The 144,179-nt window shown below is 40.9% G+C and overlaps 3 protein-coding genes, 1 non-coding gene and 2 pseudogenes across 16 annotated transcripts in view; 3 read left to right on the top strand and 3 right to left on the bottom strand.

Moving 5' to 3' along the window:
- Nucleotides 1-6,528: 6,528 nt before the first annotated feature.
- Nucleotides 6,529-7,053, bottom strand: LOC143440657 (ATP synthase peripheral stalk subunit d, mitochondrial pseudogene; annotated as a pseudogene).
- A 44,896-nt stretch (nt 7,054-51,949) lies between these two features.
- Nucleotides 51,950-52,056, bottom strand: LOC143441075 (U6 spliceosomal RNA). Its single transcript, XR_013108317.1, has one exon. It is a non-coding gene; the product is annotated as a U6 spliceosomal RNA (small nuclear RNA).
- A 7,336-nt stretch (nt 52,057-59,392) lies between these two features.
- Nucleotides 59,393-70,718, top strand: LOC143440866 (leukocyte immunoglobulin-like receptor subfamily A member 5). 3 transcript variants are annotated; one of them, XM_076927754.1, is made up of 7 exons: nt 59,393-59,527; nt 59,679-59,714; nt 59,882-60,166; nt 60,301-60,606; nt 63,606-63,656; nt 63,783-63,973; nt 70,118-70,718. In XM_076927754.1, the coding sequence occupies exons 1-6, from the start codon at nt 59,494-59,496 to the stop codon at nt 63,956-63,958; spliced, it is 888 nt and encodes a 295-aa protein (XP_076783869.1). In that variant the 5' UTR covers nt 59,393-59,493; the 3' UTR covers nt 63,959-63,973; nt 70,118-70,718. The 3 variants fall into 3 exon arrangements, with proteins under 3 accessions (XP_076783869.1, XP_076783870.1, XP_076783871.1); XM_076927755.1 differs by lacking the exon at nt 70,118-70,718 and adding an exon at nt 64,271-65,390; XM_076927756.1 differs by lacking the exon at nt 59,679-59,714 and having other exon boundaries at nt 59,420-59,527.
- Nucleotides 70,719-75,372: 4,654 nt separating this feature from the next.
- On the top strand, nt 75,373-98,504 carry LOC143440864 (leukocyte immunoglobulin-like receptor subfamily A member 5). 5 transcript variants are annotated; one of them, XR_013108211.1, is made up of 7 exons: nt 85,474-85,621; nt 85,782-85,817; nt 85,998-86,282; nt 86,424-86,726; nt 91,607-91,797; nt 97,242-97,279; nt 97,922-98,504. XR_013108211.1 is itself a non-coding variant. In XM_076927745.1 (6 exons), exons 2-6 carry the CDS (start codon nt 78,301-78,303, stop codon nt 89,327-89,329), a joined length of 888 nt encoding a protein of 295 aa, XP_076783860.1. In that variant the 5' UTR covers nt 75,373-75,479; nt 78,125-78,300; the 3' UTR covers nt 89,330-91,737. The 5 variants fall into 5 exon arrangements, 4 of the variants coding, with proteins under 4 accessions (XP_076783860.1, XP_076783861.1, XP_076783862.1 ...); XM_076927745.1 differs by lacking the exons at nt 85,474-85,621; nt 97,242-97,279; nt 97,922-98,504 and adding exons at nt 75,373-75,479; nt 78,125-78,304 and having other exon boundaries at nt 89,070-91,737; XM_076927746.1 differs by lacking the exon at nt 97,242-97,279 and having other exon boundaries at nt 97,922-98,499.
- A 5,395-nt stretch (nt 98,505-103,899) lies between these two features.
- LOC143440865 (leukocyte immunoglobulin-like receptor subfamily A member 5) lies at nt 103,900-126,418 on the top strand. Of its 6 annotated transcripts, none has more exons than XM_076927750.1 (7): nt 103,900-104,489; nt 105,169-105,348; nt 112,169-112,204; nt 112,377-112,661; nt 112,805-113,110; nt 115,114-115,164; nt 115,304-116,437. In XM_076927750.1, the coding sequence occupies exons 3-7, from the start codon at nt 112,186-112,188 to the stop codon at nt 115,438-115,440; spliced, it is 798 nt and encodes a 265-aa protein (XP_076783865.1). In that variant the 5' UTR covers nt 103,900-104,489; nt 105,169-105,348; nt 112,169-112,185; the 3' UTR covers nt 115,441-116,437. The 6 variants fall into 6 exon arrangements, with proteins under 6 accessions (XP_076783865.1, XP_076783866.1, XP_076783868.1 ...); XM_076927751.1 differs by lacking the exon at nt 103,900-104,489 and adding an exon at nt 104,548-104,715; XM_076927753.1 differs by lacking the exons at nt 103,900-104,489; nt 105,169-105,348; nt 115,304-116,437 and adding exons at nt 111,904-112,014; nt 125,467-126,418.
- Nucleotides 126,419-143,058: 16,640 nt separating this feature from the next.
- Nucleotides 143,059-144,179, bottom strand: part of LOC143440861 (paired immunoglobulin-like receptor B) — a 9,639-nt pseudogene continuing 8,518 nt past the window's right edge. Inside the window, exons 13-14 of the transcript XR_013108209.1 lie at nt 143,753-143,908; nt 143,059-143,677 (exon numbers count right to left, since the gene is read on the bottom strand). The product of XR_013108209.1 is annotated as a paired immunoglobulin-like receptor B (transcript). The remainder of the gene's footprint in view (nt 143,678-143,752; nt 143,909-144,179) is intronic.

The raw sequence follows: 144,179 nt of genomic DNA, 5'->3' as shown, positions 1-144,179 counted from the left end.
CTCCGAGGAGGCCAGGTCAGGCCAGGGCAGTGAGATAGGATATCTACAGGGAGGGTTAGGGTCAAAGAAGGATTCTCCTTTCTTTGTTGGTTTGATACATTCATTATTTTGGCCTTGTCTGCCCTCAGTAGGAGAGGAAGCACCTAACCTCAAAGAGACTGAAGTGCCAGATTTGGGGGATACTGATGGGGGCAGGGGTCACCTGCTCAGAGGAGAAGGGGATGGGGGAGGGAGGAAAGATTGTACGAGGGGGTGACTAGGAGGGAGACAGTGAGCAGGGACTCTCCCAGATGTCCCTGCCTCTGGCTATGCTCTCCCTTGCATCTGTAATAAGCTTTCTCCACCGCACGCACCAGCACCAGACCCAGTTATGTCCCTTTCCTTTTTCTGCTTTCCTCATTCACCTCCCTTCCTTCTTTTTTTTTTTCCTACATGTTCAAGATACATTTCATATTATATGAAAATTTCAAAGAAGAAAGGAAAAATACCATTACAGCTATAACCTTCAGAAACGAGCTTCTTTTAACATTTTATTTTTAACATCTTTATTTATTTATCGTATGGGGATGGGGCATGATATGCTCTGTATGTAAGTCAGAAGAGGACTTGTAGAGGTTGGTTCTGCCCTTCCCAGGGCTTGAACTCAAGTCTTCAGGCTTAGCAGTATACACTTGTACCCACTGAACCATCCTGCCAGCCCTGCCCCCCTTTCAAAGAGTAACTTTTAATGACATACAAGACACATGGACATATTTTTTCAATTTTACAATAGTTTTACATCTTAGTACAATTAATTTGTATGAGCAAGGTTTCTACTTAGGCAGGCTGATGGTCTGTACAGAGAGGTCACCTAGGAGCAATTAAGAAGTAGATCAGTCTGATAGAATTTCCTGGAATGATGAGATTGACTTTTAATACTGTCACAGTGGCTAGGGGGACTGAGAAAATGGAATTTTAGATTGATCTGATTATTTTAGTTTACTCCAATTGAAATGGTCACTGCTGCTTGGGGCCCATCCCACAGTAACTGGCTCAGGCCCAGGGAATTTACATAGGGTTTGTCCAGGGACAAGGAGCACTCTCTGGGTAAAAAGGGAGGAAGGAGAAACGTAAAGACATAGTTCTAAGGCATGTACTGTCTAGGTTGGTCTCAGTGAAGAGAAAGGAGTTCTGCCTTGGTGGGAGGTGGCCCACCCTAGCCCAGGAGGACAGTGGGGCAGCATCTAGTGAACTTTTGCAGAATGAAAAGCCCTGTCCTAGCTAGATGTGGTGACACAAGCCTATAATTCCAGTACTCTGAGCAGGAGGCGGGAGGACAGCGAGTCTGAGGCCAGCCTGGGTTTTACAGTGTAAGGCCCCCACGAATGGAGGACCTCACCCAAGCCTTGGGAATTCTCGGCCACCCCAATAACTGCAAGACACCAAACTTGATGTAATCAGCAAGAGGCATATTTTAATCAGTATACTGAGGTCAAGACCTATAGCCCACGCAGGGGCAATGGGGTCTGACCCCAGGGCTTTGGAGACAGAGAGAATTTAAAGCCCAAAACCACAACTGGGGTGGGGGGGGAACCACAACACAGGGGGAGTAAGGGAGGGCTATTGGAGAGCACCTGTGGAAAGTCCCAGCCCATTATTCAGTTTGTGACAGGGCACAAGGAACAGGCTATTCTCTAAGAGCCTATATGTAATCAGCCAAGTTCCTGGTATCCAGGATGTATGGGCACGCTGAGAACTCCCAACTCAAACTCTCCTGGTATCCAGGGTGCACAGGAACACTAACTTGAACTCTCAGCTCAAACCCTATTCAATCTATCTTATGGTCAGTTTTTAGTTCCTGGTACCCATAGCACTTGGTCACGCTATCTTGAACTCCCAGCTCTGAACTCTATTCATTCTATCATCTATTTTGTCTTGTGGATAGCTAGTTTCCTAGGACCCAGAACACAGAAGAAGCTGATCTGCACTCTTGACTCCATCTATGAAAAGTTTAAAAGATTTTGAACTCTTTCAACAGCAAGACTCTGACTCAAAAAACAAGCAAAAGAACAGGAAACAAACAAGGAAATATGTTCCCTAGGTGTGTTCCACACATGGTATGTTATCTCTTTGGATCCTATCAGCCAAACTGAGTCATCTAGGCAGAGCCCGTACCATAAAATTCCATGAAGTCCATAAAGCCAGAGGTCATAAGTCTTCAGTGACAGGCACCTGGGGCTCCAGGAGTGAGTACATGTGGGGTGGTGGGGCAGTGAGCTGTGAGAAGCAGCTGGGTGCTTGGTCGAGCATGAGCTTGGAACCCCGGACCATTAGGACCATTACTGGACGGCAGCAGTTTGGCTCTGCTCCCGGGCCCTGGTTCTTTTCATTTAGCTTCAGCCCTCCACAGCCCCTCCCATATAGAGGTCCATGGCCACCAGTCACAAGGAATAGGCCTCAGGCCCTACAGAGATTTACATACTAATGAGATACCTGAAGGCCAGAGGGTAGAGCCAATTAAGCATTCTTCCCCAGCCCCTCTCCCCTCTCTCCCTCCCTATTTAACTCAGGTCTGCCCTGGGTTTCAGGGAGGGATGCATCCAGATCCATCCACCATCCGCCATGACATTAAAGCCAGTAAAAACCCACGGGCTTTCTTGTGTCATTGGGTGTTCTGCGCCCCTTCTGAGTCCCCTTGCCTGCAAGAGAGACACGGGAGGCAGTGTTCGGGTAGTTACTACAGCGAGGCTTTATTCTTGTATCAGCTGAAGCGGAAGACACCAAGCCCAGAAAAGGCACTGCTTATATGCACCCTAGAGTGGCGTGTTCACTTCTGATTGGCTGTTCACTCATCACCCCATATTACGCCCCGGGGTGGGCAGTGACTTTGGCGCGCTTTTGCCTTTTGCACCTGCGCAGTTAGTTGTTTACTTGTGGGAGCAACGGATGCCCGTGCCATCTTGTAATGGCGAATGCTGTCACGCTCACCACGGCTCCTAACAATTGGGGCTGCACCATGAGGAACCGTAGAGCCACAGCAGCCATGCCTAACTTCCCCCTGGAGGAACCCTCAGTGATTCCCTGCTGCTGTACCTACAGCTGGTGCCTCAGCATTTTCCAGCCACACTACCAACAAGTACAGCTCAGTTAGGTGCAGACTGCCCACAGAGTAGCTCAGGATTGGGGTGCCCAGCAACAAACAGACTTTATGAGCACAGTGTCTAGGTTCAGAGAGAATGGAGGGAGGTAAAAGGTAATGGGGGGGAGAGGGGAGAGTAATCTATGTGTGGAGTACTCTACTCTAGGAGAGGTGCTTTCCCACTCCTGCTGAGGTTTCTGTCACTACCCCTGTGCCAAAGCATGGACAGCCTAGGTTCCTAAAGTTCCTCCCTCTCCACCTTTCACACCAGGAAGGTTTCCTGGAAGCCCACTCTTGGCCTGGGAAGAACTCTGGATGCTGTGGTAGTAAATGGGGAATCTGAGGAAGCAGGAAAGGAGCCAGAGATGATGGCTACCGTCCCTGACGGAGTATTTTGTGAGGTTTGCCATTCTCCCAGGGCTTTCTTGCCTGTCTCTAAATCCAGGTGGATAGGATTATGGCAAGAGCCCTGCATGCCTATGTGTAGAGTGCCTGGGTTGTGACTCCTGACTCCACCCCACACAAGTATCTGTGTTTCTCAGTTAAGCAGAAAAATGTTTAAAAATTTTCTGATTGCTGGGCAGTGGTGGCGCATGCCTTTAATCCCAGCACTTGGGAGGCAGAGGCAGATGGATTTCTGAGTTCGAGGCCAGCCTGGTTTACAGAGTGAGTTCCAGGACAGCCAGAGCTACACAGAGAAACACTGTCTCGAAAAACCAACCAACCAAACAAAAATTTTGTGATTAAAGGAACTATTGACAATTTAAGCCACTTTTACTAACCCTGACCCTCCCATTTCCCTTGAAAGACCCCCGCAAGGGGACCCTCACCCAAGTCCGGACCTGCATGCCCCAAGGACACATGAGAGACCTTCTTGATGCAATTGCAGAGGAGGTTTAATGACAAGGGCCCTTGGGCCGGAACATATCTCATGCAGGAGATAGAGGTTCTGACCCAGAACCCAGGAAACTTGGGATATTTATGGGTAGGGGTTGGGGAGAGCGGGAAAATTTGGCGTGGTTACATATGATTGGATATTTCAAACATCAGCAACTTGCAGAAGCAGCTACATGTGAGCTGGCAGGATGACTAGTTATTTTGACCATGAAACCTTGGACTTCTTGAAAACGGGGAGAGAAAAGTAAACACCAGATAGCCCACTACTCACTTGGGCTTGTTTGGACTTGTCTGGGCACATCCTTGCATGCCTTTTCATTTTTGGTCACCCTGCCCCTGGAGGAACTTAATATTTTATTATGACTATATTTAACAAATTGTTGGTGGTCTTTGCTGACCATGAATTTTTGTTATTGTTACAATGCTGCTTTCAAATTTTGTTCTCACATCCTGATCCTTGACAATAACTTCTACTCTCTGCCTCAGTGATTTTTTTTCTTCTTGAGACAACATCTCCCTACATAGCCCAGGCAGCCTCCAAACTCAATATTTACTCCAAGCTGGCCTTGAACTCTTGCTTCAGCAGTCTGAACACCTGGGGATTACAACCTGTCTGTCTCTATAGTTTTAACTCATTCAAATGGTGTTTGCTTTGTAGAAGGAAGGGGATAGAGCCGGCTTGTTTTCTCTTAGCATGAGCTTTGTGCATTACAATGCAAAACAGGATCTTTTTCTTTTTCATTTTGTTTTGTTTTTCAAGACAGGGTCTCTCCGTGTAGCCCTGGCTGTCCTGGAACTCACTCTGTAGACCAGGCTGGCCTCAAACTAACACAGATCCACCTGCCTCTGCTTTTCCAGTGCTGGGAATAAAGGTGTGCACCAGCACTGCCCAGCTCAGCATCTTCTTCTTAGGGACTGAGTAATATTCATATATATATATATATGTGTGTGTGTGTGTGTGTGTGTGTGTATTTACATTTCAAATGTTATCCCCTTTCCTGGTTTCTCCTCCTAAAACCCCTATCCCATTCCCCCTCCCCCTGCTTCTATGAAGGTGCTCCCCCACCCATGCACCCACTCCCACCTCACCACCCTACCATTCCCTTACACTGGGGCATTGTGCCTTCACAGGACCAAGGTCCTCTCCTCCCATTGATGTCAGATAAGGCCATCCTCTGCTGCAAATGCAGCTGGAGCCAGGGGTGCCTCCGTGTGTATCCTTTGGTTTGGTTTAGTCCCTGGGAGCTCAGGAGGGTCTGGTTGGTTGATAATGTTGTTCTTCCAATGAAAGGGTTGCAAAACCCTTCAACTCCTTCAGTCCTTTCTCTTAACTCCTCTATTGAGGACCCCGTGCTCACTCCAATGGTTGACTTCGAGCATCTGCCTCTGCATTTTTCATGTTCTGGCAGAGCCTCTCAGGAGACAGCTATATCAGACTCCTGTCAGCAAGCACTTCTTGGCATCAGCATCTGGGTTTGGTGTCTGTATATGGGATGGATCCCCAGGTAGGGCAGTCTCTGGATGGCCTTTCCTTCAGTCTCTGATCCACACTTCACCCCATATTTTCTTTAGACAAGAGCAATTCTTGGTTAAAAATTTAAAGATGAATGGATGGCCCCATCCCCCAACCAGGGGCCTTGCCTAACCTCTGGATGTGATCTCTCCAGATTCTCCCTCCCCTTTGCTGGGCATTTCAGCTAATATCATCCATATTGGGTTCTGGGAGCCTCTTGGTTTCCTGGCATCTGGGACTTTTTAGTGGCTGCCCCCAGTTCCTCATCCCCCACTGCTACACACCTCTGTTCAATTTCCTGACCCTCCGAATATCATCTCTGTCTTCTCTCATACCTGATCTTGTCCCCAATTTTTCCTCTTCCCTTCCTCCTTTGACCAAGCCAACTCAGTCAGTCAACAGGTTCTCCAGGGCAGGAGCGAGGATTAAAAAGAAAAAAAGACAATTAAACAACATTGTAGCATGACCCCAGCCAGTTCTGAGGCTCAGGCAGGTTTATTTTTTCCCAGTCTGCTTTTATACCATTTTAATTACATGCAAGTAATAAGGTCAGTTCTAGGTTGAGGAACAAGCAAGGCAATAAACAAAGTCCCATGATCACTGTTTCTAAGGGTTATCAGGATGACCAAGATATCTGAGCCTACTTCCCTGCCCTAGCTCAAAGTCATATTCCTGCCTGAAGCCGAATTCCTTGTTCTAGTCTAAAATTTAGATTCCTGCTTGAGCTTACTTCCTTGTCCTGGCCCAATATCAAATTCCTGACAAGCGATCTCCAAAAAGCTCTCCACACTCTCTTCCTCCCAAGACCCCCTCCCCCTCTACCTCCTATGAGTATTTTGTTGCACCTTCTAAGAAGGACTGAAGCATCTACATTTTGGTCTTCCTTCTTCTTGAGCTTCATATGATCTGTGAGTTGTATCTTGGATATTCTGAACTTTTTGCCTAATATCCACTAATAACCACTGGGTTACCTTACTCAGGGGGATATTTTTTCTTTTTTTTTTTCATTATGTAAATGTTTTATTTCATGTCAGCCAGGGCTCTGTCCTGGGCTGCTTCATAGGTTCTCGATGGGCTGGTGGGGCCAGTACAGGTACTTCTTCTTGTCTAGCTTGGTTTCTGGGAAGATGTCATTCAAGTCATCAATGGTCATCTGGGAATTATGTTTTTTGGTTTCTCCAGCTGCTTCTCATACTCCTGGATCCTGAGCTGAGATCCAGACACGAACTCAGCACAGTTCTTCATGTCCTCCTTCTGGTGTATTTATCCTCAGGCACAGGGATCTTCAGGGCATTGTACTTCCTTTCAAAATCATCCACCGAACCAGCCTTGGCCACACTGGCCCTGTAGTAAGCCCAGTCAATCCCTGGTGGTTTCTCAGACAGACTAGCCAACCTGGTGTGGAGGGTCTCATTCCAGTTCTTCAGGGCGTTTCCAATTGCCCTCTGGTTTTGGGGCATGATCTCCACAAAAGATACCCAATCAATGGTTTTTAGAGCAAGTTTATGCCCAGCCATCTTGGGATACTTCAGCTGGCCAGGGCTATATTTTCTAGTTTGATCCATTTGCTTGTGAATTTTATGAATTCATTATTTTTAATAGTTCAGTAGTACTCTGTTGTGTAAATGTACCATCTTTTCTTTATCCATTCCTCTGTTGAGGGAAATCTGGGTTCTTTCCAGCTTCTGGCTATTATAAATATTGCTGCTATGAACATAGTGGAGCATATGTCCTTGTTATATGTTGGAATATCTTTTGGGTTTATGCCCAGGAGTGGTATAGCTGGGTCCTCAGGTAATGCTATGTCTAATTTTCTGAGGAACTACCAGACTGATTTCCACTTTGCAATCCCACCAGCAATGGAGGAGTGTTCCTCTTTCTCCACATCCTCACCAAGGGCTGCTGTCACCTGAGTTTTTGATCTTGGCCATTCTGACTTCTGTGAGGTAGAATCTCAGGGTTGTTTTGATTTGCATTTCCCAGATGACTAAGAATGTTGAGCATTTCTTTAGGTGCTCTTTGACCATTCGAGTTTCCTCAGTTGAGAATTCACTGTTTAGCTCTAGTCTCCATTTTTTAATAAGGTTATTTGGCTCTCTGGAGTCTAACTTCATGAGTTCTTTGTATATATTGGATATTAGCCCTTTATTGGATGTAGGATTGGTAAAGATCTTTTCCCAATCTGTTGGTTGCCATTTTGTCCTATTGACAGTGTCCTTTGCCTTACAGAAGCTTTGCAATTTTATGAGGTCTCATTTGTCAATTTCTTGATCTTAGAGCATAAGCCATTGGTGTTCTATTCAGGAACTTCCCCCCTGTGCCTAGGTATTCGAGGGTCTTCCCCACCTCCTCTTCTATTAGTTTCAGTGTATCTGGTTTTATGTGAGGGTCCTTTATCCACTTGGACTTGAGCTTTGTACAAGGAGATAAGAATGGATCGATTTTCAGTCTTTTACATATTGACCTCCAGTTGAACCAGCACCATTTGTTGAAAATGCTGTCTTTTACCATTGGATGGTTTTAGATCCTTTGTCTTGTCAAAGATCAAGTGATCATAGGTGTGTGGGTTCATTTCTGGGTTTTCAATTCTATTCCATTCATCTACCTGCCTGTTACTACACCAATTCCATGAAGTTTTTTTTTTTTGTTTTTTTTTTTTTTTTTTTTTTTTTTATCACTATTGCTTTGTAGTACAGCTTGAGATCAGGGATGATGATTCCCCAAGAAATTCTTTTATTGTTGAGAATAGTTTTCGCTCTCCTGGTTTTTTGTTATTGCAAATGAATTTGCAAATTTCTCTTTCTAACTCTATGAAGAATTGAGTTAGAATTTTGATGGGGATTATTGCATTGAGTCTGTAGATTACTTTTGGTCATATTTACTATATTAATCTTGCCAATCAATGAGCATGAGAGATCTTTGCATCTTCTGAAGTCTTCTTTGATTTCTTTCTTCAGAGACTTGAAGTTCTTATCATAAAGATCTTTTACTTGCTTGATTAGATTAATACCAAAATATTTGATATTGTTTGTGCCTATTGTGAAGGGTGTCATTTCTTTAATTCTTTCTCAGCTAGTTTATCCTTTGAGTAGAGGAAGGCTACTGATTTGTTTGAGTTAATTTTATATCCAGCCACTTTGCTGAAGTTATTTATCAGGTTTAGTAGTTCTCTGGTGGAATTTTTAGAGTCACTTAAGTACACTATCATATCATCTGCAAATAGTGAAATTTTGACTTCTTTCTTTCCTATTTGTATCCCTTTGACTTCTTTCTGTTGTTTAGTTACTCTGGCTAGAATTTTCAGTACTATATTGAATAGATAGGGAGAGAGTGGGCGGCCTTGTCTAGTCCCCGATTTTAGTGGGATTGCTTCAAGTTTTTCTCCATTTAGTTTGATATTGGATACTGGTTTACTGTATATTGCTTTTACTATGTTTAGGAATGGGTCTTGAATTCCTGATCTTTCCAAGACTTTTACCATGAAGGGATGTTGAATTTTGTCAGTGCTTTATCAGGATCTAATGAAATGATCATGTGTGTTTTTTTCTTTGAGTTTGTTTATATAGTGGATTATGTTGATGGATTTCCTTGTATTGAACTATCACTGCATCCCTGGGATGAAGTCTACTTGATCGTGGTGAATGATTGGTTTGTGAGAATTTTATGGAATATTTTTGCAATGATATTCATAAGGGAGATTGAGTTCTATTTCTTTATTGGGTCTTTGTGTGGTTTAGGAAGAAGCATAATTGTGGCTTCATAGACTGACTTGGGTAGTGATCTCTTTCTATTTTGTGGAATAGTTTGAAGAGAATTGGTATTAGGTCTTCCTTGAAGGTCTGATAGAATTCTGCACTAAAACCTGGCCTTTTTTTGGTTGGGAGACTTTTAATGACTGCTTCTATTTCTTTAGGGGTTATGGGACAGTTAAATGCTGTGATGATTTGTGTATGCTCAGCCCAGGGAGTGGCACTATTAGAACATGTGGCCCTGTTGGATTAGATCTTTTACTGTAGCCATGGGCTATAAGACCCTCACTGGAAAGTCTTATAAGCCTGAAGTCAGTCTTCAACTAGCAGCCTTCAGATGAAGATGTAGAACTCTCATCTCTGACTGTACCATGCCTGCCTAGATGCCACCATGCTCCTAACTTGATGATAATGGACTGAACCTCTGAACCTGTAAGCCAGCCCCAAATATATGCTGTCCTTTATAAGACTTGCCTTGATCATGGTGTCTTTTCACAGCAATAAAACCCTAACTAAGACAGATGGTTTATCTGATCCTGGTTTAACTTTGGTACCTGGTATTTGTCTAGAAAAAATTTTCATTTCATCCAGATTTTCAAGTTTTGTTGAGTATAGGCTTTTGTAGTAGGTTCTGATGATTTTTTGAATTTTTTTGGTTTCTGTTGTTATGTCTCCTTTTTCATTTCTGATTTTGTTAATTTGGATACTGTCTCTGTGCCCTCTGGATAGTCTGGCTAAGGATTTATCTATCTTGTTGATTTTCTCAAAGAACTAGCTCATAGTTTTGTTAATTCTTTACATAGTTCTCTTTGTTTTTATTTGGCTGATTTCAGTCCTGAGTTTGGTTATTTCCTGCTGTTGAGTTTGATTATTTCCTGCCGTCTATACTGCTTGGGTGTCATTGCTTCTTTTTGTTCTAGAGCTTTCACGTGTGCTTTTAAGCTGCTAGTGTATGCTCGTTCCAGTTTCTTTTTTGAGGTACTCAAAGCTGTGAGTTTTTCTTTTAGCACTGCTTTCATTGTGTTCCGTAAGTTTGGGTATGTTGTGTCTTCATTTTCATTAAATTCTAAAAAGTCTTTCATTTCTTTCTTTATGTCTTCCCTGACCAAGTTATCATTGAGTAAAGAGTGTTTCAGCTTAATTGTATATGTGGGTTTTCTGTTGTTTTTGTTGTTACTGAAGACCAGTGTTAGTCCATGATAATCTGATCTGATAGGATGCAAGGGGTTATTTCAATCTTCTTGTATCTGTTGAGGCCTGTTTTGTGACCAATTATATGGTCAGTTTTGGAGAAGGTACCATGGGGTGCTAAGAAGAAGGTATATTCTTTTGTTTTAGGATGAAATGTTCAATAGATGTCTGTTACATCCATTTGGTTTATAACTTCTGTTAGTTTCACTGTGTCTCTGTTTAGTTTGTTTTCATGATCTGTCCATCGATGAGAGTGGGGTGTTGAAATCTCCCACTAGTATTGTGTGAGATGCAATGTGTGCTTTGTGCTTTAGTAAAGTTTTTGTTATAGATGTGGTTGCCCATGTATTTGGAGCATCCATGTTCAAAATTGAGAGTTCTCATCTTGGTCGATGTTTCCTTTGATGAGTATGAAGTGTCCTTCCTTATCTTTTTTTGATTACTTTTGGTTGAGAATTGATTTTATTTGGTATTAGAATGGCTACTCCAGCTTGTTTCTTGGGACCATTTGCTTGGGATTTTTTTTCCCCCTCTGTTTACTCTGAGGTAGTGTCTGTGTTGTGGTAAATCTCCGACCCAAATAAGTTCAGTCAAGAAAAACACAGCTCAATATTTATGGATATAAACTGGAGGCCTAGATTGGGCAGATTTACCATTGCACTACTCTATTCCCCAGCTATGAGATCCCTTACAACTTGCGATTTTTCCAGGCCACGTTCTTCTCTTCCGTTGTCCTTGTCACTGAGGTGCCTTTCCTCTAAGCAGCAAAATACTGGTTCCTGTTTCTGTATCCAGTTTGTAGTCTATGACTTTTATAGGGGAAGTGAGTCCAGTGATGTTAAGAGATGTTATAAATCAGTGAGTGTTGCTTCCTGCTATTTTTTGTCATTAGAGGTGGAATGATGTTTGTGTGGGTCTCTTCTTTTGGGTTTGTTGAAAGAAGATTACTTTGTTGCTTTTTCTAGGGTGTAGTTTCCCTCCCGGTGTGGAGTTTTCCATCTATTATCCTTTGTAGGACTAGATTTGTGGAAAGCTATTGTGTAAATTTGGTTTTGTCATGGAATATCTTAGTTTCTCCATCTATGTTAATTGAGAGTTTTGCTGAGTTTAGAAGTCTGGGCTGGCATTAGTGTTCTCTTTGGGTCTGTATGACATCAGTCCAGAATCTTCTGACTTTTAGAGTTTCTGTTGGGAAGTCTGGTATAGGTCTGCCTTTATATGTTACTTGACTTTTTTCCCTTAGTGCTTTTAATATTTTTTCTTCTCTTTCTTTCTTTCTTTCTTTCTTTCTTTCTTTCTTTCTTTCTTTCTTTCTTTCTTTCTTTCTCTATTTTTTTCCTTCTTTCTGGGGGGTGCATTTGGCTTTTTGATTATTATGTGATGGGAGGAACTTCTTTTCTAGTCTAACTTATTTGGATCTGTAGGCTTCTTGTATGTTTATGGGCATCTCTTTCTTTAGGTTAGGGAAGTTTTCTTCTATAATTTTGTTGAAGATATTTCCTGGCCCTTTAAGTTGGGAGTCTTCACTCTCTTCTATACCTATTATCCTTAGGTTTGGTCTTCTCATTGTGTCCTGCATTTCCTGGATGTTTTCGGTTAGGAGCTTTTTGCATTTTGCATTTTCTTTGTCTGTTGTGTCAATGCTCTCTATGGTATCTTTTACACCTGAGATTCCTCTTGTATTCTGTTGGTGATGCTTGTATCTATGATTCCCGATCTCTTTCCTAGGTTTTCTATCTCCAGGGTAGTCTCCCTTTGTAATTTCTTTATTTTTTTCTATTTCAAATTTTTAGATCCTGGATGGTTTTGTTTAATTTCTTCACTTGTTTGGTGATGTTTTCCTATGTTTTATTAGGAGATTTTTTTTTTTTTTTTTGTTTCCTCTTTAGTGGCTTCTATCTGTTTACCTCTATTCTATGTGTTCTCCTGTATTTCTCTAAGGGTGTTATTTATGTCCTTCCTATAGTTTTCTATCATCATCATGAGGCGTGATTTTAAATCAAAATCTTGCTTTTCAGACATGGTGATGTATTCAGGGATTGCTATGGTGTGAGAATTGGGTTCTGATGATGCCTTGGTTTCTGTTGCTTAGGTTCTTGTGCTTGCCTCTTGCCACCCAGTTATCTCTGGTGTTACCTGGTCTTGCTGTCTCTGACTGGATTTTTTTCCCTCCTTTGAGCCTGTGAGCCTGTGAGCCTGTGAGCCTGTGAGCCTGTGAGCCTGTGAGCCTGTGCGCCTGTGATCTTAGGTGTATTAGTACTCCTGGGAGGCCAGTTCTTTCCAGGTAGCAGTGGGGTGCAGAGTGCTGTGATCTAAGGTGTGTCGACATTCCACAGAGACCAGATGGAAACTGGAAGGATCCTGCCCCCAGCTCTTCCTGTGTCCTGTGGGCTCCTGGAGGGCCCCTCTTGGGCCAGCTATTGGAGTAATAGTGTTGGTCTCACCTGTGATCTTGGGTGTGACAGCACTTCTGGGAGAGCAGCTATCTCTGGGCAGGATTTGGGTATGGAGAGCTGTGGCACAAGGTTGTCTCTGTGGTACAGATAGAAACCAGCCATTATACATATATAATCACCCATTCATTATTAGTGGATCACTATTGTCTCTTTAGCATTTGTAAGCAATACTGTATTCTCTTATGAAATGACTGAATCATATGGGATTCAATTTCTTTTTTGAGACAGAGACATAGCTCTGGTTGTTCTGGAACTCACTATGTAGACCAGGCTGTTCTCAAACTTGCACATATATCTGTCACTGCCTCCCTTGTGCTATTACAGGCATGTGCCACCACACCCAATTTAGTGTTCTGACTTCTCTACCTCTTCACCAGCCTGTGTTAATGTTTTTCCTCTGGTAGCAAGTGTAGTACAGCTTCCAATTGTGGTTTTGAGCTGGACAATAGGTTGAAATAATTTTAGAGGTCTCCAGCATCCCTAAGGACCATAGATTCAAAACTGGAGAAGGCTTCGTGAAGATCACACCCAGTTGGCAACATAGGACTAACTGGTATTCTGGATAACAATGCTGCCCTCAACTGGGCTAAAAAAGTAATATTCTCTCTGTTTCTCTACTGGGTGGCATCTCAGACAACACTATCTTTTAGAGCTGGTATGCACTGCTACAGTGGCTTTAGAAAGCCTTATGTATGATCTCCTTATATTATTATAGGGGATTTTCTCATCCAGTCTAACATGCTACATCACCAGCTCCAAAACTGACATCTTACATGGATACATCTAATCTGTGGTGTCAAGGTTGCCCATCTGCACCTTTCCTGAAGTGGTCTTGACCTTCTACTTTTACTTTAAGAGTTGTAGACTCCGTTGGTAATTTCCCAGACACAGACATGTTCAGAAGTATTGAGGGTCAAGAGTATTGAGGAGAGGCAGGTGTGTTGGTTAGTTTTGTGTCAACTTGACACGGCTAATGTCACCTGGGAGGAAGACTCTTAATTTAGGCATTGTCTCTATCATATTTGACTGTAGGCAGGTCTATGAGACATTTTCTTGATTGGTGACTGATGTGGGAGGGGTCAACCCATTGTGGTTTGTGCCACCACTGGCTGGCAGGTCATATCAGACAGTGGGCTGAGCAAGGCATAAGGAGGAAGCTAGTAATCAACACTGCCATGGGCCTCTGCATTAATTCCTGCATCTAGGATCTGCTTGAGTCACTGTCTTGACTTCTCTGGAAGATGAACTACAATCCCTAAGATGAAATAAACTCTGTCCTTCCAAAATTGCTCTTGGCTATTATCTTACTGTTCTGTTGCTGTAAAGGGACAGAATGGCTAATGCAAATCTTATAAAAGAAAGTGTTTAGTTAGGGGCTTGTTTACAGTTTCAGTGGGGTTAGTTCATGGTCATTATGGCAGAGAGTGTGGCAGCAGGCAGGCAACGTGCTGGAGAAGTACCCGAGAGTTCACGTTGGATCTACAAGTTTAAGGCAGAGAGAGGGAGAGAGAGAGAGAGAGAGAGAGAGAGAGAGAGAGAGAGAGAGAGAATGAACTTTTGAAACCTCAAAGTCCACCCTCATGAAAACACCTCTTCCAACAAAGCCACACCTTCTCCAACAAGGTCATGTTCCTAATTCTTTCCATGCAGCTCCACTAACTAGGGACCAAGCATTCAAACATAGGAGCCTATGAGGGCCATTCTCATGCAAACCACCGCAGTCATGGTGTTTATCACATCAATAAAAAGAAAAATTATGTTTACCTGACTTGTCTGAGACCTAGGAAGTCCTCTGAACTGTTCGTGGAGACTATTGCAAAAGATGCCTACTGCTGTGCTCAACAAGGGAAGAGGAGAACTCTCCAGAGGACAGATTTCGATAATGCAATAGAAGCTGCAGATGAATTCACTTTTCTAGAAGGCACTTTGATTGGTTGTAGAGCTGAATGATTTTACAAGCCTTTGTTGCATCTGTCATCTTTCCCCTCTGTAAGCCTCAGGTTTGGAGAGAGTCTGCTCATGTACACAATCTTCTTATTCTCTTACCCAAGATGGAAGAAGCAGAGGCCTCTTGAATAACCTTCTCCACAAAGTCTTCCATTACTCGAGTCTGTCTTCCAATTCAAGCCTGGATGTAGCTGGTGCTGTTTTGGGAAGAGATGAAAGGACTGTTCTGCACAGGTGGTTTAATGAGGCGGCGGGGGGGGGGGGCAGAGAGAGAATGGGCTTTTGAAACCTCAAAGCCCACTCTCATGAAAACACCTCTTTCAACAAGGCCACACCTTCTCCAACAAGGTCATTTTCTAATTCTTTCCAAACAGCTCCACTAACTAGGGACCAAATATTCAAACATATGAGCCTCTGGGGACCATTCTTATTCAAGCCACCACAGTCATGGTGTTTACCACATCAATAAAAAGAAAGAAGTATGACAGCAGTGATTCCAGATATGTTGGGATTCACTCTTTTGTACCTGTTATTTCTCTATTGAAGTCTATCCTGTCCATTCCAAATGCGTTTTGTACCTTGAAGAATTTTATGCAGGACCCTCTTGCGTAATTACCACATCCACAATGGAAGGTAATATCCATTTGCCTAAGTCTCTTCTGTTTCTTGGATCTTATACCCTATAAACAGGTTTAGCATAAGTACCTTTAGAATTGACTTATTTTCCTTTCTCCTCTTCCTTTTTCCATTTAAACTTTTTCCATTTTTTTTTTTGTTTTTTTTTTTTTTCAAGACAGGGTCTCTCTGTGTAGTCCTGGCTGTCCTGGAACTCACTCTGTAGACCAGGCTTGCCTCAAACTTAGAAATCCGCCTGCCTCTGCCTCCCAAGTGCTGGGATTAAAGGCGTGTGCCGCCACCGCCCAGCCTCATTTAAACTTTTTAAATTACATTTATTTGTTTTGTATATATACATACATATAAATAAATATATATGACACATAAACACAGACACACACATATACTCATGCTCTGACTCTGTCTTTCTCTCTTTCTCTTTCTCTCTCTCTGTCTCTGTCTCTTTCTCTCTCTCTCTTTCTCTCTCCCTCCTTCCAAGATCTTATTTAACCCAGACTGACATGCAAGTAACTATGTAGTTGGTTAAGGTGATCATGAACTTTTTTTTTTTTTTTTTTTTTTTTGGTTTTTCGAGATAGGGTTTCTCTGTGTAGTTCTGGCTGTCCTGGACCTCACACTGTAGACCAGGCTGACCTCAAACTCAGAAATCTGCCTGCCTCTGCCTCTGCCTCCCAAGTGCTGGGGATCACGAACTTCTAATTCTTTCACTTCTACTTTTTGAGTGCTGAGATAACTAACATGCCCAATTTCTGTGATGCTGAGGCTAGAACTCCCCAGAATTCATGCACAGTAGGCAGGCACTTTGACAACTGAGCTTTATTTTCAACCCAACCACATAGTTCTTAAGAAAGTCCTTTAGGACGACTACATGTATGAGAAGTACCTGGTCTAGCCTGTGTGCACTTTCCAACTGAGATGGCAGAACTTGGAAGAAGTAGCATGAGCCTGTAGATTCTGACCATGGTGCTGAACCCAGAGCAGACGGGCAACATAGCAATCAGCACTGTGGACAGCAACCAGGAAAGCCACTTTCTTGAAGCCGCATTTCTAGAAAATTACAAAGGGAGGCATCTAGACTCAGGGAAAGACTCTATCCAGGGAAAGACTCAGAATTTAGCAGGAGGTGACAAAGCTAAAGAAAACGGTGAGGTCCAAATAGACTATGAAATACTGCTCTGTGCACAGACAGTATCTCCTCCCCACGCTTGCTCCAGGCCAAGTAAGAAGAGGTAACAGGGAAGCTGTGGACTTGGATCAGTCTAGACAGTACATCTTCTCTCAGTGTTTATGAGTGTACACTGCAGGTACAATAAGAATGTTTATAACACACCATGCTTTTGTTAGCTTGTAATGTAGCTGTTTCCTACAGGTTGGGCATACCTGTTGGGAGCAGCTTTGATTTCATGAGGATCATGGGGTCCCATCTCTTCCAGGGAAGAGAAGTGAAAAATTGCTAGGAGAGAAATATATAAGGTTTTAAGAGGACTTTTTGGTGAAGTTGTCTTGGAATCACCATGTTTTTGTAAATATCTTGAATGCTTCTGTAAGTGACCCCAAGCAACTCATTTTTTTTTTTTTTTTTACCAAGTTGGGCTGGCATGGAATCTTTTCTTTGGTCTATCAGCTGCTTAACAGCGGTGAATAGACATTTAAAAAATATCTCTAATATCTTGGATAAGTCAAAATCAACATCTTACTCATCAGAACTCTGTAACTCAGTAGCATTTACTGCATTTGGTATTTTGCGTAGTCAGTGTCACTACCTGTCAAGTTTTAAGACATTTTTATTCCACCAAGAAGAAACAATTATTGTAGTAGTCAAAACACACACACACACACACACACACAGAGTTGATAACATAGTTATTGAGACTACTAAGTTTAAGATTGGCATGTGTGTGGAAGGTGTGAAGAGATGGCTTGACAGTGGTCAAGATGGCTGCTCTTCCAGAGGTCCTGAGTTCAATCACCAGCAATCAGATGGTGGCTCACAGTCATCTGTAATGGAATCCAATGCCTTCTTCTGGTGTGTCTGAAACAGCCACAGTATACTCATTTACATAAATAAATAAATACATTTAAAAAATTGGCATGTGTACTCAACAAGTTTGAAAACTGAAGGAAAAATGAACTTGATATTCAGATCAGACGCTGTCTGCTAGTACAGTTTCTTCTTGCTTAGAGAACAGCATTCTCTTGTTCTATTGGATGAAGCATATTCACATTCTTAGTTAGGGCTAATATTGATATGATCAAATACTGTGACAAAAAAAGAACTTTGGGCAGGGGAAAGATTTGGCTTGAATTTCTACATTGTAATGCATAATTGAAAGGACTTGGGACAGGAACTCAAACAGGGCGGGGACCTGGAGGCAGGAACTGATGCAGAGGCCATAAAAGGTACTTCTTACTGAATTATTCCACATAGCTTGCTCAGACTGGTTATTATTATTATTATTATTATTATTATTATTATTATTATTATAAAAGCCAGGACCACCAGTTAAGGGTGGCACCACCCAGAATAGACTGAGTCTTCCCATACTAGTCACTAATTAAGAAAATCACTATGGACTTGTCAACAGGCAATCAGAAACGTTTTCTCAATTGAGGCTTCCTCCTCTCTGTTGAGCCTAGCTTGTGTTGTGTTGACATAAAGAGAGCTAGTATATTGACATTCTGGGGTATGGCTGATTTGCTTTATTGGAAGACTAAACAGTTTAAATGTAATTATATCAAAAAATATCACAGAAACCTTCAGAATAATATTTGACCATGTGTCTGGGAACAGTGACCCACCTGTTGGCACATGAAATTAATCATTCCAAATCTAACCACTGTCAGTGAAGTACATATTTCTTCATGCCACATTTGCCCTTCATAGAAATAATAATGATTCCATAATTATATGGTAAGATAATAAGATATGGCTACTCTTGGTATAAGTGGTATCTTAGCCTTCCTATCCCTGTGACTATAACCAAAGCAACTTGGGATGAGAAGGTTTGTTTGAGCTTTCAGATTACAGTTCATCATTCAAGAAAGTCAATGCATGAGTTCTCAGTAGAAGCTTGGAGACAGAAATGGATGCAGAGGCCTGAAAAGGCCACTGGTAAAGGCACTGCCCCAGTTGTAGAAGCAGCTCTGGGATTGAAAGATTCATGGGAGAGAAGTTAAGGTTTAGCATCATGTGGCAGGCTCAGAGTTCCTGAGGAGATTTCAAGAGAGGACATTGGTGAAAGTGCAGCCATGTTGCTTTAGAGACACCAGCATTTTGGAGATGGTATCCAAGGACAGATATTGAAGAATGAGCTGGTCTGGGCCTACAAGACAAGCTACATGTGCTACAAAAGGTAGAGTCAGAGAAGTGGAGCCCATTGGAGACTAGAAGATTGTGTGTCCTCAGCATCTGGCACTGGGCTTTTTACACTGTTGCATTTGCAATTTACCAATTGGAATGCAACTTCACTGTTTTTTCCTCCTCCTCCTCCTCCTCCTCCTCCTCCTCCTCCTCCTCCTCCTCCTCCTCCTCCTCCTCCTCCTCCTCCTCCTCCTCCTCCTCCTTCTTCTTCATTTTTCAATACAGGGTTTCTCTGTATCGCCCTGGCTGTCCTGGAACTCACTCTGTAGACCAGGCTGGCCTCAAACTTAGAAATCTGCCTGCCTCTGCCTCCTAAGTGCTGGGATTAAAGGTGTGCGCCACCACCGCCCGGCCTGGTCTTTCCTTCTTGGAGTGAGAAAGTATGTAACTTATTTTGATTTTATGGTAACCCACAGTTAAATACATTGAATATTTTAGAAAGACTTTGAACTTTGAAAGAATATTTTAGAGACTGAACTTTTAAAATCTTAGAAGTTTTAAAGGCTGTAGAACTTTTAAAAGTTGGAATGTTTTATATTGTGATACTAATATTAATATCTTATCTTGGGGATAAACAAGAAAGGGAAAGTTATGGTTTAATAGTAATGTGTTTGTCTGTCAGGCTGAGAAAGGATCAACTTTCCTTGTTAGTTTTGTGTCAACTTGGCACAAGTTAAGAGTCATTTGAGAAAAAGGTACCTTAATTGAGAAAATGCTTTCATAAAGTTGGCCTTCAGGCAAGTCTGTTGAGCTTTTTCTTAATTAGTGGTTGATGTGGGAGAGTTCAGCCCATGGTGGATGGTATCATTCCTGAGCAGGTGGTTCTGAGGAATACAACAAAGCCGACTGAGCAAGCCATAGAGAACAAGCCAGTAAGTCACACTTGTCCATGGTCTTTGCTTCAGTTCCTGCCTCTAAGTGCCTTCAGTTCCTGCCTTGACTTCCCTGAGGGATGAACTACAACCTAGAAGTGTAAGTTAAATGCATCTTTTATCTCCTAATTTGCATCTAGTCAAGGTCTTTAACACAGCAATGGAAAAGGAGCTAAGAAAACTGTATATTAACTCACTAGAAGAGAATTAAAAGCTTTTGAGTAATGTTTACATTTCTCTTTGGTATTTTGTTCATTTAAATTAATTTTTGAGAAATAAATACATGAGTAGGATTTATTTTCATCATATCTCCTCCTTGAACTTCATGTTTTCCCCCCAACATGTCCAACTCAAGATTCACAATCATGTTTCAAATTTATTTCTTCTATAATTACACACACACACACACACACACACACACAACTGAATTCAATTAATGGTTCCCATATGCCACACATGTTCTTAATATTTTGTAATTTAAGTTCCACGAAATAAACTTGACAGTTTTTAAAAACTGTGCTCTAAATTTACATTTTGTTCCGTATAGCTGATGATTATTACTGATGGTCAACTTGACAATATCTAGAGTTACCACACACAAACTTCTGGCCATATCTATGAGGATTATTCATTTTAGGTTCATGAAGATGGGAAGACCCTTCTTAAATATAAGTGGCGACATTCCATGGGTTAACGTCTCTAAGTTTATAACAAGGTAAAAGTGAGCCAAGCAGTAGCATTCATCTCTTTCTGCTTTCTGACTGGATGCCATGTGACCAGCTACTTTATGGTCCTGCCACTATGATTTTTTCCACCAAGATAGACTGTAGCCTGGGATGGTGATGCAGTGTAGTGATTTGAATATGATTGGCCCATGGGAAGTGGCACTATTAGAGGTCTGGCCCTGTTGGAGTAAGTGTGCCCTTGCTGAAAGAAGTTCATCACTGTGGGGGTGGGCTCTGAGGACATGCTCAAGCTCTGCACAGTGTGAAAGAGAACTTCCTCCTGGCTGCCTTTGGATCAAGATGTAGAACTCTTGGCTCTTCCAGCACCATGTCTGCTGGCATAAGTCCATACTTCTCACTATGATGATAACGGACTGAACCTCTGAAACTCTAAGCCAGCCCCATTTAAATATTTGCCATTATAAGAGTTGTCTTGGTCATGGTATCTCTTCACAGCCATAAAACCCTAACTAAGACAGCCAGAACAATATTTTCCTTCCTTAAATGTCTCAAAAAAGAGATTTATTTTATTTTATGACTGCTTTGCCCGAATTTATGTATTATATCATATGTGTGGCTGGTATCCTTGGATGTCAGAAGAGAACATTGTTTCCTCTAGAACTGGAGTTATAAATAATTGTAAGCCATCATACGGGTGCTAGAAACTGAACCTGGGTGCTTTGCAAAAGCAGCAACTGCTCTTAACCACTGAGCATCTCTTTAGCTCACTTAAGTTGCTTTTTGATAGGTTATTTTATTGTGACCATGAAACAGGTAACTAATAAAATGTAAGATAATGATAGAAGAAAATAAAGAAGATAAAATATATAAATGATTTCATTTATATACATGCATTACATGCACATTATTATTATGTATATTATAACCATACACATGGTTGCAAATATAATTTATGTTAATTAGAAAATAGAAATACATGGGGACACTTAGAATAAACATGCTAGTGTTTGGCACAGGAGAACTTTCTACACTATGAGAGCTCACTTTTTGCCAAGCTTAAATAACACATGACAATTTGCCAATGTAGTGTGTATTTCATTCACTCTAGGAGGAATTAGATTGTGATGTGTCCTATAACAATACAGTATGAGATGACTGAAACAGGTCAAATGATAAAGTATGATGAATAGTGTCATTTACTCTGTCTTCACTCCATCCATAAGACACATCCACAGAAGTGGGAGGTTTGTGGAGGAAGAAATGGAACAGCATGAGAATAAGGGGATTGGGAAAGAGCATTGGGAGGAGGACAAATATGGGCAAAGTATGGGGTATGGCTCAGAGGTTAATAACATGTATTGCTCTTGCAGATAACTGGAGTTCGGTGTCCAGCATCCACACTGAGTGGCTCATAACCACTTGTAACTTCAACTCCAGGAGATCCTTGTCCTCTTTTGGCCTCCAAGGGCACACCACTCATGTGCAACCCTTCCCCCATATACATGTAATTTAAATAATAAGAGTGGCTCAGAGTCAGTGGTGGATGCTGTTGACAGCTCTGTAATCTGCTCAGGGTAGCTTTTCCTTGCAGACCAAAGCCCAGTCTTTTATTTGCATAAGCTACTTCCTTAAGAATTGCATATCAGTTTAATCATTTACCCCAGGATTCTTTTTGATCATTCCACGAATCAACATTTTATGACCTTAACCCCTTGTGTTTCCCAAGTCAAAACATAGAGGTTATTTTTATGTGAGAAAGTTAGCTTTAAATATAATACTTGTAGATTTTTTTTCAATTTAGCAAGCTCTTGCTTATGCTGATGCAAGCAGCATTAAAGCTGATTTTTTAAAATAATTCTTAACTACCTCAATATAGTCTTTTAATCTGTGAAATTTTTTTCTTGTTTCAACATCTTTAAGTCTTATTATTGGAAAGTATTAAGTGATCCCAGATAGTAGGACAACCATTAAGACTTCATCTTTTTTTTTTTTTTTAATTTTTTATTTTTTTTGATATCAGGCTTTTGCTGTCCCTACCTTATTTTTGGATCATACATATAACTACCCCCTTAGGGAGTAGAATATCTGGATTAAATTTAGTTGTTGATGGCTTTCGAGGAGGAGACCACCATTTTACCATTAATACTATATAACCATCTATTTGAGCCCTATTTTAACTATTCCATTCTGTTTTGTGATTTAGGTTTTTTTCCTCTAGTGACCAAATCATGTTTCCTTTAATATCTTTCTGATTAAGCTGACTCATTAGTGCAGCGATCTCTGCTTTTTCAGATCTATGAAGCCCCCTCATACAATTCATATTGTATCCTTATATTTTGCATAGTTGAGGAATCCTGTGAGGAACAGTTCTTACACTTACGTACTCTTGAACTCATGTTTTCAGAGTTCTTTTCCACAGCCTTAAGAACCTGAAAGTCGCTTTAGGCTGGGGCAGACACATAGCTAGTCTGATCCCGTGAAGACACCATATCCTGAGACATCCTAGAGGAGCCATGGCACTCAGAACAGTGGGTAAGAACCCTCTCCCACTACCCTATGCCCTACAGCTACAACTGGGAGCCTGGGGTGCTCAGGACCCATCAGTCACTCAAATACCACCCCTCCAAAATACTACTTCCTTTCTGCCCCTTGCTTGGTCCTTTTGGCTGGGGCAGACACCTAGCTGGTCTGCTCCTGTGAAGACACCATATCCTGAGACATCCTAGAGGAGCCACTACACTCAGAGCAGCAGAATTTCAGGATCCCTGAGGTAGCCTGAGTCCCAGGAGTTCTTCCACTCAGGAGCTCAGGATCACAGAGACATCTGAACTCTGAGGAGTTCTGACACAAGCAAGATAACTGGACAGACAGGCTCCAGTCAGAGACAGTGAGTGCAGGTAGCACTAGAGTTAATCAGATGGTGAAAGGCAAGCACAAGAACATAGGCAACAGAAACCAAAGTTACTTGACATCATCAGAACCCAGTTCTCTCATCATAGCAAGTCCTGGACACCCCATCACATTGGAAAAGTAGGATTCAGAATTAAAAGCATTTCTTATGATGATGATAAAGGACTTTAAAAAGGACATAAATAACTCCCTTAAAGAAATACAGCAGAACACAGGTAAAGCCCTTAAAGAGGAAGCACTAAAATCCTTTAATGAATTGCAAGAAAACACAAACAAACAGGTGAAAGAATTAAACAAAACCATCCAGGATCTAAAAATGGAAGTAGAAGCAATAAGAAAATCCCAAAAGCAGACTACCCTGGAGATAGAAAACATAGGAAGGAGGTCAGGAGTCATAGACACAAGTATCACCAACAGAATACAAGACATAGAAGAAAGAATCTCATGTTCAGAAGATACCATGGAAAACATTGACACAACTGTCAAAGAAACTGCAAAATTCAATAAGCTCCTAACCCAAAACATCCAGGAAATCCAGGACACAATGAGAAGACCAAACCTAAGGAGAATAGGTATAGACGAGGGTGAAGACTCCCAACTTAAAGGGTCAGTAAATATCTTCAACAAAATTATAGAGGAAAACTTTTCTAACCTAAAGAAAGAGATGTCCATGAACATACAAGAAGCCTACAGAACTCCAAATAGACTACACCAGAAAAGAAATTTCTCCTGTCACATAATAATCAAAACATCAAGTGCACAAAACAAAGAAAAAATACTAAAAGCAAGAGCTGAAATCAACCAAGTAGAAACAAAAGAACTATATAAAATATCAACAAAACCAGGAGCTGGTTCTTCGAGAAAATCAACAAGATAGATAAACCCTTAGCCACACTAACCAGAGGGCACAGAGACAGTATCTAAATTAATAAAATCAGAACTGAAAAGGGAGACATAACAACAGAAACTGAGGAAATTAAAAAAATCATCAGATCCTACTACAAAGGCCTATATGCAAGAAAACTGGAAAATCTGGAAGAAATGGACAATTTTTCTAGGCAGATACCAGGTACCAAAGTTAAATTAGGAGCAAATAAACCATCTAACCAATCTCATAACCCCTAAAGAAACAGCATCTGTCATTAAAAGTCTCCCCACCAAAAAAAGTCCAGGAGCAGATGGTTTTAGTGCAGAATTCTTTCAGACCTTCAAGAAAGACCTAATACCATATCTCTTCAAACTATTCCACAAAATAGAAACAGAAGAAACACTACCCAATTCGTTCTATGAAGCTACCACCATGCTCATACCTAAACCCCGCAAAGACCCAACAAAGAAAGAGAACTTCAGACCATCCTCCCTTATGAATATCAATGCAAAAATACTCAATAAAAATTCTCACAAACTGAATCCAAGAACGCATCAAAACAATCATCCATCATGATCAAGTAGGCTTTATCCCAGGAATGCAAAGATGGTTCAATATTTGGAAATCCATCAATGTAATCCACTATATAAACAAACTCAAAGAAAAAAAAAAACACATGACTATCTCACTAGATGCTGAGAAGCATTTGACAAAATTCGACATCCCTTCATGGTAAAAGTCTTGGAAAGATCAGGAATTCAAGGCCCATACCTAAACATAGTAAAAGCAATATGCAGCAAGCCAGTAGCCAACATCAAACTAAATGAAGAGAGACTTGAAGCAATCCCAATAAACACAGAGAGTAGATAAGGCTGCCCACTCTCACCCTACCTATTCAATGTAGTACTGGATGCCCTAGCAAGAGCAATTAGACAACAAAAAGAAGTCAAAGGGACACAAATAGGAAAACAAGAAGCAAAAATGTTACTATTTGCAGATGATATGATAGCATACTTAAGTGACCCTAAAACTTCCATCAGAGAACTCCTAAACCTGATAAACAACGTCAGCAAAATGGCTGGATGTAAAATCAACTCAAACAAATCATTAGCCTTCCTGTTCTCAAAGGATTAACAGGCTAAGAAAGACATTAGGGAAATGACACCCATCTCAATAGTCACAAAGAATATAAAATATCTTGGAGTGAACCCAACCAAGCAAGTGAAAGATCTGTATGACAAGAACTTCAAGTCTCTGAAGAAAGAAATAGAAGAAGACCTCAGAAGATGGAAAGATCTCTCCTGCTTGTGGATTGAAAAGATCATTATAGTAAAAATGGCCATCTTGTCAAAAGCAATCTACAGATTCAATGGAATTCCCATCATAATTACAAATAAATTCTTCATAAAGATAAAAAGAGCAATTTACAAATTCATTTGGAATAACAAGAAACCCAGGATAGCAAGAAGTATTCTCAACAATAAAAGAAATTCTGGGGGAATCACCATCCCTGACCTCAAACTGTACTACAGAGAAATAGTGATAAAAACTGCATGGTATTGGTAGAGAGAAAGGCAACAAGATCAATGGAATAGAATTGAAGATCCAGAAATGAACCTACACACCTATGGTCACTTGATCTTTGACAAAGGAGCTAAAACTGTCTAGTGGAAAAAGGACAGCATTTTCAACAAATTGTGCTGGTTCAACTGGATGTCAGCATGTAGAAGAATGCAAATCAATCTATTCATATCTCTTTGTACAAAGCTCAAGTCCAAGTGGATAAAGGACCTTCACATAAAACCAGATACACTGAAACTAATAGAAGAGAAGGTGGAGAAGACCTTTGAATACCTAAGCACAGGGGGAAAGTTCCTGAACAGAAATGGCTTATGCTCTAAAATCAAGAATTGACAAATGGGACCTCATCAAATTGCAAAGCTTCTGTAAGGCAAAGGACACTGTCAATAGGACAAAACGGCAACCAACAGATTGGGAAAAGATCTTTATCAATCCCATATCTAATACAGGGCTAATATCCAATATATACAAAGAACTCAAGAAATTATACTCCAGACAACCAAATAACTATTAAAAATGGGGTACAGAGCTAAACAAAGAATTCTCAACTGAGGAAACTTGAATGGCCACGAAGCGTCTAGAGAAATGTTCATCATTTTTAGTCATCATGGAAATGCAAATCAAAACAATCCTGAGATTCCACCTCACACCATTCAGAATGGCTAAGATCAAAAACTCAGGTGATAGTAGATGCTGGTGAGGATGTGGAGAAAGAGGAACAGTCCGCCATTGTTGGTGGGATTGCAAGATGGTGCAACTACTCTGGAAATCAGTCTGGCAGTTCCTTAGTAAATTGGACATAGCATTACCTGAGGACCTAGCTATACCACTCCTGGGCATATACCTAGAAGATGCTCCAACATATAACAAGGACATATGCTGCACTATGTTCATAGCAGCCTTATTTATAATAGCCAGAAGCTGGAAAGAACCCAGATGTCCTTCAACAGAGGAATGGATACAGAAAATGTGGTACAGTTATACAATGGAGTATTACTCAGCTATTGAAAACAATGAATTTGAGAAATTCTTAGGTAAATGGATGAAACTAGAAAATATCATCCTGAGTGAGGTAACCCAATCACAAAAGAACACACATGGTATTCACTCACTAATAAATGCATATTAGCCCAGAAGCTTGAAATACCCAAGATTCAACTAATAGTCCACATGAAGCTCATGAAAAAAGAAGACCACGTGTGCATGCTTCGGTCCTTCTTAGAAGAAGTAACAAAATACTCAAGGGAGCAAATATGGAGACAAAGTGTGGGACAGAAACTGTAGAAGGGTCCGTCTGGAAACCATTCCACCTGGGTATCCATCCCTTGTGCAGTCACCAAAGATAGACGCTGATGTGCTTGTCAGGAAGTGCATGCTGACAGGATCCTGATATAGCTGTCTCCTTAGAGGTTTGCAAGAGTCTGACATATTCATAGGGGGATGCTCACAGCTAACCATTGAACTGATCAAGGGGCTCCCACTGGAGGAGTTAGAGAGAAGACTGAAGGAGCTGAAAGATTTTATGGCCCCATGAGGAGAGCAACAATACCAACCAACCAGAGCTCCCCAGTGTCTAAACCACCAGCCTGGGAGCACATAAGGAGAGACCCATGGCCCCAGCTGTATATGTAGTGGAGGATAGCCTTATCATGTATAGGTGGGAGAGGAGATCCTTGTCCCATGAAGGCTGGATGCCAAGTGTGGGAAAATTCAAGGGTGGGGAGGTGGGAGTGGTGGGGTGGTTGGGGCATATCCTTATAGAAGCATGAGGAGGGGGATGCGATAAGGTCTTCCTGGGAAGTGGGGGGAAGAAATGGGGTAAGTGGAGAACATCTGAAATGTAAATAAAATATCCAATAAAAAAATAAATAAAGAACCTGGATGTCACAGGATCGCCACTTTGCTGAGCATCATCAGACACACCCTTTCCTCTCAGAAGTGAGCTGTTTCTGATTATCATGGAGTCATTAATCTTGCCAAGGAGAACATTCTCCAATAGCCTTGGCAGGAAGAACATTCCCTGAAGGAGGAATATGAATTAAATATGTATTTGTGCAAACAAGCCTTATATGTACAATAACCATGAGCATTTGAGAAGACTCACATCCTGTTAGCTCTGCTCTGGGTCAGGAACCATGTCACACTTTACCTTCCATGTCCATTCTGCAGCAGACAAAGGCAGTGACTGCTTTGTGGACATGAGGTTCTATTTTAGGATGGTGACAATGTCTAGAAACTAGATATTGTTGGTGGTTGTGTATCATTGATAATTTACTCAGTGTTACTGAATTACACACTTTGAAATATTTATGGTTAAATTCATGTTTTATGAACATAGTTCAGTAAGAAAAAACCCTATTACAACATAGAATCTTATGGCAGAAGGGGGTTTGCATTAGTTACTTTTCTGTTGCTGTGATAGGATAGCATGACTAGAATCAACTTATAGAAGGCTTGTTTTCACTTATGGTCCCAAAGGGTTAGACAATGTATAGCTGAGAGGACAGCATGGTAGCAGGCTTCAGGAATAGGATGCTGGCTGATCATATTTCATCAATCCACCAAGAAGAAGAGAGAGTGAACTAGATATAGGTTAAGATTATAAATTATCAGTGTCTATGTTCAATAACCTACTTCCTCCAGCAAGTTTCCATGTCCTGAAACTTCCATCATCTGACCAGCCAATGCACACACTGGGGACCAAGTGTTCAGATATACAAGTCTATGGTGTTTCTCATTGAAACCATCAGAGAGGTGCATCATGCTTCAGTGGTCATAAAAATCAAACATTGCCTCCTTAAAGAGACTTCAATAAATAACTTTTTGTTTGTGTATCTGTGGTAATGCATGGTGTGTGTGTGTGTGTGTGTGTGTGTGTGTGTGTGTGCGTGCATGCTCATGCGTGCGTGTCTGTCTGTCTGTCTGTCTGTCTGTCTGTACACAGAAGCTGGAATACAGTGCCAGCTCTCTCCTGGTGTTAGAGTAACAGCCAGTTGTGGTTCACTCAACTGTGGATGCTGAGAATCAAATGTGGGTCCTCTGGAAGAGGAGGCAGTGCTCTTAACTCTCAAGCCTTCTCTCCAGAAGCCTTGGTAAAATTCCTAAGATAAGATTTGATTAATAATTTGCCTGGGTGCATAGTTTATGTAGTACCACAACGTTTTTACATCTTTATAGCCATCTGCCTCTTTCTTTATGATGCAGTAAAGCATCTTATGTTCCTGTTCAATAGGAGGGCAGGTGTAGGTTGATGACTCACTCCTGCTACACCATTCCTCTATCCCATGTCATATTCTGAAAAGGAGAATGCCACTCTGCTCCATTATCCTCATAACCTGAGGAGAGATGTTGATGTCACAATCATCTAACATTAAACAGTACGGTATTGAGACAATTGGTAAATATTTCTCCCATGTCTCAAGGAGAAATGAGCAAATTTCTTTCAGTGAATGTTACTATCCAGGCATGGAGACATTATCAAGTGAGAATCTGTGGTCAGGAGAGAAGAGAACTGAGGAAGGAAAAGAGGAGTGCGGATGTGAAAGAAGAAACTACACGACCAGTCCATGGAGAAGGGTGAGGAGGAACTGTAACATTTTACAGAAATGAAGAAGTCGGGAGGAGGAAGTTTGGGGCAATAAAACCACAGCCTCATTTCAGGGAGGAAACTGGTATCCTTTTGCAAACCAGTTAGATAGTATCAATACGGTCACATTGAATAAATTCTCCCTCTTTGATTTTTCACTACTCTGTACATCTGTTTCTTCTGAGGACACATGCTTGAGTCTGAATTGGGAAGACTTTTGGGATCCATACTGTAAGCCCAAGAATTCTGGTAACTTGGTAAGAAAAGGTTTGATAAGAAAGTAAATAAGGATTAGTTGACTAATCCCTCACACAGAGCCCTGATAATAGATTTATTTTTTTCCCTATCTATCTGTATCCCTTTGTGTTCATCCCCAGAGTAAAGAGAGTGTCTGGCGTGGTTTGAATATGCTTGTCCCAGGTTGTGGCATTATTTGGAGGTGTAACCTTGTTGGAATTGGTGTGTCACTGTGAGTGTGGGCTTTAATTTATTTAATTTTTTTTGTGACAATCATCCTACTATTTATTGATTTCTCAAAATAGTACAAGCATTTTCACAAAAGACAAGTTCATTATGAAATGTCCCTAAGCAATAGATTTTTCTAAGAGGGTTCCAAATTTCTCCTTTGCAAAAGAAACCAATTTCAAAAACTAAGTGAAAAATGTAGCAAGAACAGTTCAGCTGATCTGAGTTTGCATACTGCCTTTGCATTGTACATACATGGATATTTGAAGAGTGTATAAAGTATAATTTACCTGACTAGATATTTGCACTGAATATGTATCTGCAAAGAATGTTTGCAATTTCATTCATTGTTAACTGTAGCCATTGTTAACTGTAGTCTTCATTTGGAAGGCTGGATCTGGACATTTTTAGATACATATTTGGAAGTTAGCTGCAGTTCTCTATGATGTTAGGATAGCAAAAGATAAAGTTGGGACAGGATCTGGATTTCAAACAAGTGTTAGTACATGTGTTGAGGTTCTTTTAATTGTTAAATTAAAGTTACTTTTGTTTCTTCTACAGTATTTAATGTAGGTTGAATTGATTGTACACTTTGTAATTGTGTTAGTGGGTTGAAATCCAGCATGTCAGTTATGGAGGTCTATCAGTCAGCTTTTGTTTTATTGCCTAGAGTATCACAGAAGTATCACAGAAGCTTGGTCTTCTGAAAAAAGCTTATAAGTACAGGAAGAAGTGAGTCAGGCTCTAAGCAGAAGCAAGAGGGTAGTGGGCTTCATTATTGCTGGTATAACAGCTTTAATTACATTAATTGCTAGCACCACTGCTTCTGCAATTGCTTTGACACAGAAGTTAAGACAGCTCTTTTGTTAATCATTTAGCAAAAAAATGTTACTAATGTGTTGGGCATACAAGAGTATTTAGGCAGGCATTTGGAAAAACAGATTGATGATCTTTATTTTATTCAAATTACTAGAAGGAGGTTCAGAGTTTAAGAGTAAGAAACCATCTCGAGTGCCATGCCAAATAACACTGGATTCATGTTAGATCTAAGATTTACAGTGGTAGTCATTATAACTAGGAAAAAGTTTAAAGATACTTGCAGTGTATTTGGCATAATTCTAACACCTCTCTGGATGTTTTAACTTTGCTTAGTGAACTAATGAATTTAAAGAATGCTGCTCTGCTGAGCGTTGATGCTGCAGATACTGCTGATAAAATTACCCATGGCCTGAGGTCAGTATTTCTATTTCGGTCAAGCTTCAAGAATGGCATATATAGCTTGATCATGCTAGTCCTTTTTGACTTGGGAATACTTTTATTCCAGCTAATCGTGTTAAAGCTTGTCTTTAACAACATCAACATGTTGGCAGCCAAAATACATGGCTTGAAACTAAAAATGGATCCCCAGACAGTTATTAAATTAACAAATTGGCAAGCCAAGAATAGGTAAGATTCTGCACAGAGCCTTACAAACCTAAGACAGAAGTGCATTACTTTTGATAATGCATATTCCACGATGAGCACGGGCTTTAAGACCTGCATCATAGCTGCCTGGAAGTGAGTATTCCACTAGAAGCCTTCAGGTGAAGATTTAGAACTCTCAGCTTCTCCTGCATTATGCCTGCCTGCATGCTGCCATGTTCTTGCCTTGATAATTATAGACTGAACCTCTGAACTTGTAAGCCATCCCCAATTAAATATTGTCCTTGTAAGAGTTGCCTTGGTCATGGTGTCTGTTCACAGTAGTAAAACCCTAACTAAGACAGCATCTTCCCTGAAACACCAATCTGCATCTTCTTCAATATGTTTCCAGGGTTTGGAGGATGCTGGCCATGGTAAAGACCCCAAAGTGCTTTGTGGATGCATGACATGATGAAGGAGAGGAGACATCTCATGATGACCCTCCAAGATAGAAAGACCAGACCTCAGCCACTTTCACCTAAGGGTAATTGTTTTTAAAATGAGGACCATGAAGTCAGATGTCCATGAATCTGAAGGAGAATGACATTTTTATCTAAAGTGTCAATAGTCTCATTCTCATTACTGGCTGTGCCTCAACCCTAGGAAGACAAAGACCAAGCTCCTGAGTTGGTCAGTTCCTCTTCCTGTGAGGCTGTTGATGGGCTAACCTTGTCTCTGGGAACTCAGGCCAACAAAGACCACACCCTGAATGTCTGTTCATCAAACTGCATGCAGAACAGTAGCTGGTGAGAGAAGACACAATGACTCTCACTCTCACATTCCTGTTCAGCCTTAGTGAGATGTGGCAAAGGGAAGGAGTCACTCAAGTCTTGGAAAGACCCCATCCTATAGACAAGATCTGACCCTTGAGGATATTTCAAAAACACAGAGCACAAAAACAAGGTCAATTTCCCCATCTCCTATCAGATCATCATGCAGGGTGGTATCGGTGTTACTATAAGTACCCTGATGGCTGGTCAGAGCATAGTAACCCAGTGGAACTGGTAGTGACAGATAAGGGGACTCTCAGGGATCTCAGTCCTTGACTCTCTCCCTCCCTCCTTCCCTCCCTCCCTCCCTCCCTCCCTCCCTCCCTCCCCGTGTGTGATACATACATGCATGCACTCACACGCACATGCACATTTGTGTCCCCAAGGGTTGTGTGAGCCAGTTTATAAATTACAGCCTCTTTCTCTTTTTGAGACAAGTTCTCTAATACAATTCTGGATGTCCAGGAATTCACTCTGTATACTAGGTTGGCCATGAACTCACAGATCCACTTGCCTCTGCCTCTGCTGGGAATAAAGGCATGCCCCACCACACCTAGCTGCATTCTTTTCTTGTAGAATTCTACAGAAAGCTCACCCTCTCAGTCTTTCCTAGTCATGCAGAAACCTCAGGAGGGAAGATGACTGTTCAATGTGCTTCACTGAGATATGATAGGTTCATTTTGACTGAGGAAGGAGAACACAAGTTATCCAGGACATAACATGCACAGCAGGTGCCCAATGAACAGTTCCAGGCCATATTTCATGTGGGTCCTGTGTCACTCAGCCAGAAAAGGACGTGCAGATGCTATGGCAATTACAAGATCAATCTATCTGTGTGGTCGGAATCCAGTGACCCCTTGAAGCTCCTGGTGTCAGGTGAGGAAGCTCCATCCATTGTTGACATAATTTTGAGGTTTACCCATACATTTCTGAGTCATGTTCAGGGGAACTAAAGTGGGATGTGACTAAGAGAAATTTGAGGTCCTCAAGCTGTGTGGAGACCAAATTTGAGAGGCAGTGTCACCTTCAGGACAAGATAGGAAGGAACCAAGTGTTCCCGGTACCCCCTTCCTGCCTATTTTCTCTTTGGTGTTGTCCAGGGAGCCCTCCCTGCTAGCCCATCAGGGGCTGTACCCTGGAGAGAACTGAACCCCACAGAGACACCCTGTCATCAGCTCTATTCTGTTGAAGGAGGAGGGTGTGACTCTCCTCAGTGTCCTGGCTCACTGCCAGGTCCTGTGAATAATTTCCTTACAGGTCACTATAGATGCTATGGTACACATCCCTTTTCTCTGGAGTGGTCAGACCTCATGGAACCTGTGCTCATCCTAAGCACAAATAAGAAATCTAGAAAATTCAGTCAAGAATTCAGATTCAAAACAGGCCCTGGTTGGGGAGCCAAAGAGGCGATCACTAAGATTGAGGAGTCGGGGTGTTAGGGATGATGGAAGACAGAGACAGGTAATTGCTGGGAGGGACTGAGTTTGAGAAAATAAATAGGCAGAAAGACTTAGGTCCTCAGAGACTGGCCCTGGTGAGGCCATAGCTCAGGAGAAGGTGGACGGCCGCGTTCCTATCCTCTGGTTTATTACACCTCTCTATTACGTTCTCCCTTTCTGTGCAGCCAGGATCTTCAGTGTCATTGGAAAAGATAGTGACCTTGCTCTATTAATCTTAGAGTCCTGTGGCACTTTCTGTCTTTCCAAATTTGGGACAGTCAGTCTCTTCTTGTATCTAAGATCCGAAACCTCAGCTCAGCATTATCAGGCAGAATTCTCCATGATCACCATGGCTTCAACTTTCTGCAGTTCATCATACAGGGACTGGGTCTGTGTTTACCTGGCCTGACCTTGGGAGGTGACAGTGAAAAAGCCTTATCCTTCCTGCCATCGTTGACCCCATCTATTCAAGAGGAGATGCTTGGACCGGGTCTCCAAGGATCCTTCATTTCGGACCTTCTGAAGCATTTGAGATGGGGCTTCATTTTAGACCTGCTCCAACCCCAGAACTTTCTGTTGTAAATAGTTGTACATATAAAAGGAACAGGAGCCAGAGAGATGCCTTAGTAATTAGGAGCCCATATTGCTCTTGTAGAGGGTGATAGTTTGGTTCCCAGCATCCAGTTATAATTCCTCACAACTGTCTGTGACTCCAATTCCAGGGAATCTAACTCCCTCTTCAGGCACTGTGGGCAACTGCACATGCATGCACACACACACAGACACACAGGCACATACATACAGACAGATACAGACAGATACAGACACATAGACACACATACAGATACATACACAGACACAGGCACACAGAAACGGACACAGACACCTAGACACACAGACACACACAGGCGCAGACACACACAGGCATGCACACACACAAACACAGACATAGAGACACACACAGGCACACACACAGACAGACACAAGACACATAAACACACACAGAGACACAGACACATATAGGCACACACACGTAGACAGACACAGACACACGTACACACAGATACACTCTCTTTCACATACAGACACAGACAAGCACACATATTGTTTGTTTGTTTTTTCTTGTTGTTGTTTATATTTGAATGATAGGGTCACTCTATGTAGCACTGGATTGTCTGGAACTTGCTATATAGGCCACGCTAGCCTTAACAGAAATCTGTCTGCCCTGGCTCCCAAGTAGTGGGATCAAAGGAATGTGTTATAACACCCAGCTTCAACATACACATAACTTAAAAATTAATCTTTTATAAAAAACATAAAAATACATTCATTAGATGTGGAGCTGGAAAATGGGATTTTATCCATCAGTCTTGAGTCTCAAATAAGAGGAAAACAAAGTAGCATTGGAACAGGAAGTGTTTATGAAAACCTACTAATTCAGAAGTTTTCCTTTTTCATCGACATAAAAACTTTCAGTTTTTTTTCCCTTGAGAGTCACCAGTGCACACAAGTGCACTAGTGTATGGCACACTGTATGGCGCACTGACATCAACAAGTCATGAAGCATGCTTTGAAAGAAGATGAGGAACACACTGTGTTAGCAGAATGCTATGTGAGAGAGCAAGCTGGGCTGGCTGACAGAGAACACAGGTTACTGTGTGAGTATGGGGCAGGACACAAGAAATCCACAGCAGATTTTTTAAAATTCACTTTACATACTGCTCACTACCCCTTCTCCTGGTACCCCTCCCACAATCCTTCCTCTGGTTCCTCCTTCTCCTCTGAGAAGGTGGAGGCTCCCCTACTTGGTATCTTCCCATGGTATCTCCCCACCCTGGCACTTCAAGTCTTTGTGGGGCTAGGCACATCCTCTCCCACTGGGACCAGACAAGACAACCCAGCTAGAAGAACATATCCCACATACAGTCAACATCTTTTGAGATGGCCCTTGGCTTGGGTTGTTTGGAACCCGTATGTGCAGGGAGGGGGTGAGAGGGTGGCCTAGGTCCAGCCTATGTATACCCTTGGTTGGTGGTTCAGTCTCTAAGAGCCCAAAGGGTTCAGGTTAGTTGACACTATTGATCTTCCTGTAGGGTTCTTATCCTCTTTGGGGTCTTCAATTCTTTCCCCCAGCTTTTCCATATGAGTCCCCGAGCTCCATCCACTGTTTGGCTGTGGGTCCCTGCATCCCTTCGCATCAACTGCTGAATGGAGTATCTCAGAGGACAGCCATGCTAGACTCCTGTCTGCATGCATAACAGTGTATCTATCATTAATAGTGTCAGGGATGCCCTTAGCATATCTTTTATCTAGTTGCTGAGAGACTCTGAACACGCAACCCATCACTTATGCTTGTTCCTTCAAATCAGGAGATTCATCTGCTCAGGTCACAGTGGTCGCAGTAGGTCTCGTTATAGGTGAGGCTGAGGCACCCAAAAGACATGCTCCTTTGGAGAGAGGTATCCCTTGCAATCTACATGGCTCCTTTCAGGCTCATCTGGGCTTCTAATGCTCAATGCACAACTGAGACATAAGAGAGGCCGTACAGCTGCTCACTGCAGTGACTATGGGGATCACTGCCTGGAACTTTTTTTTAATGCAAAAACCAATTTGTTCTACGCTACATTTTCTGTCTACTCTTGTATATGTTCCTTCAGATTTGACTCAATTATATATATATATATATATATATATATATATATATATATATATATACACATATATGTATCTATGTACTATTATATATATATATGTATTTTGCCTGCATGTAGTCCATGTACTATCTATGTGCTTTACCCTCAGGGGCCAGATGAGGGCATAAGGGCATAATATCCCTTTGAAGCTGAAGTTACAGATGGTTGTGAACTGTAAGTCTGCACCACATGCAGTGCAAAAAGGACAGAAAAAATTGGAACCCCTGACACTGCAGTTACAGCCAGTTATGAGTCATTCTATCGGTTCTGGGAATCAAACTGGGTCCTCTAGGAGAGGAAACAGTGCACTTAACCACTAAGCCATCTCTCTAGCCATAAGAATTTCTCTTTTCTATAATTGTGACTCAGCACAGGGACCTGAGTTAGGATCTCCAGTATCAAAGGCTTAGCAGAGCTGTAACCCCAGATTTGGGGAGGCAGGAAAGGAGGCTCCCTTAGGCTTGCTTGACACCTATTCTACATGAATTAGCAGCTCAAGTTCAGTTGGAGACCCTGCCCCTACACCAAATATGGTAGAGCGCAACCAAAGAAGACATCAGATCACTTAGCATTCATATACACGCATACACATGTACATACGCATGCACATACACAAAGACACACAAGTTTTTGCTATCTAAGCTTAAAAAACAAGACTAGTCTTGTTTATTCTCAGACTAAAAAATATATGTCATAAATGGACGTACACGGGAAGTCATTGTTTTTTTAAAGATTCATTTATTTTTTTAATGTTATGAGCTCTCTACTTGCATATACAGCTGTATGCCAGAAGAGGGCAGCAGATCATATTATAGATAGTTGTGAGCTGCCATGTGGTTGCTGGGAATTGAACGCAGGACTTCTGGAAGAGCAGCCAGTGCTTTGAGCCGTCTCTCCAGCCCTCAAAGTTATTAATTTGAAAGTTTCAAAACCAGTGGCTGGAGAAATGGCTCAGTGGCTAAGAGCATGGGTTGTTCTTTCAGAGGACTCAGGTTCAATTTCTCATGTATGTGTAGTGTGCATAGACATGGACACCAGAAGAGAACATCAGACACTCGAACTGGAGTTAAAGACAATTGTAAGCCATCATGTGGGGGCTGGGAATAGAATCCATGCCCCTTGCAAAGACAGTAAATACTCTTAACCACTAAGCCATTGCTCCAGGACCTGGGTTTGCATTTCGGTACGTCCAGCAGTTAGAATTTACATATCTCTCTGTGTGTATCTATGTCTCTTTCTGTGTGGCACACTGTGATTCTGACTTTATTTTGCTCAGTTAATGAGTGGTTCAAAGAACGATGAAGTTTCAGTGAATAGCTGAGAGGAGTGAACAGACAACAGTCCAGGTTACCTTACATGGATAGTTGGTTTTCAAAACGTCAGAAGTCCACAGAATTGATGTTACAAACATTTCTATATTAATGTTCATTTTGATTAGAGACCTGTCTGCTCCTGACAGCTTCCTGTCTTGGATTCTAAGAAGAAATTGAGCATCTTTGGAGTTACTCCATTTGTGGGGAGACAGCCACTAGACAAGAATTGCCTCTTTCCATCTACAGACAAATTACTGTCCAGAAAAGGACACACATGCAGAATAGTCGACTGATTATATCTGCCTAGACAGAGTAATCAGCCCTTAATAATTCTGCATCACTAAGGTCTGTCAGATGATCCTGGGCCAGAAAGCTGAAGATTTGATGCTCCAACGTTTTGTAGTATAGGGAATGTCCAGGTGTTCAGCGGTCTCTATAAATTGGCTAAGTTTTAGGAGCTATGCTTAGTGCTTCTCATAATTTCAGTTAACTCAGTCATTCTGGATTTCTGATGGGGTTGAAGACCTATAGTCTCATAGCCAATCCTGGCTATTTACTTTGAGAGAAAAGATCTGAGTGGATGGTTTTCAGCTGACATTCATTCTAAAGCCAAGAAAAAAGTCAGGTTCAGAACTAAGTGTTTTAGTTAGGAGAGATGACAGAGGTTCTGGTTAGTCAACAAAATGATGGACTGGGTATTAGGACTATCTTGTACCTCACTGGTACAAATTGGCATAATTATGCTCTAATTGTATTTTGAGAGAAAAGTTTTATTTTAACAGGAAGGGTGATATGTAGGAGGAGCTAAGGGGGAAGGAGTAGAGAGAGGAGGAGTAAGGAGAGGGGGAGATGAAGGAGAGGAGAAGCTAGGTGATGAGAGAGAAAGAGAGAGGGAACATGGGAGCAGATGTTCACATGTCTCCACCAGTCAAAGATAGTTGATATATCTAGGTTGGGTATTGGGTTACACTTCTGATTGAGCATTACCAAACTTATAAAGCCTTTGATTAACATTAAAAAAATTGTATAAAAGCAAAAAGGAAAAGGGGGCATGGGATAGGGGTTTTCTAGAGAGGGGAAATGGAGAAAGGGGATGGCATCTGAAATGTAAATAAAATATCCAATTAAAAAAAGAATGTGTATCCCAGGGAAACATTTTGCACCCCATCAGCATGAACATCCTCTCTCTCTCTCTCTTTTTTTATTTCTTGGCAACAGCTTAGCCCATCACAGAATAAGTTAGACAACAAAACATCTGACCAAAGAGAATCCTTAGATAGGAGGTAGATACAAAGGGTACAGTTTAGTTCATGGGAGGCATGTGCCCTGTGTGGACATTCGGATTGGCTCTGACCTCTGTGATTTCTTTTTCCTATTCCCAGACTCACGTTCCCAGAACATAGTGATTATATGTGAGTGGAGAAAGGGGACTCATGCAATGGAGGGTAATTGGGTGGAGTGGGGAGTATGAGCAATGTGCAGTGATATAGATATACAAGACTATTATATTGAAACCTGTTCTCTTGTATAGTCACTACATTAATGAAATAAATACATTTAAAATAGAACTATCTAAAGATTCTGTACTTCCCTCTATAGAATCATATGTGAACATGTCAGTGCCAATGTCTAGAGCATGCTCATGTTTGCAAAAATTAATATCCACAGTCACCAAGGAATAGTAACAGCCTAAATAGATATCAACACATGAACTTATTAATGGATAAAGATGGAGTGTATGTCAATCTAAGACCCATTTGCAGCAGTGCAGGAAGACAATGAAAGGCAGGTCCCTTTCTTCATGTCTTATCCTGTTGGGAGTTAGTAGCAAAAACCCACGAGCCTTTAAACAGAACTGACTGATCTGACTCACTGATTTTTAACTGGACCACATTCAGCATGTCAAAATTCAAAACTAAACACAACCAGGACATGAATGACTCCACACGAGGTTGTTATACACAGCAGATAAGGAGAACAGAGGAGATGAAGAAAGGAGGTATGAGGATCCCAGGGAGCCTACATATACTCATGTCAGAAAGAGGCTTAGGGATGTACAGCTTCTTGATCTAAGTCAGAGTACAAGAAAAGAAGATTGTAGATATGTTTTGGGTATTCAAGCAAGATTGTGGAATGGAACATATAACTCAAAATGTACGAACTCTTTTGGGCATATTCAGCTTAAAGCATAACAATAATGAAAGGGAGCTTACATGTGGGCATGCTCAGTGTCCCAAATCAGAGGCCATTAAGATAGTTTCTGCCACGAAAAGAAATGCTTTCAAGCATGTTCAGTTCGCATCACAGGTATAGCAGACAGGAACACTGAGCCATTCTCAGATTGTGTTATGAAAGACTGACAGGAAGCCTTTGGACACATTCAACATTCTGCATGATTTCAGCTGAATAAAGTATAGGACATTTTTAATACAGAAGGTATTTTAATACAGAGGCTTTCTTGCAGTGGTGCCAGACTCATTCAGTGGCTAACAACAATGTGAAAAGTCCTCCTTATATTAATTGAATATATTCTGGAGCTATATAAAAGATATTGTATGGCTAGCAAAAGTGTTAGACAACTGCACTCAGGCTTGGTGGTGCATGCCTAGTACCAGATTGCTTAAGACACAGAAGCCGAAGAGAATCTTGAGTCCACGAATTCAAATTCAGCCTGAACAACTAAATGAGACAACATTTGAAAGACTGGTTTGCTAAGGGAGTAAACAGTAACATTATGTTTTTACAAAATTAGTAGCAAAAGAAATAAAGACAGTAGGAGGACACTTAAAGGTGACAAACATATTTATGGTATAGGTTATATTGGTAATTCCATAAGAAATGTATATAGCTAGTCTTATCAAGTTATTGATATTAAATATATAGAGATTTTTTCATTTTACTTACTTTAAATTTCTTTTTGATATGTGCCTGTGTGTGCATATATGTGCACATCAGTGAAGGTGCCCTTGAAGGCTAGAGTTGTTGGTTACCCCTGGCACTGGAGTTACAGGCAGTTGTGAACCTGTGCTGGGAATGGAACTCAGGTTCTCTGGAAGAGCAGCCAGTTCTCTCAAACAAAGGCTTATGTCTCTAGCCTGTCAGAAGCCAGGACCCTCGCCTCTTACCCTCACCCCCTACTTCTCCCCACCTGCACAATGTCCCCTGCAGCTTCATCCCCCTAGCAACCACAAGGTCCGGCTTGATAGTTACAGATAGACTTATAGACTCAAAGCAGTGTACCATATCTTTTGAGAATAGCAGTTATACCGCCATTGTTTTAGGGCACAGGCCAAGAAGATTCTGTACTTTCCCATCACCTGGATCCTTCTTATCCCTCCCTTTGCAAACTGTATTATAAATAAGCGCTTTGCGCCCAAATATACGACTCTTGACAAGCATTTGCTTCTTTGAGTCCTTTCCCCTGTCTCGCCCGTTCTTCTTTCAGGTTGTGGTCCTTCTCGTGTCCACGAATTACTAGGCCCACGGGTCGGGTCAGGTGGTGCCCAACCGTGAGGCTCAAGGCATGGACCCCTCCGGATGAATCCACAGCAGAGGAAGTGCCCATGATATATATAGGGAGTGAGACAGTGATCATCACCCGTGACCTGTTGTCCTCGGGGTAAGCTTCATTTTCATTCTGTCCCATAAGAATGGGCCATACTCTCTCTAAGGAGGTGTCCTTCATAAAGGACCTTAGACAAAGTCTCAGAGATAGGGGAATAAGGGTTAAAAAGAAAGATCTAATAAAGTTTTTTGTCTTTATTGATGGGGCATGTCCCTGGTTCATGATTGATGGTCCCACTATACACCCTAAGACGTGGCAAAAAGTGGGCCGAGAGTTAAATGAAAAAATTAAATGTGAGGGTGATGACGCGATTGATGCAACAATTTTCTCATTCTGGGGCATTATCAGAGATATCATTGAAGAGGCCGATAAAGATTCAGGAAAACGCCAGCTTTTGTCTGTAGCCGAATTCTGCTTGTCACAGTCTTGTCCTAGCTCCGCCTGTCCTTCCCGTCCGCCATCTCGAACTCCTTCTCAGGAGTCCATTTCTTTTACATCTATTGATATGCCTTCGGAATCTCGGCTTCCCTCTTCTGGTCCTCCTCGAATTTATCCTGAATTGCCAGCTTTGAATTCCCCACCCTTGGCCTCGTCTGCGCGCCCCCGCCAAAATTCCGCGCCTGCTGTTTTTTTTTTTTTTTTTTTTTTTTTACACCGCCTGCTGTTTTTTTTGCCACCGCTGTGTCTTCAACCATTGGCGATCCTTGTGCCTCTCATTCTCAAATTTCCTATTGTAATCCTGTTCTCCAGAAGCCTCTGCTTCTGTGCCCTCCCTATGCCGCTTCTCGGCATTTGTCTCCATCCCCCTCCCAGCCACCCCACAGCCGCTCCAGCCTCTGCTCTCCTGGGCACATGTACCCTTCCCCCCACCATGAGCAGGCCTGAGAGACCTTGTTTACCACAAGGTCAAGTGATAGGATCTAGGTGGAGTTACCCACCTCGGCTGCCCAGAACACAGAAGCAGAACTGCCCCTGGGCTTGCCTTGAGACATCTCTGGCCGTGACCTGGAATGGACTATGGATTATCCCACCCATCTGAAACCAGGAGGGGTTGTGGGTTGGGTCTTCCCCTTTAAATTGAGAGCTGAACATTAAAGCTTTGGGGCCTTGATCAGAGAACTTTGTCTTGGCCTCATCTCTTCTCGCCCTCCTTCCCCCTTCAATTCCCAGCCCCCCTTTCAGGTGAACCCAGTTGACTTGTGGCCACAAGTGGCCACTTGTGGCTACAGCCACAGCTCCAGGCGCCTCTGCTCTCCCAGCCTCAGTTTCGGCGCCTTCCGCCTCCACCCTCCCAGCCGCTGCTTGGGCAAGCATCGCCTCCGCCCTTTCAGCGGCTGCCGCCTCAGCGCATTTTGCTCCCGCCCTTTCAGCTTTGGCAGGCTCTGCCTCAGCACTTTCCGCCACTGCCGCTTCTGAATCGCAGCCTTTGGACCCTGGCGCTTCTGCCGCGTTTGTGGAAGAAGCGTCTCCCTCAGCCGTGCCATCTCTGGTTCCTTTGGCCCCCGCACCGCTCCCTACCCCTTCGATTCTGACCTTCCCTGCTACTTTGCCTGCTTCCCTTTCTGATATGAAGGCCCGCCTTTCTTCCCAGGTCCATGAATTGACAGAGATCGGTCACCTGCAGGAACAGATTTCACGGCTTTCCGCCCTTTGTTGTTCCTCCTCATCACCGGATCCTCAGCACCTCATCTTTCCTGTCACTCGCTCACAGCAGCAGGGTCTCCCTCCCCAGACACCCACAGCTCCTGACTCTAGCTCTTTGCAGACTCCACCGCCCCCTACCTCTTGGTCTACCGCTCAGCGCCCACAGGACTCTATGCCTGTCGACCCCTCTTCCTCTCGCTCTGTGCCTTCCTCTTCTTTGCGTTCGGCTCGTAAAATTCCCCAAAATTCTCACCCCCAATCAGAGGCGGAAGCCGAATCATCCCGGGGACGAGGGCGGAACTGGGATGGAGCATGAAATCGGGGATGAGGGTGAAACTGGGACAGAAATTGAAAACGGGAACATGCGCCTTGCAGAGAACCCTACGATATTTAAAAACCTCTGCTTTAAACAGTTAGAAAAATTAAATTCGACCGTCCGAAATTACGGCCCCAAATGCCCCGTTTACTCTTTCCGTGCTTGAAAGCCTTGGTGGAGGTGGATATTTAACACCCAATGTATGGCTGACTGTCGCCCAGTCTGTATTGACTCGAGGACAGTTTCTCTCCTGGCAAGCTGATTGGTCTGACCATTGCCGGTCCCAAGCTCAGGCTAATATCTCTAGCGCACGTCTGCCCTCAAACAAATGGACGCTTGATAAGCTTTTGGGTCGAGGAAAATATGCTTCTGATCAGAAACAGAAAGATTTTTCTCTGAGTCTCCTGGCCCAGTCCTCTTCAGCAGCCATGGCTGCCTGGAGAAACATTCCTATAAAAGGCTCTGTCCTTTCTCCATTAACCAAGATCACCCAGGGGAATCAGGAGGACTATTCAGAATTTGTTGCTCGCCTCCTAGAGGCGGCAGAGAGATCCTTGGGACCTGGATAGAGTGAAAATAAACTCCTTCAACAACTAGCCTATGAAAATGCCAATTCCACCTGTAGAGCCGCTCTTAGGGGAAAATAGAAAGACAAGGATCTAGATGAGATGATCCGCGTTTGCAGAGATGTAGATCCCTTTGCCCACAAGGTTTCTCAGGCCATTAATCTAGCAGTGGGAACTGCCACCCAGGCTGGAGCAGGCGGACCCACCTGCTTTAGGTGCGGCCAAATGGGACACTATGCCAGACAGTGCCCCCAGGGGAGATCTGCGGCGCAACCCCCACCCCTCATCCGAGGAGAGCGCTCGCCTCCATACACACTTTGTCCACGCTGTAAGCTGTAAGCGAGGCAAACGTTGGGCCAATACTAGCCGTTCTAAGACTGATATCTTGGGCAATCCCCTTCCCCCACTGTCAGGAAACGGGGTAAGGGGCCAGCTCTGGGCCCCTCAATTAATTCCCTTCCTGCCAGCCTCGGGAAACAGCCAGACAGGAGACCACCCAGTTCCACACCTGCAGCCTCCCACCCAGCCTTCCAGTCAACTTCAGCCCTCTGCCAGGCCACCCCAAGGGAGCGCAGGATTGGACCTCTGTGCCTCCGCCAATACAATATTAAGGCCAGAAGAGGGACCCCAAGTCATTTCTACTGGGGTTTTTGGGCCTCCTCCTTCCCAAACTTACTATCTTATCCTGGGTAGAGCCTCAGCCACCCTCCAAGATATTATCATTTTTCCTTCAGTTATTGATAATGACTATTCTGGAGAGATAAAAGTTTTGGCTACGGCCACCAGAAGGCCTCTTACCATCTATCAAGGTCAGCGCATAGCACAAGCCCTTCCTCTCCCATTGGATACAACAACCCCCTCGCTGGGGCCATACCGAGGTGCCTCTAGTCCTGGATCCTCTGATGTTTTTTGGGTACAAAAGCTCTCTTAAGAGCGCTCCCAATTGAGACTTAAGCTTGATGGCAAAGCCTTTGAAGGCATCCTTGATACTGGGGCGGATTCCACCGTTATTTCACAGGCATCCTGGCCTCCTTCATGGCCTTCCTTGTCAACCCTCCCTCCCTCACCTTCAGGGAATAGGTCAGTCTACCAACACCCTTCAGAGTTCCAGGCTACTGAAATGGGAAGACCCTGAGGGCAACATTGGACAGGTTAGACCGTTCATTGTTCCTGGCCTTCCAATAAACCTTTGGGGATGAGATATCCTGTCCCAAATGGGCATCTTAATGTTTAGCCCCTCAATGGCTGTGACTTATCAGATGTTAGATCAAGGCTTCATCCCGAGTAAGGGTCTTGGAAAAGATAATCAGGGAAGGCCCAGTCCAATTGATGTCATGCCAAAGACTTTACATACTGGCTTGGGATATGATTCAAATTTTTCTTAAGGGCCATTGCTCCCCCTGCATGCTAGGCAGATAAAATTACTTAGAAATCTGATTCCCCTGTCTGGCTCGACCAATGGCCCCTCCCTCAACATAAGCTTTCAGCGGCTATGCAGTTGGTGCAGGAACAGTTAGATGCTGGCCACATTGAACCTTCCACTTCTCCTTGGAATACTCCCATTTTCGTTATACAGAAAAAGGGGGGTAGATGGAGGTTACTCCAAGATCTTAGAGAAATAAACAAAACTATGGTCCCAATGGGAGCCCTTCAACCAGGACTTCCCTCCCCGGTGGCAATTCCTAGGGGATACTATAAGATGGTAATTGATTTGAAAGACTATTTTTTCTGCATTCCGGTACATCCAGAGGATTGCAAACGTTTTGCTTTTAGCCTTCCTGTTGTAAATTGTATTGGTCCATCCCTGCGTTTTCAATGGAAGGTTTTGCCCCAAGGTATGGCCAATAGCCCTACCCTCTGCCAAAAATTTGTGGCCCAAGCCATTGATCCCTTTTGTTTAAAATATCCTGAGCTTTACGTTGTCCATTACATGGATGACATTCTTCTTGCTGGGCAGGATGAGGCTCCCCTATTAAAAATAGGCCAAGACCTAGTGATTGCTCTCCAGGGTCTGGGCCTACAAATTGCCCCAGAGAAGGTACAGTTATAGCCTCCTCATTTATTTCTGGGCTTTGAACTCCATTCTGCAGGGATCCTCTCCCAGAAGATTGAATTAAGGAAAGATTCCTTACAGACTCTTAATGATTTTCAACACCTCCTGGGAGATATTAATTGGCTTCGTCCTTACTTGAAACTGACCACTGGAGAACTTAAGCCTTTGTTTGATATCCTTGAAGGGGATTCTGATCCCTCTTCCACCCCCCCACCCCTCCCACACTTTTGTGGCAAACTAAACCTCTATATTGGCTTCATTTGGCTGCCACTCCCTCTAAAGTGCTCCCTGTATATCCCTTCCTGATAGCACAGATTATAAGGTTGGGAAGAGAGACCTCATTAAGACTTTTTGGTAAAGACCCTGACCTTATTAGTGTACCTTATGATGCTGCCCAAGTACGCTGGCTACTCCAGACTTCAGAAGAGTGGACTGTTAATTGTGTTTCCTTCCAGGGAAAGACAGATAATCATTACCCTGCTGATAAGCTTATTTAGTTTCTTGAACACCAGTCAATGGTTTTCCCAAGTAGGACTAAGACCTCCCCCATTCCCCAAGCCATTTCTATTTTTACAGATGGATCCTCCTCAGGTATTGCTGCCTTTAATGCTAATGGACAAATTTCTAACTTACAGGCTGACCATCTCAAATCAGTTAAAAAAGTTAAAGAAGGACTGGGTCTAAGTCTTGTATTCCTAAATGTGTTATACAGGCACATTGCCTATGAGAGTATCAATATTCATCTCACTTTTATATCAATAAGAAGCTCATACCAATGAAAACCACAACTTTGAAATCAAAGTAAATTTGTACTGTTTAAGAAATTATAGCTTCATCTTGATAATAATTATACAGATTTCTACTAATAGGTTATGGCTATGCAATAAGTCCTAGCTAGTCCTGCCTGTTCCAACAAAACCACCACTTTTCCCTAGAAAGACAGACCAATATTAATCACATTAGTCCCCAAGCCCAGGGAATAGGGGCGCTGACTCTTCTTTAACTTCTTAAAGCTGAATAAGATGAATCATATGAATCATATGAATGAGATATTAGATGAATGAAGATATTATATGAATAAAGATATTATATGAATGAGATATTAGAAGGGGGGGAGAGTAAATTGATAAGCCTCTGATGCTGTGTCTTCACTGCATCTAGATGCAATTCCAAGACATCAGAGGTTTGGGCAGGTCTGCTCAGTATGCTTGATGAGTAGATACACCAAGGCTATGTATTCTGCAATATACAATTCTCAGAACAAGTTTTGGTATCAAGAAAAAAAATTCTTTTTCCTAAAGGGTTGACATTTTTAAGATGTTGGTTCTGACAACTTTTTTTCCCTTTTAAAAAATTGGTTGTAATATTTACATTTCAAATTTTATCCCCTTATCCCAATCCCCCCACCATCCAGGAACCCCTTATCCCATCCTCTGTCCTTGTGTTTCTATGAGGGTGTGATTTTCCAGTTTCTATGATACTGTTTCCATTAACATAAACTGCCTCCTAAATTTCTAAATCCTTCCCTTTGTGTTATTAATTCTCCTATTTTTTCTTTCTTTTTTTCTCCTTCCCCCCTTTTTCATCTCTCTTTTTTTAATTGGGTATTATATTTACCTTTCAGATTTTATCCCCTTACCCCACTTCCTCCCACCACCCAGAAACCTCCTATCCCCTCCCCCCTCCTCATGCTTCTATGAGGTAGTGCCCGCACCTACCCCCCCACTATCCCCTCCCCACCCTCACATTCCCCCCCCCCCACTCTGTGTTCGTTGTTTATGGGACCAGGAAACTCCTCTCCCACCTGTGCCCAACAAGGCCATCATATACTCCCCTACATAAACTGCTGGAGTCATGGATCCCTCCCTATGTGCTCCCAGGCTGGTGGTTTAGACCCTTGGGGTGCTCTGGTTGTTTGGTATTGTTGCTTTCCTCCTGGGGTCACAAACCCTTTCTGCTCTTTCAGTCTTCTCTCTAAGTTTTCCATTGGGAAACCCTTGATCATATCAGTGGTTAGCTGTGAGCATCATCCTCTGAATGTGTTAGTCTTTGGCAGACCTCTAAGGAGACAGCTATATCATGTTCTTGACAGCATGCACTTCCAGCCATCCACATCAGTGTCTAGCTTAGGTGACTGTACATGGGATGGATACCCAGGTGGAATGGTCTCCTGATGGCCCCTCCTTCAGTTTCTGTTCCATGTTTTGTTTCTATACTTTTGTTTACTTCCTTGAGTATTTTTGTTACTCGTTCTAAGTAGAATTGAGGCATCCCCTCTTGGTCTTCCTTCTTCTTCATGAGTTTCATGTGGTCTGTGGGTTGAGTTTTCGATATTCCAAGCTTTTGGGCTAACGTCCACTTATCAGTGAGTAAATAATACCATGTCTGTTCTTTTGTGATTGGGTTAATTCGCTCAGGATGATAATTTCTAGATCCATTCATTTACCTAAAAATTTCTCGAGTTCATTATTTTTAATAGCTGAGTAATACTCCATTGTGTAGATGTACCACATTTTTTGTATCCATTCCTCTGTTGAGGGACATCTTAGTTCTTTCCAGCTTCTGGCTATTATAAATAAGGCTGCTATGAACATAGTGGAGCATATGTCTTTATTATATGTTGGAACATCTTCTGGGTATATGCCCAGGAGTGGTATAGCTGGATCCTCAGGTAATGCTATGTCCACTTTTCTGAGGAACCGCCAGACTGATTTCCAGAGTGGTTGTACCATCTTGCAATCCTACCAACAATGGAGGAATGTTCCTCTTTCTCCGCATCCTCGCCAGCATCTACTATCACCTGAGTTTTTGATCTTAGCCATTCTGATTGGTGTGAGGTGGTATCTCAGGGTTGTTTTGATTTGCATTTCCCTGATGACTAAGGATGTTGAGCATTTCTTAAGGAGCTTCTCAGCCATTCGAGTTTCCTCTGTTAAGAATTCTTTGTTTAGCTCTGTACCCCATTTTTAAATAGGGTTATATGGTTGTCTGGAGTATAGTTTCTTGAGTTCTTTGTATATCTTGGATATTAGCCCTCTATCGGATGTAAGATTGGTTAAGATCTTTTCCCAATCTGTTGGTTGCCGATTTGTCTTATTGACAATGTCCTTTGCCTTACAGAAGCTTTGCAATTTTATGAGATCCCATTTGTCAATTCTTGATCTTAGATCATAAGCCATTGGTGTTCTGTTCAGGAACTTTTCCCCTGTGCCTAGGTATTCGAGGGTCTTTCCCACCTTCTCTTCTATTAGTTTCAGTGTATCTGGTTTTAAGTGAAGGTCTTTTATCCACTTGGATTTGAGCTTTGTACAAGGAGATATGAATGGATTGATTTGCATCCTTCTACATGTTGACCTCCAGTTGAACCAGCACCATTTGCTGAAAATGCTGTCCTTTTCCCACTGGATGGTTTTAGCTCCTTTGTCAAAGATCAAGTGACCATAGGTATGTGGGCTCATTTCTGGATCTTCAACTCTATTCCATTGATCTTCCTGCCTGTCTCTGTACCAATACCATGGAGTTCTTATCACTACTGCTCTGTAGTACACTTTGAAGTCAGGGATGGTGATTTCCCCAGAAGTTCTTTTGTTGTTGAGAATAGTTTTCGCTATCCTGGGTTTTTTGTTATTCCAAATGAATTTGCAAATTGCTCTTTCTATCTCTATGAAGAATTGAGTTGGAATTTTGATGGGGATTACATTGAATCTATAGATGGCTTTTGGCAAGATGGCCATTTTTACTAAATTAACCCTGCCAATCCAGGAGCATGGGGGATCTTTCTATTTTCTGAGATCTTCTTCTGTTTCTTTCTTCAGAGACTTGAAGTTCTTGTCATACAGATCTTTCACTTGCTTGGTTAGATTCACTCCAAGATATTTTATATTATTTGTAACTATTGTGAAGGGTGTCATTTCCCTAATTTCTTTCTCAGCCTGTTTATCTTTGAGTATTGGAAGGCTACTTATTTGTTTGAGTTGATTTTATATCCAGCCACTTTACTGAAGTTGTAAATCAGGTTTAGGAGTTCTCTGGTGGAAGTTTTAGAGTCACTTAAGTATACTATCATATCATCTGCAAATAGTAAAATTTTGACTTCTTCCTTTCCTATTTGTATCCCTTTGACTTCCTTTTGTTGTCTAATTGCTCTAGCTAGGACTTCCAGTACTATATTGAATAGGTAGGGTGAGAGTGGGCAGCCTTGTCTAGTCCCTGATCTTAGTGGGATTGCTTCAAGTTTCTCTCCATTTAGTTTGATGTTGGCTATTGGCTTGCTGTATATTGCTTTTACTATGTTTAGGTATGGGCCTTGAATTCCTAATCTTTCCAAGACTTTTAACATGAAAGGATGTTGAATTTTGTCAAATGCTTTCTCAGCATCTAGTGAGATGATCATGTGTTTTTTTTTCTTTGAGTTTATTTATGTAGTTGATTACATTGATGGATTTCCGGATATTGAACCATCCCTGCATTCCTGAGATAAAGCCTACTTGATCATGATGCATGATTGCTTTGATGTGTTCCTGGATTTGTTTTGCGAGAATTTTATTGAGTATTTTTGCATCAATATTCATAAGAGAGATTGGTCTGAAGTTCTCTTTCTTTGTTGGGTCTTTGTGAGGCTTAGGTATGAGCATAATTATAGCTTCATAGAATGAATTGGGTATTGTTCCTTCTGTTTCTATTCTGTGGAATAGTTTGAAGAGAATTGGTATTAGGTCTTCCTGGAAGGTCTGATAGAATTCTGCATTAAAACCATCTGGCCCCGGACATTTTTTGGTGGGGAGATTTTTAATGACTGCTTCTATTTCTTTAGGGGTTATGCAACTGTTTAGATGGTTTATCTGCTCCTCATTTAACTTTGGTACCTGGTATCTATCTAGAAAATTGTCCATTTCATCCAGATTTTCCAATTTTGTTGAATATAGGCCTTTGTAGTAGGATCTGATGATTTTTTAAAATTTCTTCTGTTTCTGTTGTTATGTCTCCTTTTTCAGTTCTGATTTTATTAATTTGAGTACTGTCTCTGTGCCCTTTGGTTAGTCTGGCTAAGGGTTTGTCTATCTTGTTGATTTTCTCAAAGAACCAGCTTCTGGTTTTGTTGATATTTTGTATAGTTCTTTCTGTTTCAACTTGGTTGATTTCAGCCCTGAGTTTGATTATTTCCTGCCGTCTACTCCTCTTGGGTATATTAGCTTCTTTTTGTTCTAATGCTTTCAGGTGTGCTGTCAGGTTATTAATGTATGCTCTTTCCATTTTCTTTTTGTGGGCACTTAGAGCTATGGTTTTTCCTCTTAGTACTGCTTTCATGGAGTCCCACAAATTTTGATATGATGTGTCCTCATTTTCATTTATATCTAAAAAGTCTTTAATTTCTTTCTTAATTTCTTCCTTGACCAAGTTATCATTGAGTAGAGCATTGATCAGTTTCCACGTGTATGTGGGCTTTCTGTTGTTTTTGTCCATGTCTATGTTTAGTCCATGGTGGTCTGATAGGGTTCAAGCCATTATTTCAATCTTTTTGCATCTGTTGAGGCCTGTTTTGTGACCAATTATATGGTATATTTTGGAGAAGGTACCATGAGGTGCTGAGAAAAAGGTATATTCTTTTGTTTTAGGATGAAATGTTCTATAGATGTCAGTTAAGTCCAATTGGTTCATAACTTCTGTTAGTTTCATTGTGTCTCGGTTTAGTTTCTGTTTCCACAATCTGTCCATAGCTGAGAGTGGGGTGTTGAAATCCCCCACTATTATTGTGTGAGGTGCAATGTATGCTTTAAGTTTTAGTAAAGTTTCTTTTATGTATGTGGGTGCCCTTGCATTTGGAGCATAGATGTTCAGAATTGCAAGTTCCTCTTGGTACATTTTTCCTTTGATGGATATGAAGTGTCCTTCTTCATCTTTTTTGATACTTCTGGTTGAAAAATGATTTTATTTGATATTAGAATTGCTACTGCAGCTTGTTTCTTGGGGCCATTTGCTTTAAGATTATTTTCCAACCTTTTACTCTGAGGTGGTGTCTGTCTTTTTCACAAAGGTGCATTTCCTGTATGCAACAAAAATGTTGGGTCCTGTTTATGTATCCAATCTGATAGTCTATGTCTTTTTATTGGAGAATTGAGTCCATTGATATTAAGAGATATTAAAGAAAAAGGAATGTTGTTTCCTGTTATTTTTGTTATTGGAAGTGGAGTTATGTTTGTATAACTACCTTCTTTTAGGGTTGTTGGAAGATTACTTTCTTGCTTTTCTAGGTTCTAGTTTCCCTCCTTATGTTGGAGTTTTCCACCAATTATAAAAATATGGAACGCTTCATGAATTTTTGTGTCATCCTTGCACAGGGGCCATGCTAATCTTCTCTGTATCGTTCCAATTTTTGTATATGTGCTGCCGAAGCAAGCACCAGATTCTCTCTTCTATCTCTTGTATTCTGTTGGTGATGGGATGCCTGAATCTATGACTCCTGATCTTTTTCCTAGGTTTTCTATATCCAGGGTAGTCTCTCTTTGAGATTTCTTTATTGTTTCTACTTCCATTTTTAGATCCTGTATGGTTTTGTTCAATTCCTTCACCTGTTTGTTTGTGTTTTCTTACAATTCTTTAAAAGATTTTAGTGTATCCTCTTTAAGGGCTTCTATCTGTTTACCTGTGTTCTCCTGTATTTCTTTAAGGGGGTTAGTTCTGTTTTTTTAAAATTCTTTATCATTATCATGAGAAGTGATTTTAAATCTGAATCCTGCTTTTCCAGTATGATGTAGTGTCCAGGACTTGTTGTGGTGGGAGAACTGGGTTCTGATGATGCCAAGTAACCTTGGTTTATATTACTTATGTTCTTGTGCTTGCCTTTCACCATCTTGTTATCTCTAGTGCTACCTTCTTAGGTAAATGGATGGAACTAGAGCATATCATCCTGAGTGAGGTAACCCAATCACAAAAGAACACACATTGTATTCATTCCCTGATAAGTAGATATTAGCCCAAAAGCTCGAAATATCCAAGATACAACTCACAGACCACATAAAGCTCGTGAAGAAGGAAGACCAAAGTGTGGGTGCTTTGATCCTTTGTAGAAGGTGTAACAAAATACTCATGGGAGCAAATATGGAGACAAAGTGTGGAGCAGAAACTAAAGAGGGGCTATCTGGTGATGGTTCTACTTTGGTATCCATCCCATATGCAGTCACCAAAGGCAGACACTGATGTGGATGTCAGGAAGTACATGCTAACAAGAGCCTGAGGAGGAGTTAGAGAGAAGACTGAGGGAGCTAAAAGCATTTGAGGCCCCATGGGGAGAGCAATAATACCAACCAACCACAGCTTCTCAGGGTCTAAACCACCAGCCTGGGAGCACAAAGGGAGGAACCCATGGCTCCAGCTGCATATGTCTGGGAGGATGGCCTTGTCAAGAGTAAGTGGGAGAGGATATCCTTGATCTTATGAAGGCTGAACACCGAGTGGAGGGGGGAATTTGAGGGTGGGGAGGTGGGAGTGGGTGGGTGGGGGCACATCCTCATAGAAGCAGGAGGAGGGGGATGGGATATGGGGTTTCTGGGTGGGTGGGGAAATGGGGAAAGGGGATGACATCTGAAATGTAAATAAAATATTCAATAAAGAATTAATTATAAAAAGAAAATGGAATACAGAGCAAAACAGAGATTTCTCAAAAGAGGAATCTCAAATGGCTGAGAAGCACATGAAGAAATGCTCAAAGTCCTTAGTTATCAGGGAAATGTAAATCAAAACAACCCTGAGATTCTACCTTACACCAATCAGAATGGCTAAGATAAAAAACTCAAGTGACAGCAGATCTTGACAAGAATGTGAAGAAAGAGGAACACTTCTCCATAGCTGCTGAGATTGCAAACTGGCACAACCACTCTGGAAATCAATCTGACAGTCCCTCAGAAAACTGGAAATAGTTCTATCTGAAGACCCAGCTATACTGCTCATGGGCATATATTCCCAAAGGATGTCCCACCATATCACAAGGACACCACTCTACTCTGTTCATAGCAGCTTTATTCTTAATTTCCAGAAGCTGGAAACCAACCAGATGTCCTCAAGTGAAGAATGGATACAGAAGATGTGGTTTATTTACAAAATGAAATATATTTAGCTATTAAAAATGAGAATATCTTGAATTTTGAAGGTTAATGCATGGAACTAGGATATATAATATTGAGAGAGGTAACCCATATCCAAACATACATGCATGGCATGTCCTCACTGATACGTGGACATTAGCCAAAAGTATAAAATACACATGATACAACTCACAGACCATATGAAGTTTAATAAGAAGGTCAAGTGAGGCTGCTTCAATCCCACTCAGAAGGGGGAACAAAATAATCATGGGAGGCAGAGGGAGAGATGGACCTGGATTTTCGAGGGGAGGAGCAAGGTGGCAGGACAGGTATGGGGGCAGACAGAAGAGAAACTCAGTGGGTCAGAACAATTGGAAATATGCAACTTGTAGGGGTGGGGATGCAGGGGGCACCTCTAGAAAGTCCCAGAGGCCTGAGAGATGAGTGGCTCCCAAGATTCACTGGGGATGACCATAGCCAAAATGTCCAATGGTGGAGTGATGGAACCTGAAGAGACCACATCCAGTAGATAGGCAGGGCCTCTTGTAGAGGGATGGGGTCACCAACCCACCTTCAAAAATTTTGACCTAGGGTTTTTCTTGTCTAAAATAAATGCAGCAACAAAAATGGAGCAGGGACTGAAGGAAAGGCCATCCAATGACCATCCCATGGTTAGGCACTAAACCCTGACATTATTACTGATGCCATGTTGTGCTTGCAGAAAGAAGCCTAGCATGGTGATGTTCTGGGAGGCTCTATCATCAGCTACTGAGACAGATGTAGATACTACAGCCAACCATTGGACTGAAATTGGGGACTCCTATAGAAGAGTTAGGGGAAGTATTTAAGGAGCTGAAGGGGATGGCAATCCCATAGGAAGACCAACAGTGTCAAATACCTAGACCTCTGGAAGCTCCCAGAGACTAGGAAGACTGCTGTTCCATTTCCCCTGGCACATATGTAACAAAGAACTGCCTTGTCTGGTCTCAATGGCAGAGTATGCATCCTGTATAGACTTAATGCCAGGGCACAGGGTGGGTTGGGGTTGTGTAGGTGGGGATGCACCTTCTCAGAGACAAAGGGGAGGAGGAATGGGGTGAAGAACTCTGGCAGGGGGAACAAAGGGGGTGGGCAACATTTAAAATGTAAACAAATAAAATAATTAATTAAAAAAGAAATTAAGTTCTGTTATATCTATCCAACAGATATACCAGCCTTACCCAGATATGAGAAAGGAAGCATTTTCAGAAGCCAGAACTTAGTGGAATGGAATAATAATTACCCGTACATGAGCCTGGGAAGGGATTCTAAACCTGGGAGAGGATTCTACTCCTGTTAGTGGGGGAATCAAGCACTGTGGTGGTACATATACTACTTATGCAGGATTTAAGGTCTTCAGGTGGAATTGCCCTGGTTGTTTAGTTCCTTATCACAAATGAGCAGTGTTCAGAAGGTGATCCTCCGAGTTGCAAATGTAGGAGCTGGGGAACACGTGGTCTTCTGGCAGAGGCAAGTGTCCTTATTCTGTCACACATGGGGAATGTGAAGTAGTGTAGCTCCTCTGGAATTTGTTTTATTCTTCTGGTCAGTTATCATCCTGGATCCAGAAGGCAAATTCCTTTTCTTATTATCCCCAAATCAAATGACATTAGCTTGAGAAACACTATTCTCTGAACAACTGACAGCCCTTTATTGGAACTAAACGATCAGCCATGGGGCCACTTTAACATTTTGTTTTGTTTTGGTTTTGGAGACAATGTTTCTCTGTGTAACAGAGCTCTGGCTGTCCTGGAACTCACTCTGTAGACCAGGCTGGCCTCAAGCTCACAGAGATCCACCTGCCTCTGCCTCCAGAGTGCTGGGATTAAAGGAATGAGCCACTATGCCTGGGCCACGCCACTTCCATCTTAATGAAGTCAGTCCCACTCCCTGGCAACCTCAGTGGAACATAGACACCAAAGGCATTCTTCTTTCTCCTTACTCAAAGAAAGTACTAGAGGTAGGACACTTCCAGCACCTATCTGCCAAATTCTGTTCTTTGTGTTAGACTTTCCTCAATATAAGCATGTTATTATGCCTACAAGGTCCCTACTTCTATCTTTAAAGCATACTAACTCCTCTAAGCTTCTCTGCTTGTTATGAGTTAATTATTTTTTACCATCGCAAAGAAAGATCTACATCAAGGGCTTCCCCTTCCTAGCCTTCTTGGCCTTAGATGCTGAGAAGATGGTCTGAGGACACAGATCAATTCATGTTTAGGTGTTCTGGTCATTGGGGCCACACTTGATCATAGCTTTCAGCCCCACTCCCTTTTTGGATGTTTCAGAGGCTTCAACTGCCTTCTCCAGAGGGAATCCAGAGGGTAACTAACTAAGGGTTTTACATAAAACTCTTTGATGCAAGTCTCGAAATCACTATCAGCCACGTGCTGCATTATATAAACAAGTCCTTGATATCTATCTCCCACACGTTCATTACCAGGGACAAGTTCTCAGCCTTAGTTGGAGCTGCCATGTCACTTTCTTGCTTCAAGATGCTGGCCTGACCCATGGTTTTCTTATTTATTTAACTTAATTAAATTTTTATTATAATATTACATCATTCACCCTTCCATTTCTTCCCTCCAGCCCTTTCCATGTCCCCCAAATTCAAATTGATAGTTTCTTTCTTTTTGATAGTTGCTACATATGCACATGTGTGTACACATATTTATATATAGATATACAGTCAAATTGAAAGAAATAATTATTTTAACACCAAGAAAAGACAGGAAAATTGTTTTAATTATTAATTACAGTTTCCTCTAATATATTCTTTGAAAATTTCATTAATGTATACAAATTATATTGATCATATGTCCACCCCTCACTTCCATACTTCTACTTGGACCTCATCCCTGAACCATTCATCACATTTTGCTCCCAATTTCCTGCTAAGTTAATATAATTTATAATTAACTTACTGGAGTCCAATTAGTGCATGGGTATAGGGTCATCCACTAAGGCGTGAACAACCTTGCAGTGGCCATTCTTCTAAAGAAAAGTGATTTATTCCATCCCTTGTTCAGTAGCCATCAACTGCCAACAGCACACACACACACACACACACACACACACACACACACACACACACAAACTGGGATTTTAACTGCCATGATTTTGTATAGGTAACCTCAGCTGCTATATATATGTTCATGCATACAATAGCTATTCATGTTCATAAGGCAGCAGTTCACAATATTCTCCCTATCCTCTGGCTTTTATATTCTTTTTACCCTGTTTCATGATATTCACTACGTCTTGGTAGAGAAAGTGATAAAGAGTTAAGCAGTTATAATTATTTGTTGTCCACATTTTGATCAGTTACGAATGAGCCTACTGCAAAAAGAAGGTACTCTAAGAAAGGTGGGTTCAAGCAAAGTTTATGAAGTGAATTACTGGCATGGTTTTGTTGAGTTGAAAGGTGATGTTCTCAGATCCATTGACCTCCAGTAGGTTTCATGTGGTGCTGTGGAGGTGGGGGGAGTGGAAGACGTTTCCTCATCCTCAGTGCTTGTGGAGTTCTGTGTAGGGGAGGTTCTTTTCTAGTAGTCCCTCAGATTCTCACACTCCAATGTGGCCTCTTCTGTCACTTATATAGAATTACTTTAAATGAAGTAATCCAACCCACAACTTCTAACTAAAATGATGCCTTTCTACTTCTAGCTCTCTGTTTTTCTGACATACTGTGTTCTATCCATTCCTGTTAGCAATCTAACCGTCCTGACCCAGATTGTCCACAGAAGGTTTCTTCTAGTTTGACACAGAAAACAGGCAAGCTTAGGGAGATTGTTCATCAGCTCTGCAAAGTGGTATTTACTCTTCTACACTTGACATATGCTCAGAATTGTGACTGTCAGGGAGGGCTTCAGTGGGACCCTCACATTCAGACTCTTGTGGCAGATGGCCATGGGTGACTGTCTTAGTTTGGATTTCAATTGCTGTGAAGAGACAGCATGACCAAGACAGCTCTTATAAAAGAAAATAATTAGGGCTGGCCTAGAGTTTCAGAGGTTCAGTTCATTATCATCATGGTGGGAAGCATGCCAGCATGCATGTAGACTTGGTTCTGGAGGAGCTGAGAGTTCTACATCTTGATCTAAGGGAAGCCAGGAGGAGAATATCTTCTGCAGGCACCCAGGAGAAGCCTCTCTTTTGTCCTGAGCAGACCTTGAGAATAGAACTCCAACACTTACCCTCACAATGACACATGTCCTCCAACAAGGCCACACCCACTCTAACAAGGCCACACCTTCTAGTAGTGCCACTTCCCATGGGGCCAAGCCTATTCAAACCACCACAGTGACAATACTCGTGTGGATCTGTCCTATGTACACACAGAGGTAGACAGCTCAATGCTGACTGTGGGGCTTGGATAGTGAATTTGGATATCTTAGTACTCATCTGCAACAAGGAGATTGGAGCCACAGATGCCTCCACTTGCTAGAATCCCTGACCCTACCACATAGAGAGCAAATTCTCCTATAGATTTCTGAAGATCTCACATCTTGTACTCCCTGTTCTTGTGATCTATGAAATGAGTTCTTCTCCATTCAGAAATGTTTTGTTTCTCTTTTTCTTCCCCTGACCATGACTATCTGCAGTTTTCACACATATTATGATGAAACATATGTAGATGCTCAGAGCAGAGAAACACACACACACACACACACACACACACACACACACACACACACACATCAGGGAGCACCTAAAATGTGCAACAATAGCACAAACTTCTCATGTTCCAAATGCATGCTTTATCCTGGGCTGGAAATCAGTGATGGCTGAACTCATGAATGTCCCAGACACCATGACACAACTCAATACTCAACCTGAGTAGTGAAGTGCTTACAACAGGCTCCAAATGAGGAACCTCATCGATGAGGTGCTAGTCTTCAAACTGGAACCACCAGTGAGTGACATGCAGTTGTTAGGGAGAAAGCAAACCTTATTCCTGCAAGGAGAACACAGCCCCAGGAAAAACATAAAACAGCAAGGAAGGCAAGAACAGCTCTGAATATTGTTCTCAGAGAGATGGCAGAAGATCATGTTACTAAGAAACGAAGGGAAGGTCCATGCTAGGGGCTGTTCTTCAGGGGAGAGTCACCCACTCGCAGAGCCACGAGAACAGCTGCTTCCTTCCCCATCTTTCTGTGTTCTCCTCTATGCCCATCTCCAGAATAAAGCTCCATGTGAGGGGCACAGTTGAATGCTTGGTGTATCTGCTACTCTGCAGTCATCCTAGAACATCAATCTGCATCATCCCAGAAGAATTTTTATGGCTACAAGATGATTGATACTTGTAAGGAACCCCCAGGGCTGTGGATAGATGAGCTGAAAGAGTGGATTCTCTATGGAGGAGAGCTTTTAAGAGAGAAGGATCAGTCTTTATCTGCCCTCAACTGGAAGGGGCTAGCAAAGGAAGGTAACAAAGCTATTTGCTGCCGCACTCTTAATAAGTAAGGTTAAGTTAGATGACCATATCTGTAAGAATTTCTGGAGCCCATCCAAGTCACAGCCCTGGGGAAATGAGAGGCAGTCGCCTAGGGAGGGCTATTTCCCTTCCTGTGTGTATTCTGAAGGTTCCTCTGTGTAATCATGTGATTGTAGGAATCCCGCCTCTCTAAACATCTAACACTTTGTGATATTTGTCTATCTGGCCAGACACTGTGGTTTCTCCCATAGGTACAATTGCAGTCACTGAGAGAAGGTGCCATGACCTTTTTCTTCATAGCCGTGCTCTATCTGGGTAAGATTTGAAGAGGAGAGGGATAATAATGGTTATATAGTCAGGTTCTAGCTAATCAGGAAACTCCAGGGTGCTTAAGAGATTTCAGTGAAGGGAAAGAGCACTTAGGTAGGTGTTAGGGGCAAACTTTTCATAGGGGATTCTCTTCTAGGGCTGAATATGGGCCAAGAGACCTCCGTGTTGGAAAGTGAGTACATGTCTAGCTGTTCCAGACCACTCCTCACTGGGGAACTGAAACCACCCCTGCTCAATGGGGCTTGAGAGCATCAGGTGATACCAGGGAAGGGGTGCTAGAGCTGAAGGCTGAGAGCTGAGGAAGGATGTCCTCTGACTGTGTCCCTCATTTCTTTGCAGGGATTTCCCACAAGCCAACCCTCAGTGTTCAACCAGGATCGGTGGTTGCCAAAGGGAAGCAGGTGATCATCTCATGTGAGGTGACCACAGGGGCCCAGGAATTCCGTCTTTATAAGGAGGGGGGTCCACATCCTTGGCGCACACAGAACACTCCGAAGGCCACAAACAAAGCTCAGTTCTTGATCCCATCAATTGAACAACGATATGGAGGGATATATCGCTGTTACTATAAGACCTCCACTGGGTGGTCAGAGCACAGTAACCCTCTAGAGGTTGCAGTGACAGGTGAGAGAACAGCCAGCCCCAAGCTCTGTCCTCAGGAAAGGGGTCTACTTTCAAGTGTCTTATCTCACAGCTCAATATTGGAAGGCAATGTAGCTGAGTAAGCCCACTTAACGTGCTACAACTTTTTCTTCTAGGACTCTATAGTAAACCCAGCCTGGGCATCCAGTCCAGCACTGTGGTAATCTCAGGGGAGATTGTGACCCTTCAGTGTGTTTCACAGCTCGGATTTAACAGGTTTGTTCTGACTATGGAAGGAGAACAGAAGCCGTTCTTGATCCAAGACTCAGAGTTTATAAACTCTACTGGGCAATTCCAGGGCCTGTTTCCTGTGGGCCCTGTGACCTCCAGCCATAGGTGGAAATTCAGATGTTACGGCTATCATATCAACAGCCCCCAGGTGTGGTCGGAACCCAGCGATCTCTTGGAAATACGTGTGTCAGGTGAGGAGGCTTCATCATGGACTCAATCAGTGGTTGACAACATAAGTTTACTGCCAAGAACTCTGCTTTTCCTAAGGAAGTTCCAGGAAGTAAAAGGATGAGGGAAACTGAGCCAGAGCCCCAGATTGGGAGGAGAAGTGACACTTGCAGGTAGAATATGAGGGGACAGGTGTTTGACAGGTGGCAGCTTTTTGATCCCCCAGGCCATTTTCTCTCTAGGGCTGTCTAAAAAAGCCCCCACTCTGATTTGACAAGATTCTCAATCTTTCCCCTGGAGAGAACCTGACTATTGTTTATACATAAGTTTGAAAGGTTTTCTCCGTCCAAAGGATAGGGAAGTGACCTCATCCACAGCCCTGGCCTATTATTTACCAAGCAGGGCTCTTAGGGCCAACTTCCCTTTGGGCTATGCAAGCACCCCTACAGGGGCTGGTCCAGATGCTATGGTGTACACAACATCTCTTTTCAAGTGGTCAGTACCTAATGATTGTGAAAACCCTGATTATAGTTGAGGAGTCCAGTGGGTCAATTCAGAGACTCAAAACTGCACAGGACCAATCATGGGAGAAGAGTTGGTGGCCAGGATGAAGGATGAAGATGTCTGGAGCAACAGACAAGGAAGTGGGGTAGAAACAGAGTCAGCGAAAGCAGGAAGAGATTCACATCCTCAGAGTCAGGTTCAGAAATAGTCAGCACTTCCCCTATCTCTCTTCCTCTAGGATAGCTCCCTGTCACACTCTCCATCTCACTGAAGCAAGGCTCCATGGTATCCTATGGAGAGTAAGCAACCGAGCAGTGTCAATCACTGAGAATGATAGACACCTTTATCCTCCGATCAAGGGGAGAGTAGCTCCTTCCTTTCTGTGTCTAAGACCAATGTCTCTTAGATCAGCAGTATCAGGCAGAATTCTCTAGGAGTGCTGTGGCATCCCCTCTTGGGGGCACCTAAAGATGTAGCTGTTGAAACTCATAACCCTATAGGTTTGTCCCCCTGTGGAACTCAAGGTCTTAGATAAGAGGACCCCCACCTGTTCCATCTGTGCTTAAGAGTTCAGTCATTGCCCCTTCCCCAGGAGAACTCTTGCCTCTAATTATGCTTTAATGAAATCCAGGAAAATTCATTATAAAGTGACTCTGATACAAAGATCAGAGTGGGTCTGAAGCATCCAGCAAGGAGACCAGTAGAAAACTCCTTCAGAAGGGAGAGGGTTCATCCAGATCTGCATGAAGTTATGTGATGAAAGTATTCTACATATACAGGAAGGAACATATGAAGTAGGGCCAGAGTTGTAGCTCAGTTGGTAGAATCATTGTCTAGCATGCAGGAAGCCCTGGCACTAAATATACTGTGAAGCATGACTGGTACTTGTAACTACAGCACTCAGAAAGTGGAAGCAGGAGGATCAGAAATTCAAAGTCATCCTAGGTAACATTGAGTTGAAAGCCTGTCTGGGCAATGTAAGATGCTATCCCCAAAAAAGAAGGAGAAAAGTTGACAGACAGGAAGAAAGGAAAGAAATAAGAAAATGAATGGCAGACAGAAAGACAGAAAAAAAAAGAAATGAGGAAGAGATCAAAGGAGTGAGAGAGAAACAAAGTAAGAAATTAAATTAAAAAATTTGGACTTGCCAGGCATGGTGATGCACACCTTTAATCCCAAGACTCAAGAGACAGAGGCAGACAGATCTCTGTGAATTCAAGCATAGCCTCCTCTACCTAGCAAGTTTCAGGACAGCCAAGGCTATGGAAGATTTTTGTCTGAAACAAACAAATGAAAAACTAAGAAGCTTGGACTATTTTATACATTTTTTGTTTGAATAGTCACAGTAAAATCAGCATAAATAAAATTTCTGGTTCATTTCTTTTTAATTTTTTTACATTTATTTTAATTTTAAAAATAATTTCACACATAAGAACTGTATTTGCATTATTTATACCCCTTCCTCTCTTCTTCCAGTTCCTTCTATTTATCCTTTGCTCTCTCTCAAATTCATGACCTTTTCATTGATCTTGCTATATGTATGTATATATAAGTACAATCTCCTGTACATATGTACAATGTGACATTTAGTTTTGCTCAAAAGCGTAAGTATTTAGGGCTCACCACTTGGGATTCAATAACTCCCTGGGGGCTCGTCCCTGGAAAAGACTGGATTTTCCTCTCACAGCAGCTGTCACTTGTCTGTAGCTTCCTCAGCTAAGGGTGGGATCTTACATTTCACCTACCCACATTGGCATGTCAACTGGTGTTATCATGACGGTCTTGTTTAGACAAATACATACACATATATACATATTCAAAAAATTCATGGGTAAGACTCCTTGACATAGAAGACACTATCTTACATCAGATGTTCTAGTCCTCTGGTTCTTGTATTTCTGAACTCTCATGAAATATTTCCTGAGCTGTAGCTGTAGAGGTTGTATTGTAACTGTATCAGTTAGGGATGGGTACTTCATGCTTAGTTGCTCTCTGTGTTTTGACTGGTTGTAGATTTCTGTGATGGTCTCCATATCCTGTGTAAGAGAGATAGAGGGAGGGGGGAGAAAGGGAGGAGAGAGAGAAAAAGAGAGAGGGGGTAAGAGGAGGGAGGGAGGAAGAAGAAAGAGGGGGAAGGGAGAGAGAGAGACAGAGAGAGAGAAGAAGAAGAAAAGAGAAGAGAAGAGAAGAGAAGAGAAGAGAAGAGAAGAGAAGAGAAGAGAAGAGAAGAGAGGAACATTTGAGAGAGGGTCTAACTATGTAGCCCTGGTTGACCTGAAACATACTATGTAGATCAGGCTGGCCTCCACCTCACAGAAATCTGCCTCTGCCTCCAAAGTTCTGGGATTAAAGGCATGGGCCACCACACCTGCCTTGGCTTATCTATCTTTAAATGCCATTTCTTTTAAAATAATGGTGTAGGAGAAGGAGGAAGGAAGAAAATAAAAACATCGGACCTAGGAGAAACACTTGGGTTTCAAGTATTTCACACAATATACATTTTTCTTTTGGTTCTTAGAAACAGATCAGCTCCTCAGGCCATCACCAAACACAACAGACCCCAAGACAGGTAAGTAAAGAGAATTCTTAGCCATAGGACTCAATACAGAAGATTAAGTCCTGTCCAGGGGAAGCAAACTCCTGGGCTGATTTCATCTCCCCTGACCTCTGTGACCTCTTTTTCTGTAACCTCTAGTCTCACAGCCCCAGGATTACACAATGGAGAATCTCATCAGGATGGGGGTGTCAGTCTTGGTCCTTGTGCTTTTTGGCATTTTGCTGTTTGAAGCTCAGCACAGTCAAAGACAGACTCAACATATGGCTGGGAGAGAAAGCAGTGCTTCTTTCATGGTGGCAGAGTCCTGTGAATAAGTCCAAGGATCTCAGGTGATTCTTCAAGAAAAATCTGGGGCTATAGTTAGTGGGGAAGCATTTTCAGAGATCATTCAGGGAGGAATGGGATTTGAGTGTAAGGAAACACCTGGGTACTGTGGTGGAAACGTCTTCTATAGCCAATCATCTTGTTTTCTCGTCACCTTGATATATACGTCGCTTCTCTTCTCCTGCCTCCAATAATGGGGAAGGGATAATCCTGTCTCATCAGTCAGGTTTGGGTCCTAATCTTGTGTATCTTCTGCCTTCCCCCTTTTCCTTTATTACATGCTACCATATTCTCACTTGCAGCTTGAGTCTTCATCTTCTCTACTGAAAAGAAAGAAGCTGGCTGAGATAGCAAAAATAATGTTCAAATATCAGATTCCAAAATGCAAAACAAGATCCTAATGTAAATGATGTCCCAGCATTGTCTCTTGACCCCTCATCTTTTACTACATGTTATTTATGTAGTTTTCTTGACATAGAAGACTTACAATGAACATACTTGCATTTGAAAGACCTCTCTGGTGGAGGAGCTATTGACATAGCTTTGAAGATATCATTTTTAAAAAAATAATAATTAAAGAAGAGGTCATGAATTCTGGAGGGAGTTTGAGGAGGCATGGGAGGAATTAGAGAAAAAAGGAGGGGCAGAAATGATGTAAATACAGTACTCATATAATAAATTCAGAAAAAAATTAAATAAACTTCCCCACACATCCTGGTGTGCATGACTTTCCCTAACTACAGTTCATAAGCACATCACAAGCACATCCATGACCCCTGTGGAATGTCATTTATATGTAGAGTTTAGAATTGAGATATAAAACCAATATAATTTTTTTAAAGATTTATTTTAGTTATATGAATACACTGTAGATGTCATGTATACTGGGAGAGGACAACAGAGCCCATTACAGATGGTTATGAGCCATCATGTGGTTGCTGGGAACTGAACTCAGGACCTCTGAAAGAGCATTCAGTGCTCTTAACCTCTGAGCCATCTCTCCAGCCGAGATAGTAAATTTTTTGTAGATTTACTTATTTATATTATGTGTGTGAGGACACTGTTGCTGTCTTTAGACACACCAGAAGAGGGCATCAGATGTTTGTGAGCCACCATGTGGTTGCTGGGAATTGAACTCAAAACCTCTGGAAGAGCAGTCAGTACTCTTAACTCCTAAGCCATCTCTACAGCCTAAAACTGATATATTTTTTAAATTTAAAATTTCAGTGTTTACCACATGCATTTATAGAAGCAGCTGGTATGTAAATGAATCAAAAATCTTGAACCACTTTGCTGTCAATTTTGATCAGTTCAATGAAGACATTTTTGAAAAATGATTAATTTTTTGTGTTACCTGCAATGCCACTTAGAATTCTTTCTAATATGAGGGACTTTAACTTACTTCCTGGCCTTACTGCAATCATTAGGGCTTTACATAGGAACCTAAACATTCTACGAAAAGAAGAGATATTGCTGTCTTCTTTCTGATTTAAAATTTGACTTGTGAGACTTCTAGGTTTTCACTGTTATATAGAATGTTAAATTTGGTCTAGTATATTATCTTATTTAGATGGAAAATTTATCTATTCCTATTATCTGTGATTGCTAATTATGAATGTGCATGTGAAAGCCACAAAGGCTATTTCTTTATCTACATGAATGCCTTCATCATTCATGTTTCTAGTTTTATTCCTTGTTAATGTAATGGATAGTATCAATTACATTATGAGTGACCCAGACTTACAAGGTCGTGTAAATGCCTTGTTCATGGTGTACACATTGGAGCAAAGTTGATAATACATCTATGTCACTAACAATAAAATATATTCTCACACATGAGAATCTCATCATGTATAGGGTGCATGCTGACTGCTGTAACACCCTGTCCTAGTTAACGTTCTATTTCTGTGATAAGGCATCAGGACCAAAAGCATTGAGGGGGAGGAAAAGGTTATTTATTCTTACATATCTCAGGTCACTGTCCACCCTGAAAGGAAGGTGGGAATTAAAGCAGGGCAGAACTGGAGGCTGGAACTGAAGCAAAACTCTTGGAGGAGTATTAATCCCTGGCTACATTTTCCCCATGTAGACTTGCCTAACAGCCATTAATAACAATCACATCACAGACTAATACTATTTTGTCTGTAAATAGTGATACCTTGACTTCTTTTTGCCAATTTGTATTCCTTTGATCTCCTTTTCTTGTTCTAGCTAGAACTCTGAGTACTATGTTGAATAGATACACGGAGAGTGGGCATCCTTGTCTTGTTCCTGATTTTAGTGAGATTGCTTCAAGTTTCTCTCCATTTAATTTGGTACTGGCTGTTGGTTTGCTGTATACTGCTTTTATTATGCTTAAGTATGAGCCTTAAATTCCTGATGTATCCAACACTTTTAACAGTATTTTGTCAAATGCCTTTTCATCATTTAATGAGATGATCATGTGTTTGAGTTTGTTTATATAGTGGATTACTTTAATGGATCTTCATATAGTGAACCAACCTTGCATCCTTGGGATGAAGCCCACTTAATTGTGGTGAATGATGGCTTTGATGTGTTCTTGGATTCAGTTTGTGAGAATTTTATTGCATATTTTTGCATTGATGTTCATAAGTGAAATTGGTCTGAAGTTCTCTTTTTAGGTTGGGTCTTTGTGTGGTTTATGTATTAGAATAATTGTGGCATCATAGAAGGAATTAGGTAGTATACCTTCTGTTTCTATTTTATACAATAATTTGAGGAGTGTTGGCATTAGCTCTTCTTTGAAGGTCTGATTGAATTCTGCACTAAAGCCTTCTGACCCAGGGCTTTTTTGTTTGTTTGTTTGTTTGTTTGTTTGGGAGACTTTTAAGAACTGCTTCTGCTTCTACTTCTTTAGGGGTTTTGAAACTGTTTAGATGGTTTACCTGATCCTGATTTAACTTTGGCACCTGGTATCTGTCTAGAAAATTTCATCCAGATTTTCCAATTTGGTTGAGTATAGGCTTTTGTAGTAGGGTTTGATGATTTAAAAAAAAAATTTCCTCGCTTTCTGTTATTATGTCTCTCTTTTCATTTCTGATTTTATTAATGTGGATACTGTCTCTGTGCCCTCTGGTTAGTCTGGCTAAGGGTTTATTTTTCTTGTTGATTTTCTCAAAGATCCAGCTCACGATTTTGTTGATTCTTTTTAAAGTTCTATTTGTTTCTACTTGGTTGATTTCAGCCCTGAGTTTGATTATTTCCTTCCATATATTCCTCTTGTGTGTATTTTGCTTCTCTTTTTTCCAGAGCTTTTAGGTGTATTGTCAAGCTGCTAGTGTATGCTCTTTCCAGTCTTTTTTGGAGACACTTAGAGCTATGAGTTTTCCTCTTAGCACCAGTTTCATTGTGTTCCATAAGTTTTGGTATGATGTGCATTCATTTTCACTAAATTCTAAAAAGTCTTTAATTTCTTTCTTTCTTTTTTCCTTGTTCAAGTTATCATTGAGTGTTCTTCAGCTTCCCTGTGTATATGGGCTTTTAATTGTTTTTGTTATTATTGAAGCCCAACCTTAGTCCATGGTGATCTGATAGTATGCATGGAATTATTTCAATCTTCTTGTAATGGTTGAGGCTTGTTTTGTGACTGATTATATGGTCATTTTTGGAGAAGGTACTGTGAGGTGCTGAGAAGAAGGTATAATCTTTTGTTTTAGGGTGAAATATTCTGTAGATATCTACTAAATCCATTTGGTTCACAATCTCTATTAGTTTCACAGTGTCTCTGTTCTGTTTCAATAACCTGTTCATTGGTGAGAGTGGGGTCTCCCACTATTATTGTGTGTGGTTCAACGTGTGTTTTGAGCTCCAATAAAGTTTTTTTTTTTAATGAATTGGGCACCTTTGCATTTGGGGTATAGATGCTCAGTATTAAGACTTTCTCTTGGTGGATTTTTTCTTTGATGAATAATATCAAGTGTCCTTCCCCATCTCACTTGATAACATTTGGTTGAAAATCTATTTTATTGTATATATTTTGTCTAGAAATTTTCTCCACCAAAGAAATTAGCCTATTTCATTTTAATATGGTATCCGACAAATTCTTAGGGCAGGCAGAATAAAGATAGACAAATTTTCCAAATATCATAAGGTTGGTCTCTACCCCACTTACAGCTAAGCTTCTTGATTCTCTCTGAAACCTCTGAGAGAGTCAGGTCTTGTTTTTCTGCCTTGGTCTCAGAACTGCTTTCCAGGTCACATTAATGTGCCCTATTAAGTTTGCTCATGAAATCCAACTTATTATCCAGTCCAGTGTCTCAGAGTCTTCTATATTTCTCTAAAACCCCGGTATGGCCAGGTTCTTCACAACAAGAGCCAACTCTCTGATACCAGCTTCTCTATTACATTTCTGTTGCTCCGACAATACACCTTGACTGAGGCAACTTATAGGAGAGTTTATTTTGATTTATAGTTCCAAAGGGTTAGTTCCCATAATGACAGGGCAGAGACAGTAGACAGGCATGGTAGCTGAAGGAGGATGCTGAGAGTTCACCACTTGAAACACACACACACACACACACACACACACACACACACACACACACACACACACAGTGGAAATGAAAATGAAAATGAAAATGAAAATGGCTCAATTCTTTAAACTTTCAAAGTCCACCTCCAGTTGTTGGGAACCAGACCTACCCAAGGTTTTCTCAGAGGCTGAGATGAAAGGACAAAGGAAATATTAGGTTTGTATCCTTATCCAGGAGCAGACTTGGCAATGCTGGTCTGGGGCTGTAGCCAATGTCTTTAAAGAGTCAAAGTTGTAATTGATAAGTGAGACCTCATGAAACTGCAAAGTTTTGAAAGGCAAATGACACTGTTAATAGGACAAAATGGGAATCCACAAATTGGAAAAGTTTCTTCACCAACCCTACATCTGACAGAAGGCCAATGTCCATAATTTACAAAGAACTCAAGAAGTTAGACATGAACAATTCAAAGGACCCAATTAAAAATAGGTTACAGACCTAAACTGAGAATTCTCAACAAAAAAATCTCCAATGGCCATGACACACTTAAAGATAATTTCAAAGTCTTTAGTCATCAGGGAAATGCAAATCAAAACAACACTCAGATCCCACCTCACACCAGTCAGAATGGCTAAGATCAGGTGATAGCAGATGCTGGCAAGGATGTGGGAAAAGAGAAACACTCCTCCATTGCTAGTGGGATTGCAAACTGGTACAATCATTTTGGAAATCAGTCTGTCAGTTCCTTAGAAAATTCAAAATAGTTCTACCTGAAGACCCAGATATCTCACTCCTGGGTACATACCCAAAAGGTGCTCCAACATTTCACAAAGACATTTGTTCAACTATGTTCATAGCACCTTTTTTGTAATAGCCAGAAACTGGGAACAACCTAGATGTCCCTCAACTGAAGAACAGATAAAAGATAGCACAGCTACACCATGGCCAGATATTAAGAACAAAATCATCATGAATTTTGCAGGTAAATGGTGGAACTTGAGAATATCATCCTGAATGAGGTAATCCAGTTTTAAACAGACATTCATGATATGTACCCACTCATAAGTGGATATTAGCCATAAAATATAAGTACCATGTTATACTCCATGGACCCAAAGTAACTAAACAATAAGGAAGGCCCAAGCAAGGATGCTTGAATATCACTTAGAAGGAGGAATAAAATAGTCATAAGGGGCAGATGGAGGGAAGGAACTGGGAGAGAGAAGGAATGGGGGATTCAGGATCAGGTGTGGGGATGGACAGGAGAAGTTGCTAGATGGCCATGAAAATGAATGGAAATCTGCAACTGATGTGGTTGAAGAGGTGGTTGTGTCGCCAGGATGAGTCATGACCTGGAACAAGGGAGGTGTCCAAGAATCAATGGGTGTGACCTTAGCTGTGACTCACTACACTGGGGATATGGAACCTGAAAGAGGCCACTTCCTGTCCAGACAGAAACCCCAGTGCAGTGATAGAGACACCAACCCAACCACAAACCCTTCAACCCAAAATTTATTCTATCTACAAGTACTGCAGCTGTAGCAGAGGGAGCAGAGACTGAGGGAATGGCCAACCAATAACTGGCCTAACTTGGGACCATCCCAAGGGCAAGGACCAATCCTTAGCACTATTAATGAAACTCTGTTATGTTTGTAGACAGGAGCTTGTTGTCCTCTGAGAGGCTCTACTCAGAAGCTGACGCAGACAGATACAGACACCCACAGCCAATCAGTGGATGGAGACTGGGGACTCTTATGGAAGACTAAAAGGAAGAATTGTTGGTCCTGAAGGGGATGGGAACTCCACAGGAAGATAAAAGTGTCAACTAACCTGCACCCTTGGGCCTCTCAAGTGTCTGAATCACTAACTATAGAACATACACAGGCTGGACCTAGGCCTCCCTGCACATATGTAGCAGACGTGCAGCTTGACTTTCATGTGGTTTTTGAACAACTTGAGTGGGAGCTATCACAATATCTGTTGTCTATATATGGGATATGTTCTTCTAGCTGGACTGCCTTGTCTGGCCTCAGTGGGAGAGGCTGTCAGGAGCAGACAGGTCTCTAATCAAAATGAACATTAATACAGAAATGTTTGTAACGTCAATTCTGTGGACTTCTGATGTTTTGAAAACCAACTATCCATGTAAGGTAATCTGGACTGTTGTCTGTTAACTCCACTCAGCTATTTCTAAATAAAACATAGAAATCACCCTAACAATAAACTTCAAGCCATGAATTTGCTATAGTCCCTTAACTCACAGGCTAACTATCTCAAATCAGTTAAAAAAGTTAAAGAAAGACTGGGTGTAAGCCTTTTATTCCTAAATGTGTTATACTGGTACAATGCCTATGAGAGTATCAATATTCATCTCACTTTTATATCAATAAGAAGCTTGTACCAATGAAAACCTTAAAATTTTTAATCAAAGTAAATTGGTGCCATCTAAGAATTTATATCTTCATCTTGATAATAATTGTACCTAAGAGACAACTCTTATATAAAAGAAAATATTTAACTGAGGTCTTGGTTACAGTTTCAGAGGTTTAGTCCATTATTATCATGGTGGGGAAAGCATGGCACTGGACCATTAGCTGAGAACTACATCCTGATCTGAAGGTTCAAAGAATGAGTGACTGAGTTCGGCATGGGTTTTTGTACCCTCAAAGCCCATGCCTCAGTGACACACTTCCTTCAGCAAGGTCACTCCATAATTATTCTCACCTGGTCAAAGAGTCCACTCCTTTGTGACTAAGCATTCAAATATATGAGCCTATGTGGGCTATTTTTAATCAAACTACACAGATATGCACACTGACATTTGGAGGAAGCAGTGAGTCCAGGTCTGTGATACTAACTTGACTGGTTGGCATAGTGTCATATCTGAAAACATGTTCCTCCCCAGATCATTCTCTTACAAAGAGCAAAATTACCAATGTGTTGGCACACATGTCAGCCCCGAGTCCAAGTGATGATCTAGCATGGTTAGAAATGTAGATTTAAAAGTCACTGTCTACCCAGGAGGGCCTTAGGAAACATTGGTGGGCATGTGATCCAAGCAAATACCATCTGATTTCTACAGCCTCATGAACTTCCACAGGACCCTGATAACCACCATTTAAGATCTTCAGTCTCAGGGACTTCTCATGGTATTGTTCAGATACCACTAGAGATTTGTACTTGCTAGGTGAGGGGCAGTAAATTTCTACTCAAAATATCCAAACATACATGTGCAGAGTGGCTGTAAGGTAGCCACACAAACAGAGAGCCCTCACTAATGACCATGCACATAGATTTTTCCCAAAACTAAAGCCAGGTGAGGACAGAAAGACTTCTATTTGTGACCATGAGCATGATTGTGAGTAGTATCAGGAGTAGTTCTCAGTTGGTTGGGCACTGATGGACACTCAGGAATGCAGAGCTAAGCTAACAGAATCTATCCAGCTATGTGCTTAGTGACTGTGGTGCACAAAGAATAGATTATGAATGCGGTACCATGGGACAAGGATGCCCAAGTTTCTAGGGAATTGTTGTTGCTGTTGTTTCTCCTCCTCTTCCTCCTCCTCTTCCTCCTCCTCTTCCTCTTCCTCCTCCTTTTCCTCTTCCTCCTCCTCTTCCTCCTCCTCTTCCTCCTCCTCCTCTTCTTCTTCAAAACCATGGACAATGTTGCTATTGCTGTGACTCAACATCTGACCTACCACAGAAGGTAGATTGGATGCCATGTGATGATGCAAGTTCATTACATGTAGCTCATCCTGCCAGTAGAGGGCAGCACCTGCTCCTCCTGAGAATGATACCCCGGGGAGGGCAGTGTCACTGAGTTCACAGGAACATCACAGCTGAGGATGTAGCTCAGATAGAGCAATTGTTGAGCACAGAGGATGATCTGGGTTCAAACAGAGGGAAAATTCTATCACTTTTTCTCAAGGCCAGGGAAATCAGATACCCATAAAAAGTGATACTGTGACATACTGGGATGACTGGTCATAGGCATACATACAAGGAAGAGGATGGAGGGGTTGCTGGGTCTGATAGACTATGTAACCATTCCATTTCAAATGGATGTAGTGAAAAGTTATATTGTGCAGTGTGAATTTTCCTGTTATATCCAATGTATAAAAATCATGCATATAGAGAAATAGAAGTTATAGGTTATGAAAATGGTTTGATATTGATACACCATGCCACTGATATCCTTTGATCAGTAGAATTTGTGGACCCAGGAGCCAAAGTGGAGAATAATAGGTGCCCTCTGACAATCATGTGACACAAAGGAAAGGTGAATTTCTTGTTATCTTGCTCATATGTGATGCTGAGGTAGAGAAACTTCCTAGATGGGAATCTTTCACTAGTGAATGCCATAAGGAGCTATTCTAAATCACTGGCTTTAGTGGTACAAGCCTGTAATCCTAGCACTCAGGAGGCAGAGGCAGGAGGATTGACAAATGTTAGAGGTCAGCCTGGTATGTATTGTGTTCCTGGCCAACCAGAGTTAGTTACTTAAGAGATCCAGTTTCAGAAAAAAGGGGAGAAGGAGGAGGCAGAAGATCAGAAGGATGATGATGATGATGATGATGATGATGATGATGATGAGGAGGAGGAGGAGGAGGAGGAAGAAGAGGAAAAGGAGGAAGAGGAAAAGGAAAAGGAGGAAGGAGAAAAGGAGAAGGAGGAGGAAGAGGAAGAGGAAGAGGAGGAAGAGGAAAAGGAGGAAGGAGAAAAGGAGGAGGAGGAAGAGGAAGAGGAAAAGGAATTGGAGGAGAAAAGGAGGAGGAGGAAGAGGAGGAGGAGGAGGAGGAGAAGGAGGAGGAGGACTGTCTAGGAATAGTGGTACACACTTGTAACACCAGTGTTTGTGAGGCTAAGGTAGTAGGAGTGCACATTTGAGTCCACAGTTGTACATATATCCAGACTGAATCCCAAACATCCTAAACAAAGGATTGTGGTTTGAGATAGTGTACTGCTCTTTCAGAGGACTCAAGTTCAGATTCTAGCAAGTATGTCAGATGTATCACAACTGCCTGTAAATCTAGCTCTGTGACATCTGACAGGTACTTGAACCCAAGTGCACAATATCGCCCCCCCCCCCCCCCCCCGCTCTCCACATACGTCTGTGTGCACGGACACACACACACACACACACACACACACACACACACACAAATAAAAACAAACCTTCAAAAGTACTAAAAAAGAAGTATGATTTATCTCAAATAAAATCTGAAGCATAAACGTAAGAAAATTAGAAAAAGAACAAAATAAGTCTCTATTTAACATAACTATTTGTGTGTGTATATACATGGATGTTTCTGCGTGCACAGTTGCATGAGAAGCCTGGGTGTTCTGTTCCATCATTCCCTATATTTCTCCCTTGAAACCAGGTTTCATTTTCATTTTTCCCATTTTTTATTGGTTATTTTATTTATTTACTTTCAAATGTTATCTTCCCCCTTTCCAGTTTCTACTCTACAAACTCCCTATGCCCTCTTTCCTCCCTGCCTCTATGAATGTGCTTCCTCTCCTGCCTACCCACTCCTGCTTCAGTAGCCTAGCATTCCCCTATCCTGGGTCATCAAGTCTCCACAGGAGCAAAGGGCTCCCCTCCCAGTGATGCCACATAAGGCATTTCTTTGCTACATATGCATCGGGAGCCATGAGTACCTCCTGTGTACTCTTTTGGTTGGTTGTTTACTCCCTGGGAGCTTTAGGGGGGTCTGCTTGGTTGATATTGTTGTTTTTCCTATGAGGTTGCAAACCTCTTCAGCTCCTACAGTCCTTGCCCTACCTTCCCCATTGGGATCCCAGCTCTCAGTCCAATGTTTGGTTGTGTACATCTGCATCTGCATTGGTTGGGCTCTGGCAGAGCCTCTCAGAGAACTGCTTGGTGTGATCTTTCTTCTTGAGTTTTATACAGTTTGTGAGTTGTATTGTGGATATTCTGAGCTTCCTTTTGGCTAATATCCACCTTTCAGTGACTAAATACCATGTGTGTTCCTTTGTGACTGGGTTACCTCACTCAGAAGGATATTTTCAAGTTTCATCCATTTGACTGCAAATTTCACAAACTCATTGTGTTTAATAACTGAGTAGTTATTACTCCATTGTGTAAATGTATGACATTTCTGTATCCATTCCTCTCTTGAAGGACATCTGGGTTCTTTCCAGTTTCTTGCTATTATAACCAAGGCTGTAATGAACATAGTGGAGCATCTGTCCTAGTTATATGTTGGAGCATCTTCTGGGTATATGCCCAGGAGTGGTAGAACTGTTTCCAGTTTTCTGAGGAAATACCAGACTGATTTCCAGAGTTTTTATACCAGCCTGCAATCCCACCAGGAATGGAGGAGTGTTCCTCTTTCTCCATCCTTGCCAGCATCTTCTGTCATGTGAGTTTTGAACCTAGCCATTCTGACTGGTGTGAGGTAGAATCTGACTGTTGTTTCCCTGATGACTAAAGATGCTGAACATTTCTTTAAGTGTTTCTCAGCCATTTTGAAATTCCTCTGTTCAGAATTTTTTGTTTAGCTCTGTACCTCATTTTTAGTAGGGTTATTTGGCTCTCTGGAGTCTCACTTCTTGAGTTCTTTGTATATATTGAATATTAGCTTCCTATTAGATATAAGATTGCTAAAGATCTTTTCCCAGTCTGTTGGTTACTGTTTTGTCCTATTGACAGGGTCCTTTGCCTTACAGAAGTTTTTCAATTTTATGAGGTACCATTTGTTGATGCTTGATCTTAGAGCACAAGCCATTGGTGTTCTGTTCAGGAAATTTCCTCCTATGCTCATGGGTTTGAGGCTCTTCCCCACTTTCTCTTCTTTTAGTTTCAGTGTGTCTGGTTTTATGTGGAGGTCATTGATCCATTTGGATTTGAACTTTGTACAAGGAGGTAAGAACAGATTGATTTGCATTCTTCTACATGCTGACTACCAACTGAACCAGCACCATTTATTGAAAATTCTGTCTTTTTTTTTACTGGATGATTTTAGCTCCTCTGTTAAAGATCAAATGACCATAGGTATGTAGGTTCATTTCTATGTCTTCACTTCTATTTCGTTGATCTATCTGCTTGTCTCTGTACCAATACCATGCAGTTTTTTAAAAATCACTATTGGTCTGTAGAACAGCTTGAGGTCATGGATGGTTATTCCCCCAGAAGTTCTTTTATTGTTAAGAATAGTTTTTGTTTTCCTGGGTCTTTTGTTATTCCAGATGAATTTGCAAATTTGTCTTTCTAACTCTATGAAGAATTGAGTTAGAATTTTGATGGGGATTGCACTGAATATGCAGATGCTTTCGATAAGATGGTCATTTTTATTATATTAATCCTGCCAATCCATGAGCATGGAAGATCTTTCCATCTTCTGAGATCTTTGATTTCTTTCTTCTTTCTTCAGAGACTTGAAGTTCTTGTCATACAAATATTTAGATTCACACCAAGGTATTTTATATTATTTGTGACTATTGTGAAGGGTGTCGTTCCCTATTTTCTTTCTCAGCCTGTTTATTCTTTGAATAGAGGAAGCCTACTGATTTATTTGAGTTGATTTTATATCCAGACACTTTGCTGAAGTTGTTTACCAGGTTCAGGAGTTCTCTGGTGGAAATTTTGAGGTCACTTAAGTATACAATCATATTACTGCAAATACTGATATCTTGACTTCTTCCTTTCCAGTTTGTATCCTTTTGAGTTCCTTTTTTGTCTAATTGCTCTAGCTAGGATTTCAAGTACTATATTGAATAGATAGGGAAAGAGTGGGCAGCCTTGTGTAGTCCCTGATACTAGTAAGATTGCTTCAAGTTTCTTTCCATTTAGATTGATGTTGGCTTGCTATACAATGCTTTTACTATGTTTGGGTATGGGCCTTGAATTTCTGATCTTTCTAAAACTTTTACCCTGAAAAGATGTTGAATTTTGTCAAATTCTTTCTCAGCATCTAATTGGATGATCATGTGTTTTTTTTTGTTTTGAGTTTGTTTAAATAGTGGATTATTTTGATGGATTTCAGTATATTGAATCATATTTGCATCCCTGAGAGGAAGTGTACTTTTTCCTGATGGATGATTGTTTTGATGTGTTCTTGGATTTGGTTTTTGAGAATTTTATTGAGTATGTTTGCATTGATATTCATAAGGGAGTTTGGTCTGAAGTATTCACAAATTGCCTTACATGAGGAACCTCAGATATGACATGCATTCTAACTGGCACAGGGAATGAGAAACATTGATATTAAAGAGATTATCATTCCCGATCCTACCACATGGAATTCTGCCCCAGAAAACACTAATAGCAAGGAGGCAAGAACAGCTCTGATGGTTGTTTCTAGAGAGATGAAAGAAGATGATGTTGCTATGGAAATAGTTAGTTCCATGCAGGGGGCTGTTTTGGATCTTAGAGTCCAACATGACTATTTGTATTTATTGTCTTGGTTTTTCCTTGACTATTTGCATCTATTGCATTGCTAGTTCCACAGCCTAGTACTGACCTTAATACTTGCATGTAACTAAAATGATATAAAAGCAAAAAGAGGAGGGGAGATGGGATAGGGGGTTTTTGGGTGGGGGAATGAAAAAAGGGGATAACATCTGAAATGTAAATAAATAAAATCTCCAATAACAAATGTAAAACTTGCCATCCACCAACATACTGGTGTTTGAGGGAGTTCTGTGGTGGGGCATTGTTAACATGCTTTGTAGTATTGTTGTTGTCTCAGGTAGAAAATCAGAATCATCTTAACTTTATCAAATTTTGAGACTTCTCAGTAACTTAAAGATTGCTTTTTGAAGCTGTGAGAGGAGGAATAAGGAGCTCTCAGAGTGAAACAATAGACAAAGGGCTAGAAGAATGGAGCAGAGGTAACTGGGCTCCCGGAGAGTCCACTTACACCCAAGTCAGTCAGCTTCATAGAGGAACTAGAAAACAGGAAGCAGAAGTTGCTGTGGTAGATGTTTCTGCCTCTGCCTTCCTGTATGGTTCTCACGGTGAGTTGGGGGTAGGGCACCACAAATTTTCATGAAGTCTCATTATATCAAAGGACAGTTTGTCTCATGTTTCATACATTGGTTTCTGGGTCTCAGAAACTGCTAAAGTATTGATATAGAGCAAGGAAATATAATTTTACAAAGCAAAATAATTTTATGTATTAATATATGGATGGACTTTGAAACATACTCAATGAAAGGGTGGAAAACACAATGTCACTTATTAGGTAAGTACAGCTCTATAATACACCCAGGATAGACAGATCTACAGAGGCATAAAGCAGGAACTGAGAGAGTGTGATAGAAGTGAATGCAAAATTTGCACATGATTCTCTTGAGTGTGGTGACAGTGTACAGTCTAGAGATAGACAATTTCCCTGATTGTACAAACTCCACGTGAGCAAAAACTTATTTATTTTGCAGAGATCGACTTCATGATCTGAATATGTTTGCATCAATTTTTCTTTTCATCCTTTCTTATATCTTTGCACCTAGGAGACAGTGACATTTGTGAATTGATTTGTTTTCTGCTATTTTGATGAAAATGTTTTTGAGATCCAAGTATTTCCTGGTGGGCTGTCCAGTATTACTTAAGTACAGAATCATATATGTAAACAGGCCTAATTTGATGTTTTCCTTTTTAACTTGTGCTTTATTTCTTCCTCTTGTTTACTGTTCTAGGTAAAATACCAAGAACTAGGATGAAGAAGAATGAAAGAATAGGGCTGGAGAGATGGCTCCATGGATAAGAGCACTGACTGCACTTCCAGAGGTCCTAATTTCAATTCCCAGCAACTACACAGTGGCTCACAACCATCTCTAATGGAATCTGATGCCCTCTTCTGGTGTGTCTGAAGATGGGTACAGTGTATTTAAGTATATTAAATAAATACATCTTTTAAAAAATGAACTATAAAAGACATTCAAGTAGGCAAGGTGAGGATGTGAGAACAGCGGCTCATATGAATGTCTACAGCCCACTGAGGTATATTTTGAAAAAAAGTAAAAGAGTAGATAGCATTTGTCATCATAGTTATAGAGGGTATGCTTTAGTTCTTCCCAATCTAATACAGTATTGCTCAAGGGTACAAATAGGACAGAAAAATTTATCCTTACTTATAAATGCTATGACATTATGCATACAGGGGCCCAAAAACTTTTACCAGAAATCTTCTAGAAATGATGAACAGTTTCATAAATGTGGTACTATATAATATTGACTTACAAAACTCAGTAGCCTTTCTATATATCAATAACAAATATGCTTCCAATGAAATTACAGAAACATCCTCATTCAAAATAGTCTCATAATATAAAAAACATGTATGGGAATAAACCTAATGGAGGAGTTGAAAGACCTCTCTGATGAAAACTTCAAATTTTTGAAGGAAGACATTGAGAAAGACCCTTGCAGATGGAAAGATGTCTTTTGTGTATATGGATGAAGGACTTAATATTGTGAAAAGTATCCATCATGCCAAAAATAATTTGCAAATTCAATGCAATCCCAATCAAAGTACCAAAACCTTTCTTCACATACTTAGGAAAAAACATCCCATTTATATAGAAACACAAAGGAAGCCCTAGGATAGCCAAGTAAGTCCTGACCGAAGTGAATGGTGCAGGGGATCTCACAATACTTGATTCCATGTTGTACTACTGAGCCATATCAAATAACACAGCAAGGTACTGGCACAAGAGGGATATACACAAATGGAATGAAATAGATTCTAGGTTTGACAAAGACATAACAATTGACAAAGATGTAAACATTCTTCATGGAGATGTAAAAATGGGCATGGAGGACGGACAGATCAACAAATGATAATAAAGGTAAACACAGATTTCAATTATGCAGAAAAATGAAACTAAATTCTGACATCTTGTCCTGCAAAAGGTTGAACTTCAAATGAAGTCAGGGATTAATAAGATTGTAATAATACTTACAGATGTCTTAAGTCTGCAAATTATGCTAACAACAGCAGCAGCAGCAACAACAGTAACAATACAAAAAACATTCAACTTCTCTCTCTCTGTCTCTCTCTCTCTCTCTCTCTCTCTCTCTCTCTCTCTCTCTCTCTCTGTCTGCCTGTTCAAATTCTGCTCCATCCTGTTTGTCTCTGCCTGAGTCTCATGGGGAAAAAAAAGCACAGCTTCCCTGGACAGTTTCAGATCTTGACTTGACTAGTATTGCTCTGTGGGTTTTAGATATGATAGAATGGGGGTTAATACAGTAGTCCATGTCTTAGCAGTTGGGATACAGTAAGTTGTAATTCATTTTGGCTTCCTTTCTAATGTGATATTGGTACTTTATGAGGGAATTTCAAAGGATTTCTTAGTTGCATTTGGACTTTACAGTTATGGCTTTTCTAGCGTGGTTTGAATATCAGGCCCAATGAGTGACTGAGTTTCCCATTTGAGTCAGAGATATTATCATTTTCCTTTGGGGAGAGATGTCATTCACTGACTATTTAAATCTTAAGATGATGCCACACATGGGCATTGTAATTCTTCCCTGAGCCCTGAAGGGGTTAGGAATTCCACAGGAGGAATAACAGAGTCAACTAAACTTCAGAGACTGAAGCACCAATGAAAGGACATACACTGGCTGGACCTAAGGCCCTGTACAAATACAGTGAATGTGCAGCTCAGTCTCCATGTGAGTCCCCATGGAACTGGAATGAGGGCTGTCCCTAAAGCTATTGCCCTTCTGTGGAATTGTGGAATCTGTTCCCCTGGATGCGTTGCCTTATGTGGCCTAAATGGGGGATGATATGCGTAGCCCTGCAGAGCCTTGATGGGCCAGGGTAGAGGGTATCTAGTGGGGGACATCCACCTTCTCAAAGGAAAGGAAGAGAGAGTATGGGGAAGGGACTGTGTGAGGGAGGTACTGAGATGGGGGCAGCAACTGGGATGTAAATGAACAAACAGATTAATGGAAAACAGTTCTTTCTATAAAGAGTGTGGGAAATGACATGGTCAGAAGTTCACAAGAAGAGAGGTGGTGATGGGTAATGAAATGGGCAAGGGAAAGGTAGAATAAAGTAATATTATATGCTTCTGCCTTATAATGCAATAACAGTTTTGAAAACAGAAAAGATGACTAGTTTTTAAAAACAGCAAAAAATTTAACTCTCTTCTGAATTTATTTCATGGGGAATTAAATTGGTTTTCTCATGATAGCTAGAGTAACTCAGAGTCCCTCACTGGGGAGGATGGTGTTCCCCAGACCTTTGGCATCATCTTTTTATTCCAATGTCATTAGTTGCAAAAGTCCCCTTGGATTCTTGGCACTTGGTGTAGTTATTTCTTAAGTACCAGGGTTGTTCTTTGATCATCTCATTATTAAACTTTAGAATTCTCACTTTCTTAGACTAATATGATCTCTAGACTCAAGAATCCCAGTGCCCTGTCTCTTTTGTGATGCAAGCTGGGCTCATCCTGATCTCACTACAGAAAATCTCCTCTAACTCGGATCAAATATATTAAACATCTTACGAAATGGGTTAGTAACTTTTCTCTTGCTGGAACAGAACTCCATGATCAAACCAGCATATAAAAGTAGACTTTTAGTTTTGGAGGAATGGCTAACCTGTTAAAGGCTATTGCTCACAACCCAAAATATAAAAAGACATGTTTAATTGAGCTTGTGGTTTCAGAGGTTGCAAGGCAAAAGCATGGTGACAGGAACAGCTGAAAGGTCACATCTTACCCTTAAAGCAGGAGGAAGAGAGAGGGCACTGAGAATGACATGAGTTTTTGAAATTTCAAAGCCCTTGTGAAATGCCTCCTGTAACAATACTATACCTCCTTATTTTTCCAAACAGTTCAACTTAGTGGAGACCACGTATTTAATCATGTGATCCTATGGGTGCTGTTATCATTTCAACCAGAAAATTGATTATTTTATATCCAGCCACTTTGCTGAAGTTGTTTATCAGGTTTAGGACTTCTCTTGTGGAAGTTTTAGGGTCACTTAAGTATACTATCATATCATCTGCAAATAGTGAAATTTTGACTTCTTTCCTATTTGTATCTCTTTGACTTCCTTTTGTTGTCTAATTGCTCTGGCTAGGATTTCAAGTACTATATTGAATAGGTAAGGTGAGAGTGGGCAGCCTTTTCTAGTCCCTGATCTTAGTGGCATTGCTTCAAGTTTCTCTCCATTTAGTTTGATGTTGGCTACTGGCTTGCTGTATATTGCTTTTACTAAGTTTAACTATGGGCCTTGAATTCCTGATCTTTCCAAGACTTTTATCATGAAGGGATGTTGGATTTTGTCAAATGGTTTCTCAGCATCTAGTGAGATGATCATGTGTTTTTTTTTTCTTTGAGCTTGTATATATATAGTGGAATACATTGATGGGTTTCTGAATATTGAACCTTCCCCGCATTCCTGGGATAAAGCCTACTTGATCATGATGGATGATTGTTTTGATGTGTTTTTGGATTGGGTTTGCAAAAATTTTCTTGAGTATTTTTGCATCAATATTCATAAGAGAGATTGGTCTGAAGTTCTCTTTCTTTGTTGGGTCTTTGTGAGGTTCAGGTATGAGTGTAGTTTTAGCTTCATAGAACAAATTGGGTAGTGTTCCTTTTGTTTCTATTCTGTGCAATAGTTTGAAGAGAATTGGTATTAGGTCTTCCTTGAAGGTCTGATAGAATTCTGCATTAAAACCATCTGTGGACCCAGGTTTTTAAACTTATCCATGTCACCAGACTTTTGGGTTCCCATAGTCACCTTAAAAGTAAAGACATTAACGTCATCCTACATCAAGAGAGGGAGTAAGGAGATTATGCCTTGCTTGAGGTTGTATAGCGCTAAGTGTTACTCTTCTGTCTTAAATGGAAGATAGTGACATTCCTGCAGTGAGCATGAGTGGCTGGAACATTGAGGAAGAAACTGTAATGTCAGATAAAGAGCTGTGGTCATCAGAGAAATATTGAGGAAGGAGAAATGGTGACACTTAGATACAGAGTGTTGAGAAGGAAGTGATGTCTTGTCTAGCATTTAGGAAGCTAGAGGAACAAAATACCAAGCAACTAAACCATAGTCCAGGCCAGCAGGAGGGGGATCAACTCTTATTGGGTTAGCTATTTCTTTTTGCTAGCATTCAGTGCCACAGAACACAGCATCCTTACCAGAGAATGCACAGGGGTTGCTGGAGGTTAGACTTAACATCTTTGAAAATTATCAGCTAATCTCACCAGATTTTTTCTTATTCTTTTTCATTTTTTGAATTTTTTTATTTAATTCAGATAAAATTGTTTATCATAAATTTGAAGGATATCTCTAAACATTTCTTAAGGTTCATATTGAAATGTGTGCTGTATATTTTCATTACAAAATAAAAATTGTGATATTTTTAATAAATGCTTTGAATTTGTCCATATTGTAAGCCAAGATACTAGATAATAAATAAGATACACTCTACATAGGAATTACAAAAATTCATAGCATTAATATTTCATGTCTGATCTTGAGTGAACAAAGAATATAGACTTCTATTCTTTTCCCAACTGTGTACAACTAATAGTTTCTATACAGACACATAACCATAATGCAATCTTCAAATATATAAAGACATGTAAATGGCACCAGAGAATCTCAGGTTCAGAAGAAACCATAGAAAACATTGACACAACAGTATCAAAGAAAGTGCAAAATGCAGGAAGCTTCTAACCCAAGACATGCAGAAAATCCAGGACACAATGAGAAGACCAAACCTAAGGATAGTAGGTATAGAAGAGAGCAAAGATTCCCAACTTAAAGGGCCAGTGAATATCTTCAGCAAAATTACAGAAGGAAACTTCCCTAATCTAAAAAAAGAGATACCCATAAACACACAAGAAACTTACAGAACTCCAAATAGATTGGAACAGAAAAGAAATTCTCCTTCTCACATAATAGCCGAAACACCAAATACACAAAACAGATTTCTTTATAATGACACAGGGTCAAATACTAAGTTATAGAAACAGAAAGTGAACTGATACATACAGAAGGGGAGAACACAGCCTGAGATCAACATATCTGTTGTATATCAGTCATCTTTGAGAAGGGGATAAAAATTTGAATAATCGGCATGGATTACTAGTTGCTATCCTTCATGGAATGGATACAGTGTAGCTTCTAAACTGAAACTGATATTAACACATGAGACAGATGCCAAAGAATGAAAGTAGGAAGTAGTCGATTTTAGTGTCACTGTGGATGGCTGACAGTAAGATGAGTTATCACAATACCCACCTGCAAAAAGAGCACAGGGCATATACTGACTTAGCACTAACTAAGAAGGGGCTCTCACCCTATCTCACCCAACACAGTGGAGGTAGTCTCCCTGAAGTGATCCTTCATGACAGTATCCACTATGCAGGGACTACACGGTGTTAGCCTTTCTTTCTTGAGCACATTTGCAAACTTTAATTTTCAGTTCTGTTTTTCAGCCCATAATTTTGTCAACCTTTACAATTCAGACTTAATGTATGAATCATCTGTATATGAGCAGACAGTGTCCATTTCATTGTAAAATTTACATGATTAAAATCCTATTGTACCCCATCTATGTTCTAAAAAGTCAGAAAGTTAATGTGTCCTGTGCAATCCTTACTCACAAGGATTTTGAACCCATAACCATGGTGAAAAGTAAGACTGATAGTAGACAATCAGGATGATGCTGAGGCTCATAGTTAAGATACTAACAATGTTCAAGCTATAATGGGTATTTGGGCATATATAAGCATTAATTCAAAAGTATCCTTCAAAAACTCAGAAAAATTCTGAGCAGTAAAATAGGAATACCAGAGAGGTAAGGGTGTTGATAAATTATTCCTACAGAAATGACATATGTTGCTAGGAAAAGGACAATGCATCTGTAGCAGATTTTTCAAAAGAGTGGAGTCAAATCAAGGCTCATGCACATATCATATTTCCTTCTACATATCTCTTCAAGTTTCCTCTGTATTCAACCATGACAACTGAAAAATAGCTTCTCGGAATGTCTCTTCTGTTATGCATCCTCCCTGCAGCTTCAACCTGCATCTTTCTATACTGTGAGACACTGGGCTCCAGGAACAACATGACTTTTGCCATTTGATGTCTAAGTAACTGTGATTACACACAGATGACCTACACAAGGTTGGTCCCATGTGTATTCCTTCATGGTGTAGAAACTTATGGGCCATTGCTCTCCCTGTGGAATAGTAGACAGATAACTTATGGAAGGTAAAGCGTTTTTTTTTTGCAGTGATATGGTGATATAAACACTGAACATTGACAATGTTTCTTTCTACAATGGAACATATTGTTGTCACAACAGTTAAAAGGCAGTGGCTGGTTGGTTTATCTCTCTGAGTTCAAGGTATTTTGTTCTATACAGTGAGAATCAGGACAACCTGAGCTATGTATAAGACTCTTTCTCAAAAAATCAGAAAACCTCCTAAATTGATCACACATTTCTAATGAACCCTAATATAATTCATTGGTTCACCAGTTGGATTTGTGTAGAGTCTTGAGAGAAATGAAGCTTTCTGTCGCTGCTCTCTCATCTTGTGAGTAGACATTTTTTATATATCCCCATGGAAAGTTCATGTAATATCCCCAATGCATCTCAAGGGTTTGGTCTGGTTGAAGGAATGAATAATAACTAAAAAGGTGGTCTGAGAGAAAAAGATCATCCAGCTCTGAGATTTTATAGGTAAAGGTGCAAACTCAGGAAACAAACAGGTTCATTTTGTGTTCAGTCCTAGTTCCTTTGATTGGGACCATCCAGGCAGATATAGATGGGCACAATGGAGATGGTGTGCATGAAGGGATCATAACAAGATTTTGGCTCTAGTGTCTGTACAGACGCAGCTGAAGGAATAGGATGAGGTTCAGAACTGTGTGAGATTCAAGTGGTTATGTCTCAGAAACAGAAACTAAAGAACCACAGAGTCAGAAACCACATATTCTGGAGCCCAACCCACTACAGATCTGTGAAAAAAGAGCCAGGTGCCCCAGATAAGTTCCTCTTCCTCAGAGCCTGATAATATGACAGCCTCATGACACAAATAAGAATCCAGACTGCCTAGGCCATGTACTTCTTGTCTGTTCATTTGGCAAGAAGATAAACTCTGCAAACCTGCAACAACTAGAATATGCCATGACCCTCACTCTCACAGCCCTGCTGTATCTTGGTGAGATGTAAAGACTGAGGGGAGAATTTTTGTCTGAGAGGAAATCTACCTCACAACCATTCTGTGGCATATCAGGATGTCTCATCAGCTCAGAAGTCATCTGAAAGTGGAGGAGCTGCTCAGGTTTCAGTGCAAACACTCACAGGTATCTCTCTTTCAGGATTGATCCTGGGATCTGGGAACCCAGTACTGTCAGGTGAGTGTCTTCTTAGCTGTTGCATTTTGAACATATTTGATGGGGACTACAGGTCACTCCTGAAAGAAGAAGATGGAGAACAGTAGGTGTGGGCTGATGCTGGGGATGCCTTAAACATTCTTGGTCTGACCACTGGTATCTGAAGGATATATCCTTGAACACAGCTGCTGATATTTTCAGGGGCCTTCTCTAAACCCACAATCAAGGTGGTGCCAAGCAATGTGGTGACCATTGGGCAACAGGTGACCATCTTCTGTGAAGGGTCCTTACATGCCAAAGAATACTGTCTCCACAAAGAAGGAAGTCCCGATTGCCTGATACTGAGAACCCTTCGAGAAACTGAAAAGAAGGCCAAGTTCTCTATCTCACGGATTCGATGGAATCATGCAGGTCAATACTGGTGTTCCTATAAAACCCCAACTAACATGTTACGACAAAGTGACATCATGGAGCTGGTGGTGACAGGTGAGAAGACTTTACCTATACTGCAGGATCTTCCTTGAGAAAAGGTCTAAGTTCATTGGCGACTCCCTTTCTTAAATCTGAGAACAGGGTAACAATGCTTCCCATGTGAGTTCACTTAACAGGCTTCCTCATCTCTCTTAGGAGTTATCCTTGGTGAAGTCATGCTGTCTGTCCTCCCCAGCTATGTTGTGACTTCAGGGGGAAATGTGACCCTTCAGTGTGCATCACAAGTTACATATGATAGGTTTATTCTAATGAAGGAAGATGAGAAATTCTCCACTCTGGTGCCCTCATGGCAAACATACCCTGCAATATGGCGAGCCCTTTTCACAGTGGGTCCTGTGACCTCTAACCAAAGGTGGAGGTTCACATGCTATGGATATTACTTGAGTAACTCTCAGTCGTGGTCAAGGCCCAGTAACCACTTAGAACTCCTGGTCCCAGGTAAGGAAGCCACTGCTTTCCCTTGAATGATCTTACATCTGATACAGAATTTCAGAGAAGGATGTGATGTGTCGTGGATGATTGAGAGCCTAGGAGACTGAACCCAATGTGTGATACAGCTGGATGTAAGGTGCAGAAATCGGGGTTGATGTTAACAGTGGAACCCAAGAGTTTTAGGAAGTGTGGAGGCATTCTATATCCCTGTGGTATTGTAGATCTGCTTAAGTCTCGTTTGCAAGTGTTACCTTCTTTGAGCAACTGACAGACATACCTCATGTTCTACTTCCTTAAAGGGACCCATCACAAACCCATCATCTGGGCTCATCCAGGTTCCATGATAACTTCAGGAAGCCCTGTGACCATCTGGTGTGAGGGGGACCACAAAACCCAAACATATATGCTATATAGAGAGGGAAGCCTAGAATCCTGGGACAGACAGTTCCAAATGGACCATATCACACCCAATCTGTCAGTGCATCCAGGCACCATTGTGTCCTCAGGAGAGAATGTGACCCTTCTCTGTCAATCATCAATCCCAGTGGACACTTTCTTTCTGTTCAAGGATGGTGCTGCCTATCCTTCTATGCATCAAAGATTAAAATTCTAAGATCCGCAATGTGAGGCAGAATTCTTCCTGAGTGCTGTGACCCCAGTCCTTGAGGGTCTCTATATGTGCTTTGGTTCTCAAAGCTCATCTCCTTACCTGTTGTCACACCCCAGTGTTCCTGTGGAGATCAAAGTCTCAGGTGAGGTGATTCTGACCTGTGTGAGCTCAGAAGGTAACCCATGATTTATGACCAAGGAAGCTCTTGAATGGTATAGGAGTAAGTTTAACATAGAAAGGATCATAAAAAGAAGGTTTATTATTCAGAGATTAAGAAATAAACTGATGTTTTATAATTAATGACCACTCCACCTTCTACATGGAATCTAGAATATTCCATGTAGAAAGTAGAAGGTTCTGGAGAGGCTACAGTATACATGTAAGAAGACTTAAAGGGATGAAAGTATGCAGGTGATGTTTCACACATCATGCTCATAATCTATTTGACACAGTCTTTCGGTACTCACAAACTCTTTCCAACAAAAGTTTTAGATTTTCCTGTCCAGGAAGTTTATTCTATTCTAAAATGCATGGAAATTCTGTCTTTGTGAGTCTTCATTCCTGTATTAGCTTGGATGGTGATCAATGTGTTGGGTATGGAAGTCAGACTTTACCATCATCCCTAGTAACAGAGAATCTCAGAGGCTAGGCTTCAATACAGGTATGCTGATGAATAGTGATATTGAGAGGAGCCCTGATTGCTTTACTCATAAATGAGAGGTGTCAAGTCCCCTGATTGCTTTACTCAACAGTATCAGGTCATGAAATTCCCATGGTGTCTGGCCACAGAGGTCTAAGCAAGAACTCTGTTGTGGGGAGAGTATATGGATCATGCTATTTATGGCATTGGTGAATTTTCTTCAGGAGAGGTTGACATGGAAAAAACATTTTACTGTGTAATTTTGTTTCTATTTATTCATTCATTCATTTATTTATTTTTATTTATTTAAAATAATTTTCAGATTTTATCTCCTCACCCCATTCCCCACCACCACCCAGGAACCCCCTATCCCATTCCCCCTCCTGCCTCCACAAGGGTGTGTTCCCACCTACCCCCAACTCCCCCTTCACCACCCTCTATTTCTGCCTCCTGCTCCGTGTTTAGCCTTCATGGGACAAGGGATCTCCTTTCCCACCCATACATGACAAGGACATCCTCCTCTAAGTATATAGCTGAAGTCATGGGTGCCTCCGTTTGTGCTCCCGGGCTGGTGGTTTAGACCCTGGGGAGCTCTGGTTGGCTGGCACTGTTGCTCTCCTCTTGGGGCCACCAACCCTTTCAGCTCCTTCAGTCCTCTAACTTATTCATTGGGAGCCCTTGATTAGACCAATGGGTAGTTGCAAGCATCCACCTCTGCTTATGTCAGACTCTGGCAAACTTTCGAGGAGACAGCTGCATCAGGCTCCTGTCAGCATGCACTTCCTGACATTTATATCAGTGTCTATCTTTGGTGACTGCACATGGGATGGATATCAAGGTAGAGTGGTCTCCTGATGGCCCCTCATTGACTTTCTGTCCTACACTTTGTCACCTTATTTGCTCTCTTGAGCATTCTGTCACTCCTTCCAAGAAAGACCAAGGCATCCACACTTGGTCTTCCTTCTTCATGAGCTCCATATCCTCACTAGCATCTACCTGAGTTTTTGATCTTAGCCATTCTGAATGGTATGAAGTGAAATCTCAGGATTATTTTGATTTGCATTTCCCTGATGACTAAAAGTGTTGAACATTTCTTTAGGCGCTTCATGGCTATTCGAGTTTCCTCAGTTGAGAATTCTTTGTGGATGTGGAGAAAGAGGAAGACTCCTCCATTGTTGGTGGGAATGCAAGCTGGTACAACCACTCTGCAAATCAGTCTGGTGGTTCTTCAGAAAATTGGACATAGTTTTCCGTTTCTACAAGTTGAAATTTGAGAGCTCACAGAGGCAGCAAGTTCCTGTTATTCCTCATATCATCTGTGTCATCTGCTTAAAGAGAATGTCTCTAGAACCCACTTAAGCAATAGTCCTTTCCTATTTGCTGCTGGGATGGTGACTTTGTGTAGGGATGTTGTAGAAAGCTAGGGAAGAGTGTCAAGGATCCTTCCTTCAAGTTTATAATGTTTAGCTCCAGTGTAGAAAACTAGCTGGGAGGCCAGATAACTTGAGATTAATTCATAACAACATACTTTCTTCTAGGTGACCTGGAACAGGTAAACTGACTGCAATATAGTTTCATGTTGCATGGCTATCAGTTTGAAGGATAGTTAATATAAATACACAGCATGGCCATTCACTTAGTAGAACCTCTTGCATCCATCAAAAAGACCAGTAGGAAACTCCTTCAGAAGAGAGAGGGTTCATCCAGATCTGCATGAAGTTATGTGATGAAAGTATTCTACATATACAGGAAGGAACATATGAAGTAGGGCCAGAGTTGTAGCTCAGTTGGTAGAATCATTGTCTAGCATGCAGGAAGCCCTGGCACTAAATACATTGTGAACCATGACTGATACTTGTAACTACAGCATTCAGAAAGTGGAAGCAGGAGGATCAGAAATTTAACGTCATCCTAGGTAACATTGAGTTGAAGGCCAGTCTGGGCAATGTAAGACTCTATCCCAAAGAAAGAAGGAGAAAAGTTGACAGACAGGAAGAAAGGAAAAAATTAGAAAATGAATGGCAGACAGACAAAAAAGAGAGAAACAAGGAAGAGATTGAAGGAGTGGGAGAGAAACAAAGTAAGAAATTAAATTAAGAAATTTGGACTTGCCAGGCATGGTGATGCACACCTTTAATCCCAAGACTCAAGAAACAGAGGCAGACAGATCTCTGTGAATTCAAACACAGCCTTGTCTACCTAGCAATTTTCAGGACAGCCAAGGCGATAAAAGATTTTTGTCTCAAACAAACAAATGAAAAACTAAGAAGCTTAGACTATTTTATAAAATCTTTTGTATGAATATTCACAGTAAAATCAGCATAAATAAAATTTCCAGTTCATTTCTTTTTTAAATTTTTTATATTTATTTTAATTTTAAAAATAATTTCACACATAAGAACTGTATTTGCATTATTTATACCCCTTCCTCTCTTCTTCCAGTTCCTTCTATTTATCCTTTGCTCTCTCTCAAATTCATGACCTTTTCATTAATCTTGCTATATGTATGTATGTGTATATAAATACAACATCCTGAATACAACGTGACATTTAGTTTTGCTCAAATGTGTAAGTATTTAGGGCTCACCACTTGGGATTCAATAACTCCTCAGGGGCTCATCCATGGAAAGACTAGATTTTCCTCTCACAGCAGCTGTCACTTGTCTGTAGCTTCCTCAACTAAGTGTGGGACCTTTCATTTCACCTACCCACACTGGCATGTCAACTAGTGTTGTCATTACAGTTTTCTTTAGACAAATTCATACACATATATATATAGTCAAAAAATTCATGGGTAAGACTCCTTGACATAGAAGACAATATCTTACATCACATGTTCTGGTCCTCTGGTTCTTGTATTTCTGAACTCTCATGAAATATTTCCTGAGCTGTAGCTGTAGGGGTTGTATTGTAACTGTATCAGTTAGAGATGGGTACATCATTCTTAGTTGTTCTCTGTGTTTTGACTGGTTGTAGATTTCTGTGATGGTCTCCACATCCTGTATAAGAGAGATAGAGGGAGGGGGGAGAAAGGGAGGAGAGAGAGAAAGAGAGGGGGAAGAGAAGAGAGAGGGAGAGAGGAGAAGAGAGAGGGAGAGAGACAAGAGAGAGAGAGAGAGAGAGAGAGAGAGAGAGAGAGAGAGAGAGAGAGAGAGAGAGAGAGAGAGGAGTTAACTTTTGAGAGAGGGCCTAACTATGTAGCCCTGGTTGCCCTGAAACCCACTATGTAGATCAGGCTGGCCTCCACCTCACAGAAATCTGTTTGCCTCTGCCTCCAAAGTTCTGGGATTAAAGGCATGGGCCACCACACCTGCCTTGGCTTATCTATCTTTAAATGCCATTTCTGTTAAAATAATGGTGTAGGTGAAGGAGGAAGGAAGAAAATAAAAACATAGGACCTAGGAGAAACACTTGGGTTTCTAGTATTTTACACAATCTACATTTTTCTTTTGGTTCTTTCTGAGATCAGCTCCTTAGGCCATCACCAAACATATCAGACCCCAAGACAGGTAAGTAAAGAGAATTTTTAGCCATAGGACTCAATACAGAAGATTAAGCCCTGTCCAAGGGAAGCAAAATCCTGGGCTGATTTTCATCTCCCCTGACCTCTGTGACCTCTTTTTCTGTAACCTCTAGTTTCACAGCCCCAGGATTACACAGCGGAGAATCTCATCAGGATGGGGATGTCAGTCTTGATCCTTGTGCTTCTTGGCATTCTGCTGTTTGAAGCTCAGCACAGTCAAAGACAGACCCAACATATGGCTGGGAGAGAAAGCAGTGCTTCTTTCATGGTGGCAGAATCCTGTGAATAAGTCCAAGGATCTCAGGTGATTCTTCAAGAAAACTCTGGGGCTATAGTTAGTGGGGAAGCATTTTCAGAGATCATTCAGAGAGGAATGGGATTTGAGTGTAGGGAAACACCTGGGTACTGTGGTGGAAAGGTCTTCTATAGCCAATCATCTTGTTTTCTCTTCACCTTGATGTATACTTCGCATCTCTTCTGCTGCCTCCAATAATGGGGAAGGCATAATCCTGTCTCATCAGTCAGCTTTGGGTCCTAATCTTGTGTATCTTCTGCCTTCCCCCTTTTCCTTTATTATATGCTACCATATTTCATGTTGCATCATGAGCCTTCATCTTCTCTACTGAAAACAAAGAAGCTGGCTGAGATAGCAAAAATGATGTTCAAGAATCAGATTCCAAAATGCAGAATAAGATACTAATGTAAACAATGTCCCAGTACTGTCTCTTTTACCCTCAGCTTTTACTACATGTTATTTATGTAGTTTTCTTGAAATAGAAGACTTACAATGAACATATTTGCATTTCAAGGACCTCTCTGGTGGGGGAGCTATTGACATGGCTATGAAAATATCATTTTTAAAAATAATAATTAAAGAAGAGGTCATGAATTCCGGAGGGAGTTTGAGGAGGTATGGGAGGAATTGGAGAAAAAAGGAGGGGTAGAAATGCTGTAAATACAGTACTCATATAATAAATTCAGGAAAAATTAAATAACCTTTCCCACACATCCTGGTGTGCACGACTTTCCCTAACTACAGTTCATAAGCACATCACAAGCAACTTCATAACCCCTGTAGAATGTCATTTATATGTAGAGTTTAGAATTGAGACACTAAACTAATAAAATTTTTTAAAGATTTATTTTAGTTATATGAATACACTGTAGATGTTAGATACACTGGGAGAGGGCATCAGAGCCCATTACAGATGGTTATGAGCCATCATGTGGGTGCTCAGAATTGAACTTAGGACCTCTGAAAGAGCACTCAGTGCTTTTAACCTCTGAGCCATCTCTCCAGCCAAGATAGTAAATTTTTTGTAGATTTACTTATTTATATTATGTGTGTGAGGACACTGTTGCTGTCTTTAGACACACCAGAAGAGGGCATCAGAGCAGATGTTTGTGAGCCACGATGTGGTTGCTGGGAACTGAACTCACAATCTCTGGAAGAGCAGTCTGTACTCTTAACTGCTAAGCCATCTCTACAGCCTGAAACTGATATATTTTTTAAATTTAAAATTTCAGTGTTTACCACATGCATTTATAGAAACAGCTGGAATGTAAATGAATCAAGAATCTTGAACCACTTTGCTGTCAATTTTGATCAGTTCAATGAAGACATTTTTGAAAAATGATTAATTTTTTTTGTGTTACCTGCAATGTCACTTAGAATTCTTTCTAATACGAGGGACTTTAACTTACTTCCTGGCCTTACTGCAATAATTAGGGCTTTACATAGGAACCTAAACATTCTATGAAAAGAAGAGATATTGCTGTCTTCTTTCTGATTTAAAATTTGACTTATGAGACTTCTAGGTTTTCACTGTTATATAGAATGTTAAATTTGGTCTAGTATGTTATCTTATTTAGATGGAAAATTTATCTGTTCCTATTATCTGTGATTGCTAATTGTGAATGTGCATGTGAAAGCCACAAAGGCTATTTCTTTATCTACATGGATGCCTTCATCATTCACGTTTTCAGTTTTATTCCTTGTTAATGTAATGGATAGTATCAATTACATTATGAGTGCCCCAGACTTACAAGGTTGTGTAAATGCTGTGTTCATGTTGGACACATTGGAGCAAAGTTGATAATACATCTATGTCACTAACAATAAAATATATTCTCACACATGTGAATCTCATCATGTATAAAGTGCATGCTGACTGTTGTAACACCCTGTCCTAGTTAACATTTTATTTCTGTGATAAGGCATCAGGACCAAAAGCACTGAGGGGGAGGAAAAGGTCATTTAATCTTACATATCTCAGGTCACTGTCCACTCTGAAAGGAAGGCAGGAACTAAAGCAGGACAGAACTGGAGGCTGGAACTGAAGCAAAACTCTTGGAGGAGTATTAATCCCTGGCTACATTTTTCCCTATGTAGACCTGCCTAACAGCCATTAATAACAATCACATCACAGATTAATACTATTTTGTCTGTAAATAGTGACAAATTGACGTATTTTTCACCAATTTGTATCCCCTTGATCTCCTTTTGTTATCTTATTGCTCTACCTAGAACTTTGAGTACTATGTTGAATAGATACATGGAGAGTGGGCACCCTTGTCTTGTCCCTGATTTTAGTCAGATTGCATCAAGTATATCTCCATTTAATTTGGTACTGGCTGTTTGTTTGCTGTATACTGCTTTTATTATGCTTAAGTATGAGCCTTAAATTCCTGATGTATCCAACACTTTTAACATGAAGTTTTGTTGTATTTTGCCAAATGCTTTTTCATCATTTAATGAGATGATCATGTGATATTTTTCTTTGAGTTTGTTTATATAGTGGATTACTTTAATGGATCTTCATATAGTGAACCAACCTTGCATCCCTGGGATGAAGCCTACTTAATTGTGGTGAATGATGGCTTTGATGTGTTCTTGGATTTGGTTTCTGAGAATTTTATTGCATATTTTTGCATTGATATTCATAAGTGAAATTGGTCTGAAGTTCTCTCTTTTGGGTGGGTCTTTGTGTGGTTTATGAATTAGAGTAATTGTGGCTTCATAGAAGGAATTAGGTAGTATACCTTCTGTTTCTATTTTGTACAATACTTTGAGGAGTGTTGGTATTAGCTCTTCTTTGAAGGTCTGATAGAATTCTGCACTAAAGGCTTCTGACCCTGGGCTTTTTTTTTTGTTTGGGAGACTTTTAATGACTACTTCTATTTCTTTAGGGGTTGTGAGACTGTTTAGATGGTTTCCCTGATCCTGCTTTAGCTTTGGCACCTGGTATCTGTCTAGAAAATTGTCCATTTCATCCAGATTTTCCAGTTTGGTTGAATATAGGCTTTTGTAGTAGGATTTGATGATTTTTAGAATTTTCTTGGTTTCTGTTATTATGTCTCCCTTTTTATTTCTGATTTTATTAATTTGGATGCTGTCTGTGTGCCCTCTGGTTAGTCTGGCTAAGGGTTTATTTTTCTTCTTGATTTTCTCAAAGAACCAGATCGAGGTTTTGTTGTTTGTAAAGTTCTTTTTGTTTCTACTTGATTGTTTTCAGCTCCGAGTTTGATTATTTCCTGCCATATATTCCTCTTGGGTGTATTTTGCTTATTTTCCTTCTAGAGCTTTTAGGTGTGCTGTCAAGCTGCTAGTGTATGCTCTTTCCAGTTTTTTTCTTTGTAGGCACTTAGAGCTATGAGTTTTCCTCTTAGCACTGGTTTCATTATGTTCCATAAGTTTTGGTATGATGTGCCTTCATTTTCATTAAATTCTAAAAAGTCTTTAATTTCTTTCTTTCTTTTTTCCTTGTTCAAGTTATCATTGAGTGTTCTTCAGCTTCCCTGTGTATATGGGCTTTTAATTCTTTTTGTTATTATTGAAGCCCATCCTTAGTCCATAGTGATCTGATAGTATGCATGGAATTATTTCAATCTTCTTGTAATGGTTGAGGCTTGTTTTGTGACTGATTATATGGTCATTTTTGTAGAAGGTACTGTGAGGTGCTGAGAAGAAGATATAATCTTTTGTTTTAGGGTGAAATATTCTGTAGATATCTACTAAATCCATTTGGTTCACAATCTCTATTAGTTTCACTGTGTCTCTGTTCAGTTTCTGTTTCAATAACCTGTTCATTAGTGAGAGTGGGGTCTTGCACTATTATTGTGTGTGGTTCAATGTGTGTTTTGAGCTACAATAAAGTTTTTTTTTTTAATGAACTGGGCACCTTTGCATTTGGGGTATAGATGCTCAGTATTGAGACTTTCTCTTGGTGGATTTTTTCTTTGATGAATATCAAGTGTCCTTACCCATCTCACTTGATAACTTTTGGTTGAATTCTATTTTATTGGATCCATTTTGTCTAGAAATTTCCTCCATGAAAGAAATCAACCCATTTAATTTGAATTTGGTATCAGACAAATTCTTAGGCAGAATAAACATAGGTAAATTTTCCAAATATCATAGTGTTGGTCTCTATCCCAGTTACAGCTAAACTTCTTGATTCCCTCTGACACTTTTGAAAGTCAGGTTCTTTTTTCTGACTTGGTCCCAGAACTGCTTTCTAGGTCACACTAATGTGGCCTATTAAGTTTGCTCATGAAATCCACCTTATTATCCAGCCCAATGTCTCAGAGTCTTCAACGTTTCTCTAAACCCCAGTATGGCTAGGTTCTTCACAACAAGAGCTAACTCTCTGATACCAGTTTCTCTATTACTTTTCTGTTGCTCTGATAATACACCTTGACTGAGGCAACTTATAGCAGAGTTTATTTTGATTTATGATTCCAAAGGGTTAGTTCCCATAATGACAGGGCAGAGACAGTAGACAGCCATGGTAGCTGGAGCAGGATGCTAAGAGCCCTCTTGAAACACACACACACACACACACACACACACACACACACACACACAAACTGCAAGTGGAAATGAAAATGTCTCAATTCTTTAAACGTTCAAAGTCCACCTCAAGTTGTTGGGAACCAGACCTACCCAAGGTTTTTTCAGAGGCTCAGATGAAAGAACAAAGTAAATATTAGCTTTGTGTCCTTATCCAGGCACAGACTTGGCAATGCTGGTCTGGGTTGTAGCCAAGAGTCAAAGTTGTATTTGATAAATGGGATCTCATGAAACTGCAAAGTTTTGTAAGGCAAATAGCACTGTTAATAGGACAAATTGGCAATCCACAAATTGGATAAGGATCTTCACCAACCCTACATCTGACAGAAGGCCAATGTCCAAAATTTACAAAGAACTCAAGAGGTTAGACATGAACAACTCACAGGACCCAATTAAAAATAGGGTATAGACCTAAACTGAGAATTCTGAAGAAAAAAAATATCTAGAATGCCATGACACACTTAAAGATATTTTCAAAGTGCTTAGTCATCAGGGAAATGCAAATCAAAACAACACCCAGATTCTACCTCACAACAGTCAGAATGGCTAAGATCAGGTGATAGCAGATGCTGGCAAGGATGTGGGAAAAGAGAAACACTCCTCCATTGCTAGTGGGATTGTAAACTGGTACAACCACTTTGGAAATTAATTTTGCAATTCCTGAGAAAATTGACAATAGTTCTACCTGAAGACCCAGATATTCCACTCCTGGGTATATACCCAAGAGATGCTCCAACATTTCACAAAGACATTTGCTCAACTATGTTCATAGCACCCCTTTTTTTAATAGCCAGAAACTGGGAACAACTTAGATGTCCCTCAATTGAAGAGTAGAAAAATTTAGCACAGCTACACCATGGTCAGATATTAACAACAAAATCATCATGAATTTGCAGGCAAATGGATGGAAGTTGAGAATATCATCCTGAATGAGGTAATCCAGTCTTAAACAGACATTCATGATATGTACTCACCCATAAGTGGATATTAGCCTTAAAATATAAGTACCATGTTACACGCCATGAACCCAAAGAAACTAAACAGTTAGGAAGGCCCAAGCAAGAATGCTTAAATATCCCTTAGAAACAGGAATAAAATAGTCATAAGAGGCAGATGGAGGGAGGGAACTGGGAGAGAGGAGGAATGGGGAATTCAGGATCAGGTGTGGGAAAGGGCAGGAGAAGTTGCTAGATGGCCATGAAAATGAATGGAAATCTGCAATGATGGTGTTGAGGAGGTGGGGGATGGGTCTCCAGGATGAGACATGACCTGGAACAAGGGAGGTGTCCAAGAATCAATGGGGGGGTGACCCTAGCAGTGACACACTACATTGGGGATATGAAACCTGAAAGAGGCCACCTTCTGTCCAGACAGAAACCACAATGGAGCGATAGAGAAACCAACCCAACCACAAACCCTTCAACCCAAAAATTTATCCTATTTACAAGTACTGCAGCTGAAGGATAGGGAGCAGAGACTGAGGGAATGGCCATCCAATAACTGGCCCAACTTGAGACCATCCCAAGGGCAAGCACTAATCCTTGGCACTATTATTGAAACTCTGTTATGCTTGCAGACAGCAGCATGTTATCCTCTGAGAGGCTCCACTCAGAAGCTGAGTCAGACAGATACAGACACCCACTTCTAATTAGTGAATGGAGATTGGAAATTCTTATGGAAGAACAGAAGGAAGAATTGTTGGCCCTGAAGGGGATGGGAACTCCACAGGAAGATAAAAGAGTCAACTAACCTGCACCCTTGGGCCTCTCAAGAGTCTGAACCACCACCCAAAGAATATACACAGGCTGGACCTAGGCCTCCCTGCACATATGTAGCAGATGTGCAGCTTGACTTTCATGTGGTTCCTGAACAAGTGGAGTGGGGGCTATTGCAATATCTGTTTCCTATATGTGGGATATGTTCTAGCTGGGCTGCCTTGTCTGGCCTCAGTGGGAGAGGAAGCACCTAACTCTCAGACACTTGAAGTGGCAGGTTTGGTGAGGATACCGAGTGGTTGGAGGTAGAGGGTGGGCTACCCACCCAGAGGAGAAGGGCAGGGGGTATGGGGGAAGGACTGTGGGAGTGGGTGACTGGAAGTGGGTCAGTGAGTGGAATGTAAAGTAAAAATAAATAAAAAACATGAAATTGGAGAAAAAACTGTCAATACTGTAGTTTCTGGGGACTTGATTTCCTCCCTGGACTGTGATTATCAGACCTCAACCATCTGTGTTGGTGATATTTTGTGCTTGCTTTGTCACCATTGTCTGATTTAGCTTTCTGCTGACCTTGACTCATTTTCTCTCTACAAATAGAATACACTTGTAAAACATGCTGAGCATAAATCATCAGGCTATGCAGGAACTCCTGAACCAAGTGACTGCTTTTTGTATTTATTTCTTGTCTTATTTATTCCTTAATCCCCAATCCTCCCACTGGATGCCTTACTATTTAGGACCCTTATTCCTCTAAGTTCTGGCTGTCCAGTGACAAACTTCCTCCAAAGGCTAGATCTTCCTAACTTCACCAAACAGTGCCACCACCTGGAGATACGTATCCACATTCTTTAGTCTATGGACAGCATATTCAAACTATCATATTCTCATTCTCTCTAATCTCCTTTCTAACTTGATTATTCACCCACCCCAAGTCACCTTTCCATGCTCATGTCTTCTTAGCCTTCCTTCCTGAACTATGCACTTCTGATGGTTTCAGGGGGAGAGGAATTCATTGTCTTCAGTTGTGAACCCAATGTAGCCAGGCTTTAATGGGCAGTTCCCAACCAATAGTCACAGAAATGATCATTGTTAAACTTAGTGGATCTCAAGGCCAAACAGCAGAGATAAACTGTTCTAAAGTGACTCAGATGCATGTGCTGAATACTCACCATACATTGAGGCTGAAGAATGACGTGGAAAGAAGAGAAGGGGTCTAGCATCCTTGCAGTGAGCCTTTGGGTTTTAGGATAATGTATACCTAAAGAACTCAAGCAGAGGGCTTCACATGTACCTGTTGATACACATGTACTCAATCATTTTATTAGATACCGTCTTAGTCACTGTTCTATTGCTCTAAAATGACCCATTTAATTGAGACAACTCTTATGTAAAAGAAAGTATTTAACTGAGGGTTTGGTTACAGTTTCAGAGGTTTAGTCATTATTATCCTGGTAGGGCACACATGGCGTTGGACCACTAGCTGAGAACTACATTCTGATCTGCATGTTTTAAGAATGATTGACTGAGTGTAGAATGGGTTTTTAAACCCTCAAAGCCCAGGCCTCAGTGACATACTTCTTTCAACAAGGCCACCCATAATTATTCTAACCTGAGCAAAGAGTTCCACTCCTTTGTGACTAAGCATTCAAATATGTGAGTTTATGTGGCAATTTTTAGTCAAACTACCACATGTATGCCCACTGACATTTGGAGGAAGCAGTGAGTCCCGGTCTGTGATACTAACTTGACTGGTTGTCAAGGTGTCATATCTGAAACATGTTCCTCCCCAGATCATTCTCTTACAAAGAGCAAAATTACTAATGTGTTGGCACACATGTCAGCCCCGAGTCCAAGTGATGATCTATCATGGTTAGAAATGCAGATTTAAAGTCACTGTCTACCCAGGAGGGCCTTAAGAAACATTGGTGGGCATGTGATCCAAATAATATCATCTGATTTCTACAGCCTCATGAACTTCCACAGGACTCTGATAACCACCATTTAAGATATTCAGTCTCAGTAACTTCTCATGGTATTGTTCAGATACCACTAGAGATTTGTACCTGCTAGGTGAGAGGTAATAAATTCCTACTCAAAATATCCAAACATACATGTGCAGAGCGGATGTAAGGTAGTCACACAAACCGAGATCCCTCACTAATGACCATGCACATAGATTTTCCCCAAAACTAAAGACAGGTGAGGACAGAAAGTCTTGTATTTACGACCATGAGCATGATTGTGAGTAGTATCAGTAGTGATTCTCAGTTGGTTGGGCACTAATGGACACACAGGACTGCAGAGCTAAGCTAACAGAATCTATCCAGCTATGTGCTTAGTGGTTGTGGTGCACAAAGAGTAGATTATGAATGCATTACCATGGGACAAGAATGCCCACATTTCTAGGGAATTGTTGTTGCTGTTGTTTCTCCTCCTCGTCCTCCTCCTTTTCCTTCTCCTCCTCTTCTTCCTCCTCTTCCTCCTCCTCTTCCTCCTCCTCTTCCTTCTTCTTCCTCCTCCTCTCCCTCCTCCTCTTCATTCTCTTCCTCTTCCTCCTCCTCTTCTTCAAAACCAGGGACAATGTTGCTATTGCTGTGACTCAACATCTGACCTACCACAGAAGGTAGATTGGATGCCATGTGATGATGCAAGTTCATTACATGTAGCTCATCCTGCCAGTAGAGGGCAGCACCTGCTCCTCCTGAGAATGATACCCTGGGGAGGGCAGTGTCACTGAGTTCACAGGAACATCAAAGCTGAGGATGTAGCTCAGATAGAGCAATTGTTGAGCACAGAGGATGCTCTGGGTTCAAACAGAGGGAAAATTCTATCACTTTTTCTCAAGGCCAGGGAAATCAGATACCCATAAAAAGTGATACTGTGACATACTGGGATGACTAGTCATAGGCATACATACAAGGAAGAGGATGGAGGGGTTGCTGGGTCTGATAGACTATGTGACTATTCCATTTCAAATGGATGTAGTGAAAAGTTTGGGATATATTGTGCAGTGTGAATTTTTCTGTTATATCCAAAGTGTAAAAATCATGCGTATAGAGAAATAGAATTTATAGGTTATCAAAATGGTTTGATATTGATACACCATGCCACTGATGTATTTTGATCAGTAGAATTCGTGCACTCAGGAGCCAAAGTGGAGAATAATAGGTGTCCTCTGACAATCATGTGACACAAAGGAAAGGTGAATTTCTTGTAATCTGGCTCATATGTGATGCTGAGGTAGAGAATCTTCCTAGATGGGAACATTTCACTAGTGAATGCCATAAGGAGCTATTCTAAATCACTGGGTTTAGTGGTACAAGCCTGTAATCCCAGCACTCAGGAGGCAGAGGCAGGAGGATTGACAAATGTTAGAGGTCAGCCTGGTATGTATTGTGTTCCTGGCCAACCAGAGTTAGTTACTTAAGAGATCCAGTTTCAGAAAAAAGGGGAGAAGGAGGAGGCAGAAGATCAGAAGGTGAGGAGGAGGAGGAGGAAGAGGAAAAGGAAGAAGGAGAAAAAGAGAAGGAGGAGGAGGAGGAGGAAGAGGAGGAGGCAAAGGAAGACAAGGAGGAGGAAGAGGAGGAGGAGGAAGAGGAGGAGGAAGAGGAAAGGAAGGAAGAGGAGGAGGAAGAAAGGAAGGAGGAGGAGGACTGTCTAGGAATAGTGGTACACACTTGTAACACCAGTGTTTGTGAGGCTAAGGTAGTAGGAGTGCACATTTGAGTCCACAGTTGTATATATATCCAGACTGAATCCCAAACATCCTAAACAAAGGATTGCGGTTTGAGATAGTGTACTGCTCTTTCAGAGGACTCAAGTTCAGATTCTAGCAAGTATGTCAGATGTATCACAACTGCCTGTAAATCTAGCTCTGTGACATCTGACAGGTACTTGAACTCAAGTGCACAGTATGCCCCCCCCCCCCCCCGCTCTCCACATGTGTCCTAGTTATATGTTGGAGCATCTTCTGGGTATATGCCCAGGAGTGGTAGAACTGTTTCCAGTTTTCTGAGGAAATACCAGACTGATTTCCACAGTTTTTATACCAGCCTGCAATCCCACCAGGAATGGAGGAGTGTTCCTCTTTCTCCATCCTTGCCAGCATCTTCTGTCATGTGAGTTTTGAACCTAGCCATTCTGACTGGTGTGAGGTAGAATCTGACTGTTGTTTCCCTGATGACTAAAGATGTTGAACATTTCTTTAAGTGTTTCTCAGCCATTTTGAAATTCCTCTGTTCAGAATTTTTTGTTTAGCTCTGTACCTCATTTTTAGTAGGGTTATTTGGCTCTCTGGAGTCTCACTTCTTGAGTTCTTTGTATATATTGGATATTAGCTTTCTATCAGATGTAGGATTGCTAAAGATCTTTTCCCAGTTTGTTGGTTACTGTTTTGTCCTATTGACAGGGTCCTTTGCCTTACAGAAGATATTCAATTTTATGAGGTACCATTTGTTGATGCCACCAACACGCTGGTGTTTGAAGCAGTTCTGTGGTAGGGCATTGTTAACATGCTTTGTTTGTAATATCATTTGTGTGATTGGTGTATATAATATAATCTTTCTATAGCCAACTTCATTGCATCCATGTAAAACCATGTGTGAGAGGTTTGGAAATGATACATAAAGTTGATGTACTTTCAGTTAAACTCTCAACTGCTGCCATATGCAAAACCAATTGACTTGTTAATAAATAACTTGAGTCATTGTGATGTAATCACTTTTTGGGGGGGACTGGAGAGGTGGCTCAGTGGTTTTGAGCACTGGCTGCTCTTCAAGAGGCCTGTGGTTCAATTTCCAGCATCCACATAGTGGCCCACAACTCCAGTTCCAGATAATCTGACATCTTCTGGTCTTCGTGAGTATGAATATCCATGTAGGCAACACACACACACACACACACACACACACACACAGACAAATAGGAAAAAAAATCACTGCTTAAATCAACAAAGTAAATTTACAAATTCATTTAGAATTTCTACATGGAAAATCCTACAATAAGCCAACAATGACAGGTGTAGATCTTCAATCTGAATAGGTGGACCTTCAGTTACTGGTCTTACTTCATTAGCTGGGACTTCAAGTACAAGGTTGAAATTGTATGAAGAGAGTGGACATTGCTGTCTTCTTTACAACTTAACGTGAAATCTCTCACTTCTTACCACTAAATATGATATTAATGTTGGTATCTTTAGTAGGATCTTATTCAGTGGAGAGAGTTCTCTATCCTTAGTTTATGGTGAGTGTTTATAATGAACAGATTTTGAGAATTGGCTAATGCTGTTTCTTTATCTCCCTTTATGACATTATTATGTTTGTTTCCACTTTTACTTGGTTGTTGTGATTGGTGATAATAACTGGTTTGGGGGTTGTTGGACCATCATTGTATAATAGGGTAAATCTTATTTGTTCATTATGTATTAAACTTGTTACACAGCATTATACTAAATTTGCATGACCAACAATAGAAAATGTTCTGATAATGGTATATTAGGGAATATTTTTCAGTATAATAGCATCATAAAGAAATCACATGGATACACTTGTATGGGTGATGTGCTCTAATGGGATCAACATCATATGTGAGATCTTCCATTTACTGAAGTTTTGTTATGTGATGTTTGAGTGATATTTGTTGAAGACTTAGTACTTATGCTTATAGGAGATATCCATGTATGCTTTGTTTTCTTATAATGCACTTGTCTGGAGCTGGTGTTAGATTATGATGCTGGCCTCACATGGGCTAGGTCACTTTTAGTACATGAGTGAGCAATTACCCTGTTGGGCTTCTTTCTAGCATCTGACCAGATCATTCCAAAACTGGAATAGGAATGTGTACACCTTCCACGAGTTTTCTACACTGAAAGATGTTCTTGATTCTGTCATGATTTCATGAGAGCCTGGAAGCCTCAGATATTTACTCTGTGGAAGAAGGAGTCATCTCATGTTTCACAGCCATGAGTTTGAATAGACTGCATATCATCGAGCTTTAAACAAGCATGGTCAATGCAAAAGGATTCCACACAGGAACCACTCAGCTGAGAGACTGTGGTCTTTTTTTATCCACTATGTGGTCAGAACTGTTCTCCAACAAACCCAACACTGTAGAAAAAAGCAAAAGCTCATTGCTTTTGTCTCAGGGAGAAAATCAGAATCATCTTAACTTTACCGAATTTTGAGACTTCTCACTAACTTAAAGATTGCTGTTTGCAGCTTGAGAGGAGGAATAGGGAGCACCCAGAGTGAACCGAGAGACAAAGGGCTAGATGGATGGAGCAGAAATAACTGAGTTCCTGGAAAGTCCCCTTACACCCAAGGTTCTTCCCTTATACCCAAGTCAGTCAGCTTCATGCAGGAACCAGAAAAGAGAAAGCAGAAGTTGCTGTGGTAGAAGTTCCAGCCCCTGCCTTCCTGCATGTTTCTCATGGTGAGTTGGGGGTAGGGCACTACCCATTTTCATGAAGTCTCATTATATCAAAGGACTGTTTGTCTCCTGTTTCATACATTGGTTTCTGGGTCTCAGAAATTGCTAAAGTCTTGATATAAAGCAAGGAAATATAAGTTACACAGCAAAACAATTTTATGTATTAATATATGGATGGACTTTGAAATATACTCAATAAAAGGGTGGAAAACACAGTGTCACTTATTAGGTAAGTACAGCTCTATAAGACGTCCAGGATAGACAGTTCCACAGAGGAATAAAGCAGGAACTGAGAAAGTGTGATAGAAGTGAATGCAAAATTTGTACATGGTTCTCTTGAGGGTGGTGACAGTGTACAGTGTAGAGATAGACAATTTTTCTGATTGTATAAACTTCATGTGAGCAAAAAACTTATTGATTTTGTAGAGATCAACTTAATGATCTGAATATGTTTGTATCAATTTTTCTTTTCATCCTTTTATATTTGCACCTAGGAAATAGTGACATTGTGAATTGATTTGTTTTCTGATATTTTGATGAAAATGTTTTTGAGATCCAAGTATTTCCTGGTGGGCTGTCCAGTATTACTTAAGTACAAAATCATGTTATATGTAAACAAGCCTATTTTGATGTTTTGCTTTTTCACTTGTGCTTTATTTCTTCCTCTTCTTTACTGTTCTAGCTAAAATACCAAGAACTAGGATGAATAAGAAGAAAAGAAAAGGGCTGGAGAGATGGCTCAGTAGTTAAGAGCACTGACTGTTCTTCTAGAGGTCCTGAGTTCAATTCCCAGCAACTACACAGTGGCCCACAACCATCTCTAATGGAATCTGATGCCCTTTTCTGGTGTGTCTAAAGACAGGTACAGTGTATTTAAAAATATTAAATAAATACATCTTTTTAAAAATGAACTATAAAAGACATTCAAGTAGGCAAGGTGAGGATGTGAGAACAGCTGCTCATATGAACGTCTACATCCCACTGAGGTATATTTTGAAAAAAGTAAAAGCATTTGTCATCATAGTTACAGAAAACATGCTTTCAGTTCTTCCCAATCTAATACAGTATTGCTCAAGGGTACAAATAGGACAGAACAATTTATCCTTACTTATAAATGCTATGATATTATGCATACAGGGGCCCAAAAACTTTTACCAGAAATCTTCTAGAAATGATAAACACTTTCATAAATGTGGTACTATATAATATTGACTTATAAAACTCAGTAGCCTTTCTGAATATCAGTAGCAAATAAGCTTTCAATGAAATTACAGTAACAACCTCATTCAAAATTGTCTTATAAAATAAAAAAAAAATTATATGGGAATAAACCTAATGGAGGAGTTGAAAGACCTCTGTGATGAAAACTTCAAATTTTTGAAGGAAGACATTGAGAAAGACCCTTGCATATGGAAAGACCTCTTTTGTGTATATGGATGAAGGACTTAATATTGTGAAAAGTAACCATCATTCCAAAAATAATTTGCAAATTCAATGCAATCCCAATCAAAGTACCAAAACCTTTCTTCACATACTTAGGAAAAAACATCTCATTTATATAGAAACACAAAGGAAGCCCTAGGATAGCCAAATAAGTCCTGACCAAAGTGAATGGTGCCGGGGATCTCACAATACTTGATTCCATGTTGTACTACTGAGCCATATCAAATAACACAGCAAGGTACTGGCACAAGAGGGATTTAGATAAATGGAATGAAATAGCAGATTCTAGGTTTGACAAAAGCATAACATTTGACAAAGATGTAAACATTCTTCATGGAGATGTAAAAATGGGCATGGAGGAAAGATAGGTCAACCAATGATAATAAAGGTAAACACAGATTTCAGTTATGCAGAAAAATAAAACTAAATTCTAACATCTTGTGCTGTAAAAGGTTGAACTTCAAATGAAGTCAGGGACTAGTACAATTATAATACACTGTACATATGTTCTAATTCTTTAGTAATGGTAACAATAGCAGCAGCAACAACAACAGCAGTAACAATAACAAAAGAACATTCAACTGCTCCAAAGAACAAATTTTATCTAAAAGACTATATGGACTTGTCACTAGGGAATGTATTGAAGGCACAGCATTTCTGGACAGTTTCAACTCTTGACTTGATTAGTATTGCTCTGTGGGTTTTAGATGTGATAGAATGGGGTTAATACAGTAGTCCATGTCTTAGCAGTTGGGATATATTAAATATAATTCCTTTTGCCTTCCTTTCTAATAAGATATTGTTACTTTATGAGGCAATTTCAAAGGATCTCTTAGTTGCATTTGGACTTTACAGTTATGGCCTTTCTAGCTTGGTCTGTATATCAGGCCCATGTGGGACCAAGTTTTCCATTTGAGTCAGAGATATTATCATTTTCCTTTTTAAAATACCCAGTGAATGACATTTCCATGTCATTTAAATCTTAAGATGATTTAAATCTTAAATGTATTTAAATGTTAAGATAATGACAAACATGGGCATTGTAATTCTTCCCTGAGCCCTGAAGGGGGTAGGAACTCCACAGGAGGAATAATAGCGTCAACTAAACTTCAGAGACTGAAGCACCAATGAAAGGACATACACTGGCTGGACCTAGGGCCCTGTACAAATATAGTGAATGTGCATCTCAGTCTCCATGTGAGTCCCCATGGAACTGGAATGAGGGCTGTCCCTAAAGCTATTGCCTATCTGTGGAACTGTGGAATCTGTTCCCCTGGATGCGTTGCCTTATGTGGCCTAAATGGGGGATGATATGCCTAGCCCTGCAGAGCCTTGATGTGCCATGGTAGAGGGTATCTAGTGGCAGGGGCTCTCCATCTTCTCAGAGGATGGGAGAGGGAGTATGGGGAAGGGACTGTGTGAGGGAGGTACTGACATGGGGGCAGCAACTGGGATGTAAATGAACAAATAGATTAATGGAAAACAGTTCTTTCTATAAAGAGTGTGGGAAATGACATGATCAGAAGTTCACAAGAAGAGAGGTGGTGATGGGTAATGAAATGGGCAAGGGAAAGGTAGAATAAAATAATATTATATGCTTCTGCCTTATAATGCAGTAACAGTTTTGAAAACAGAAAAGACGACTAGCTTTTAAAAACAGCAAAAAATTAATTCTCTTCTGAATCTATTTCACGGGGAATTAAATCTGTTTCCTCACGATAGCTAGAGTGACTCAGAGTCCCTCACTGGGGAGGATGGTGTTCCCCAGACCTTCAGTACCATCTTTTTATTCCAATGTCATTAGTTGTAAAAGTCCCCTTGCCTTCTTGGCACTTGGCTTAGTTAATTCTTAAGTAACAGGACTGTTCTTTGATCATCTCATTATTAAACTTTACAATTCTCAATTTCCTAGACTAATATGATCTCTAGACTCAAGAATCCGAGTACCCTGTCTCTTTTGTGATGTAAGCTGGGAAAATCCTCATCTCTCGACAGAAAATCTTCTCTAACTTGGATCAAATATATGAAACATCTTACGAATTTGGTTAGTAACTTTTTTCTTGCTGGAACAAAACTCCATGATCAAACCAGCATAAAATATTTAATAAAAAATGAAAAAAAAATTAAAAAATGAGATCTTTAGTTCTGGCTATGCTCACAACTCAAAATATAAAAAGACATTTTCAGTTGAGCTTGTGGTTTCAGAGGTTGCAAGGAAAAGCATGGTGACAGGAACAGCTGACAAGTCACATCTTACCCTTGAAGCAGGAGGAAGAGAGAGAGCAGTGAGAATGACATGAGTTTTTGAAATTTCTTTTTTTTTTTTTTTTTGGAATTTTTTTCTTTTTTTTCTTTTTTCTTTTTTTATTAGATATTTTATTTACACTTCAGATGGCATCCCCTTTCCCCATTCCCCCCCCCACACACCTTAGGAAACCCCTATCCCAAGCCCCCTTTTCCTTCTTGCATTTATATGTTTTTTTAAAAATAATGTTAATCATAGGCTTTATAAGTTTGGAATTGTTCAATCAGAGGTGTAACCCACTGACAAAACTAGATATAACAACTATCTTTGACTGGTGGAGATACTTGAACCTCTGCCTCCCTGTCTCCCCCCTCTTTCTCTCTTTCTTCACCTAGCTTCTCCTCTCTTTCTTCTTCTCCTCTTCTTACTCCTTTGCTTCCTCTCAGTACTCCTCCTACCTTAGCTCCTCCTACACATCACCTTTCCTGTTAAAATGAAACTTTTCTCACAAAATACAATTAGGCAGGCAGCAGATTCAGAAACAGCCCCTGCTCTAGTTGGTGGGCAGATATGCTATATATGTTCTGAGGGCCTGGTCTAGGTCCAGCCCATGCTCACTCTTTGGTTGGTGGTTCAGTCTGAGGGACCCCAAAGGGTCCAGGTTAATTGACTCTGTCTTCCTTTGTAGTTCCTGTCCTCTTCAGGTCTCTCAATCTTCTCTCAACTCTTGCTTGCACATGACTCCCCAAGCTCCATCTAATGTTTGGCTATGGGTCTTTGCAACTGTTTCTAATGGCTGCTGGGTGGTGCCTCAGAAGACAGTTATGCTAGGATTCTAAGACAAGATTTCTTCATCTAGCTCTGACTGTTCTGGAACTCACTCTGTAAACTAGCTTGGCTTCAAACTCATAGAGACCTGACTGCCTCTGCTTCCTGAGTTCTTGGATTAAATGTGTGAATGGCCACTGCCCAGCTCTATTCCATTCTTTATGGAGACACTGAATCATGTGACTTGGTTGAACATGTGGTTTTTCAGGACTTTGTCTTTATAATGAATCAACACTCTCTGCTACACAACCTCTCTTCCAACTCTTATCTAGATTGTAACACAGTTCATGTACTAATGCCTTTCCCAAGATGTTTGTGGGCACATTAGGTTATACAATTGGAAGGTGATGGAAATCCACTGTCAACATCACAGAATATAAAAGCTAGAAAGGGACCATGCATTATGGAAAAACTGTTCAACAAGAGTATTGACGTCTTTATAAGGCTGGAGACATCCAGCATATAAAGGAGAGACTCTGAAGGAGACCCACCCTAGAGTAACTAGTCTCACTCTGACAGTCTATCTCTGAGAATTTCCTCTTGGGGGAGAGCCAAGTAAATAATTCTCCATTTATTTTCCCAGTCTTAAGTCTTGACTCTCTCCATTTATGGTTATGGTGGCCTGTAGTATGAGCTCTGGTTTTGTTTTTAGATCTAGGTAACTTATTAAGTCACTGATTTAATGAGGCATCCTAATTTCTGCCTTGGCTGGGGTACTCCAGGGCTCTTGACTCTGAAACTCCATAGTTCCCTCCAAATGATTTTCATTGGAAGTGATCCCTTTTCTGTATCTCCAGTTCCTTCTCTCTCTCTCTCTCTCTCTCTCTCTCTCTCTCTCTCTCTCTCTTATATGGTTTTGTTTCTGAACTGCAGTATATTTGGCTTCTTCTTTGAAAGCATATTCTGTTCCATTTTGTGTTCTTTCACAACCCAAGAGGTCTTTGATTCAAAGGTACCCTTGATTTCAGTCAGTCCAGTTCAGTCCAGTTCAGTGCAATGCAGTGCAGTGTAGTGCAATTCAGTTGAATTCAGGTCAACTGATTCAAGGTGCCCTTCATTTAATTTCAGTTCAGTTTGGTTAGGTCCAGTATGGTCTTTTCTGGGCTTGTGTCTTTTTCAGTTCAGTTCAGTTCAGTTCAGTTCAGTTCAGTTCAGATTAAGCCTCTGATTCAAGGCTGCCCTTGAGTTCATTTCAGTCCAGTCCAGTCTAATTCAATCCTGTTCAGTTTAATTAAATTCAATTCAGGTCATCCATAATTAATTATTTCATGTAGTGTGGTTTATGATTTATTTCGGTGCTCTGTTAGAATGAATAGCATGAGCTATACCTCAGGGAATATTCTGGATAATTGTCATGATGATGTTTATAACCCCAAGAAAATGAAGAAATAGATACATTATTGTAAACCAGCCAGGCTTCTGTATGTTTTGGGCTCTAAGAAAAATGGTTAATTGCTGTATTCTACATTACAAATGCCAATTTATGACTTGTGTGCCAAGGCTTGGAGGAAAAAGTAAAATATATTAAGCCTGCATAACAAACTCTGACATCTGACCTTTTAGCTTTCACTTAAAGAAGTATCATCTAAGCATTCTTTTTTTCTTGGTACTTAAGAGTGTTGTCTGAATTATTGCAATTGTTTTCTGTTTCCCTTGTCTATTTTTGGTTGTCAACTTGACCATATCTGGCATGATATGAATGGCAAATCTGTAAGATATATTCTGCTCGTTTTGAAATGGTTGAGTCCTCTTCTAGTTTAGAACTTTGAGGGAGGAAGACATACTTTTGATCTGGATCTTGAGGCAGGATGACACACTTTTGCACACCTTTGATTCAGATCTTGAGGCAGGAAGACACACGTTTAATCTTGGCCATACCTTCTCCTGGAAGACTATATAAAACATGGAAGAAGAAAGTTTTTCTCTCTTACCTGTTTACCCTCATCTTGCCAGCACATTTATTCCTTCACTGCCATTGGAGCACACTTTTTTGAGATTACAGCATATACAGAAGTGCTGCTGAGACATCCAGTCTTGTGGGACTGAGTAAATACTAGATTCTTGAACTTTCCATTCACAGCTGGCCATTGTTGAATTAGTTAGTTAGACTGCAGCCTATAAGTCGTTCCAATAAATCCTCTCTTTCTCAATTATGTATATAATCTAGAGATATAGAAAATCTATAGATATATAATGGGACTCAGTAGTTAAGAGTACTGGCTGCTCTTCCAGGTGACCTGTGTTGAATCCCAGCACTCATATTGTGGCTCATAACTTTCTGTAACTCTAGTCCCAGGACACTATTTTGTTCATCCATGGGCACTGCACACATCTAAATAAGCCTATTTAGCACATAAAACACTAGAACTATGGGAACAGTCATGTTTTCTTCCCATACCTTTGAATCTCCTTGGGCTTGTCTTTAAGATAGAGCTCCATGTTAGCTGCACTAGTGAGGTGTCCAGAGTGTCTCTGTTTCTCTGTGTCTTCCTTGTAGTACAAACCTGCATTCCTTCCAAAGCATCTTGAGGGGTGGGGAGATTCCTGGGCAAGGTAAAACCCTATAATAGTGTGTATATAGATTGACTGAAAGAGTGAAGAAATCCCTGTGAAGAGGCTCTGAAAACAGATAAAGAGCCTTCAACCAGAGGTAGATGGGATGGAATGGGATCAGCTAAGGGAGGTACCAGATGTATTTGCTGCTATTTTCCAGTCCTCAGTGTAATGCAGTCATGAGATTGGGGGCAACAGCATCTCTGTAAAAAAGCACAATAGAGTCTAAAACCCTCCCAAATAATAGAACTGGGGAAATGAAACATTAGGAGGTTAGTTCCCTTTTCCATGGAGCTGAAGAAATATGTCATCATGTGATGGGTAGTACTTAGCCTTCCAAGATCACATCTTGTGCTGTTTGCCCATATGGTCAGGCACGTTGGTCCTACTGATAAGCACAGTTGCAGCGACTGGAAGGAGATGCCATGACTATTGCCTTCATTGCCCTGGTCTGTCTTGGTGAGATACAGAGTGGGAAGGAATACTGTGATCTGGGTGGTGGAACTATGCCTCATAGATCTACCCTGGGTCAGATGGTATGCAGAAATCTCTGGGTAGTGGAGGTCCTGCTCTAATTTCAAGGGCAAAACTCTCACAGAGCATTCTCTTCTAGGGCTGACTTTGGTTCCCATGACCCATATACCAGCAGGTGAGTATGACTCAGAAGGTTTCTTCTCCTGAGGACCAGGAGCTAACCCTGGGCAATGGAATAGAGAACAATAGGTGTGGACTGCTCCTGGGTGACACTTAGAGGGTCTTGGGGCTGAGGGATGATATTTGAGGAGCAATGTTCTAGGATCAATTTGTTGATTTCTTTGCAGAGACTATTGGCAAGCCCACACTGAAAGCTCATCCAGGCTTCATGATAACCAGGGGCATGCAAGTGACCATGTCATGTGAGGGTACCTCAAGAGCTCAGGAATACTATCTCTGTAAAGAGGGAAGTCCAGACCCCTGGCAAAGACAGAGCTCCATGGTACCTAGGAATAAGGCTGAATTCTTCTTCCCATCCATTCAACAGAACCATGCAGGGAGATATCACTGTTACTATCAGACCCATGTTGGCTGGTCAGAGAACAGTGACTCTCTGGACTTGATGGTGACAGGTAAGAGAAAACTCAGGGTCCTCAATCCAAGGTTCTGTCCTCAGTAGAGTAACTTCCCTTTGAGGTGTGTTTTATACATCACAACTCTGGAGGAAAAATCAGGAGGTGTTGGTCCCTTTAATATTTGCCATCTTCTTTCCCAGGACTCTACAGAAAACCACATCTGTCAGTCCTGTCCAGCCCAGTGGTGAGATTAGGAGAAAATGTAACCCTCCAGTGTGTTTCACAACTGGGATATGATGGCTTTGTTCTGACTAAGGAAGAATCACAGAAGTTATCTTTGATCCGGGATTCACAGTACATATACTCGAATGGCCAGTTCCGGGCACTGTTCTATGTGGGTCCTGTGACCTCCAGACAGAGAAGAACATTCAGATGCTATGGCTACTTCATGAGCAAACCTCAAGTGTGGTCAGAACCTAGTGACCCTCAAGAGCTCCTGGTCTCAGGTGAGGAATCTCAGATTTTCTTTTGAAAGACAATGGAGCTGATGTAGGTTTTCAGGGAATCCAGGGTTCTCAGTTCCATTGACACAGTGCCTGGAGACAGTAGGACCTATGATACAGAAACCAAGGGAGGGCAGTGAGAGTGAAACATGGAATTTTAGAAGATAGATGGGTTTCCACATGACTCCAATCAGGGATCAACCCAATGATTGGCATATAGTCATATAATAGATGAATTGATATGTATATGAGAGGTTTATGTTATATGAATTGTATATGATTTTATATACCTATAAATCCAAATCCCTAAATGAAAGAAAACATGATGTGTATTTCTTGTGTCTGAATTATTTTGTTTAATATATTAATCTCCAGTTGCACTCAGTGTTTTTACAATTGTTATACACAAATAATTTTGTCTCTCAAATAAATGTGTCTGCAATTGCATCTGGCAGCGTATAAGCATATTCACATACATGTATATTCTATTTTTTGTGTTTACATGCATTTATAATTTTAGAAATTCATCTATAGTATTTTAGGGTTCTCTCTCTCTCTTCTCTCTCTCTCTCTCTCTCTCTCTATATATATATATATATATATATATAGTCGTTTAACAATTTCATACGTAAGTGTTATATTTGCACAATTTCTCTTCTCCCTCTTTTCTCTGAGTCTTACTCAATCTGTCTCAAATTTGTAACCTCTGCTTTTTAAATTATTATTATTATATACACCATATACACATGAACATACACACACACACACACACACACACACACACACACACACATGTTTACAGGCCAGCTTGAATTTGATCCTTATATTTTCTTCCCTTGTCTCCAAACAACTTCAACTGAAGACATCACAGATTCATTAGTTTGATTGTGTCCATTTCTTATTATCTACCTGTTGCTATTTGATCTGAGTAGTTTGATCTGATCCAAGGATGTGCAGTGAAGTCCTGGGAGTGGCATCCATGCGGTAACTATGAAGTCCAGGGTTAGATAACAATATTTTTGCCATTTCATGGGTGTAATTTTCCTGCAATGACTAGAAGTCTCTATTGTGTAGCAGGACTCTGGCTCTTATAGCCTTTCTATCCTACTACTTTGATGTTCCTTATATATTAGTTACATGATTTTTGTTATAGAAGTCCCCATTTGGACTGGGCACACCAATGCCACTTATGTCTATTTTGACCAGGTGTGAAGCTCTACAATAATTCTCTTCTGTTGCAAAAAAAATCTTCTTTGATGAGGAATGATAGAATGCAGTTAGAAATTACATTGGTTTAAGAACATAGCAGTATTGGTTTCTCCACTAAAGTCTGTAATCTCTTCAGATATGGATACAAGTAATATGATGATATGATGTTACATGCTTATTATTGGACTATTTGATAATTTAGGTTAACTGCTTATAAGAACAAATCTGCATTTATGTACACTGTGAGTATATCTTTATGTCTTTGTGGTTGCATTGTTTGTGTCCCTAACCATGGGATTATTAGATGACATGTTAAACAAAAGCATCATGGGAACTGGGTGAGGTGAGTGCTGAGAGAGAGTCCCTCACTGTCACTATTTTGTACACTTGATATTCATGGGGCCCAGAAAATGGGACTTTCTGACTGAATTTTGGGTTCTCAGCTGGTGAATCAGTGAATACCAATCTCAAGGGTAATTATCTTCCTATATTTTATACTTCAAACTGAGCTGGGAGCACATAAAACTTCCCTTATTCTAAACTAGATTATATTTTTCCATCTGAGCTCTCTGGAAAAAGATAAACTCTTTTCCAAAGAAGTGCTTTATCCAGAAGCTCTGAACTGAGCCTAGTCGAGATGAAGAAATCAATCACAACAGGAGGAAGACTGCTACAGTAGGATCTTCATGAAGTTTATGATAAGAATAGTATGACTTTATAGAAAATAAGAAGATAAAACTGGACTAAAGTTCCTTCTCTTGAGTACTTCACACACCCAACATGTCTTTGTTTCTCAGGAGTGCTTGAGATCACCAGCCAACCACAAAACGTGTCAGAAGACAAGACAGGTAAGTAAGAAAGATCCTAGTTGGGTATTTCTGCACAGAGGGTCAGTTTCTATACAGTGCAGGGAGCCTCTCAGAGTAGAAATCCAGTTATCTAGTAGTAGCTTTGGTCAGCCCTGACCTCTTTCTCCACAATCTCCAGCCTCACAGTCTCAGGATCACACGATGGAGAACCTCATATGTATGTGCCTGTCTGGCTTGATCCTAACAGTTCTTGGGATTCTGCTGTTTGATGCTTGCTGCAGCCAGAGAAGGATGCTGAAGGCAGCCTACAGGTGAAGAGGAGAGACAGCAGTAGGCCTTGCATGGTCACCGTGTCTGGAAAATCAATTTAAGATATTAGGTTTTTGATAAGAAAACGTAGTGCTAGTGTTGCAAATAACTTGTGAAAAATATTTAGGAGGGAAATGTGTTTTGAGTGCAGGGAAAGATCTAAATGTTGGGATTGAGAACTTTTCCACCACACATTAAAGCTGTAGACTTTTGTAGATTTATTTTTCTCTTCTCTTGTCAATTCATGTGTGGGGAAACACATCTTACCAGTGAGGTTTGGGTCCCCACCAGTGTGTATCTGCCTTTATTCTCATGTAAACCTTTCCTTTATAATAAATACAACTGGCTTGATACCACGGTTCTGATACCACATTCCCCACTGTGCATTATAATCCTGTGGGTTTTTGTTGTTTGTTTTATTGTTGTCACTATAATTTTTTGTAATAAGGTATTTGACTCAGATGATAACAAAAAATTATGTACAAAAGTCAGATTCCAGAATGAAAAATATCTGAATATAAATGATGGACACTCAGACCATTAGGTATTTATTATATACTCATTGTAAGGTTCCTCCTGATATACAAACACTTCCCTTCATATGTTTAAAGGAACTATCTTTTAGGACACTGTTGTATGGTTTTGAAAATATCATGTTCTTTAAAAAGACCCTGTCTTTGATATTTGCTGATTGGTGTCCAAAATTCTTTCCATGGGCATCTTGAAGTTCCATCCTTTCCATCAGTACTGGTACCAAGGTCAGCCAGTTCCATGTGGGGTACCAAGAAGCACTGATCATACCAGTAGTGGCAACCTTTGTCCTTCCTGTCTGGTTTCATATGAAGATGTTGGGCACTATGAAACTATGGCACATCTTTGCATTCTCATAATACAGAAGATTACTTTTATCCTTAGTTGATATGTGGAACACTTGAGATCTACAAAGAGGAGATCCTTGTCTTATGTTTTCTAGTTCTTTGGTTAAAGTCAAGTGTGTACACTCTTGTTTGACAGGCCCTTGCTCTTGTTAATTGTGTGAGAAGTGAAGTGGTGAATTGAGGCTCTGAAGACTCAGGGAACTGGGTCACATGTCCCAGTTCAGATACAACTTGGACATTATCAAGAAAAAAGACGGTGATCCTGAAGACTTAGGATGCTCAGGCCAGCATGTATGGAGCGCCTGGCCAGGCCTTCACCAGCTTTTATTTGGGCCGTGATCCTCTGAACCTGTTATTGGGTCATTACCTTGATTATATTTACGGGTGTAGACAGTTCCGTCTTAATTGCGGGTGTGACTATTTTCGGGACTGGTGTGTATAAAATGAAGAAAGTGGATTGAGCTCCAGCATGTGTTCACTCATCTTTCTCTGCCTCATGTATGTGGATATAATGTGACTGGTTGCTTCAAGATTCTGTTGCCTAGAATTTTATCAACAAACACCTGTGCCCTGGAGCTGTAGGCTATAAAGGTCTCTTCTTTAAGTTGAACCTTTATCCTATCGTTTTATCATTGTAACAGAAAAAGTAACTAAGATAGGCTTCTTGAGCACCTTCTTTCACAAAACCCAGGCTGTAGCAGAACTGTTCAGAAAACAACAGCTGCTATGAGGTTAGTAGTACAAGGTGACACTATGCTCAGGAGACAGTATTTCATAGCACTACTCTTCATACCACGTTTATCTTCTTTTATGTTTGCTGATCCATAAATTGGGGAATATGGATGTCCTGATTTGATCCAAGCACTTAACAGTCACTTATTCTTCATGGCTTGACAAGTTATAAGTCTATACTATCAATTAACTATTACCAATTATATACAGAAACATATATGACTAACACTGAGACATGTGCTACTTTGCTCATATAAACATAGAAGGTAGTTTCACATCATGTCAACTTAGCAAAATAAGACTAGTATATTCCCCTCTAGGGCCTATAATGTCTCCATTATAGTGGATTTTAAATTGTATATTAAGAAAGCAGTTTATTTTTAATTTTATTGATTTTAAAATTTAATTAATTTTATTAATATTCAGTTTGCACATTTATTTTTAATTTAATTTTCAATCCCTTTGTAAGTCCAGTCTTTATTCCTCTCCTGGTCTGGCCCTTGACTGTTCCTCATCTCATACCTCTTCCCTGTACTGTCTAGAGGAGGATTCCCCCCTCCCCCCCACCATCCACCAGACATCCCCACTCATTGGAGCCTAAAGTCTCTCAAGAGTTTGGTGCATCTTCTCTCACAGAGTTCAGACCAGGCAGTCCTCTGTTGTATATGTGTTGGGGGTCTTGGACCAGCTAGTGAATGCTGCCTGGTTGGTTGCTGAGTATCTGAGAGATCTCAGGGGTATAGCATAATAGTTCCTCTGATATATTTTACAATAAACTTGGTAATTTTGGAGGAGCTAATGTGGGAGAAGTAAGGAGAGGAAGAGGAGAAAAAAGAAGAGGAGTGAGGAGGAGAGGAGGGATGTAGCAGCCATGGAGACCTATGGATGCATTGAGAGCAGTCCTGGGTAATAATTTATATCTAGAATAGTTAATTAGGTTAACAAGTATAATTGTATGGACATCTTGTTAACTGAGCATTTCTAAATATATAAAGGCCTTGGATGATAATTAAGCTTTAGAGTCTTCTTTTTATCAGGTACCACGTGGATGGTGGGTATTGTCTCAGGTTTAGCCAAGCTTTGTGGAGATAGCAGAGTGGACTGGCTGATCTAGCCATCATGGTGGTGCCAGGGCCAGTGCCCAACAAGCTGCTGAAAGTGTCAGAAGTAGATACTTACACCCAAACCATGGTAGAAGTTGGGGACCCCTGTGGTTGAATTTGGGAAAAGCTGGAAGAGGCTGTGGAGGAGGGTGGCTCCATTGGGACGACCAGCAGTCTCAACTAACCTGGACCCCCTTATTGTGGGTAATATTTAAAATGACATGGCGCAATCTAATACAAGAGAAAGTAGAAAATGTCTCAAACTCATTGGCACAGGGGGAAATTTTCTAAAAAGAACTCCAATGGCTCAGGCTCTAAGATCAAGAATTGACAAATGGGACCTCATGAAACTGGAAAGCTTCTGTAAGGCAAAGGACACAATGCCCTCCTAATAGCCAATAGGTCCTCCTATTGGCTATTAGGACAATAGGTCCAATAGGACAACCAGCAACCTACAGATTGGGAAAAAATCTTCACTAACCCCACATCCAATAGAAGGCTAATATCCAAAATATATGAGGAATTCAAGAAGCTAACCAGTAAAAAAACCAAACAACCCAATCAAAAATGGGTTATAGTGCTAAACAGAGAATCCACAACAGAGGAGTCTGGAGTGGGTGAGAAGCACTTAAGAAATTTTCAAAGTCCTTAGTGATCATGGAAATGCAAATCAAAATGATCCTGAGATTCCATTTTACACCAATCAGAATGGCTAAGATCAAAACCTCAGGTGACAGCACATGTTGTCAAGGATGTGGACAAAGAGGAACATTCCTCCATTGCTGGTGGTATTGCAAGTTGGTACAATCACTATGGAAATCAGTCTGGCAGTTCCTCAGAAAATTGGATGTAGTACTACTTGAGGACCCAGCTATACCTCTCCTGGGCATATACCCAGAAGATGCTCCAACGTGTAATAAGGTCACATGATCCACTATGTTTATAGCAGCCTTACTTATAATAGCCAGAAGCTGGAAACAACCCAGATGTCCTTTAAACGAGGAATGAATACAGAAAATGTGGTACATTTACACAATGGACTACTACTCAGCTGTTAAACACAATGACTTCATTAAATTCTTCAGCAAATGCATGGAACTAGAAAATATCATCCTGAGTGAGGCAACTCAGTCACAAAGAACACACATGCCATGTATTCACTGATAAGTTGATATTAGGAAAAAAAGCTCAGAATACCAACAGTACAACTCACAGACCATATGATGCTCATGAAGAAGAAATACCAAAGTGCGAATGCTTCAGTACTATTTAGAAGGGGGACAAAATAATCACTGGAGTTAGAGAGGAAGGGACTTGGAAGGGGAAAAGGAGCAAGAAAAAAGGGGGGGCAGAACTGGGTGTGAGAGGAGGGGGGGGAAGTGTAGAGGGTCAGGAAATTGAAAGGTATGTCACAGTAGGGAATTGGAAACTGGGGGTGCCCATTAGAAAGTCTCAGATTCCTGTAAAGCAAGATTCTCTGAGGACCCAACTGGTATGACATTAGCTAAAATACCCAACAGAGAGGAGAGAGAACTTGTAGAGACCATATCCAGCAGTTAAGCATTTCCCCTAGTTGAGGGATGGGGCCATCTAAAATATTTTAACACAGAATTGGTCGTGTCTAAAGAAATGCAGGAACAAAGAGTGGAGCAGAGACTGAAGGAAAGGCAATCAATCCAGAGACTGCCCCACGCGTGGATCCATCCCACATGCAGACCCCGAACCCAGACACTATTGCTGATGCCAAGAACCACTTGCTGACAGGAGCCTGGTATGGTTGTCCCTTGAGACTCTCTGATGGAGCCTGGCCAATACAGAGGAGGATGCTTGCAGCCAACCATCAGACCCCAGTGTATGAGTTAGGGGAAGGACTGAAGGAACTGAAGGGGTTTGCAACTCCATAGGAAGAAGAACTCTATTAACCAACCAGATCCCCAAGAGCTCCCAGGGACTAAACCACCAACCAAAGAGTACACATGGAGGGACCCATGGCTTCCGCTGCATATGTAGCAAAGGATGGTTCTATCTGTCAACAGTGGGAGGGGAGGCCCTTAGTCCTGTGAAGACTCAATGCCCCAGTGTATGGGAATGCTAGTGCAGTGAGTCAGGAGTTGGTAGGGGGGTGGGTGAGGTCCCCCATAAAAGCAGGGGGGAGAGGATGGGATAGAGTTTGCAGAGGGGAAACTGGGAAGCAGGATAACATTTGAAATGTAAATGAATAAAATAACCAATAAATAAAAGGGAAATCTACTTTATTGGCTATTAGGAGGGCATCTCTCTCTCTCTCTCTCTCTCTCTCTCTCTCTCTCTCTCTCTCTTGTTTCTTGGGACCACTTGCTTGGATAATTTTTTTCTAGCTTTTTACTTGGAGGGAGTGCTTGTCTTTGTTATTGAGGTTTGTTTCTTTTATGCAGCAAAATGCTGGATCTTGTTTGCATATCAAGTCTATTAGCCTATGTCTGTTTATAGGGAATTGAGTCCATTGATATTAAGAGACATTAAAGACAGATGACTGTTAGTTCCTGTTACGATTGTTTTTGTAGGTGTGGTTATGTGTATGTGATTCTCTCCATTTTGGCTTTGTTTTGATATGATTAATATCTTTCTTTTTCTTTTTCTGTACTTTCTTAAGGGATTTATACGTTTCTATAAGGCTTTCTACTTGCTTACCTTCATTTTCCTGCATTTCTTTTAGTGAGTTATTTATATTCTCCTTAAAAGACTATTATCTTCATGAGATAGGATCTTAGGTATCTCCCTTGTGTTGGAGTTTTCCTTCTAGGATCCTCTGTAGGGCTGGATTGTTAGATAGACATTGTTTGAATTTGGTTTTGTCCTGGATTTCTTTGGTTTCTCTATTTATGTTGATTAAGGGTTTTGCTGGGTGTAGTATCCTGGGCTGGCATTTGTGTTCTCTTAGGGTCTACATGACCTTTGTTCAGACCCTTCTGGATTTTGGTGTCTCTGTTGAGAAGTCTGGTGTAATTCTGATAGGTCAGCCTTTATATGTTACCTGGCTTTTTTCCCTTGCAGCTTTCAAAGTTTTTTCTTTGTTCTGTGCATTTAGTGTTTTGATTCTTATGTGACAAAAGGATTTTCTTTTCTGATTCAATCTATTCTGTGTTCTATAGGCTTCTTGTACATTTATGGCCACCTCTTTCTTTAGATTGGGGAAAGTTTTTTTCTATTATTTTGTTGAAGGCCTTTTTCAGGTTCTTTGTGCTGGAACCACTTTGCTCAATTCCTTCACCGGTTTAATTGTGTTTTTCTGTACTTTCTTAAGGGATTTAGACGTTTCTGTAAGTCTTTCTACTTGCTTACCTTCATTTTCCTGCATTTCTTTTAGTGAGTTATTTATATTCTCCTTAAAAGACTATTATCTTCATGAGATAGGATCTTAGGTCAGTTTTCTGATATTCACGTTTGTTGGTGTATCCAGGGCTTGCTGTTGTGGGAGAACTGGGTTCTGATGATGCCAATGTATATTGGCTTCTGCTGGCTATCCCTAGTGTTAGCTGGTTTGGCTGTCTCTGTCTGGTGTTTGCCTCTTGTGTTCCTGAATTGCTGCACATCTCCTGGTAGGCCTGTGACCCTGGCTGCAGCAGATCTCCTGGGAGGCCTTCAGACTCTTGGGTTTTCAGAGGAGCAGTCAAGCTGTTGTCCTGTGTGTAGCTGTTCTTTTGGAAATTCTTCAGACTATGAGGTCTGCAGCAGAACTCCAGGAGTCTTTCAGATTGTTGGGTCAGTTGCCCAGTTGCCCTGAGTGTGGTCGAATTTGTTAGAGGCCTTCAGCCTGTGGTGTCTTTGGAGAAGCAGACAAGATGGTGAACTGCCCTGGAAGAAGGTACAGGCCAGAAGGAGAATGAATTTCAGAGGGTGGGGGCTTTGGGGGATGATGGGTCCCAAGATGGCTGGGCTCTTTGGGATGTCCAGTGGCTGTGGCTCTTTGAGAGGGTCCCTTACTTGTGGCTGTCAGTGCAGTGGACCTCTTGAGAGGCCTTCAGACTGTTGTGTCTTCAGAAGATCAGAGAAGCTGGTGATCTCTCTTTTTTATTTTAATTACTTAATTAATTAACTTCACATTCCAATCTCAGCCCCCCTTTCCTCCCATAACTCTGTCACACAGATCCTCCCCACATTTTCCCCATGCCTTCTCCTCAGCTGCTTTGTTAAAGTCAATGTGAACACTCCCAACTTCTCTTTGGGTATCATCCCCAGGCATATCAAGTTACTGCAGGACTAGGCATGTCCTCTCCCCCTAAGGCCAGACAAGGCTCCGCAATTAGGGGAATGGGATCCATAGGCAGACAGCAGATTCAGAGAGAACACCACTCTAGTTGTGGGGGAATCCACATGAAGACCAAGCTGCCCAGCTGTTACTTATATGTATTGTGGAGAGCCAAGGTCCAGGCCATGCTTGCTCTTTTGTTTTTGAATCACTCTCTGGGAACCCTCAAGGGCCCAGGTTAGTTGGCTTTGTTGGTCTTCCTGTAGAGTTCCTGTGGTTTTGGGTTCATTAATCCCTCCACCAACTCTTCCACAAGACTTCCCAAGCTCCATCTAATGTTTGATTGTGGGTCTCTGCAAATGCTTCCATTCACTGCTGGGCAGAGACTCTTAGAGAAAGTTATGTAGGCTCCCATCTCCAGCAGTGAATTTTTGACTCAATGTACATTATAATGCATGCTCTCCTGTGAGACACACATCACATATGATAAAAAAAAAAGCAATTAACTATTCCTTAAAGAGCATACTATTAATGTACAAGTAGGTAGATGCCTTGCAGGTAGATATTACAGGACATAGGGTTAGGTCAGACCATAGATGTCTTTCCTTTCTTAGCAGCCTATACAATGTATTTGAGATTATGAAGCTTTGAAAATAAGAGCATCAGCTCGTTTTCAGTTTCAGTTCTCTATGTTTTGCAATCAAAGTGTGTGATATTTTTAGTAAAGGGCTGGTATTTGATGGGAGATCAAAAATAATTTTGTGGGGATAATTATAACAACTCAGGGAAGTGTCCCATTCATGGCTCTGAAAAGTCCATTTAATGACCTGTTGCTGCTGGGGATTATCTCTCTATGCATGATGCCTCTATCAAAACTCTTTTAATCTGTTTGTATTAGATTATAAAATAGCAGATTTATATACCACTTTTACATTGATCCCTAGATTTGTTTACCTATGGACTGATTTTTACTATGAGGATTTGGACCCAGGTTTTTCTTCTTTTTTTTTTCTTTTCCTTTTCTTTTTTATTGGATATTATATTTACATTTCAGATTTTATCCCCTTATCCCATTCCCCACACCACCCAGGAACCCCCTATCCCATTCCCCCTCCTGCCTCCACAAGAGTGTGCCCCCACCTAACCCTCACTCCTCCCTCCCCACCCTTGAATTCCTCCCCGCTCCGTGTTCAGCCTACAAGGGACCAAGTATCTCCTCTCCCACCCATGCCTGACAAGGCCATCCTCCCCTAAGTATACACCTGAAATCATGGGTGCCTCCCTTTGTGCTCCCAGGCTGGTGGTTTAGACCCTGGGGAGCTCTGGTTGGTTGGCACTGTTGCTCTCCTCTTGGGGCCACCAACCCTTTCAGCTCCTTCAGTCTTCTCTCTAACTTCTCCATTGGGAACCCTTTATCAGATCAATGGGTAGCTTCGAGAATCCACCTTTGGATATGTCAGACTCTGGCAGACCTCCCCGAGGAGACAGCTACATCAGGCTCCTGTCCTCATGTACTTCCTGACATCCACATCAGTGTCTACCTTTGGTGACTGCACATGGGACAGATACCAGGGTTGTGTGGTCTCCAGACAGCCCCTCCTTGACTTTCTGTCCCACACTTTCTCGCCATATTTGCTCCCTTGAGCATTCTGTCACTTCTTCCAAGAAGGACGGAGGCATCCACACTTGGTCTTCCTTCTTCATGAGCTTCATGTGGTCTGTTAGTTGAATCTTGGCTATTTCAAGCTTTTGGGCTAATATCTGCCTATCACTGAGTAATTACCATGTGTGTTCTTTTGTGATTGGATTAACTCAGGATATTTTCTAGTTCCATCCATTTACTTAAAAATTTCTCGATTTCATTACTTTTAATAGCTGAGTAGTACTCCACTGTGTAAATGTACCACATTTTATCCATTCCTCTGTTGAAGGACATCTGGGTTCTTTCCAGCTTCTGGCTATTATAAATAAGGCTGCTATGAACATAGTGGAGCATATGTCTTTGTTATATGTTTTAGCATCTTCTGGGTATATGGCGAGGAGTGGTATAGCTGGGTCCTCAGGTAGTGCTATGTCCAGTTTTCTGAGGAACCGCCAGATTGATTTCCAGAGTGATTGTACCAACTTGCATTCCCACCAACAATGGGGGAGTGTTCCTCTTTCTCTACATCCTCGACAGTATCTACCATCACTTGAATTTTTTATCTTAGCCATTCTGTTGTGAGGTTGAATCTCAGGGTTGTTTTGATTTGCATTTCCCTGATGACTAAGGATGTTGAATATTTCTTAAGGTGCTTCTTGGCCATTCGAGTTTCCTCTCTTGAGAATTCTTTGTTTGGGCCTGTACCCCATTTTAAAATATTGTTATTTGGTTGTCTGGAGTCTAATTTCTTTGTATATATTGGATATTAGCCCTCTATCGGATGTAGGGTTGGTAAACATCTTTTCCCAATCTGTTGGTTTCCGTTTTGTTCTATTGTCAGTGTCCATTCCTGAACAGAAGCTTTGTTCTGGTTTTTTTTTTTATGAGGTCCCATTTGTAAATTCTTAATCTTAGAGCATAAGCCATTGGTGTTCGGTTCAGGGACTTTCCCCCTGTGCCTAGGTATTCGAGGGTCTTCCCCATCTCCTCTTCTATTAGTTTCAGTGTATCTGGTTTTACTGTTTTTCAATCTTCACTTGTATTTATTTTATATTTTTGTAATCTCATCAGTAATAAAATTATGGAAAGTCTTTAAAAATTTACATTTTTATGTCTTCAGTTTTCCCAATGAAATACTATCTCAGACACAATCAGTTCTAAATCACCAATACTTAATTATAATATATGATAGATGATACAAAAGTGATAGATACCTAACTTTATAAATAGATAAAAAGATAAGCACAAGATAAATAATTATACACATAGAGATGTAATCTATATATAATCCACCCATGTAAATCATAGTGTAGTCTGTAATTAATTGCATTTAGTGATAAATTTTGTGAAGGTGAAACTAAAGTTTGGAGTCATACAGTAAACATTTATTTTTCGAAGAAATATTCTTTAAACCTGTAATCCAGTATACTTTCAAAACCTGTCTTGCAGGCTAGAACCAAACGTAAACTACAGAGGAAATGGTGTGATGACCATACATTTCTGTGCCATGGTCCCTGAGGAAGTCAGGGCAGGAACCCAAGCAATAACCAAGAGGTAAGAAGTGAAGCAGAAGCTTGGAAGGAGCACTGCTCACTGATATTACCCACATTGCATGATCAGCCTTTTTCTCATACATTCTATCATCAACTTCCAAGGGATAGCATTGGCTAAAGAAAAATGAGCTTTACTATATAGATCATTAATTTAAAAAATGTACTGCATCCTTTTTTGCATTGTTCCTTTAATAAGAATTGCAGCTCATTTTTACATACTAATCTTTTGATCCAGAACATTGCTGAGTCCAGGGTCATCATGGCTCTTTCTTCTGTCTACTTCTTTTTTTTCCTTTTTTTAAATTGGATATTTTATTTACATTTCAGATGCCATCTCCTTTCCCCATTTCCTCTCCCTAGAAAACCCCTATCCCATGCCCCCTTTCCTTTTTGCGTTTATACAATTTTAAAAAATGTTAATCAAAGGCTTTGTAAGTTTGTTAATGGTCAGTCAGAAGTGTAACCCAATACCCAACCTAAATATATGAACTATCTTTAACTGCTGGAGACACGTGAACATCTGCCTCCATGTCCCTCCTCTCTCTTTCTCTCTCTCTCTCTCTCTCTTTCTCTCTCTCTCTCTCTCTCTCTCTCTCATCATCTAGCTTCTCCTCTCCTTCTTCTTCTCTCCTTACTCCTTCTCTTCCTCTCGGTATTTCTTCCCCCTTAGCTCCTCCTACATATCACCCTTCCTGTTAAAATAAAACTTTTCTCTAAAAATACAATTAGAGCATGATTATGCCTATTGGTACCAGTGAGGTACAAGATAGTCCTAATACCCAGTCCATCATTTTGTTGACTAACCAGAAACTCTGTCGTCTCTCCCAACTAAAACACTTAGTTTTGAACCTGGCTTTTTTCCTGGCTTAGAATGTCAGCTGAAAACCATCCACTCAGATCTTTTCTCTCAAAGTAAATAGCCAGAATTGACTATGAGACTATAGGTCTTTAACCCCATCAGAAATCCAGAATGACTGAGTTAACTGAAATTATGGGAAGCACTAAGCATAGCTTCTAAAACTTAGCCAATTTATAGAGACCGCTGAACACCTGGACAGCCCCTATACTACTGAACGTTGGAGCATCAAATCTTCAGGCTTCTGGCACAGAATCATCTGACAGACCTTAGTGATGCAGAATTATTAAGGGCTGATTACTCTGTCTAGGCAGATATAATCAGTCGACTATTCTTCAAGTGTGTCCTTTTCTGGACAGTAATGTGTCTGTAGATGGAAAGAGGCAATTCTTGCCTGGTGGCTGTCTCCTCACAACTGGAGTAACTCCAAGGATGCTCCATTTCTTCTTAGAATCCAAGACGGGAAGCTGTCAGGAGCAGACAGGTCTCTAATCAAAATGAACATTAATATAGAAATATTTGTAATGTCAATTCTATGGACTTCTGACGTTTTGAAAACCAACTATCCATGTAAGGTAACCTGGACTGTTGTCTGTTAACTCCTCTGAGCTATTTCTAAATAAAATATGAAAAACACCCTAACAATAAACTCAAAGCCATGAATTTGCTATAGTCCCTTAACTTATAGGCTAACCATCCCAAATCAGTTAAAAAAGTTAAAGAAGGACTGGGTCTAAGCCTTGTATTCCTAAATGTGTTATACTGGTACAATGCCTATGAGAGTAACAATATTCATCTCACTTTTATATCAATAAGAAGCTTGTACCAGTGAAAACCTTAAATTTGAAATCAAAGTAAATTTTGTACCATTTAAGAAATTATAACTTCATCTTGATACTAATTATACAGATTTCTATCAATAGGTTATGGCTTTGCAATAAGTCCTAGCTATTCCTCCCTGTTCCAACTAAACCACTACTTTCCCCTAGAAAGACAGCCCAATATTAACCACCTTAGTCCCCAAGCCCAGGGAATAGGGGCACTAACTCTTCATTAAGTTCTTCAAGCTGATTACGGGCATTGAGATATTAGAAGAGGGGTGGGGGAAAGAGTAAATTGATAAGCCTCTGTGTATTCACTGCATCCAGATGGAATTCCAGGACATCGGAGGTTTGAGCAGGTCTGCTCAGTTTGCTTGATGAGTAGATACACCAAGGCTGTGTATTCTGCAATATACAATTCTCAGAACAAGTTTTAGTATCAAGAAAAAAAATTTTTTAGAGGGCTGACATTTTTTTAAAGATGTTGGTTGTAATAACTTTTTTTTTTAACTGGTTATAATATTTACATTTCAAATTTTATCTCCTTATCCCATTTTCCTACCACCCAGGAACCCTTTATCCCATCCCCCTCCTTGTGCTTCTATGAGGGTGTGATTTTCCAGTTTCTATGATGTTGTTTCCATTAACATAAACTGCCTCCTAAATTTCTAAATCCTTCCCTTTGTGTTATTAAATCTCCTATTTTTCTTTTTTCTTTCCTTTTTTTCTCTCTTTTTTGCTTTTTTCCCCTTTTTCTTTTTTTCATCTCTCTTTTTTTAATTGGGTATTATATTTACCTTTCAGATTTTATCCCCTTACCCCACTTCCTCCCACCACCTAGAAACCTCCTATCCTATCCCCCCTCCTCATGCTTCTATGAGGCTGTGCCCGCACCTACTCCCCACCCCCACTACCCTCTCCCCACCCTCACATTCCCCACCCATTCTGTGTTCATTTTTCATGGGACCAAGAATCTCCTCTCCCAACTATGCCTGACAAGGCCATCCTCCCCTACATATACTGCTGGAGTCATAGGTCCCTCCCTATGTGCTCCCAGGCTGGTGGTTTAGACCCTGGGGGGCTCTGGTTGTTTGGTATTGTTGCTTTACTCCTGGGGTCACAAACCCTTTCTGCTCCTTCAGTCTTCTCTCTAAGTTCTCCATTGGGAAACCCTTGATCATATCAGTGGTTAACTGTGAGCATTGTCCTCTGAATGTGTTACTCTTTGGCAGACCTCTAAGGAGACAACAATATCATGTTCTTGACAGCATGCACTTCCAGCCATTTACATCAGTGTCTAGTAGAAGAAGCTCTCATTAATTGATATATTATATAGATTGATTAATTGTTGGCTGTTTTATAATAGTCCTTTGATAAAATAGATTACTAATAAAGAATTATATTTCTTTAAATAGTGTCTTTATGACTCTCTGAGGGTGGAAGGAGCATGCCTTGTTTACTCTTAACTTTCTAAAACTGAAAACTCATGGCAAATCTGCCACTGATTGCCTCTGGCATCGCTGAGACCGATAAAAACTAAGCCACAACATTGTGGAAGGACCCTTTTACCCTTAAGTGGAATGGCCAGGACCCAGTTTGTATATGGGGCCGAGGATTGATATGCCTGTTTGATACCACAGAAGGCACAGCTAAATGGCTGCCAAAAAATTAATGAATTAAATAGATACCCCGACAAAACCAGGCCCAATTATAAATAAGATGAATAACAATTGACATCCAGGGAAGAGAAATTTCCCTGAGAATTCCCTTCTTTTTTTCCTTTACAGGTAAAAATTAATCACCCATGATGTCTGCTGTTAGGAGTTCTAATACTGATGCTGGCCTCTGGACTTATACTACTCAGATCTTCCATGGGCCTTTGACAAGGACATCAAACAGCTATAGACTGACATCACTAATCTGAAAAAAATCCCTCATTTCACTGTCTGATGCGATCCCCAAAAATTGCAAAGGACTTTATTGGTCTTGATTTTCTTTTTTACAATAGGAAAGACTGTGTACAGCTCTAAAATGTGTACAGCCTTTAAAGAAGAATGCTGCTTTTACATAGACAAAACAGGGATGATTAAAGAGAGCATGAAAAAGGCCACAGAAGGTCTTGAGAAAAGACAGAGAAAGAGAAAAATGAGAGCTTGTACAAGAATTGGTCTTCAACCTCTCCAAGATTGTTAACCCTACTTTCTTACGTGTTGGGACCATTAATTAGGTTATTTTTGCTTATTTCCTTTGGTCCCTGGGCCTTAAATAGGCTAACTTTGTGAAACAACAGATAGATAATCTGATAGCAAAATCTATTCAGATACATTGTCATAAGGTAGCTATAAAGGACCACGAGACTCTAGATGAGGATGTTACTCTATCCAGGGTGCTCCCAAGTCAAGTCCCATCTCCACCCAATCTAAAAGAGGGGAGTTCTGCCCCTAGACCAAGCAGAGAGGGGCTACCCAGAACCCCTCTGTCTGGTGATATGAATTATTGCTTAGGCTGCGAGGCTAAGCACTGCAAGGGAATATAAGTAAAAGTTAAAAATATGTTTCTGGGTTTCCTGAGGGACAAACCTGACTGCATAGGGGTTGATGTCAAAAGTATTCCCTCTCCAGGAAAAAGACATCAGGATGAGTATGGCCCTCATGCCTCACTGGACAACGACAGGAGGACTGGAGCCATTACAAGGTCCCCTTTACGTACTGGAGGTCAGGCCTCTATCCCTGCCTTGGCAAGATTAGAATTGCCACAGCCCTTATATACTTGGAGAAGGGAGGAGATGTCAGGGGCAGCCCTGCTTATACACTGAAGTCCTGAAATCAGCCATAAGCCTAGAATCAGCAATAGGCCTGACTTACATGCCTGCTAACACAGAGTCTTTGGTCCCTATGGAAAAAACACTGAAACAGAGGGCTATGGACTATTGTAAACAGGCAGCTTTTGTGGAAATCTACCAGCCTGAGTAGTCATAGACCTTGTAAATAGGCAGCCTTAGTGGATAGTACCAAATTAGATAAGGACAAGTGAATCATAGGCAGAGTCATAGTGACCTGACCCCTGAACCTTCACCCAGCTGATACCCTGTTCTGAAAGATATCTGTACTCCCCCTGAACACCTATGCTCCTGTGTCATCCCCTTCCCCACATCCTGCATTTTCGTGTTTATAACTCCTGTGTTCAAAAGTAAAAATTATGATTTGATTAAAAAAAAAAAAGAAATAACATACAGTGTCCCCCTGGCTCTCCTGACTTAGCTTCTGACAATCCATTTTCTTGTTCTCAGAAATACTTTGAATTATAAAACGTTACTGTAGTTTTTGTTAGTATGCTGAGTAAAATAATTTTTATTGATTTCATTTTAAACTTTAAAGTTTGTAGTGAGTTAAAATGTCCTTCAACATAATTATAGGTCATATTTATTTTCATATTGTACAATGCTAGTTAATCTGTTGAACATTTTAAAAAACTAGATTCCTTTTTGAGAATTTCATATATGAGCACTGTATTTACATAATTTTTCCCTTTCTCTCATTCCTCCCACTCTTCCCAACCCCCCATACTTTTCAAATACACCTTATTATTTAATTATTGTTCATATATGTATGTATATATGTATACATGTATAAGTATATATGTATATACAAATACTGATAAAGTATTTTGAGTTAAAAAAAAAGAATATACTAATTACAGAGCTAATAAATGGAAGTGTGAATCTCTGTAGCACATATGAAAGTAAAATTTTACTCTTTTTCAAAATTAAAAAAAAAAAGCTTCACTTTTGGCTGGGGCAGACACCTGGCTGGTCTGCTCCCAAGAAGAAACCTTATCCTGAACCTTCCTAGAGCAGCTGTTAAGAACCCTCCACCACAACCCTAAACCCCAGAGCTGCAACCTACCCAAAACCCTCCCCTCCGGAATACCACTCCCATTTTACCCCTCCCTTGGTCCTTTTGGCTGGGACAGACACCTGGCTGATCTGCTCCCCTGAAGACATCTTATCCTGAACCTTCCTAAAGCAGCTGGTAAGAACCCTCCTCCCACAGCTCTATGCCCCAGAATTGCAACTGGGAGCCTGGGGCACTCTGGACCCATCACCCACCCAAACCCTGCCCCACAAGAATACTACTCCCCTTCTACTCCTTGCTTGGTCCTTTTGGCTGGGGCAGACAACTAGCAAGTCTGCTCCTGTGAAGACACCATATCCTGAACCATCTTAGAGCAGTGGTGGAACTTTATTTGGAGCAGCTGAGGAACCACTCAGAGCAGCAGGATTTCAGGATCCCAGAGGAAGCCTGAGTCCCAGGAGCTCTTCAACCTAGGAGCTCAGGATCACAAGATCACAGAGACATCTGGACTCTGAGGAGTTCTGATATAAGCAAGATAACTGGAAAGATAGTCTCCTGTCAGAGACAGTAAGTGCAGGTAACATTAGAGTTAATCAGATGGCAAAAGGCAAATGCAAGAACATAAGCAACAGAAACCAAAGTTACCTTTGGATGTATGGAGAACATTCCACTTACGTATCCATCCCATGTGCAGTCACCAAAGGTAGACGTTGATGTGGATGTCAGAAAGTGCATGCTGACAGGAGCCTGATATAGCTGTCTCCTTAGAGGGCTGCCAGAGCCTGACATATTCAGAGCAGATGCTCACAGCTAAGCATTGAACTGATCAAAAGGTTCCCAATGGAGGAGTTAGAGAGAAGACTGAAGGAACAGAAAGTGGTTGTTGTCCCATGAGGAGAGCAACAATACCAACCAATCAGAGCTCCCAGGGTCTAAACCACCAGCTTGGGACCACATAGGGAGGGACCCATGGCTCTGGCTGTATATGTAGGGAGGATAGCTTTGTCAGACATAGTTGGGAGAGGAAATCCTTGGTCCCATGAAGGCTGGATGCTGAGTGTGAGGGAATTCGAGGGTGGAGAGGTGGGAATGAGGGTGGGTGGGGGCACATCCTCATAGAAGTGGGAGGAGGGGGGATGGGATAGGGGGTTCCTGGGTGGGGGAATATAGAGTAAGGGGATAACATCTTAAATGTAAGTAAAATATCCAATAATTTTTTTAAAGTCAAAAAGCTTCTATAAGGCAAAGGACACTGTCAATAGGACAAAATGGCAACCTACAGAATGGGAAGAAGATCTTTACCAATGCTATATCTGATAGAGGGCTAATATTCAATATATACAAAGAACTCAAGGAGTTACACTTCAGAGAACCAAGTAACCATATTAAAAATGGGGTACAAGGCTAAACAAAGGATTATCAACTGAGGAACCTCAAATGGCCTAAATGCACCTAAAGAAATGTTCAACATCCTTAGTCATCAGAGAAATGCAAATCAAAATGACCCTTAAATTCCACCTCACACCAACAGAATGACAAAATTAAAAACTCAGGTGACTGCTTATGCTAGCAAGGATGTGGAAAAAAGGATCACCCCACCATTGCTGATGGTATTGCAAAGTTGTATAACCACTGCATAAATCAGTCTGACAGTTCCTTGTTGGGAGCCGACTTTTAGCAGAAAGAGGCTATCAGCTTTGCAGCCATCTTGAGCCATATACCCTGACATGAGACTTGGATTACAATAGCCTACAACAACTGAGCACACTCTAATAACATCTTGCTTTAGATACCCAGGACTTTCCTTAGGTGTGTGAGATTAAAGGTGTGTGAGATTAAAGGTGTGTGACTTAAGAGTGTGACTTAGAGATCAGATTTAGAAACAAGACCTAAGGGCATGATTAAAGGCGAGATTTAAAGGCATGGCTCAGAAGTGAGACATAAAAGAGAGAACAATTTGAAAAACAGAGATTCGGAGACTAGGGATTCAGACACTAGGAAATGAGACACTAGGAGTAGGAGTAGACATTAAACACTCAGAAGAGAAAGGATTGAGTACAACTAGGAACTAGAAAGACTGAAGAATAAACAGGATGGAAACATACTCTGTCCGGTCTCCATTCTTCGAGTCCATCCTCACTCTCTCTCTTGCTGAACTTCGACCCTTGGACCTGAGCGGCAGCTTGGGCCGGGATACAGTGGCCACCAAGCGCGGAGTGGAGAGGGCCTCAACAACATTTTTGGCCACCCGAACGTGGGACTAGTGCGGTTCCCAACAGTTCCTCAGAGAATTTGAAATAGTTCTACCTGAGGACCTAGCTATACCACTCCTAGACATATACTCAAAAGATGCTCCAACATATAACAACACATATGCTCCACTATGTTCATAGCAGCCTTGTTTATAATCACCAAAAGCTGGAAAGAACCCAGATGTCCCTCAAGGGAGGAATGCATACAGAAAATGTGGTACATTTACACAATGGAGTACTACTCAGCTATTAAAAACAATGACTTAATGAAATTCAAAGGCTAATAATGAATGGAACTACAAAATATCAAAAAGAAGGAAGACCAAAGTGTGGATGCTTCAATCCTACTTAGAAGGAGGAACAAAATAATGATGGGAGGTAGAAGAAAGGAAGAACCTGGGGGAAAGAAAGGAGAGGGAGGGAAAGGGGGCAAGATCAGGTGTGGAAGAAGATGTGGGGGAGGAGAAGTACAGAGGGTCAGGAAATTGAATGGAGGTGTGTAGCAATTGGGGATGGGGAAAGTCACAGACACCAGGGAAGCAAGAGGTTCCCAGGACTTGAGGATGACATTAGCCAAAATACCCAACAAAAGGAGTGATAGAACCTGTAAAAACTATATTAAGTAGATAGACATGGCTCCTTGTTGAGGAATTCGGTCAACCACCTATCTCAAAATTTTCAGGATTGTTCCTGTCTAAATAAAATGCAAGGACAAAGTGTGGAGCAGAGACTGAAAATAAAGGCCATCCAGAGACATCCCCCACCCCTGGATCCATCTTATATACAGACACCAAACCCAGACTATATTGCTGATGCCAAGAAGTGCTTGCTGACAGGAGCCTGGTATAGCTGCCCCTTGAGAGGCTCTGACAGTGCCTAACCAATACAGATGCATATGCTCACAGCCAATCATTGGACTGAGCAAGGGGACCCCAAGGAAAGAGTTAGGGGAAGGACTGAAGTACTTGAAGGGAATTGCAACCCCATAGGAAGAACAATAATATCAACTAACCAGACCCCACCAGAGCTCCCAGAGACTAAACCACCACTCAAAGAATACACATGGAGTGACCCATGGCTCCAGATGCATGTTTAGGAGAGGATTGCCTTATCTGGCCTCAATGGGAGGTGAGGCCTTTGGTCTTGTGATGCCTTCTTGCTCCAGTATAGGGAAATGCTAGGGCAGTAAGCCAGAAGTTGCTTGATGGGAGGGTGAGCACCTACAGAGAGGCAGGGGGGAAGAAAAAGGGATAGGGATTTTGCAGAGGGCAAACTGGGAAGGGGGACAACATTTAAAATGTTAATAAATAAAATAACCAATAAAAATGATAAATGGGAATTCATGAACTTGAAAAAGTCTCTGTAAGGCAAAGAACACTGTCAGTAGGACAAAACAGCAACCTACATATTGGGGAAAGTTCTTTACCAACAGCACATCCAATAGAGTGCTAATATCCAAAATATAAAAAAAACTCAAGAAGTTAGACTACAGAAAACTAAATAACCCAATTAAAAATAAGGTACAGAGCTAAAGAAAGTATTCTCAACTGAGGAATCTTGAATGGCCGAGAAACCCCTAAAGAAATGTTCACCTTCTTTACTCATCAGGGAAATGCAAATCAAAACAACCTTGAGACTTCAACTTATACCAATCAGAATGGCTAAGATCAAAAACTCAAGTGACCTCAGATGTGGGCAAGAATATGTAGAAAGAGGAACATTCCTTCATTGCTGTGGGATTTATAAGCTGGTACAACCACTCTGGAAATCAATCTAGATGTTCCTCAGGGAATAGTTGTACCTGATGACCTGGGCATATACCCAAAAGATGCTCCAACATATAAAAAGGACACATGCTCTAATGTGTTCATGGAAGCATTATTCATAATAACCAGAAGCTGGGAACCACTCAGATGTCCCTCAGCAGAAGAATGGATACAGAAAATATGGTACATTTACACAATGGAATACTACTCAGGTATTAAAACAAGGACTTCATGAACTTTGTAGGCAAATAGATGGAACTAGAAAATATCATCCTGAGTGAGTTTGCTCAGACACAAAAGGACATACATGGTATGTACTCACTGATAAATGAGTATTAGCCCAAGTGCTCAGAATACCCATGACACAACTCAAAGACCATATGAAGCCGAAGAAGAGAAAAAGCCAAAGTGTGGATGTTTCAAACCCACTTAGAAGGGGAAACAAAATAATCATGAGAGGAAGAGGGAGTGAGGGATCCAGGTGGTAGATGGGAGGGATGGGAAAAAGGGGTGGCAGGACCAGGTAAGTAAAGAGACAGGAGAGAAGTTGAGAGGGCCAGGAGGATAAGTAGAAATGTGTAGCAGAGGGGAGGGGGAACTTGAGGAACCATTAGAAAGTCAGTGAAGTCATGGATGAGAGAGGCACCCAGGACCCAAGGGTGATAATATTAGACAAAATACCCAACATCAGAGAGATAGAACCTGAAGAAGCCACCTCCAGTAGATAGATAGGGCCCCCAGTGGAGTAATGGGGCCACCCATTCATCAAAAAAATTTATTGGATATTTTATTTACACTTCAGATGTTATCCCCTTTCGTCATTTCCCCCACCCACACAGGAAACCCCTATTCCATCACTCTCCTCCTGCTTCTATGAAGATGTGCACCCACTCACCCACTCCAACCTACCCAAAACTCGAATTAACCCTATGGGCATCCAGCATTCACGGGACCAAGGACCTCTCCTCCCACCTATGCCCAACAAGGCCATCCTCCACTACATAGACAACTGGAGCCATGGGTTCCTAGCTATGTGCTCCAAGGCTGGTGGCTTGTGTCAGAACTCCTCAGAGTCCAGATGTCTCTGTGATACTGTGATCCTGAGCTCCTGGATGGAATTCAGCAATCTTAGCAATCATGGAAATGCAAATTAAAACATGTCTGAGATTTCATCTCACCCCAGTCTGGATGGCTAAAATGAACAGCAAGAACAACACCCAGACAACAAATGAGAGAATGTGACAAGTGGAGAATGTTCATTCAGTGTAGGTGGGATTGCAAATTGGTGTAGCCACTGTAAGCAAAATTATTGTGAAAAATTCTCAAAAAGTTAAAAATATATCTAGCATATAACCCCCCTCACAAAAAATACAAGGCTTAGACCCAGTCCTTCTAATACCTGCCATTACTAATTGTATAGGATGATTAAGTAATGGAAGTTAAGAGCCAGAGACTAAACTCACTTGCAGAATAGTCGACTGATTATATCTGCCTAGACAGAGTAATCAGCCCTTAATAATTCTGCAGCACTAAGGTCTGTCAGATGATCCTGGGCCAGAAGGCAGAAGAACAGATGCTCCAACGTTTTGAAGTAGAGCGAGTGTCCAGGTGCTCAGAGGTCTCTATAAATTGGCTAAGTTTTAGAAGCTATGCTTTGTGCTTCCCACAATTATAGTCAACTCAGTCATTCTGGATTTCTGACGGGGTTGAAAACTTATCGCTATTTACTTTGAGAGAAAAGATCTGAGTGTATGGTCATCAGCTGACATTCATCCTAAAGCCAAGGAAAAAGCCAGGTTCAGAACTAAGTGTTTTAGTTAGGATAGATGACAGAGGTGCTGGTTAGTCAACAAAAGGATGGACTGGGTATTAGGACTATCTTGTACCTCACTGGTACAAATAGGCATAATTATGCTCTAATTGTATTTTGAGAGAAAAGTTTCCTTTTAACAGGAAGGGTGATGTGTAGGAGGAGCTAAGGTGGGAGGAGTACTGAGAGGAAGAAAAGGAGTAAGAAGAGGAGAAGAAGAAGGAGAGAAGAAGCTAGGTGATAAAAGAGAGATAGAGGGGGGAGACAGGGAAGCAGATGTTCATGTATCTCCACCAGTCAAAAATAGTTGATATATCTAGGTTGGGTAGTGGGTTACACCTCTGATTGAACAATACCAAACTTATAAAGCCTATGATTAACAGTTTTTAAAAAAATGTATAAATGCAAAAAGGAAAAGGGGACATGGGATAGGGGTTTTCTAAGGGGGGGGGAATGGGGAAAGGGGATGGTATCTGAAGTGTAAATGAAAGATCTAATAAAAAAAAAGATCAGTTCTAGGTTGAGGAACTAGCAATACAATAGATGCAAATAGTCAAGGAACAAACAAGACAATAAACAAAGGCTCGTGATCATGCTCAGGATCACTGTTTCTAAGGGCTTATCAGTATGACCAAAATATCTGAGCCCACTTCCTTGTCCTAGCCCAAAGTCATTTTCCTGCCTGAAGCCTACTTCTTCTTCTAGCCTAAGATTTAGATTTCTGGCTGAAATTACTTCTTTGTTCTAAGCTAAGATTTAGTATCCTGCCTGAAATTACTTTGTTCTAGCCTAATGTCAGATTTCTTCCTGAAGCTCATTTCCTTGTCCTTGGCCAATGTCAGATTCCTGTCAAGCAGCCCCAAAAGTTCTTCACATTTTCCCTTTCTTTATTTTATATACAAGAATGAGCCTGTCTTAGGTCATTCTGACAAGACTACCTTCCTTACCCTTTGTGGAATATGCATTATCAAAAGCAATGCACTTTTGTCTTAGGTTGGTAATGCTCGGTGCAGAATCTTAGTCGTCTGTGGCTTGCCAGCCTGTTAAACTAATAACTCTGTCTGGGGGTCCATTTTTAGTTTTAAGGAATGTACTTTGGCTGCCAACAGGAGTAGTCAAGGTTTAACAATTCAGATGTACATTATATAGATAGTCTTCAAGAACATCAGAAATCCATAGAATCTGACATTTAATCATTTCGTTATTATTAGTAATTTTGATAGAGACATGTCTGCTCCTGACAGTATACCCTTCATGGTTCAAAGAAGAAATTGAGCATCATACCTCCATATGGAGTTGCTCCAGCTGTGGCAAGGTAGCCACTGAACAAAAATTGCCCTATTCAACTACCCACAAAATATACTGTCTAGAAGAGAACACACAATGCAGGACAGTTGACAGCTTGGCTCTGCCAAGTCAGAGTAAGCTAGTCCTTCATAGTTGCTGCTTCATTTGATGTCTGTCAGATGATCCTGGGCCAGAAGGCTGAAGACTGATGCTCCAACATTTTAGGGATTGAGGGACTGTTCAGGTAGTCAGCTGTTTCTACAAACTTATTAAGTTTTGGAAGCTATGTTTTATGATTTCTATATTTCCAGGTAATATTTAATTCATTCTCAGATTTCTTTTTTCCATTCTCATATTTCTGATGGGGTTGAAGACTAGTTATAGTTTCATAATCAAACTCAAGTGGTATAGCATTGACAGAGATAATATAGATTTGGTAGGATGGTTTTCAGATGATAATGCAAACTCAAATCAGAACATAATTAAGGTATGGAAATGGAAGCTCTTAAAGTTAGAATAGATGGTAGAGTGCTTTATATAAATTGACAAATATGATAAGACTGAATGTCAAGTGTATATCATATTTTATTATTTACATAATTATGAGGGTTGTACTTAATTTATATCTGATAAAGAGCCTTTTAATTGGACAAAAGGAAGAAATGTTGTGGGTTTCCCTGATGCTGTGTGTATTTTGATATTAATTCTGCTGCCTCAAGTGAGGCTGTCCTTCATGAAGAGTAGATCACATATTTAGGTGATCTCACTGAACCTTATCCCTATTCTAATTGGTCAAATAAAAGCTAGAGCCTATGATTGGGCAGTAGAAGGGAAAGGTGGGACTGGAGGTCTTGGGAAGAAAAGGAGGAAGATAGAGGACAGAAGAAGAGGAAGTGGAAGCCAATATGGAACAGGATTATATAGTGTGGAGAAGCTGTAAGTAGCAAGAGGTCTCATCACTGGGGAATAAATTAGTACAGTAATAGGTCTGCCCAATCTATGCATATAGTTTATAAATATAATAACTGGGTTGTATGGTTTTTATATGGGTTTGTTGGGGTAAGTAATTACCAAAACAGAAAGCTTCTTAAAGGCAAAGGATACTGTCAATAGGACAAAAATGACACCATAAAAATTAGGAAAAGATCTTCACTAACATTACATCTGATGGTAGGCTGCTAACATGTAAAGTGTATAAAGAAGTCAAGAACATAGATGTTATTAAATACAGTCAAAAAAAGGATAGACCTAAATAGAAAATTCACAACAGAGGAATCTCTAATGGCCAAGAAACATACACTCACACAAAAAAGTTCAGTGAACTTAGTGATCAGCAAAATGAAAATCAAAACAACTCTCGGATTCTACCATACATCCACTGGACACTCTGCCATTTTGATGAGAGATTGTACCACCACTTCAGAAATCAATTTGGTGGATTTTCAGAAAATTGAGAATAGTTCTACCTCAAAACCCAGCTATACCACTCCTTTGCATATAACCAAAGGAAGTGCCACCATTCCACAGGGAAAATTGTTAATGCTATAAACAGTGTTTATAGCAGCTTTATTTGTTGTTAACTAGAAATAACCCAGATGTCCCTCAGCTGAAGAATGAATAAAGAAATTGTGGTTCATTTGCACAATGGAATATACTCAGCTATTAAAAAGAAGGATAGCATGAGTTTTGCATACAGACGAATGGAAGTACAAAATATGAGTGATAGCACCCAGACCCAAAAAGTTATGCATGGTATGCACTCATTTATAAATGGAAATATCCATAAAGTAAAGGATACTCATGCTTCAATCCACAGACTCAAAGAAGCTAAATAAGAAGGGCATAAGGAAGGATACTTTAATCTCAATCATAAGGGGACATAAAATTGTCAGCATAAGTGGACAGAGGGAGAGAACTGGGTGGGAATAAAAATGGGGAGTAGAGCAGAGGTGTGGGTTGGATCACATGTAGGTAGAGCCGAGGACAGTGGGCCTGGAGCATGAACAGAAATCAATAGGGGAAGAGAAGAGAATCTCTAGGATGTTCCAGAGATTTATGTTGGGAAAAGGTCCAGGAACTTTTAGGAGGGTGACTGTGTCTGAGACCTCTAGCAGTGGGTGACATGGAGCCTGAAGTAGCCACCTCCCATAGCCAGGCAGGACTTGAAGTGGAAGAAGAAAGACACCAACCTACATTCAAAACCTTTGACTCAAAACTTGTCCTGCTTACAGGAACCACAGAGATAAAGACATTGCAGAAACTTAAGGAATACCCAAGCAACGACTGGCACAATTTAGATTTATACCATTGACAAGAACCAATCCCTGACATAATTAATGATACTCTGTTATTTTTGCAGGCAAGAGCCTAGCATAACTGTCCCCCAAGAGTCTCCAAATAGCAGCTGACCAAAACAGATGCAGAAACCAACAGCCAACATTAAAGAGAGCTCAAGAAATCTTGAGGAAGAGTTGGGGGGAAGGATTGATTAATCAGGATGGTATAAGGACACCATGAAAAGATAAACAGAGCCAACTGGCCTGAATCACCAACCAAACAACACACAAAGAATGGACCTACCCCCTCCGTGTACATAACTAGCAGATGTGCAGTTGGAATTCATGCTGGTCCCCCAACAACTGAATTGGGAACTGACCCTGAATCTGTTGCCTGCCTGTGGGTTCTGTTACCCTAACAGGCTACCTTTCCTGCCTCAGGAAGAGAGGATGTCCCTAGTCCTGCAGTGCCTTGAGGTGCCAGGGCAGGTTGATACCAGGGTGTGAGGCTTACCCCTTCTCAGAGGTGAAAGTGAAGAGTTGTGGGTAACGGACTTTTTGAGAAAGTAATAGGAGGAGAGGGGCCATACTCTGAATATACAATGAATAAACAAATAAATTAACCGGGGAAAATGTTGTGAGGAGAGCATAACCAGAATGCATTATATACAAGTAGAAGATCATAGGTAAGACTGGTAACAAACTAAGATAATCTTCAAAAAATAGACATACAACAGAACTGAAAAGTGATTCAGAAAAAAGTACAATGAATGTCAGCATAACAGTCAATCATTGAGACTGGGAGTGAAACCTCTACATAGAACAGGGAGGCCTGAAAAGTGAGTTTTCCATTCCTCGGACGTCTAGTTAGAAGGGATTGACTGTGTTCTTACTCATTTCTATACCATATCCATCCTTAGTCCTAAAATGGGACATGCTGTAGTACTCTTTTTGTATTTTCAATATGATGATGTCATTAATTTACAATGGTATTTTATATATTTTTCCATGGTTCTATCCAGGAAGCTAAAACAACATAGTTGCTTTCTTTTTTAACTCTTATTAAATTATTTTACCTATTTATATTTCAAAAGCTTTCCTCCTTCCTGGTGCCCCAACCCCTAGTTTTCACCCCACTCCCCGTTTCCCTTCCCTTTGAGAAGGTGCTTTCCCACCTGCCCACCAGCCCACCCACCCAGTTTCACTTCACCCCCACCAGCATCCCTTTTCACTGGGGCATCAAGTTTCTACAGGATTAAGAGCATCCTCTCCCACTGAGGCCATACAATGTAGTCCTATGCTACATATGTGCCTGGGACCACAAACCAGCCTGTGTATGAGCCCTTGGAGCTCTGAGGGATCCAGGTTAGTTGATATTATTATTCTTCCTATGGAGTTACAATCCCCTTCAGCTCCTACAGTTCTTACCCTAGCTCTTAAACAGGAGTCCCTGACCTTAGTCCAATAGTTGGCTGTAAGTATCTCCATCTGTCTCAGTCATCTGCTGGTAGAGCCTTTCAGAGGACAGCCACACTAGGCTCCTGTTTGAAGCACATAGCATCAGTAACAGTCTCATGTTTGGTGCCCATACATGGGATGTATCATAAGTTGAACCAGTCACTAGGTAGACTTTCTTTCAGTCTCTGCTCTATTTTTGTCCCTGCATTTCTTTTAGTTGGGGACAATTCTGCATTAAAAATTTTGAAGATGAGTTTGTGCTCCCCTGCCTTAACTGGAGGCTGTGTCTATATACTGGAAGTGATCTCTTCCAGTTCAGTCTCCCCACTATTGGGCATTTTGGCTAATGTCATCCCAGTTGAGTCCTGGTAGCCTCTCGCATCCCAAGTCTCTGAGACTTTCCAGAGATTGCCCCTACTCCCTAACCCTCACTACTGCATATTTTGATGCATTATCCTGGCCCTCTGGGTGTTCCTGCTGTCTTTCCTCATACCTGATCCTGCCCCTTCTTTTCTCCTCCCCGTTCCCATTCCCCTTCTTTTCTTCCACACAATTTCCTCCCTCCCTCTATATTCTATGATTATTTTTTTCCCCTTCTAAGTGGGTTTCAGGTATTCACACTTGGGCTTTCCTTCCTGTTACATTTCCTACAGTCTGTGAATAGCTTCGTGGGCATTCTGAGTTTTTTGGCTAATATCCACTTATCAGTGAGTGCATATATTTATGCATGTTTCTGTTTATAAAGGCAAAACAACCTGAGACTTTCAGAGAGGTCTTTCTAAGAGAATTTTCAGAGTTGAAAGGACAAAGGGAAGTTTACTTCTGTGCCCTTTTCCAGGATCAAACTTGTAGGTCAGTCTAATGCTGAGGCAGTCTATGTCACATCTGCTGGAGAGGGGACTCAAATAGGATAGTATATTTCTTAATTAATTTGCTTGTCCTAAGGCATGAACTTATGCAAGACTTCATCCAACTATTGCTTTTATCTTCTTATTTCTTATCGCAGGTCTTCTCACTCAATCTCTCAGTGACCAGGGCCATTATTCCTACTAATTCAGATCAGTTCTGCATTCATCAGATTTATGACACAATAATTATGGTTACTTCATCATTCAAATTTCAGCTTCATTGAGATATAATTGACAAAAGGTATATATTAAGATTAAAAGGTTTCGCAACTTTGTATACACATACTCATATGTGTATATTCATGTGATAAGAATTAATGAAAAAAGATCACAAATGTGAAAGAGAGTGGACAAGAGTCATTGAGCACATTTAGACAGAGGAAAGGAAGAGGAACATGTAATTATACAATAATCTCAAAAAAATATAAAAACAAAACAGAAAACACAGAACAAAAACTTTCTTTTTTCCTCATTTTGTGTATCAGTTACTGACAAAGCATTGACTCTATTTGTAACAAGCAGGCATATTACTTATCTCAGTCTCCAGAATTGAGTGAGTCCCTAAAGAACTCAGAATATGCTAGACATCAGTTATGTTTGCGCAATGACAGTGCACCTGAGGCAGATCTTATTTTCTGACATAGCTGAGTCCTCCCTTCCCTGTAGAATGTAGATTCTAGATCTCCCTGGACTGGTAGACATCAGAGAAGGATCTCAGCTCAGCATTTTCTTCTTGGAAAGAGGGAGGTTTGCCTGTCCTGGTGTCATGATGCGCAGCTGGGCATAGGTCACATCATGAAGATTCTGGGATGTATCAGCCTGAAATAGAAAACAGTAAAAGAAGGGTTGTATTGGCCACTGGGAAACCGGGGGTCTGGAGAAGTCAAGACCCACCTGCTCATCTATCACTTGGTCTCTGTTCATCTGTCTGTGTTTTGAGTCCTGTAACTCCTTTGGCAACAGGGAAGAAGAGGTGGTCTGTGCCCTTCTGAGTCTAGCAGGTTTCACCTGGGCATACAAGTGTACGGACGTGTCATCCTCATGTTGGCTCTGCAGAACACAAACAAAGAAACAAAATGAGTAGATTTTAGTTCCCCAATGATTCTTCACCAGTACTTAAACAGGGTGAGAGAGAAATTTATATCAAAAGATATAAATCAGGGAGAAAACTTTTGAGAGGATGGTTTTCAGCTGATATTCATTCTAAAGCCAAGAAAAAAAGCCAGGTTCAGAACTAAGTCTTTTATTTAGGAGAGATGACAGAGGTTCTGCTTAGTCAACAAAATGATGGACTGGGTATTAGGTCTCTCTTGCACCTTAC

This window comes from Arvicanthis niloticus, chromosome 30, assembly GCF_011762505.2.
Source record: "Arvicanthis niloticus isolate mArvNil1 chromosome 30, mArvNil1.pat.X, whole genome shotgun sequence".
In the NCBI taxonomy this organism is placed as follows: domain Eukaryota; kingdom Metazoa; phylum Chordata; class Mammalia; order Rodentia; family Muridae; genus Arvicanthis; species Arvicanthis niloticus.
This window is presented reverse-complemented; position numbering and strand designations above follow the sequence as displayed.

Bases quoted from the DNA above. Each gene is read 5' to 3' on its own strand.
- LOC143440866 (XM_076927754.1), top strand. From the start codon at position 59,494: ATGACCTTTTTCTTCATAGCCGTGCTCTATCTGG. The intron at 60,607-63,605 runs GTGAGGAGGCTT...TTTGGTTCTTAG, and splicing joins CTTGGAAATACGTGTGTCAG to AAACAGATCAGCTCCTCAGG. The intron at 63,657-63,782 runs GTAAGTAAAGAG...TGTAACCTCTAG, and splicing joins CACAACAGACCCCAAGACAG to TCTCACAGCCCCAGGATTAC.
- LOC143440864 (XM_076927744.1), top strand. From the start codon at position 85,588: ATGACCCTCACTCTCACAGCCCTGCTGTATCTTG. The intron at 85,622-85,781 runs GTGAGATGTAAA...TCTCTCTTTCAG, and splicing joins CACAGCCCTGCTGTATCTTG to GATTGATCCTGGGATCTGGG. The intron at 86,727-89,069 runs GTAAGGAAGCCA...ACATTTCTTTAG, and splicing joins CTTAGAACTCCTGGTCCCAG to GCGCTTCATGGCTATTCGAG.
- LOC143440865 (XM_076927748.1), top strand. From the start codon at position 111,981: ATGACTATTGCCTTCATTGCCCTGGTCTGTCTTG. The intron at 112,662-112,804 runs GTAAGAGAAAAC...CTTCTTTCCCAG, and splicing joins TCTGGACTTGATGGTGACAG to GACTCTACAGAAAACCACAT. The intron at 113,111-115,113 runs GTGAGGAATCTC...TTTGTTTCTCAG, and splicing joins TCAAGAGCTCCTGGTCTCAG to GAGTGCTTGAGATCACCAGC.